The 122,388-nt window shown below is 39.2% G+C and overlaps 3 protein-coding genes across 25 annotated transcripts; 1 reads left to right on the top strand and 2 right to left on the bottom strand.

Moving 5' to 3' along the window:
- Nucleotides 1-15,310: 15,310 nt before the first annotated feature.
- On the bottom strand, nucleotides 15,311-38,839 carry trmt61a (tRNA methyltransferase 61A). The gene is made up of 4 exons (XM_074691573.1): nucleotides 38,659-38,839; nucleotides 35,158-35,506; nucleotides 24,146-24,412; nucleotides 15,311-15,944 (listed from the first exon to the last, which is right to left on the bottom strand). The coding sequence occupies exons 2-4, from the start codon at nucleotides 35,486-35,488 to the stop codon at nucleotides 15,643-15,645; spliced, it is 900 nt and encodes a 299-aa protein (XP_074547674.1). The 5' UTR covers nucleotides 35,489-35,506; nucleotides 38,659-38,839; the 3' UTR covers nucleotides 15,311-15,642.
- Nucleotides 38,840-40,645: 1,806 nt separating this feature from the next.
- On the top strand, nucleotides 40,646-44,349 carry ckba (creatine kinase, brain a). Its single transcript, XM_074691572.1, has 8 exons — nucleotides 40,646-40,828; nucleotides 41,215-41,416; nucleotides 42,087-42,241; nucleotides 42,836-42,968; nucleotides 43,230-43,401; nucleotides 43,478-43,601; nucleotides 43,685-43,874; nucleotides 43,967-44,349. Exons 1-8 carry the CDS (start codon nucleotides 40,661-40,663, stop codon nucleotides 44,143-44,145), a joined length of 1,323 nt encoding a protein of 440 aa, XP_074547673.1. The 5' UTR covers nucleotides 40,646-40,660; the 3' UTR covers nucleotides 44,146-44,349.
- Nucleotides 44,350-46,007: 1,658 nt separating this feature from the next.
- mark3a (MAP/microtubule affinity-regulating kinase 3a) lies at nucleotides 46,008-121,838 on the bottom strand. Of its 23 annotated transcripts, XM_074691567.1 has the most exons (20): nucleotides 121,180-121,838; nucleotides 112,428-112,610; nucleotides 109,476-109,529; nucleotides 95,807-95,855; nucleotides 93,494-93,559; nucleotides 86,726-86,796; nucleotides 84,496-84,552; nucleotides 81,997-82,233; nucleotides 80,702-80,842; nucleotides 75,012-75,111; nucleotides 71,370-71,482; nucleotides 69,567-69,714; nucleotides 68,804-69,021; nucleotides 67,668-67,771; nucleotides 66,987-67,163; nucleotides 62,196-62,468; nucleotides 52,729-52,808; nucleotides 52,471-52,518; nucleotides 49,397-49,441; nucleotides 46,774-46,868 (listed from the first exon to the last, which is right to left on the bottom strand). In XM_074691567.1, exons 1-18 carry the CDS (start codon nucleotides 121,228-121,230, stop codon nucleotides 52,472-52,474), a joined length of 2,169 nt encoding a protein of 722 aa, XP_074547668.1. In that variant the 5' UTR covers nucleotides 121,231-121,838; the 3' UTR covers nucleotides 46,774-46,868; nucleotides 49,397-49,441; nucleotide 52,471. The 23 variants fall into 23 exon arrangements, with proteins under 23 accessions (XP_074547650.1, XP_074547649.1, XP_074547651.1 ...); XM_074691549.1 differs by lacking the exons at nucleotides 52,471-52,518; nucleotides 52,729-52,808; nucleotides 121,180-121,838 and adding exons at nucleotides 59,530-59,556; nucleotides 116,592-116,724 and having other exon boundaries at nucleotides 46,008-46,868; XM_074691548.1 differs by lacking the exons at nucleotides 52,471-52,518; nucleotides 52,729-52,808 and adding an exon at nucleotides 59,530-59,556 and having other exon boundaries at nucleotides 46,009-46,868.
- Between the last annotated feature and the right edge of the window lie 550 nt (nucleotides 121,839-122,388).

Raw genomic sequence — 122,388 nt, 5'->3', positions numbered from 1 at the left:
CCAGATGCCCGAACCACCTCATCTGGCTCCTCCCATCCCTGAGGCTGAGCCCAGACACCCTGTGAAGGAAACTCATTTCGGCCGCCTGTATCCACAATCTTGTTCTTTCGGTCACTACCCAAAGCACATGGCCATAGGTCAGGGTCGGGACGTAGATTGAGCTGTAAATTGAGAGTCTTGCCTTCTGGCTCAGCTCTCTCTTCACCACAACAAATCGGTATAGCGTCCGCAGCACTGCTGACATCACCCGATCCATCTGTCAATCTCTTGCTCCATTTTTGTGAGCAAGACCCCAAGGCACTCGAACTCCTCCCGACCTGGAGTGGGCAGTCCACCTTTTCCTGACTGAGAACCATGGCCTCAGACTTAGAGGTCCTGATCTTCATCCCGGCTGCTTCATACTCGCCCCAGTGCAAGCTGGAGGTCAGTGTTCAATGAGGCCAACAGGACCACATCATCCGCAAAAAGCAGAGCTGGGATCCTGAGACCCCTGAACCTAAAAGCTGTAATGCATTTTTCAGATATGTTAGACCTGTCAGCTGGTACAAAAGATGTAAGATGATGCAGAAACATGATTTAAGCACAGATACTCTGTCGATTGGTTTACAGATAGGACATATTTTGGATTGGGGCTTTTTCCTCCAAAAAAGTGGGTCACCTATAAAAAAGTTTAAGAGACACTGGTCTAGATGGTGCCCCATGAGGTTCACCCTCAAACAGGTGGCCCGGGTTCAAATCCAGCCTGTGCTCTGTATCCTGCTCTATCCACTGTCCTGTCCTCTTTAATTAAAGGAATGAAAAGCCTCAAGAAAAAAAATCAACTAAAAAAATAACAATAATGGCATGGACCCCAAGCCATGTGATTGGTCAGCTGAGCAGGATCACGTTTTCTGTATTTAAAACATTTTCAAGAACCCCATCTCCTCTCTGTCTTTCCTCGTTATAGCTGCTGTATGATAACTCAACAAGTATCAGCTTCAGAATAACATAACATGCTCAAAACCACTGTTAAAAATGCAGAAATGTAGCGATCATGGAGACCACACTGCCCCCATGTGCTTTGGAGGAGTACTGCAGAAGTATACAGCAGTGAGCTGTGAGCTGTTGGTATCTTATCTGAACTAATGTGGCGTCTGCTCAGTGCCGGCAGACTGAGGACACGTCAGAGCAGATACGCAGCATGAAGAGAGCCTCCTATCTTTCATTTTATAACAGCGTGACTCTGCAGAGGTGATAACGAGATGACATCATGGTACAGAGAGAAGAACGGGAACGCCATCAGAGCCATAACTTCAACTTCACTTTGCATGCACCTGTTTGACTCTCTGGACATTTGCAAACCACAAAAACACAAATATGAGGAAGAAAGATGTTTGCAGTTTGCACTTTTTCTCCTGCACACGTCCTGGTCCTTGGATCTCTGTAACGTAGTTTCTTTTTTTTTTTATCTCGTCCATTTGCTGTTTCATTGTTTGGTGCTTCCCAAATCCTCCACACACACTGTCTGACATTTCTTTTTCTATATCCATCTGTTGTTTGACAAGACCAGTCACACTTTTTTGCAGTCTGGTGTGAAAGTATGATTCAGTGCAACGTTTACACTCACAGGTTATTAAAATTGTGTTATAAATATTTAATCTCCTGCCCGCCTGCTGTAAATCCTCTCCGAGCCCCCGGTGCTCCGTGCAGAACACTGGGCTCATTTTGAAACTGTAACAAAGCCTCAGCTGACGGCTCAGTGACGTCAGAGCGAGGCAGAACAAAGCCTCGCCTCTGACCTCTGCAAAACCGCCGCTGATAACACACATCGAGCAGGAGGAGGCTGCAGACACAAAGATGTACAGAGACTCAGTGGTTCTGGACTCATCCACAGGCGTGGACACTTCCTGTCTTACAGGAGAGACAACGTTTGTTAATCCTTCACTGAATGTCACACACAAAACGACCACAGAGATGATCATTCCTGTTTAATGAAAGATTGTTATTTTTTGTACAGGCTGATAAATCTCTCAGATGTCTAGTTTGAAAAGTATGTCCCTTAAATTTCTCTGTTTCCGTCAAAGGGTACACTTTGGTTCGTCTTCGTACTGCAAAAATGTTTGTGGCGTTCCCTTTGACTAAAACTGGGACAGGTCCCCAAATTATTGACCCATACCGTCCCACTTTTTGGTTCCCTTCTGTTGGCACACCGATCCGACGCCAGAAGATGGAGCTACAAACTCTGCAGTCTCTGTCAAAAGCAAAACTGTGTTGTGTTTTTCTTCTTTGTTGGATTTATTAGCGGGATACACTGCGTCCTGCTGCTATGGCTTCATGATATTAATTAGCTTACGTGGCTATCAGCATCAGGCTTACACGCCACCTACTTTTGGCTGTGGAAACGCAAACAGGATCAGTACTGTACTGGAAAGCTTGGTGAAAATGGAGCTTAAGACTCCTTTAGAAGTGTAACGGCTGCAGTTCCTTGAGTGTCCACTTGAGGCTGGTCCCAAAAGCAAAGGATTCCCCATTAACAACCATCTTTAAACACCTGTTTAAACAGAAGAATAAAACACGTTCACAACCTGGTACAAAGACAGGTTTGGTCTACATAGACAAATATTTTAGTTGGTAAATTTATATTTTCATATGCCTATGATTCTTTCATTTGCATTGTGTTTTCTACTAATAATTAGAAAATATTCCATGCTGCCCTCATTGTCTAATTTCGTAAGCTTTTTATTTTTCTGTACTTTTTTAAAATCATTTTTTATTATTTTATTATTTATTTTATTCCCTATGTGTGTATAAATATATATATATATATATATATATATATATATATATATATATATATATATATATATATATATATATATATATATATATATATATATATATATTTCTGTTTATTAAATAATTAATTTATTAATTTATTTACAGTAGGTCATCAACTTACATTGTTTCCACTTTATGATGCAAATAAATACATATATGTAAGAAAATACAGAAGGTTTCAAAGTTAAGCTGCTCTGATTGTAAGCTCATGTGATTTGTACTAGTTTTTGACGTGTATGACTACACAGCTACGCATTGCTACGTGGTCATCAGCATCGTCCACTTCATCTCAAGTCGTAGTTACATTAAAAATATATTTTTTAATCCAATTGAAATGCCTATTGTAATTGTTGTTAACTGTTTTCCCATGAAAATTAAGTATAATACATACATTTGGGTAGTTATTTAGAGATTTAGGGGGTATTTAGGGTAAAAATCCAACTTACATGGAATTTCAGGTTACGATGGCCCGTAGGAACAGAACTTGTAAGTAACTTGAGGACGCCCATTTATAGATATATATAACTATGTTTTTGATTGATAAGTTTAATGTGTTATTTGTTTAATTAACAGGTGTTTTGTGTTACATTAGAGCTCAATGATTTGCATTGTCTACATATGCCTTGTTTGCAGGGACTGTGATGATATATTGGTATTTTTTAATCATTTCATCAGCTATGTTTGGGCCAGAGGGTCCAGGATATTTTAGTTCCTGTTAAAAAGTTCTCCAGAATTTAATTGTTCCTGTAGCCAGTTGTTTGTCTGGGTAAATTATGCAAAACAGGACAGTAATGTAAAGAGAAAAAAATACAGGTAATCGCAATACTCCTCCACACCAGTAGAGGGCAGTCAGACAGTAAAGAGGGACTTTCAGCAAAAGTGACACCAAAGGAGACAGATGAGCAGCGTAGCTTTGCAGTTAGCATCTTTGTAAGAATCTCTTCTTACAGAGGTCGCTTGTTTCACTGCAGGCCACAACCAGTTTCTGCAAAACACCCTCCACTATAGTTACCGTAGTTCCTGCATCTTTTCAGCTGTTTTTTAAAGGTCTCCAAAATAACAGTAATTAAAAGAGACCTGCAGGGATAAAAGAGGAAAAGCAATGCTAGCATCTCGACAGCTCAACAGATTATTAACCTGAATCTTTTGTTTCGTTTTGCATTTGAAATCTCAATCACAAACCTTTTTATCCTGAGTTTGTCTTTTCTGCCATGGGAGTCTGTTTAAAAGCAGCCTCTGTGACTTTTTAAGGTCTGTCTTCATCGTGTTCCTCTTGAGCAAACCCCCCCCCCAAAAAGCACACAACAACAACCCTCTATTCCCAGGCCAATAATGGTCCCCAGTGTCCCCACTGCTGAGTGCCCATTTTAACTGCTGGACTCCTGCCAAAACCAGTTCCTCTATTAAACGAAGCCCCGGCTGCTGTAGTGAGACACAGATTAATCTGCCACTGTTGTCCTACTTAGAGGGCGCCCCCACACCTCAGCCATAAAGACGATTGGCTGGGATCCAAACTGTGCCACAGGACGGTTAGTGGAGGGTCGCAACCAGACCAGAGTGGACTTTTAATGAGCTTGGTTCCCAGGAAGGGAATTAGACAATAGAGCTAGGGTCTTATTGTGGGTAGATTATAATGTGTGCAAACTCCCAAAGCACGGAAGCAAATTAATTCATTTAAGTCATCTGCATAACCAGAAAAAGTAACACGGGTCCAAAGTGACGAATGTGAAGATAGCAGCTTCAGGGAAGAGATGTTTGTTGGCTGCAGTTCACAGACCGAGGCTTTTAGAGCAGGTAGTGCAATCTGTCAGATACTTCGCTGCCGTCGACAGGCAGGGCATACTTATGGTTACGTTTGTCTGTAAGCAAGGTACTTTATACTTTCTGGCATGGTAGCACATTTCGATTGCAGCTCATTTTATACTAAAGTGCACCCTAACAGGAAGCTCATTCTGACATGCAGGGTACTTATTCTGATGGGTATAGCATTCAGAGTAGTCTCAGAAGGGTAGCACATTCTGCCAGTTAGCTGTTAGTCACAGACAGGGTACTTTATTCTGATGGGTAGCTTCATGGGTCTGGCAAGATAAGAAACTGACAGGGTATGTTACCCATTATTTCGGGTAGTGAAGCTTGTTCTATCAGGTAGAGTATGTAGTATTTGCTCATCGGCACATCAATTCACTGGTGAATCTGCCTAACAGGTAGCTTACTCTGTCATTAAAGACACTTATTTGAAGGGTAGGTCATCCAGAGAAGTTGTTTATTCTGACAGGTAGTGCATCCTGCCAGCTTATTTTATACTGCTGGGTAGTTTCATCTTTCTGACAGGTAGTGCATCCTGCCAGGTTTTTTTAATACTGCTGGGTAGTTTCATCTTTTTGACAGGTAGTGCGTCCAGCCAGGTTGTTTTATACTGCTGGGTAGTTTAATCTTTCAGGCAGGGTATCTTGTGCAAAGGGGCCGGGTAGCACATTTTGTAAAGCAAGATACGCAACTGACAGGAACGGGTACCAACCGTCTTAAGGTAGGGAATCTGTTCAAAAAGGCAGAAGTATTACAGCATGCTAACTTTGTTGGACAGGGTTCAGGTAGGGTTGGTCACACATCAAGGGGTAGCATGTGTTTTGAGGTAGGGTAGCTTATTCTGACCTCAGTTTTTTCATAAAAGCTAGCTTATTTTGATGGAGCATTCGTTTTTACAGGTAGGGTAATGTAATCTGATGGTTAACACATTTTGACAGGTAGATGATGCTGTAGGTTGTGCCATTTCTTTCTGAATGGTCACTTTTGGAGGCTGCTCTTTCTTTCAGACGGGGTAACTAATGTCTAACAGGTAGCTTAATCCCCTCAGGTAAGGATCCTGGGTAGCTCATTCAGTTTACTTGCTTATTCATTTTGATATATTACGTAGATGATAACATTAAAATGTGACCAGGTACCATTTGTTGCACTCCTTGCCTCTGTGGTTTTCCCAGGACTCGAGGTGTCGGTTGGTGTGCGCCCTTGCTAAGGTGTCACCAAGTTACTCCCTTTCTTCCGGTCTTGGCAGCCAGCGTCTGTGGTGCGACTGAAGCAGTCGAGAACCGTTTGGCTTGGCCCAGGCATGGAGGTGTGCATAGTTTGGTGTGGCCTGATCTTTGATGTGTTGATCACATAAAAAGAGCGAAAGCTAGTTTGGCTGCTGGGAGAAACTGTTGTGCTGCAAAGAAATAATTGGACCCAAACAGAGAGGTTGGCGTGGCCGGCAGGATGGTGCTGGCAACGCAGTGGCATTTGTGCTCGAAAATCAGCGGCAGTTAGAAATCATCTCTTTCAAACAGGGAGAATTGTATTATATAATTTCTAAAAATAATTACAGGGACTGATTGAGAATACAGGTGGAATTCCCTTGTGTGGCTTTGCCAAACTGCTCTTCCCGTACCCAGCCTGCCACAAAAATACCAGGTATACCGGTCGTAATAGTTGCTGTCCAAAATGGAAAGTGAAATTTGAGACACCGAGCTTGAACAAAAGCATCTTGTAACCTCACCCTCACTATTTTCATCAGATAACCTGTTATAAAACATGCGGGGCCATCTTTTGTGTTCCCCCGGCAGGACGGAGCAGCATCGGCTTTCCATCCCTCAGCTGATCAATTGTAATTTAGGCAACGACTGGACCTGATTCAAACGCGCTCCTCATCAATATTTCATACAGTGATTAGACTCCAGAGGAGGCCTGTGGCTTTTAGCGCTCTGCAGGATGGAAACACACGGGCTGCACTGAACGAGTCATCTTCAGCAACAGAAGTCCTTCTAAAACTGTGTGTTTGAGGTTTGTTTGAAGTGTATTCACATTTACACCATGTTGATAAGCTAATATGTTTATGTTTGATAAAATAGGGCTCGAAAGAAATCACAAAATACCTTAAAGAGGGGGTATTGTGCTTTTTCAAGGCTTTATTTTGTCCCTCTGGTGCCCCTGTAGTATCTTCACATGGTTTAAAGCCCCTTATCAAAGCCGTCCTCTGAATCTGTTCGTTTCAGCTGCTGTCTCTTTAAGGCTCCCTGCGCTACAAACCCCCTTCCCTCTGATTGGCCAGCCCTCTGAAGGCAGTCCTTGGTGTTTGAGGCCCAGCCCTCGAACCAATTAAGAGAGAGATCCTTATGTTACATCATTTCAGCAAGTCTCGAGAAGATCTTGTGTTTTTTTGGGTCAATTTTTAAACTTTTTCCGGTCTTTTTTTTCCCACCTTAATAAGTTTTCTGGGATGCATTTCTAGAGTTTTTGATCACAAGAAAGTTGCCGTTATTTCTCATTTAATTTTAATGTAAAGACACAGAGGGACCATGAAAAAAAACGATTTTTAAAGATGACAGAGGAAAAAGAAACAAAAGAAACTGTTGAAAAATTCCTCTGACCTTAATAAAGTGTTGAACAGCTTTTATAGATTTTACAGCAGTGTATTAATGTTTTCACTGAGACATAAGAGGGTTTTTTTTTTCCATAGGAGGAGAGATTTATGTTACTGATCTAAATCCTCTGAGTGAGGGGATCAGGAGCAAACACTCATCAAACCTCATAACGTTGCTAGAAACTGAGAATTCATCAAATCCTCAAACACCCTGATTTCCAGGATCCTCAGTTTCACTTTGAATTTGATAAACGTTAATAACTGATTTCTTTTAAATCAGTGTTTATTAGAGATCTGCAGATCTTGACTTGTGTAAGCAGCAGCTCAGCTTACTCCCAGCGTCTCTTTTTCAGCCTCTAATCTCATCATCGCTACTTTTCTCATATGCCCCTCTTCTCTTTTAGTCCCACCAGGATTAAAGGGTTAAAGAGAAACAGCAGATCTGAGTGAGTTTCCTCTTCTGGACACAGACGGTCTAATAAAAGCAGAGCTGCAGTGTGAGCACCAGAGAGGAAGAAGAGGAGACACCTAGGTTGGGATTTCATGAGCACAACAGTCCTCAATCTGAGATTTACCGCTACAAATATTATACCTGGAGACCAGGAATATGTCCAACATACAGAAATATGCTCAATCTATTAGAAAATAAGGAAAAATCTTTGGCCACTAAAAAACTTTTTGGAGAAGAGGCCAGTCATTTTCACTTCTGTCAACTTTTTTTCTGTAAAAATCAAATCGAGCAGGACAGGATTGATTTACAGCATGTTGGAGTCTCTGTGACAACACCAGGCCAGAGAGATCTGTGTTTTTCTCTGCTGAAAATGATTTCTGTGATTTTTTTTGTAGTGATGGTGGACACTGGAGCCTCACTGTCAGACAGAAAAAGGAAAAAGGACGGAAGAGCAGAAGAAAGATAAACAGGAGAGAAATAGAGCACGAGCTATAGGATAAAACACAAGCCAAATGCTAAAACATGAGCTAAAGGCCAAGACAGAGCAAATGCTTACACACAAGCTTGTATGGAACAAAGCTAAAAGCTACAACATGAGCTAAAGGCTAAAACAGAGCTAATGGCTAAAACATAAGCTAATGCTAAAACACGAGCTAAATGCTAAAACATAGGCTGAAGACTAAAACAAAGCTGAAGGCTAAAATTTTCTTAACACCAAACTGGGGCTTGAGGCTAAAACAGAGAAAAGGCTGAACAACAAGCTAAAGATTAAAACAAAGCTAAAAGCTAAAACATGGGCTCAAGGCTAAAACAGAGCTAACGGCTAAAACATAAGCTAAAAGCTAAAACATGGGCTAAAAGCTTAAAAAGAGCTAATGGCATAAACATAAGCTAAATGATAAAAAAATGGGCTAAAGGCTGAAATATAAGCTAAATGCTAGAACATGACCTAAACGCTAAAACACAGGCTGAAGACTAAAACAAAGCTGAAGGCTTACATTAACTAAACACTTAAACATGGGCTTTCGGCTAAACAGAGAAAGGCTGAACAACAAGCTAAAGATTAAAACAGAGCTCAAAGCTAAAAAAAAACATGGGCTAAAGGCTAAAACAGAGCTAACGGCTAAAACATAAGCTAAATGCTCAAACATGGGCCAAAGGCCAAGACAGAGCAAAAGGGTTACACACAAGCTAAAGATTAATAAAGCTTATAGCTAAAACGTGCCCAAAGGCTAATACAAAGCTAAATGCTAAAACACTGGCTAAAGGCCTAAACAAAGTTCAAGGCTAAAAATAAGAAAAATACTAAAACATGGGCCAATACTCGACAAGAAAAAAGGCTAAATGACAAGCTAAAGATTAAAACAAAGGTAAAGGCTAAAACATGGGTTGAAGGCTAAAACGGAGCCTATGGCCAAAACATAAGCTAAATGGGCTAAAGGCTAAATCAGAGCATAAGGCCAAATCACAGGCTAAAGACTGAAACAAAGCTGAAGGCTAAAACATTAGCTAAATGCTAGAACACAGGCTAAAGGCTTAAACAAAGCTCATGGCTAAAATTAAGCTAAATGCTTAAACATGGGCTAAAGGGTAAAACAGAGAAAAGGGTAAACGACAAGGGAAAGATTAAAACAAAGCTAAAGACTTAAACACAGGTTAAACTGTGCTAACATTTCAACCTATGGGCTGTGAGTAGAGCTAGATATAGCCGGCTACTAAACTACGGTACAACAAAAGTTAGCTTGTTGTCACGTTTGAAAGTGTAGCTCTACCTAGTTTAAACCCTTTAACCCATTAGACCACCTGTCAAAAGAAGACAAAAACTACTATATCATTATTTTTTTTAGTTATTTCTGTTTTTTTTTTTGGACTTTAACGCCTTCAGTCTGAGAGGAGAGGACAGTGGATGGATCAGGAAACAGGCCACAGGCTGGACACCCCATCTGCACCAAGAAGAAACTGTTTTTAACAGAAGAGGATTTACTGTTTTTAAGCAACTCCCAAAATTAGTATTGGCCCTGTTTCTCTTCCACACAAAGCGTCTTTGATTTGAGTTTTATCATCAGCACTGCAGTGAACCTGATCCTAAGAACCATGTCACTGGTGTCTTTCTGAAGCACCATCTCTCAGGTGGAGTCCTGACCCGCCCTCTCGCCTCGCCGTGATCTCATCTCGTGCTCTCTCAGTTCTCAGGCGTGAATGTTTGTTTGCAGCTCGCCGGCCGTCAGATCAGGAGGCCAGAAGACAAGCTGATTAAACGCCAGGATTTCCAGCAGCTCAGAGAATCTATTCGTGGCATCGGCCGGAGCAGATTATCGACCCTCGCTGGAGCTGCATCTGGTCTGCTGGGGGTGGCGAGCGTGTTTGCAGAGCGCTCAAAAGATATTTCAGCTTTTAAACAATCATGAGATGTTTACTGGAGGCGAGAGGAACGTGTTTATCTAATGGGGAGTTTGATAACATTCAATGAGCAGAAAGATGCAAAAGCTGACGACACTTTACAAACAGCCGTCACAGACTGACGTAGATCTGAGCTGAAAACGCTCAAACAGCATATGCAGAGCTGAAAGTGTGATCTGTCTTTAACTGAAGCATCTTTAAGATTCTCATTAACATTTTCACTCTGCAGCAGAGTCCAAAAGGAGCAGGTTTAATCACAGAAGCAGACACCTCCTCCACAGGGATCATTACTCATTTCCTCCTCCTACACGGCCGCCGCTGCTGCTGCTGCTGCTGCTGCTGCTTAAGCACACAGACCAAAAAAACCCAAGAATCTCTGTTTATGTTTTCCAGGAGCAGCTGGAGGAGCTTCATTTATCACCTCTGAACTTCCAACAGCAAGAAAACATCAGGGTTACACTGGGTTTAGTTTAGGGCCTCGTAAATAAAGGGTCTTCAACCTGTGGCCCTGGAGCCTCATGTGGCTCTTTGACTCTTTGCAGCAACTCCTTGTAGATTTAAAAAATATTATATATTTTTTTTCATTTTATTTTTCTTGCAGAGGATTTAGATGATTAAAAACACTGTCATTGAAAAATTGTATTATCAATTTACGTTATGAAATTAAAGTATTCTTGCAAAAATGTTAAAATATTTACATTTTTTAAATTTCATGATTGTTAAAATTTTTGAAAATTCATTCAATTTCTATTTTTTTTTAATATTTGCCAATATTTGAAAATTCAAAAGAAAAAAAATTTTAGTGAATTTTTTCATGTTTATTTTTTGGCAAATTAAAAAAAATGCTTTATTTATTTTTTGAAATTTCTAGAATTTCTTTTCTTTCTTTTTTATTCAAATCATTGAAATTTAATAACATTTTTTGACATTTTGGAAATTTATTTGATTTCTTTTTTTTTATTTTGCCTAATTTTGAAAATCCAGAAAAAGGGATTTCGGCAATTTTTTTGGTATTTACTGTTTTGGCAAATCATTATTGTTATTATTTTTAATTTTGACATTTCTTAATTTTGTCTTTGAATTTTCACAAATTTTTGAAGTGTCAAAATTTTTTCTTTTCTATTTTTTACACAAATTATTGAAATTTCAGTGTTTTTTATTGCTTAATTTTTCTAAAATATTTGCAGATTTTTGAATTTTTTTTTCAAAAATATTGTATTTGTTGTTGTTTTGTTGGTATTTACAAAATTTTGCAAAGTTTTCAAATTATATATACATTATCATAAATCATTGCAGATATCTTTAAAAAAGAAAAACTTAAAGATCACATTGTTGCGTTCACAAATTCAAAACAAAAAAAGCTTCTTGTTTAAAACATTATTCTATTTTACATTTTTGTAATGTATAGATTTTCTTACACTCCATAGTCTTTATATGAAGATAAAGTGGATTTTGTGGCTCCTGAATGACTTTAATCCAGGTGAACTGAGGAAAAATGGCTCCTATGAACGTAAAGTTTGCAGACTCCTGTCGTAAACGATCAAACTGGCGTTAAAACCAGAATCTGGGATCAGATCTTGGCCTGGCTCGAAGGTGGAAAGTCAGCTGTTCTATTTCAGCCACCTGGTCACAAACTGGGATGCTCCAATCTTTGACTAAAACAACCACAGAGCTTTTTATAACCTGGTGTAAGCTGAGGATTATAGCGTAAAGCGGCCTGTAACAGCCCCCGATGCTCACTCACCGCCTGAACGCAGCAGAAGTCTCTGACTAACAACAGCAGCAGCACGTGTGAGTGTTACAGCAGTTAAAAACACACTGATTCACTGACAAATCATCCCACATCAACAAGCTTCCTCAGAGACAGATGGTATCACCTGAGTCCAACATTAAATAAAGCAGCTGTGGTTTTTCCGGTGCTTCGTGTTGCAGCGGATCTTCACCCGCAGAGAGGAGCGGCAGAGCTCATCAGTCACCGTGGTTATGAAAGGTGCTGCTGTGCTCTGTGTTCGTCTGAAGGCGTTTTTTTCTGCCTTTTTTGGTGCTGAGCCTCCGCAGAGAGGGACGCCCGTCCGTATACAGGAGGACCAAACACGCCACGGTAATAAAAGAGAGCAGGAACAAGAGGACGGTTCAGAGAGAGGAAATGTTTCTGAGTGCAGGCTGGATGCAAGGCCCCAAACAGCGTCTGCAGCAGCGTCAGCATGAACTAAGCTCTTGTTAGGATATGTACCAAGAACAGCACGCTTTGCTTTCCAAGACTTTACAGCAAATGAGAGAAACAGCTGTGCAGAGGGTTCAGTTTGTGAAGAAAACAGAAAGAAGAAGAAACCATGAGTATCCTCACATTCAGAGAGACGGGAACCCCTCTACTAAATCAAACCCTACCACAAAGAAAAAGACGCTTCTACCAGGAAAAGTTGGGCTTTGATAGCTCATGTAACAATAAATTGACTAGAAAAAAGTTACAAAAAAACCTTAAAGAGGGGCAAATGTGCTGTTTAAATCTTAACTCTTTCCCACTAGTGTCCCTCTTGTATCTTTTAGTGTTTTAAAGCTCAAAGAAATCTTTGTTTCTCTGTCTCTGATGTTTTATTCCAGCCTCTGTGTGAAGCATGCTGTCTCTTTAAGGCTCCCTGCTCCACAAACCCCCTTTCCTCTGATTGGCCAGCCCTCTGGAGGCCTTGTGAGGATCTTAGTCTGACTGAAACTAGACATAATTTGAGGCAAACTCAACTTTCTCAGAGTCAGGCTGACATACTGCAATCTCTGGACTGTAAAGGCTGATTAATACGTCACGCGTCTGTGGGGTTAGCGCAGCTTCGTGTGGACAAATTACGTCGTTTTTGCACCTATGCCCCCTTGCGGTGTCCCTTTCACACAGAAAACTTCTGCACCGTTCACACTCGAATATTTCTAATCTGCTGGACAGAGACGCACGGACACGATGGCGGAAGAACAGGATCTCCTAGTGGTCGAAGTGCAGAAATACAGGCTTCTGTATCACTCTTCACACAAAGATCACCATGACAACCGAGTGGCAAATATTTCTTGGTGTGAAATTGCATCCACACTCGGCAGAGAAAAGAAATTTGTTAAAATAATCTGGAGAAATCCCCCAGACAGATTCGTTGTGTTGTAAACAAATGCAAACATCTTCGACTAGTATTTTTGTGATAATTTAGAAAAACCGCAAAAAATTGAAAACCTGTGAAAAAATGAAATTTATAAAATTTGGAAAATTTTGCAAAAAACAAAAAAACAATTTCAAAGCATTGCAAAAAAGATCCAAGAAATTTAAAAAAAAAGAGAAAAAAAAAACAAAACAAAACAAAAAAACAATTTCAAAGCATTGCAAAAAAAATCCCAAGATTAAAAAAAATTTAAATTAAAAAAATTTGGAACATTTTGCAAAAAAAAAAAAAAAAAAAATTCAAAGCATTGCAAAAAAGATCCAAAAATTAAAAAATATTTGAATTTAAAAAATTTATAAAAATCATGTTTTTGGAAAGCTGCAAGGAGCAGCTGAAAAGGATTCAAAGTAAGTTTGGACATGTCATATCCAAGTTTTTAAATTTCTAATAAATTTGCAAATATGTAGCGCCCCCTGCAGTTTGGGAGTGGACACCAATGGATGCCGCGCAGGGTGTTAAACAGCATAAAAGCCTCACGCGTCGTCCCTTGTGTGCCTCATTTCCGTGCGTCACGTTAGGTCGGAAAGCATAACATAGCCTTAAGTCACATTAGTCAAAATATGTTTTACGAAAAGGAGCAAAAACATTTATAATCCACACTAGACTATAAGTCGGATTATTCAAAATGATTTGATTTGTTTACAGTATTTCCAGGGAGAACTGTTCACACATAGCCCTACAGCTCCTCAAATCTGTGGCCATACTTAAGTTTCAGTTTCTTCTCTCTAGCTTCATCTGATAAATGTAACAGGAACGTAAAAAAAGGTGCAAGAGTTTTAACTCTAGTTTGTGAGATATTTCCTCATCAATATTACCCGTGAATGAATTTAGAGATCTTTCTCTATTAAAGGTCCCATATTATACAAAAATCACTTTAAGTCTTTTAGTGAAATTTGTGGGTCTTTGTCTTTCCTCCCAGCCCACAAAATGTGATATTTAATGACCAAACCTGTTCTTAGTAGAGCTTGTGAATGTAAAATCCTGACCTAAAACGAGCTGTTTGGATTTTTTTGACCAATCAGGAGCAAGTCTGACCTGATTGGTCCACCGGAGCAGATAGCCCCAAACCTCCTGGAGGAGAATGCCAAAGTTGAAGAGCCATCACTGCTCTGTTGTTGGCTGTAAACAGCCACATAGTTCCCTGCACAAGCTTCCCATCTCAGAAGAAGACAGACTAAGTGTCTAGAGTTCATTTATCAGGAAATGTTCCAGCTACACTCAGTAAAACTGAGCATGTGTGTGCTAGTCACTTCACGGCCGACTGCTTTTCCAACTTTGGACAGTCCAACAGAGGGCTAGCCAATAGACTGGTCCTGAATCCAGGCACATTACCAACCATCCTCCAACAAACCTGGGACCCTGGAAATGTGAGTATTTTAAATGCTGTGTGCTGTGGAGCAGATGGAAGAGCTTTTCCTCAGTGTCCCCCCTGTCTCTGTGTTAGCTTCAGGTTGCTAACTTTAGCTACAGATAGCCTGTTGTTTTAGTCTGTAATGTTACGGTAAACGAGCTTCTCTGTTTTCTAAACATTATGCACTCGGAGCTCGTGGCGCCGCTCTCAGTGACGCTGAAGAGCGGGGCGGTATCAGCGGTGGCTCATTTACATATGAAGGCCACGCCCACTAAATCAGAGCGTTCTGAACAGAGGGGCTATGAGAGCCTGGAAACAATGCTGCTGTGCTTGATTTATTGGCTTTTTGGACCAAAACATGTTACTACCATTTCATGAAGACATCAATGATCCAGATTAAACTGCAGAAAAAGAGCAGAATACGGGACCTTTGTAGTTGAGAAGTTACGGTAATTTAAAGAACATTTCTCAAATGTGAACTCCAACACTCTGAAAGGTTTTCAAAGCGTTGAAAAGCACACTGACACTTTTAAGAGTTTTATAAGACGACACAAGGAGGCGGGGCTTAAACAGCTAACCTTCCAAATGAGAGGCAACCCACTCAACCACCACGCCACAGCTATCCTCAACGGCAGAAGATGAAGAGTTTTAAAGAGAATTTGAGTTGCTGTTGAAGGTATGATGAGTAGAGAAAAAAAGGATCTTTTCACACATTTATTGAATCGACTTGAATCCAAAAGTGAAAAATGGAAACAGATAAAAGTTTTCCTTCCTGAAACAAAAGTGAGCTCTGAGTAAAAATGAACCAAAAACGATAAAATATGATTTCACAGCTGCTCCATACAAACAAACTGGTGCCAAGAGACAGGAGCTTTTCAATTATGTAACACAAGACTGTAAATCCTCTTGGTGCTGCAGTGCCAACCGGGACCAGGAGGAACCTGGTACCCCCGCTGGATTATCAGAGTCTTATTAATATACAGGGAAGGCGGATTATAAAGCAGTGCTGGTGGAAATGAAGGAGAAAGAAGCTTTAGGTTCTTGGTTTGGTAGCAAAGGTGAGGTACCCTGTGTGACCCGGGATCTCTCTGGGCGGGGTGGTGGTCTTCAGGGTGAAGGCAGCCTGGTTTGGAGCAGGTTTCTCTGAGCTGTCGGGCTCAGCTGGAGCGGAGGGGTCGGGGCCGAAGTCGGGCAGCGGCAGGGAGACCGTTCGCACGTCGTGGACTCTCAGCAGGACCTCCAGGGTGCTGATCTCCTCGAAGCCCTGATCCGCCAGAGCCTCACACGTCCTCTGGACCTGCTCTATGCAGGGGGAGAAGGAGCAGACGCGACCTCCTGCAGAGAGGAGCACAGGGAGGAGAATCTGTCAGTCATAAATACGTCACCTTATCTCACCCATAGTTGCTGCTGACTCTTCATGGGTTGATCAAAAAGTGGTCGTCCCCATCACATCGATAAAAGAAAACGGATTCAATGATTCATTCAATGAGATTGTGGGTAATAATTAAATCAGTGATCACAGTGTTCCTCGTCTTAATAAAAAGTCTGGACTTGGTGCGTTGTGTTTTATTTTGATGTGACCAGATGATCCGTGCCGTTTGCAGACTGATTTCCTGTCCAGGTCGATCGTATCCCTTCAGATTAGCATGTTTGGAGTGCCCTCTGCCACAAATGAACTTGGTGTGTTGTGACCACAGACCGTATAAAACATGGACGTAGTCTCACTGACGTCACCCGTCTGTTTCTGAAACAGAAAATGAAGCACATCGCCTATAGCCGCCATATTGATAGTGGAAAGGGCTTCGCCTACAACCATAGGGCGCCTGTCGGTTACGTGACCGTCAGCTGTGCCTCTTATTGGGGGAACTCACGATCTTAATATCCTCTGAACAGCAGAGTAAGAAAAAAATTCACCCCCCGTACAGTGTGTGCTGATAGTAAAATTAGCGACTCAGAGAGGAGACGTTTTTTGCACCAGGCTGTAAATAGGTTAATTTCTGCTTTGAAAATGGCTTTTTTTGGCTTGGTGTGTTTGTGACTTCCTGTACTGCTGGAGCCAGCCTCAAGCAGACACTCGAGAAACAGCAGATTTTAGCGCTTCTGCATCGTCTCATATTCTTAGACTGGAGGTTTTCACTTGGTTGGGCCGATCATCTGGTGTGTTGGTGAATGCTAAGAGCAGAAGTGGACTAACAGATGCTCATTTTGTTAAAGACAGTCACAGATTCAGCAGCACAAGCACAACATGGTAGTCCACCTCGATGGTAACAACGGGACTGTTGTCCTGTTGGATGCACTAGCATGAAGCAGAGTGTGACATCAGCATTTCCAGCGAAAATGCCGGCAACAGTGTTTACGCTACAACGGTGTCTGCAACGTTTTAGAAAAACCCCACTCTGGAGGCTGTTTTCAAAAGTTTGCATTTTAGGTCGGCTGAAACGCAGTTTCCATGTTAACGTGAGGCTGAAAAACAATAAAACTTTTGTATTTCACCCTAAAACCGTTGTTGTGTAAAAGGCTCCTAAGTCACGTTACGTCATCCTACGTCACTTTATGTCATGTTATGTTACGTTTTGTTATATAATGTCATTTTATGTTACCTTACATCACGTTACGTTGCGTTAAGAGATGGGTACCTTTAACATTTGAAACGATACGGTACCGATACCCGGTACCTGGCAATCTGTACCAGTACTCAGTGGTACCAATTTTCGGTACTTTTTTGCGTTTCTGTGGTAAAAAATACCGATTTGTTTAGTAATAAAATACATATTTTTTTTGACTACACATATTTATTCTTAATTAAATAACCTTGGAAAGCTGTGTTCATGTCCAGCATGGAAAATTGGCTACCCTTCCACTCCCTCACAGTCACAAGGATGCATTTAGGTACCTAAACATGGTACCTTTTGATTTTACATGAACCAGTACCTGGTACTTTTGACAGAATTCAGTCGGTACCTATAAAAGTACCTAATTTGGTACCCATCCCTAGTTGCATTACATCATATCACGTCATATTAAGGTTCATCATATTACATTTTATGTTATGTCTTATGCTACATTACATTACATTTCATTACGTCGTTATGACATGTTATGTTGGTTATGTTATGTAACATCATGTTATGTTACCTTACATTCTGTTCATTACTTTACGTCATGTTACACTACATTATGTTATGATATATGTTACATAAAGTCACATTACTGGCTGCTGCTGCTGTTATGTCACATAACCTGGCGCTGGCTGCCTCTGACTTTGTGTGTTTTGTGGTGCAGCGCTCCCTGTGCGTGTTGCTAAACTGACTTTAATGGTAACGAATTGACAATGCAGTGCAAGGCGCTGTCTGCTAACGTTATGCAACGCCCCCTGCTGGAGGTTTGTAAGCGATGCTTGCTGCAGAGGTTAAGCAGCATGGCGCTCTCTGTCTGCCTTTTGATTTAGATATGATATATCTAGGGATGGACCGATTGGGGCCAATTATCGGATGATATTTGGCATTTTGAAGCATATCAGCATTCGACGGCCGTTAAGAAACAAATTTAAAACTGCGTTGGCTACGAGCAAAGCCATGGCTTGGGAAACAGCCAATCAGTGGTGCAGTTGTTACAGTTCTTGCATTTGCATTGAAATTTTGGAAAACTTTATTTACTATAGAAAACTTTAGCTGTTTATCGTTTAATGTTTTCATTTAGCTTTATAAAACATGCAGCTGAGCCTGGGAGCTGTTTAGTTAATATATGTTTAAAGGTATTTACATGAAGTTTAGTGTTGGAGTTTGTATTGTTCAAAACTTTGACACCAATATTTGCACTTTGACTGCAAATTAATATCGGCTTTTATTTTTTTCAGGTAAAAATTGGAAAATTTGAGGGTTAAAATTTGTAGACTGAGGATAAACACAGAATGTTGTGTCTCTTCTGACTAACCAACAGCACCAGGAGAGACAGAGAGACAGAGGGTGAATCCTTGTTGTTAGCTGTTGTTATTTCCTCTAAGTGATTGTTTTAAAGATCAGCACAGATCCACTTAACCCGGGTTATCTCCCTGCTCTGTTCTCTAAGGGCCAACACAGCAAGACGGCATTGTTTGTGAGATTAGGAGGATTTATTAACCAGGTTACTTAAAATAATTACACAATTAACCCTCCTCGAGCGGTTACTCTGACCTCATGAGTCGTGTTAAAGACGATTTCTTTCGTCGTGGAGAAAAGCAGAGAAATAAACACAGACTCACAGGCTCCTGCTTCTATTAATAATATGTTTTTGTCACCCATAAACCTCTTTTAAAGCGTATCCGTTCCCTGTGAAAGCAGACCTGTGACCTGACGGGCTCCAGGCGGGAGTTTGTGTATCATCAGGCGCTCTGATCAACAGGGATCACCTGCCGGCTCCGGCCCCTCGTCTCTAAATGAAACGCCGCAGAGATCGCAGCGGGAGGCCGGAGCAACACGCCAAGAAACCGTCGACTGGCTGACCTTAAAGGTGAAGAATGTGGCTGGGACCCGTACAGCTGGAGACGGGGAAAACACTCTGAGATCATATGTTATCCAGTCTGAGTTATGAGGTTAAATTTGTGCCATCAGAAACTGAATTTGAATTAAAATATTAAATTTGAAAAAGCACGATGTGTAATGGAATTTAATGTTTTGGAATTGAATTTATTTTTTTAATTGAATTATTTTTTTATTTGAATTTAAAATTGTATTTTACCTACAAAAATTCAACTCTTTTCATACTTTAAATCCAAAAACACAGAATTTAATTTCAGTTCAGAGCGGCACGACCATTACGTCATCTTGTGCCCTTAAGGAAAACTAATCGAGCACAGATTCACAGACAACCTCTACACGTCTGCGCACTCTCCTGTGTTGATGCGTTGGAAGGAAGTGGGGCCGCGTTTACACGACGTTAAAAACAGTCAAATCTGATAACATTTCGTTGCGTTTTGTCCGAAAACGGAAACTTTTAAATAGCTCTCCAGAGTGAAGAGTGTTCAAAACTCTCCTCCATCCAGCCTCGTATAAACACAGAGCAGAGAGTTTCAGAGTGAAACGCTGACATCACCGCATGCGCACTCACACCACAACTTCCAGTTAAGCCATTCTGGTCCAGTAGGTGGCGGTAATGTGCCTCAAGGTTGGATTACCAACTGTCTCACGCAGTAAAACGTCAGAAAAAGAAAGAACAACCACAACATTGGGTGCGTCTCAATGCGTTAACTACGTGCTTCCTCCATCCTATCTCCTCCACGACACCGGAAGCACTTTCCCAGTTGCCATTTTGAAGACTGTCCCTAAGCAACAATTGCGCTCAGAGGAGAGAGGAGAGAGGATGGAGGAGACTGATCGGAGGATGGATGATCAAGGAGACATGAGAGCCGGCTTTGAGGAAGTCTTTTCCCTGACTGACATAGAATAGAAGAGAAGAGAATAGAATAGAAAATACTTTATTTATCCCTGAGGGGAAATTCAGGAGTCACAGCAGCAATCAATAAAACAAGAGTAAGAAAGTGTATAGAAAGTGCAAAAAGCTCCATAAGAAAACAGATGCTGACAGCTTGTCCATCATTGTCCAGTCAGCCAGCCTCCACCTCCACAGGGTCCAGGACTGAGCTTCTTCAGCAGTCTGTTCAGTCTCTGTCTCCTGGATCCTGTCTGCTCACAGCAGGTGAAGCTCTTCACATGTGGCGCCGGCGTCTGATGTCAGCTCCGTCAGCCACGTCCGTGAACAGCACGATGCCGCTGGGTTACCACGGCTAGCTCGTCCATCCCACCGGAAATAGATCCCACGTTCCCAACAACAATGGATGGAAGGACAGGTCCACGTCGTCACCTCCCAGCTCACATCCGAGAACCAGCACGTCGTCCTCACCTCCGCCTCCTCACCTTGTGGGGAAACATCTGGCCTAGCACCAGTTAGCATTGACATGCTACAGGCTGCTAACAGCTGATTTCACATGTAAACAATGCAGCCATGGTTACATGTAGGATCTCCAGACAAACACAGGAGAAATTAAGACACAAACAGTTTGGTGTCCATGACCAACAATGAATAAAGTAATGATCCACTCCAAATACAAAGATTACGAAAAAGAGACGAAAAAAATTACAAGAAACAGACAAAGAAGAGAGAGCTGCTGCAACAGCTACAGCTACTTGGGCAGCGCCTAGCCACAAAAAAAAAACAAAACAAAACAAAAAAAAAAAAAGATTTGACAGAAGTGCTTATGAACTGATTATTACAGGAGCTTAATAACTGTTTAGAATGGAGGGCAGCCATCTTTGATTGTGGTGAGGATGGAAATCCGACCTCATGGCGTGTTCCAGTTGTTTTGCTCTGACTAAAGGGGCGTGTATGTGATTTCATTCATTTCTATACCGGCTATCCCTTTCGAGGTTGCAGGGCGGGTGCTGGAGCCTATCCCAGCTGTCACTGGACGAGAGGCGGTGCCGGTCGCCAGTCGATCGCAGGGCAACATAGTGGACAGACAATCATGTGTATTATGTGATTTCAAACCTGATTATTCAGCCGCTGGTCTTCAGCCATTGTTGAATTCACGATCTTCCCGCTCAGGGGAGGAGGAGTACAGCTAGACATACCACAGGAGAGTCTGCGGATGTGTAGAGGGTGTCTGTGAATCTGTGCGCGATTAGTCTCCCTACAGACACAAGATGACGTAATGGTCGTGCCGCTCTGAGTTGAAATTGAATTCTGTGTTTTTGAATTGAAAGTATAAAAAAGAGTTGAATTTTCATAGGTAAAAAACACTTTCAAATTCAATTAAAAAAATAAATTCAATTTCAAAACATTTAATTCCATTACACATCATGCTTTTTCATTTCGAGCGTTTGTGCTGGAAACGCAGTGAAACAGAGAGCAGGATGCTTCAGATAGCCGTCGTTCCTTCTGCTAACAGGACCACGGGCGTAAACACAACTTAGCGGTCTCCAAGCAACCGGGACAAACACACAGGAAGAGGCCGGGTTGATCATTACACCAGGCTGTCTGAAGCCGTTATTAACAGCCTCAATTATCAGCCGACGTCTGTACACATGTGTCAAACTACGGCCTCTTATCTGACTCATGGATGTGTGTGTGTGTGTGTGTTAGTGGGAGATGTTTGCTTTATTCTTGCACAATAACTCCAGCGTTAAAGCGAGCAGGGAGGAGGATTAGGTCTGCGAGGGTATTTCTCAGAGTGGGGCCGGGCTGCAGGCCAACACATCAGGAGAATTACAACTCAGAGTACAACAAAAAAAAAAGATATTTCACTACTTCTGCCACGATAAACCAGAGCGCAGCGACTTCTTCCTGAGCCGGTCTGCGGTGATGTGCAGAAAAATAAACAACAAGGTGATGAATTTCAGCTGTAGGTGGCACCGCGTGCCTCCAGAGTTTTTAGGTTTCGTGTTCTGTCTTTGTGGAGCGTCCTTCTGCAGAAAGCTGGAGCAGGAGGAAGTTAATCGAGCATTTCCTTACAGAGCCTCATCCATCGACTCTCCCTGCAGCATAACCCTGTATGGTCATGAGACTGCGCTCACAATGGCTGCACTTTATCAGTATCTGTATGTGCAAGAGTGTGTGTGTGTGTGTATCTGTGTGTGTGCATGTGAGAGTCAACAGCTCGTGAAAGGAACATGTAGCAGTGGCACCATAAAAGGGATCAGAGAGGAGGAGGCAGACGAGCATTCCTCTTCATATTGGGGCTTCGTTTTTAACATCACGCTGCGTTTAAGTGCAGTGGGAAAACACAGCGTGATGTTAGGTTTTAGATTCTGGTGTTTTTGTGTTTTTGTTGCCGTGCATGTTGAAGAAATCCCTCTTCTTTGCACTCCATTCGACTCCCTCTCCTCCTGTCCACCTGATTGATTCGCCAACCTGCCCGGGCACGCCGCTGCTGCAGGTTGTCACAGAAACCTCCACAAGCTCCCAGCCACAATACCTAACTTTGTGCACACACACACATACACACACACACTTTGCAAGGGCAAAGTTAATGAGTGCTGTGTGCTCGGATCGATGGTCGGCTGGCGTTTTGCACACTCACTCTCATGTTGCTGCTGTGCTGAGGTGAGTCACAGCCGAGTCAGCAGCAGGTGACACTGAGTGTTCCTCTGAGACTGCACCACTTTTTGGTTCAGTGTGTTTATACACAGACACATGTAGGCGCTCAGGCTGCGACACACGACTCTGACGCTCGATTAAACGGCCAATCAGATCACAAACAACTCAGCTATAAACCAGTTTACTATCAATGTTAGCAAAAATGTGCACAAGTATTTTAGCAACAGAAGTGGTGTTTAGCATAAAGGCTGTCAGACTCTTTGTCAAACAGAGTCAGTTTGTTTCCCGTTCTGACCGTCACGGAGCAACTGGTGTTCGGAGTAAAGAGTGACCGTGCAAAGTGGTGACTCTCAGCTGAATGTGTCAGTGACCGATGGCTGATACATCACTCCTTAAAGCTATGGTCTACGATTATCCATTCAGTAAATCCGCTGCAAAGCTGCATACTAGTTGACCTATCTGAACCACATGAGTCCATCCAATCCGTCTCCCTCACTTCGCACCGTCATGCCCATGGTCCCACCTTTTCCTTCCCCACCACCCCTGTCACGTCAGCTAGCTGCTCAGCTACCGAAGCGTCATGGAGCCAGAGATGACCGAAACCAGGAAGCTGTTACTGTTATTCTCCACAGGGAAGGGAAGAAAACGAAAACGTTTCAAGGAAAAGGCTGAAGCAAGGAAGAATTATGAGCGATACAGGTGCCAACAGAGACTGAATATTGGAGAAATGTACTGAGTGAAACGCTCAGTTTGACCTTCCAGGTGGAAAAATGATCACTTTCTCTCATTTCCTCACTAGGGGCCATGAATCCAACACAATCACAAACATTTCTCCCCCACGCCACAGTGCCTCACCACCACAACAAGTGCCTTGCTGTATCCACAAAAGAAATAAGCCTCACGTATCAGCTAATTCATGGTTTTGATCGCGCCGGTCCAATTGAAAAAGCTACCACTGTGTGTTACAAGGAGGATGTCTGTCTTGTTTGTTACATTTTCTGCCGGCTTCTTGCTCTGTCAGAGGGGGCGTGTTGTTCGGAGGCGAAGAAGGGCGACACGAGCTGGGGGGCGGGATCTTGGGACACGGAGGTAAGGTGTATCCCACCTCGGCTGACAGAGCTCTGAATGCCTTGTCTCTTTTGCAACAGTCTACTTGTGCGAGTCTGGCTTTTGTTTGTTCATCATTTCCTGTTCTAAACAAATGAAATGATTATTGAAAAGTAAAAAAGTTAGAAAGTACATTCTTAAAGTTGACATTTCTTTACATATTCTGAAGCAGAATTGTTGGTTTCCAAAGGGGGTCACCAGCTAGAAGCAAATGCTGTTTGTGGACCCTGGCATAGTAAAGTTTGGGAACCCCTGAGAAACGTTCAGTTAAAGAGTGTTTTTTATTTTCTAGCAGCGTATTAAAGATGTTTTTGTGCACCTTTTATAACCCACGTTAACTGTCTTCCAGGATTTCTCACCGTGTCTCTTCATGGCAGCCTTGGCGTGTCTCACGGCCTCCCACGGGCTCGGGATGTCCAGGAAGACGGCGTCAGCCACCCCCGTGACTCCGAACCCGTCCTTGCAGACGTCCTGGTTCCGGACCGTGACCAGATGATCCACCCTGTGCTCCTTGAACTCCTCTGCCACCTTCTCCGCCCGCTGCTGGTGGAACTCCACGGTGTGGAGGTGACCTGTGGGGGCGATGGTGCGCAGGATGGCGTGGGAGAGTGAACCGCTACCCGTCCCTAGAAGAGAGCAACGAGAGGAGAAGATTAGAGCCACAACACAAGACCCTTTAGGCAAAATGAAAAACAGAAAAACAGTATCATCCCACAAATGTGCACGTGTTGGTAAACATTACAACCACCCCTCTGATCGTTTGGCGTGTGTGGTTAGTTTATGCATGCATGCATGCAGCACAAACACACACACACACACAAACTGCAGAGTCACTCTATACCAGGGGTCTGCAACCTTTACTGTCATAGGAGCCATTTTTCCTCAGCTCACCTAAATTAAAGTCATTCAGGAGCCACAAAATCAACTTTGTATACTAGTGAATAAATATTACAAAGAGAAGATTTTATTGAATTTATATAATTGTGCATGTGATTTCTCAGTTTTTTAGTTTGAATATTTTTGCAAAAATCTCAAAAAATGTTCAATTTTAAAATTCTGCAAAACTTTCAAAACATTTTAAAATTTTAAAATCTGCAAAACTTTCAAAACATTTTAAAATTTTAAAATCTGCAAAACTTTCAAAACATTTTAAAATTTTAAAATCTGCAAAAAAAGAAAATGTGAAAATTAAAAAAAAAATAGAAATTTGAAGAATTTGCAAAAATAAAAAAAAGAAATCTATATGTTACAAAAAATTTACAAAAATAAAAAAAGTGCGATTTAAAAAAAAATGAAAAAATTTATAGATTCCGAAATTTCAAAAATATGCAAAATTTTCACAATTTTGAAATACTACTTCACTACTACAATCATAAATTCATCAAATTCCTCAACTTACCCTTTCTTGTTGTTTGCTAATAGGGATAGGTACAGAATAAGGTACTTTCATAGGTACCGGCCAAATTTTTTTAAATGTAAAAATTGAGAGGATAATTATCTTAACGAGAAGTTCTTTGTGTGAATAAATTGTTTATGTGATGTCCCATTTTTTTCATTTTTGATAAGTTTCCAAATATAAAAAAAAAAAAAGAAAATGTGTAATGTCATACATTTCATTGATTGGCTAAACTCACAAAATTTTAATAAGTTGCAATTTTTTCCAGAAATTGAAATTTCAAAATTTGCTAAATTTTCCAAAAAGTAAAAATTAAAAATTAAAAAATGTGCAAAAATTCCCAAAACTTTGAAATTTTATAAAATTGCCAGGATTTTTTAAATTGGCAAAAGGAAATTAAAAACATTTGCAGTTTTAATTTTTATTTTTTTTTTAAATAAATATTCAAATATTTGCTTAATTTTCCAAAAATGTAAAAATTTTTAGAAGTCTGCATTTTCCAGAAATTTCAGAAATCTAATTATTTTTTCTAAATTTGCATCGATATCAAATAATCTCCCCCATAATGTAAAGCTTTATTGCAATAGGTGATGAATATTTAGTTTTACAAAATGATAACAAATGTTTTTAGTGCCAGTGTCTCAAACCATCAATACCCTCTGTGAGAAAATTTGAAAAATATAGGCCTATTTTAAAAATATTTTTTAAAGCTACAAAAAGCCACTGCAAAGGAGTCAGCCGCATGAGGCTCCAGAGCCACAGGTTGAAGACCCTTGGTCTGTACAGAGCAGATGATGAAGTGGAGGTGGAAGAAAAGGTTTTTGTCTGTTATAAGGAGAGACTTTCATTCAGTGAAACACTGAACACTATCTGTATGTTTGAATTGATAACAGAGAAAGCAGAACCACAAACTGAAAAACAGCCCAATGAAACGTCACAGCTCCACCAAACCAGAGTCAGCCTGCAGCGCTCGGCCTCAGCCGTCCATTTGGAGCACTCAGACGATGGAGGACGAACTGTTCGGATCAATAACTGTACCAAACACATTAAGAGAGGCTGCTGCTGGACCATTCAACCAAAAACACCACGGCTCCATCATGAAGCCTTGAGGTTTCACTGTGACACATCAGAGATTAAACTATCAGCTGTTTGTTGGTGTGTGAGCGCCATGACTCTACAAACATGATGACCTGGGACAGACCGGCGTCATCAACAACTCTGGTTACAGTGAATCAGTTTAATCTGATAAAACCTGAGATCTAAATGTTGAATCTGTAAAATGTCAGTGTAAAGCTGCAGATTTGATCCCTCCAGAAGAGCAAACAGCTGTTTCTATCACACACACACACACACACCCACGCCGTCACACACCGCCTCTCAGGCCGATAAGTGGATGCTACACATCTGAGTGGACCCTCTTCCCCCTGCAGCGCCAGCTCCTCAGTTTGAGAGAAAGTGTGTGTGTGTGTGTGTGTGTGTGAGAGTGTGTGCCAGCTTTACAGGAAGCATAAATAAAGCCCGTCATGTGACTTTTTACTCAAAGCCTCATCAGCGATAAAGACGCCTTTTATCCTGATGCGTTAAGAACGAGGTGTACTGCATGTTTTATCACTGATGTTACTGTACGTCCACACTGAGATCTGCCAGTTTCCCCCTTCATATAAAAACTGTTTGTGATGTAACACGAGACGACACAGCCCAGTTATTTGCTCTGTGGATAAGACTGGAGGGATCAGTTCTGCGTCTGATGCAGATGGAGGTTGTTTCTCTGCCGTGAAAAAGGAAGCCAGTGCCGGGACGCAACAGTTATCAAATAACTATGTGAGGCCGGCTGCAAAAGCTGAGTCCAGAAACCAACGGATGATGTTACCGAGGCTGAGCTCATGTTTGATTTCATTATCATCCCCATACAATGCTATCTGCACCTCTCACAGCGCTAAAAGTAGCACAAGATCTCTACAGGATCTTAAAATCACAAATGTTCACATCTTTACAACACAAGATCTTTGCAAGATTTCCACAACACGAGATCTTCCCAAAATGTTCCAAACGTAAGAGCTTCACACTAAATATTCACACTGTAAATCTTCACAACATGAGATCCTAACGACACGAGAACTTCATGACAAAAGATTCTCATGAGATCTTTACGATGCAAGATCCTGACGGCATGAGATCGTCATGACACAGGATCTTCACAACATCTTGACGATCCAAGATCTTTACAGAATAAGACCTTCACAACATCAGATCTTTACAATCCATGGTCTTCATGGCAAACCAACATCATCATGAGGTTTTTACAACACAAGATCCTCATGAAACAAGATCTTCATGACACAAGATCTTCCTGAGATCCCTACAATCCAAGATCTTTGCAGCATGAGATCCTCATTGCACAAGATCTTTTAAAAAAGAGATCTTTATTTGACCTTAATGACATGAAATAAGATCATCATGTCCAAGTTCTTCACTGCATTAGATCATCATGACACAAAATCTGCACGACATCTTTACAATCCAAGATCTTTACAGCATGAGATTGCCATGAAACAAGATCTTCAAGACACAAGAACTTCACAACGCAAGAACGTCCTGAGATCCTGACCATCAAAAGATCTCTACGGCATGAGATCTTCAACGCATAAGAACTTCATGATACAAGATCTTTAAGAGAAAAGATATTCATGACCAGAGATCTCTAGCAAATAAAACAAGATCTTCATGAGATCTTTACAACCAAAGATCTTACGGCATGAGATCATCATAACACAAGATCTGCACAAATCGTTATGATCCAAGATATAAACAACAAAAGAACTTTACAATCCAAGGTCTTCATGGCAAAAGAACATCATGATTCAAGATCTTCATGAGATCTTTTCAACTAAAGTTCTTCACGGCATGAGATCATCACAAGGACTTCAAAACACAAGCGCCTCACGGCACAAGAACTACATGAGATCTTTACAATTCAAGGTCTCCGAAGCACAAGATTTATTCAACAAGATCTTCATGAGATCTTTACAGTCTAAGATCTTTATGGTATGAGATCTTCATCACACAAGAACTTCATGACACAATCTTTAAGAAAAGAAATCTTTATGATGAGAGATCTTTACGACATGAGACAAGATCTTCATGAGATCTTTACAACCAAAGTTCTTCACAGCATGAGATCATCATAACACAAGATCTGCACACTTTCTTTACGATCCAAGATATTAACAGCATGAGATCTTTACAATCCAAGGTCTTCATGGCAAAAGAACATCATGATTCAAGATCTTCATGAGATCTTTACAAGATGATATCTTTATGACATGAGATCACCATGAAACAAGATCTTCAAGACACAAGAACTTCATGAAATCTTTACAATTCAAGATCTCCACAGCATTAGATTCATTAAACGAGATCTTCACGGCACAAGATCTTTATGAGATCCTTACAGACCAAGATCTTTATGGTATGAAATCTTCATCGTGCAAGAACTTCATGACACAAAAAAAGAAATCTTCATGAGATCTTTACGACCAAAGTTCTTCACAATATGAGGTCATCATAACACAAGATCTGCACAACATCTTTACGATCCAAGATATTATCAGCATGAGATCTTACAAAATTAGATCTTTACAATGCAAGGTCTTTATGGCAAAAGGACATCATTACTCAAGATCTCCATTAAATCTTTACAAAATGAAATCCTCATTGCACAAGATCATCATGGCACAAGATCTTCGTGACATGAGATCGTCATAACACAAGAGCATCATAACACAAGATCTTCATTAAATCTTTACAACATGAGCTCGTCACAAGATCTTTATAACATGAAATCCTCATGGCACAAGATCTTCGCGACATTAGATCGTCATAACACAAGAACTTCATTAGATCTTTACAATTCAAGATCTCAACAGCATTAGATTCATAAAACAAGATCTTCACAGCACAAGATCTTTATGAGATCTTTACAATTCAACATCTTTACGGTATCAGATCTTTATCACACAAGAACTTCATGACACAAGATCTTTAAGAAAAGAGATCTTTATGACGAGCGATCTTCACGACAGGAGACGAGATTCTACAAGTCAAGATTTTCATGAGTAAAAATCTACATGACATGAGATCTTCATGACAAAATCCTCATGACTCTGCAAAATGCCCAAAAAGGATAAAAAAAAGAAGTGGTTTCCTTTATAGTATAACAGAACTAGACTGATGCTCAGCAGCTTATCTAACCTTTGTTAAAGCATCAGGTTCTGTTTCTGCATCAGGTTGATTAATCCTGACGCTCATATATTTAAATAAACCCACAGGAAAAGCTGCAGCCTTGCATTATTAAGACTGGCACACCATCAGGAAACACACCACCCTTCATCTGAAGGATTTACAGTGAGCAATAAGTGGCTGAGCAGAGAGCCCTGAGCTCAAACACTCCCAAACTTCATCTGCATAAACGAACAATCAGTCAGGAGGGAGCTGGCGCTGGACCTCGGGCTCAGCGCCAGGCTGCTGACGGGTCCAATATCCAGCCTCTTCACCCAGACGCACAGGATGGAAAACATCCAAGAGATACGCTCAGAGTCAGCAGGGTCCCGTCAGAAACTTGTAAATACAGGATGAAATGTGGAATTAGGGAGCAAATACTTGACCTTTAGTCCAATTTTAGCATTTCAGTTCATGAGCTGGAGTTCCCAAACTAACAATCGTCACACAGGAAAGACATATTTGATTTAAAAAAAGACTCAGAGTGCTCAGTTTGTCTTCAGAAACTTTAACAGACTGAGAGCATGAGACAGAGAAGAGCAAAGCCAAACAACAAAGAGTCTTTAGAAACAGTTTGAAGCCAGAGGCAGACGAATGAAGGTCAAAGAAAGGCCAACGTATGACTACCCTCTGGGCTTAGTTTGATACAACACAGAGAGAAACTACGGTCATCCAATCTGATTTAGAGAGGAGGAAACGCGTGATAACAACAGCTGCCTGAGGTAACAATCACAGCTTTAAGACAAACTCACAGCTGAGGCAGAAAATGGTCTGAGGAGCGAGGGCACGAAGAAGAAATCTCTGGAAAACTTTTCTCAGGGTCTCAGCTTCAGACACCACGTCCAAGCAGCTGCTGTTATTTTATGAATCAGCGTTTGAGTGTCCGGCCCTAATTCACAAATGATAGCTTACTACAAACATGGTTTAGTTTATTGGCATGAAATCTAAACACAGAGATTTTAACGTGCTTTGGAGTTTCTTTAACCACAAGTCATTTAGTTCCTTCATTGCCCCACAATAGCGTTCTCAATATCCTCATTTTAGGCCATTCTGAAGATCTCGTTGAAACGCTCTGTTTGGAGAATGACCTCCAGTAACCTCGCAACGTCACAGCCCTTTGTGCTCTGATTGGTCAGTTCTATCAGAGGGGCGGGGGGGGGTAGAGCCAGGGGGAGGTTTTTGCAGCATGGCAGTATTTATAAAATCGCCATATTGGATGGAGCAGACCGAGCGAGTTTGCTGTTTGCCAAAACTTCACCGTAAGGCATTGATAGCACTAATAAAATGGCAGAGTGTAGGATACGTCCTTTTGTATTGGACCCCGAGTCAGACCCGGACGGTTCTGCAGCTCAGGAGGAAGAAAATCCACCTGGACACAGATCATCTCAGGACGCTTCAGTGTGGTGAGTCAAAGCGGTACTGTAACATGTATAGTTTATACGTGGAAATATAGGCAGACTTCACCAATAAACTATTTCTATAACAGGGCTCCATCCTGCTCCTTCACTTTTCTCTGTCTGTTTTATCCATCATGCTGAAAGTGTAGTCTAAAGATCGCCTCTACCGTCAGTTCGTCACTATGTTATTACCGCAGCATTATTGTGGTCCAGGTTCACAGTGTATGTGTGAACAAGCATGCAAATATCACAGTCTCACAAGTATTACGACGTCTGCTAAAACTACAGTGTTTTAACTGCTAATTCACCATGTAAAGCCGAGCTGCTCAGCAGAGCAGAGTCCCTGCATCCAGCACTCAGTCAGTCGGCTCTTGGTGGGTGTATCCCTCGGTGGCGGTTGTGTGACTAACTGACATCACAGAGGAGGAGCTGCTTTATCAGATTACTCCAATAAAAAGAAAGGATCCTCTTGTCGTCACGAAGGTCGAAATCTTGCGGCCAAATGTCAATGACCTATTTTCAGAGGCATCAAATCTCGTTCTAGGATATCAGAAAAAATACAATATCTCATTTTTTGAAAATTCAGGGGGTGAAAGGTCTTGTTTTCAAATTTATTATATTATATGTAGGTATTAAATCAGGGATCAGCATGATATGTCCCCTTTAAATAAGATTTTATGTCTTCTTTTTATAAAAAAAAAAAAACTAATCATCTTAATAGCAAGAATAATATCCAGATACAAGACACTTAAAGATTCTATAAGGAGGATCTATTTTAAATGGACTGCAGTGCCACCTTCTGGTCCGGAGGCTCACACACACTGTCGTAAAGACATGACTTAAGCTGGGTGTGTGATTGTTTTGAAAAAAATTGTCTTTGTTTGGGTGAATAGTTGTAAGTTTGTACCGTATGTCAGTAGCCGGCTATATGTAGCGCTATTGGCAGGCTGTTGCTACGATGTAAACGTGGGCTCACAACGCAACAAGCTAACTTTGTCAGTTTGTAGCGTAGTTTAGCAGCCAGCTATATTTCTCTCTCCTCACAGCCCGGTGCTCTGAGACGTGTCTGTAACGTGTAACGTTAGTGAATCCTGGTTCTGTCCTACCAGAGCTCATCTACCAACTCCAACCTCACCAATCAGAGCTAACGTAACCTGGCTCTTCATTTTATTGATAGACTCTCAAGTTCGAACAGACCACTGCAGAATAACTGCTGACTGAGGGTTGGAGGCAACATTAGCACAAACAGTTTAGCCCTTTTAGCCTTTAGCTCGTGCTCTATCTCCCTCCTGTTCTTCTGCTCTTCTGTCCTTTTTCTGCTACGAAGCAGACTTTAATTTTTGATTCAAGAGTTGTTTTTGTCCTCTAACAAGAAAGTTTTACTAAATATAAGCCATGAGCACTCGCTTAGTTTACAGTTTTTGCAACTAGAGGGCGCTGCAGGAAGTAAAGTCAGATAATAACCTACTTTAAAATGAGTTTTTCTTGGTAGAATGACAATTTCTGTCTTTAATTCTGTGATAATTAATGAAAAGTGTCAATATTTGTCCAAATAACACTGAAAAGACTTCCAGATTCATCATGTGGGAACCATGGGAGTCTGTTTTAATGCTTGGTCTCACGTGTTATAAAGTCAGATCGTCACCAAATTCCTGATGAGTCATCATCTGTTGACGATGAATTTAGTAAAATAAATAAATAAATGATTTTGGTGAGGAACTTCCACTCCTTAACCTCTGGCCTGGTTTTGCTCCTCGTAAAGGTGCCCAGATGACCCTGAATCACAGCTGACCTACACGTCAGGTCAGAGCCCCCCTCCCCCACCACATCCTCCACCCCCTGGTACAGGAGCTCCACGTCTTGCTCTGGGAGCAGATTAGAAACACCGCCATGACTCACAGGCTGCCTCGACCACAAGCATCAAAGGGAGTCACTCATTAAAGGGCATTTCATCATCATCATCATCGTCTTCATCATGGTTTGTGCAGTTATCTGCCTGTCAGAACAATAACAGAGTGAAGTGAGAGGATGAATAACACAGTGCCGTGTCAGAGCGGGGGGCTCAGGTGGCCCTGGGAGCAGATCTAAATCCTCCGCTGTCACATCTCGTCACAGTCAGCTCCATAAACCCTGAGGAATAAACTACGAGTATCACTTCTTTATGATGGACTGTCGCTGAAAACACAACAGTGTCCAGCAGCAGTGATGCTAATATGATGCTATTTTTAGCTGTGACCGTCTCTGGGGACAGTGAGGTCAGTCAGTTCCTGACTTCAATGCAGATTAAATGAACGGGAACAGACGATCGAGATCCATAGATGGTTTTTCCTAAAAGTTTCACCAACATTTGTTTGGAAGGTTGCAGGGGTCTGAGACCTTTACTTTCATAGGAGCCATTTAGCTCCAGCTCAGCTGGATTAAAGTCATTCAGGAGCCACAAAATCTACTTTATCTTCACAATAAAGACTATAAAGCGTAAAAAATTCGATGTATAGAAAAATCAAGCGATGATTTATCTGGAAAAGATGTTTTTCAAGTTTATCACATTGTAAATGTGTTGTCTTAGTTTATTATTTGTAATAGATTAACTTTAAAAGAAATAAAAATTACAATTCCACAAACCACAAAATTTTTTTGAAGCACTGCAAAATTTATCAGAAATCACAAATATTTTGAAAAATGGAAAGTTTGCAGAATCTATAAATTAAGTAAATTTAAAAAAAGGAAAAGAAATTTCAAAAATTTGCAACAAATGAAAAAAACCCAAAATATTTGATAAACCAAAAATAAAAATTCAATTCAAAAATTTAAGAAAAAAAAAGAAATTTTGAAAACTTGCAACAACTTAAAAAAAAACTAAAAAAACCCTAAATTTTGAAATTTTGCAACAATTTAAAAAAAATGAAAAAATTTCTGAAAAAAAGAAATTTTGAAATTTTGCAACAATTACAAAAAAAATTTAAAAAAAATTTGATTTGCAACAATTACAAAAAAATTTTTGAGAAAAATTCTGAAAAAAAAAAGAAATTTTGAAAAAATTTGCTTCAATTTAAATAAAATGAAAAACATTAAAACAGACTTGAAATTAAGAAAATTATAATTAATTAATTTGCTGAAATTTCAAAAGAATGCTCCAATTTGGTAAAATATACTGATCATTTCGCTCAACTTATCGTTTTTTGTTGTTTGCTCATGTTTTGCTAGGTCAAGTACCAATATAAAAGTTGTTAGTTTAATTGATCCATCCACACAGAATTAAAATTTAGATTTGTCGTTTTTTAGTATTTGTATTATAGTATTTGTATTTAGTGTCAACGAATTAAATCATAATTCCCTGTAAGAAAAAATAAAAATCTTTCAGCCGTTGTGTGAGAAACAAGTTGCAGTTTGATGTTTCTGATGGTGAAAACTTGACAAATGAAGGATTTTACTGCAGGCGTCACAGCAGTGTCTTGTTCCTAAAGGCTACCATCGCTCCATCAAGTCACAGACCAAGGAGGTCCCTGGATTTTCACCCTAATCACGACCCTCTCCTGGTTCATGTTGGGCTGTTAAACCTCAAACCTGTGTACTCGACCTCTGAAGAGACCTAGTCCTTAACTGAACAAACTGTTTGATTTTCTCTTTCCTTCTCTGGGTGTAAACGTGTGAAGCCTCCTGTTCTGAAAATGAGACTGTTTTAACATCATGACTGTGTGTGGATGTAACGAGTGTTCAACGTTCATTAAAAAAGGCACGTGAGCGTGGTCGCAGTGCAGATGGAGCAGCCCTCTCCATCCTCCTGAGTGTGTGCTGACTAAACAGGTTTCCTCCATCACCCCAGAGACCCCTCCAATCCCTTCCTGCACACAGACACACAATTTTCACACAGCACAATCAATACACTGACATGGGCAGGGCTGCAAGCTGTAAAACATGATGAAGCACTGCACCACACACACACACACACACGCACACACACACTCACAAGCTGCCATCCCCACCCTTCCCCCTCCCTGTCCTTGGGCTGGAGGAAACTGCAACCAGCTCGCTTGTCAAAACACACAGACATTTGAAGAGGGATTGGACTACCACAAAAACAGGAAGTTACTGAGACAGAAAACAAATAAAATGTTGTTTCAATAAGAAATGTGTGATAACAGCTGACGCTCTGTGGATGGAGACGCATCAGCTGCAGCGAGGAGCGCTTGGCGTCTTAATGACTGATAAATACAGAGGAACTGTGCGTTGTGGTTATTTATCGAACTATGATTGTGTTGTTTTGTTTTTAACTCCCCCCTGAATGTGAAGAAACCCTCACCAGACTCGCACACGATGGATCCTGGCTTCAGCTCCAGCATCATGGTGATGGTGGCGATGTCGGTGGTGTACAGGATCTGCGTGCGGTGTGGCAGCGAGACCGTCCACAGCTCAGGAGTGGGATGCAGCACGTGGACCCACCCGCCTTTACTGCAGGTCACCTTTGACCCGTATCGCTGACCGATGAGGTCTGAAGAGTGCCGAATGACCCCGTAGCGTGTCTGCGTTTGGGCGCCCTGCTGCACCTTGACTGGCATCAGAGAGTCATGGCCCAGGTAGATGATGGCGACGTCTCCGTCCTGGATGCAGTCCGAGTACTCCACGAAACTCATGGTGGGCTCTTGGACTCTCTGACAGAGGAAGGAGAAAATCAAAAACTTAACCTCAGACTGGAAAAAATTTCTTTGAGAGCAACAAAATATGAAACCTGAGGTGTAACGAATGAAATGCAAAAGTTTTAGTGCATTTCAGCCTTTTATTGACACGAAAACAGTGTTAAAGCCGACCTAAAATGCTAACTTTTTAAAACTACCTCTAGAAAAGACTTCTAGAAGCTGCAGCCACTGTTGCCATGTAAAGAATGAAGCCTATGCGGAAGTGCTAAAAGTTGCAGTTCATCAAGGAAACCGCTTGAGACCGGTTGCAGAAAGACAGGAAGTCGCGTACACAGCCAGCCAAAAAACAATAAAGGAATTGTATGGCATCAAAAACACATTTACAGCCTGCTTCAAAAACAGCTTTGGTCTAAAACGCTGATTTCGCTATCGGCACACACTGTTTGATGAGGGATTTATTTTCTAACTTTACGGAAAGAAAGAAAACTCAAAGTTGGCGTCATAGCCGATGCGTCGCAGAGGCTACGTCCATGTTTTATACAGTCTATGGTGGAGATCTACCAAAAGCTGCTCCTAAACAAGACAGTTACAGTGCCAACTACAGGCCTGGCATGCTCACTACAGGAATTGTACTTTGTAATTTGAAAAGTTTGCAGAATATTAAAAAAAAAAGAAAAAAAAGAAATTAAGTTAAAAAAAAAAAGAAATTTCAAAAATTTGAAAAAAAAGAAAATAATATAAAATTTGAAAAATCTAAAAAAAATTCAATTCAAATATTTAAAAAAAGAAATTTTGAAAACATGCAACAATCTAGAAAAAATCTAAAAAAACTTAATTTTGAAATATTCCTACAATTAAAAAAAAATTCAAAATTTCTTTAAAAAAACTTAATTTTGAAAATTTGCAACAATTACAAAATTTTTTTGAATAATATATATTTTATTAAAATTTGCAACAATTTGCAACACTACAACGTTTTCAGTTTCCAATTTTTATTTTTAATCTTTTTTAACTGACAGCATATACCTTCAATGTTTCAATCTTATTTTATTGAAAATCATTGAACAATATCTGTGAAACAATAAAAACTTAATGTTTTTACTTAACCAACCAAAAAAGTGTCCTGAGTTTTAGGTCTCAGAGTAAAAAGCAACAATGGCTGACTGTTAGACCTTCCTGGAGGTTTATAAGATCAGTTTCATATGTTGAATAGGCCGATCACAGATCCCCCAAAACCGATCGATTGGTGCATGTCTAGTTTTCAGGCCCTGAGAGTTTCCGTCTAAACGCTATTTTTTTTTGTGCATTTTTGCGTTCTGTGGTGAAATGTTGTCATGTAAACGGGGCCTAAAACTGACAAAACTAACAAATCTACAATCCTACAGTTTCATTTAGCAGACGCTTTTGTTCAAAGTGAGGCCAAAGTGCTCCAACAACCTTCAACAGCATTCAATAATCAGTCCTGAATATTCACTAAGAGCTGGGTCTGAGACCTTCTGACTCATTCTACCCCTGGGGATAAACAAAGAGAAGGCTCAGAGAAAAAAGAAAGGCCTCAGATACTTTGTCAGCTGTTGGGTTAAAATTTAGACGACCTTTGTGCACAAATTTCTGAGTTTCCTAAATTAATCTACCTCCACTGATACTGTTTTTATAGTGTTAAGGTTATTGGACATGATAAGCTTTAACCTCTAGCTTTTCTAGACTGATCTATGTTAGTATGGAAGTTTTTTTTATTTAATTGCTAAAAAGTAACCGCTTTCAGATGCGTTACAGCTGCCTTCTAGATAGATAGATAGATAGATAGATAGATAGATAGATAGATAGATAGATAAAATACTTTATTAATCCCCGAAGGGAAATTAATATAGTTTGGCAACAAGAACAAAAAATAAAATGAAGATTAAATTCTGGTGGTTTTATCAAATTTCAAACAAGTAAAGTTTTTAGGTTAACAGTCCATTCCATTATTATTAACCAAGAATTCAATTATTTTAAAATTAGGACTCACCTCTAGTTGTTATCCTTGCTAAGTCATTCCTAAGGTCTTGTGGCAACAAAGAAATGTGAAAAACAAAACAAACTTTTTTTTGTTTGAATAGGTAAAGATGGAAGCCAACCCTTAGTTTTTGTACAATAGATTTTGATTTTGGATTGCAATTCATGACCATTACTTTGGAAACCACTGCCCTACTGGTATTTAAGGGACGGTGAATGGATAATATTCTTCTTATAAGATCTTGCAAAATTATCATAACATGTATTAGACAAGATGACGTGAATAAAATGGCAAAATAACTTTATTACATGTGTTATTGTTTCAAATGTTCTTTAATTCAAGATAAAGAAGGAGTGATAATACTCTACAGGAGAACAAAACTTCATAAAGACGTTAGTGTTATATATTGTGCTACTTGAATCATAGATGTAACTTTACTGTGTCTGAAGATGCTGCATCCTCGCGCGGATGCTGTAGCCTGGTTACCATAGTAACAGCAGAACGGTTTTGTACGTAGTGTCTGAAGAACAGTTATTTTTGAAAACACAACGGTTGTTTTCTTCCAACAACTTTACTCGCTTTTCAACACTTTCTTGCTTTTCAACGATTGGAAACATGTCGGACGAGACTGAAGAAGTGTGAGTAGTATTAATGAATCATAGATTTATCAGTGTAAGTCACATTTTTTATGTTTCATGAAGGAAATTTGGGATTTGTGTCGATGTTTTGCTTGTTAAAGCTTTGGTAACGGTTAGAAGTTACACCAGTTGGCTCACAAATCACCTCAAAGTGAAATTCACACCTTTTAAAACATGTTAGAGGAGAAATGCAGTACAAAAAACTTGTATGGGTTAATTTTATTCGACTAACTTGGTGGTGTTAGCTTTTAAGTGAAAGTTAACCTCTACTTTAACGGCTGTTAACAGTTGTAGCAAGATGAAGCTAACGTTAGCACTGGCTGTTAATTCGTATTTATGATGAAGTTTAGAAATTATTATTGTGTCAAATACTCTTGATATATGTGGGAAAGTCACAGTGCATGTCCCTGTAAGTCAGTTTGTGAGGTAAAAACTAAATACAGCTGTCGAAACCTGCTAGCATGCTAGCGTTAGCTCACATAACCGTTGGGCTAACGCAGTGAAGGAACCGTTGGAGGCACTCAACGTACCTTCAACCGAACGGTCGCTCCGTTCCTCGGTGATGGATTTCAAACAATTACAGACAGTAAACTTTGCACTGACTGTGTTAAATGCTGTTAAATGAACATGTGGACGGAGCTGCGAGCTACTCATTCATTGCTGCACACGTGGTTTTGTTTTTAGAGGAAGTTGAGCGCTCACAGCCGGATGTTGAGGCTCTTCACAGACGCGTAGAGCCCCGTGACAGCAGAGTCTATTGTAAGGGGCCCTCCATGTTATTTGTAGATCTGCTTAATGTACATGGCGTAACTTCCAGTGAACACGAAAGAGGTCCACCCTGAATTTGGCAAGTGTGCACTTTGGAAAGGAACAATGACGTTACAGCAGGTACAGTCTGGATGTATGTAGGGCCAACAAAACACCTCCGCCACCAGTCAGTCAGACTGAGCTTGGAGGATAAAATAATAATAACAATAATAATAGTAATAATACTAAAACTAATAATAATAATAATAATAATAATAATGATAATAAATAATGATAATAATTATAAAACGAATAAAATGGGGAGCAAGCAAGCTAAAAGGTGTCACCTCCCTTTAGGCAAGGACCCTACAAAATTTTAAATAAAAAATAAAAGTAAATAAATAAAAAAATAATAACAACAATAAAAATAATAATAATAATAATAATAATAATAATAATAATAATAATAATAATAATAATAATGAAACGAATAAAAGGGGGAGCAAGCAAGCTAAAAGGTGTCCTCTCCCTTTAGGAAAGGACCCTAAAAATAGGAATTAAAATAAATAAATAATATAATAAAAAAAATAGATGGATAAAATAATAATGATAATAAAAACAATAATAAATAATAATAATAATAATAAAACGAATAAAAGGGGGAGCAAGCAAGCTAAAAGGTGTCCCTCCCCCTTTAAGCAAAGACGCTAAAAATTAAAATTAAAATAAATAAATAAATAGATAAATAAATAAATAAATAAATAAATAATAATAATAATAATAATGATAATGATTCATAAATATATAATATTTTCTCAACTTAAGGAGCTATGTGGTACACCACAATCATTTATACCTTAACAAATATGTCTGCTCAGGTTGTCAAAGAAATATAATGATAATGATAAAAGTACCCCATTATCCAAAGTGCTTAATAAAACAGAACAACAACAATCAAACCCAAAAGTGTCAATTCTTAATTTAGTATTTAAGATTGTTATAATAATCAATCTTAAGTGTTATTTCATTTTGGTTTGTTTTGATGGACTTAAACAATGATGGACCCTGTAAATAGACCTGTACTTATATAGGACTTTTCTGGCCTTTCTGACCATTGAAAGCACTATTGCGCCTCTCGCCTCTTTCACCCATACACACCTCATTTATACACTGATGGTAGAGACTTCTACTGTAGGGGACCATCAGTTTTTGCTGACTCAGTCAGACCTATTCACACACCATTGACCAACATTGGGAGCAAATTGGGGTTCATATATTCATTTTCATTTAAAGTTAACATGTACAGAAGTTTAGCATAAGATGCAAAAAGGGATGTAAACAAGTGTGAAATATATGCTTTGAGTTTAATAAGGTGCAATGAAGTGTAAACAATGTCTACATTTTATTTATTTGTTTATTATAATTATTTTTTGACAGAAGAGTCAAATTACTGAAACAAACACATGTACAATGACATTTAATCAGTCCATTATGGTTATATTAGCACATTTAACCACTATTTAAGAATTTGATTCATTAAAGCTTCATACTTAGACTCATATCATATGAAATATTTCTCAACAGTTTCCCCTGAGTTTAACTGATGATCAGTTTTATCAGAACATATTTTGATTCGTCATAAAACTCCATAATGTTTGGTGAAATTATTGCCCCCAAAAAGCTGACTATGTCGTGAAATGTGTGCACATGAGGACCCCCCCCCTGCTCCACACAGCCTCCAAATGAGCGCGTCCAATTGAATGAATGGAATAGAAATACTGACCAATGGGAGGAGAGATGATCTGCTATAAAGGACGATCTCAGAGCATCAGGCTGACCGGAGAGCTGCTGGGACGCTGCCGCCGCTTGTGTGTGAGCTCCTCGGTCGGTAAAATAGGGATCTTTGTATCAACCCCTGGTAGTAGTAGTAGTCCACAAGTCCGAAAACAACAGGTAGGAACCTTCTTTTATGTCACTCACAAATTCAGTCGCCCGGAATATGAGATTATTTTTTTAACGCCACAGACGGATTAGGAATACCATCGCTTTTATTAACACGGATTAATTAATGCTAACTGCTCCTGTAGTCTCAGATTATTAAAATATTCGATGCATTTTATATATTTAATCAAAAAAATGAATCTTCAGTTCATTTTTGCACCTGTTTGGTGCATTCAGGACACTCTGTGCGCTGCAGGAAATCCCATTGTCTCACTTCAGCTAACGCGTTAAATCCACGGTGGTCTCTGTGACGCGATGCTCCGTGGGTACACTTTGTGATTGTTGTCTCTTACACCCCCTCCCCTCCCCGTACCCCGCTCCGTACCCCCTCGTCGCAGGGATCAACCATGCCTTTCGGTAACACGCACAACAAGATGAAGCTGAAATACGCTTCGGACCAGGAGTACCCGGACCTGAGCCAGCACAACAATCATATGGCCAAGATCCTGACTCCGACCATGTACGAGCGGCTGAGGAGCAAAGAGACTCCCAGTGGATTTACTCTGGATGATGTCATTCAGACTGGGGTTGATAACCCAGGTAAAAACACACACACACACTCATACACACACACACAAGCGGCTTTTCAGCGGAAACGCCATCTGTTGTTCCTGATCGGGCGCGTTTAATGGCTGCTCACGTCCTGCGTGGGGGACACTTACAGCTCCATGCACTGTGACTTCACCCAGGGGATAAACTGTCAGAGAATTAGAGAAGTCTGCAGAGCCAGGCCTCCATTATCAAAGTGATAGCGCTGCTCTATGGTAAAGATTACTCCTGTTACATAATGTATGCAGAGCTGCAGCAGATAATCCACTGCAGCCTCCACGCGTTCATATCACAAACAGTCTCCAGTGTAGGTCTGTGCAGTCTGTGCTCCATGTTCCTAACCACCCAGAGGTGCCACTGTGTTTCTGTTCAGCACTAAGAGCATGGCCAAGCTGGCGCTGAGCAGGAAGTCAGCTGAGAATGACTTCCCAGATATCAGCCAGCACAACAACCTCATGGCCAAGTACTTAACCCCGGACATATACAAGACTCTGATCGAGCGGGCCACCCCCAGCGGCTTCACCATAGATGATGTGATTCAGACAGGGGTTGATAATCCTGGTACAGTCTGAGACCTGCATATTCAGTTAGAGAGGGTGTTAAAGTCTCTGGCTCCACTGTCATCACCATCACCCGTGACCTGGTTTCTCTTTGTGTGCAGGCCACCCCTTCATCATGACCGTGGGCTGCGTGGCTGGAGACGAGGAGACGTACGATGTCTTCAAAGAGCTGCTGGACCCCGTGATCGAGGACAGACACGGAGGATACAAACCCTCAGACAAGCACAAGACCGACCTCAACCCAGACAACCTGAAGGTACGGCAGCCCTGAGGGTTCAGGAGCAGATCAGTGAAGTCTGTGTTTGTGTGTATAAACTGGAGCTGTAACGATTCCTCGAATGATTCGAGGTACTCGATTACAAAAATTACTCGAGTAATTTTCTCCGCCTCGAGGAATCGTTTAATTTTAAAAAAGATCAAAGAGTGGTATTTCACATAGAGCTGAGGCCACATTAAGAGAGTTTTCAGACCCCTCAAGCTACATCTTATACAAAATAGCAACTAGCAACAAATCTAGCTTCTTTTCTGGAGTTTGGAGACTAATGGGTCATTCTACCAAACGGGTGCCATTTGGGTCCGTAACATTTGATGAGATGTACAAGGCACAAAAAATGTCTCAAAGTGTGTTTGCAGATTTTTGGAGCTACCAAAGCAAGTGCTCTTATTGACATGCTGTATCAGAAAATCCTATTTCTTAAAGAGAAACATTTTAATTTGAAAAATAACTGCTCTTTAACTCAACAAAAATGTATTTTATCCGATTAATCGATGGGATTTTCAGTAGAATACTAAAATATTCGATAGCTGCAGCTCTAGTATAAACCTGATCCCAACATGCTTCTCTCCCAAGGGTGGCGACGACCTTGACCCCAACTACGTCCTGAGCTCCCGCGTCCGAACAGGCCGCAGCGTCCGCGGCTTCTGCCTGCCGCCTCACTGCAGCCGAGGAGAGAGGCGTGCCGTGGAGAAGCTCTCCATCGAAGGTGAGGAAACTGAAGACAGTGCAGCGTGTGTGCAGCTAACTGTGCTAACTGTACCCAGTGTTTGCAAACACACTCTGCTGCAGATGAAGGATTCTTTCTGTAAACCAGTGTAGGAGGATGAGGCCTGACACAGTGAATCAGAATGAGGCCTCTTTGTCTCACTTGCATGGCAGTGGGGGCCCTCTAGTGGTGGTGTGAGGAATAACAGTAAACAGTGAAATGTCAATGATGTTTTTACCTGACTGTCCTCTCCTCCTGCAGCCCTGGCCTCTCTGAGCGGGGACCTGAAGGGGAAGTACTACGCTCTGAAGAACATGACGGAGGCCGAGCAGCAGCAGCTCATCGACGACCACTTCCTGTTCGACAAGCCAGTGTCTCCTCTGCTGCTGGCTTCAGGGATGGCCCGCGACTGGCCCGACGCTCGCGGCATCTGGTGAGAATTTACCTTCACTTTCATTCCTCGATGTCGTGTCAGATTCAAACTTAACTGTTTTTATTTTCCTCCGAAGGCACAACGACAACAAGACATTCCTGGTGTGGGTGAACGAGGAGGACCACCTGCGCGTTATCTCCATGCAGAAAGGCGGGAACATGAGGGAAGTGTTCAACCGCTTCTGCACCGGCCTCACTAAGGTTTGTATGAAAAATGTCCCCCGTCTGTTTCTGTCACGGTTTACACTGATTCATAGACTGACTGAACTGGTTTCTTGTTTCAGATCGAGAGCCTGTTCAAGGACAGGGGCCACGCTTTCATGTGGAACGAGCACCTGGGCTACGTCCTCACCTGCCCCTCCAACCTGGGCACCGGCCTGCGCGCAGGTGTGCACGTGAAGCTGCCCAACATGAGCAAACACGCCAAGTTCGAGGAGGTCCTGAAGAAGCTGAGGCTGCAGAAACGTGGAACCGGTTCGTGCTCTGAATTCACTCTTTTCTAACTAAAGCATGTGTCCAAACCAAAATCTTTACAGAGAGAGTTAAGTCTGTCTTGTCGCCATCAGGTGGCGTGGACACAGCCGCCGTGGGGGGAGTGTTTGACATCTCCAACGCCGACAGACTGGGCTTCTCCGAGGTGGAGCTGGTGCAGATGGTGGTGGACGGCATCAAGCTGCTGGTGGAGATGGAGAAGAGGCTGGAGAAGGGCCAGTCCATCGACGACCTCATGCCTGCCCAGAAGTAAACCCCCCCCTAACCCCTCCCCAGCTCCTCCTCCTCCCTCCTCTTCCTCCTCCTCCTCCTCCCTCCTCCTCTGAATGAATGTTTGACTCTGTCCTGGAATGCACTCTGTATTACACAGTTTGGATTTGTTTCTGTATTTAAGGCGAAACGGCTCCTGTACGATGAGGATGAATCTGAAATAAAATAAAACGTTCTGGTTCACGTTCTTCGTAGGCTTCACTGACGTCACAGTCCCACCAACCTCTGCTTCAACACTCAGAGGAAGGAAGCCCACAGGTCTCTGAAGTCAGAGGAGATGACTCCAGAAAACTGAAACTGAAGCTGTGGTATAAACATGACACGTGAAGAGGTTTTAAAGTGTTGATAAACCAGAATCCACACACGCTCCTTAATACAGCTGGGTTTACACATCCAACAGACTTTGACAGAAGATTTTTTTATTGTATCACTCGTTAAAGAAATGATGACTGTTGAAATGCAACATCTCTATAGCAAAAACCACAGGAAGTTGATGTAAATTGCATTATGGGAGATGTAGGACTCAAGCAACAGAGATGAAATGTGTCTCTATCAGCTGAAAAAATGACACGAAGTCCAGTGTGCCATGTGATATGTTTAACTGGAAACTAAAGCTGCCCCAAAAACTGCTTCCAGCAGAGAGATGCTCCTAAACATTTTTAATCCTAGTTTAAAGGTAAGTTTTTTTCATAAAGTGAGACTAATCAGGAATTTTAGTCTTTCAGTGTTTTCCAGCCACTATTTGTCTAAACCAAGGGTCTTCAACCTGTGGCTCTTTGACTCCTCTGCAGTGGCTCCTTGTAGCTTTAAAAAAATATTGAAATAAAGAGTTTATATTTTTCTTACAGAGGATTTTGATGGTTTAAGACACTGACACAATATAAAGGCATGTGTTAACATTTTGTTGAGCTAAATCTTCATCACCTCCTACAACATCAACAGCCCACCAACTTTCCATGCACCTGTGGCTAACCTCAAGTTTTACAGCCCTGGGAAGATAACTACATCTACAAGAAGACTAATCTGGAAGAAAATACTGATTTTAATTCTGTGTAGATGGATTCATTTAACTGACAACGTGCCGGCTCAATATACATGATTGATATGTGGGAAGACATTGGCAAACAACTAAAAATGATGAGTCAAGTAATACTATGGATAAACATTATAAATATATAAGTTGGAACATTTATTAAGTTTACTTTGTTTTAATTTTTGGAAACTGTTAGAAATTTCAAGCGTTTGGATTTCTTTCATAATTTTTTAGATTTTAAAATTGTTGCTTTTTTAATATTTGCAACTTAATTCAATTTCTAATATTTTGTTTTTTTTTAAAGATTTTTTAAAATATTTTTATTTCAAAATTTTAATATACTTTAATTTTAAAATTTTTGTAATTTTTTTAAACTCCTCAATTTTTGCAACTTTTTTGAATTCCAAATTATCAATTTTTTAAAGTTTTAATTCTTTAAAAAGGGTTTTGCAAATTTTTAAAATTTTATACTTTTTCGACATATTCTTAAAAAATAAATACTATGACAATACATGTTAAATTTCTAGATTTAACTATTCTGGGAATTCATCCACTTTTTTTGTCTTTTTGTGAATGTAGAGTAGATTATTTGGCTCTGGGATGATTTCAGTCCAGGTAAAAGTTGCAGAGCTCTTTCTCCACCGTCAAACACACTCAGTGCAGGTCACAGCTTTTAAAGAAAACATTAAGGTCGGTGTTCTCATTTCTGAAGTGTTCACACACATTAATAAACTTTTCTTTTTAAAGCTTCTGAACAAACGTAAACGCTGTAATGAGACGTCAAACAGGCAGCAGTGAGTGAAGCAAACGTTTTTATATCCAGGCGTTTAACGTGTCCAGTTACAAAAGAATCAGTGTGAGACGGGACGTTCAAGTTGACAGACACTTTAATTGAGACATGAGTGACCCGAAATACAAAAAGAAAAAAAAACAAAAAAACAAAAAAACAAAATGGAGTATTGCAGTGAAGCCATCTTGAAAGTAGGATACATTATTTACACTGAAAACAAAAAACGCTACGTCATTTTTTTCTTTTTCGAGGAGAAAGAAAGAAATAAATAAGACTAGAAATGTTTTTTTGTCCACATTCACAGCATGACAAATCATATTCAACTCGTTAATGTCGCCCCCGTGTGGCCAGAATAGACTGAGATATTAGTAGGTAATCAGTGATTATTGCCAAAAGCCTTAATCTATACATTGTAATATTCAATACATACTCTGTATTTTGTTTAAAAAAAGGAGACATTTGGAAACTGCTACTTGGATGATTGTACAGCTTAAATACTTCTAGATATATATATGTAGACTTTTTTAACCCTTTTGTTCATAGCTTTAACTCGTTGGCAACTTTGGAAGCAATGTTTTTGAAAGCGATGGATGATCCGGATATCCGTTTGAACCTGACGCCGTTGAGGGAGAGACGGGGCAGCTTGCAAACCTCCATCTCCCACTGCACCAGGTTCTCGGCTTGCCCGTCCCCGTGGACGCAAAAAAGCAGGAAACTCTCTTGCTGTTCGTAGTCGCAGTTGTTGGCGTCGAGCACCTTGCGAATCTCCCGCATGATGTCGCAGGGCTCCATGGAGCTGGTGGTCCTCATACTCCAAGTGAATCTGAGGGAGCGGGGTTTACCGTCTTTATTTTCCCCTTTTTGATCCCCAGGTACATGGCGACTGGCGGGAGACAGAGAAGACACATGAGAGAGGTCAGACTTTATCCTCATTTGTTTTTTTTTCTTCAACCACTTTGACTTTTTTTTTTTTTGGTAAACTCAACGTTTGTTTTCCCAGCAGTCAAAGTGGCTTCAGGGGCAACATTTAAAGGAATAGTTCAACTTTTTGGGGACCGTTCCTGCCAAGAATCAAATAAGAAAGTTGTGGATTTAAAAAGCAACTTCTGACTTCTGTTCATGTGAAAACTGTTTTCAGACAGAGAGCTTTTTTGAATAATTTGTTTACTTTGAATATTTACGACATAAAGAGTAAAAAAGTTGTTTCTTTTGCATCCTCTGGTCTGACACCTACCCCCTCTTGCTGCTGACAGGAGTTTGATATATTCTAGCTCAGGGGTCTGCAACCTGCAGCTGTGGAGCCTTATGCTGCTCTTTGATCCTCTGCAGTGATTTTTTTTAAATCAAAATGATGATGGTTAAAGACACTGACACTAAATAAAATCCTGTGTTAACATTTGGTTGAACTAAATCTTCATCCCATCTGTCAATAAAGCCTGCCACCGCTCAACTTCACCTCCTACAACATCAACAGCCCACCAACTTTCCATGCACCTGTGGCTAACCTATGGAAGCCCATTCCTGCCAGATGAAAAAAGTAAAAAAATAAAAAAAGTCAAAATTTCAAGATGATAAGGTCATAACTATGACATAAAAAAATCATAATAATAAGACAAAAAGTCATAATTATAAAATAAAAAATTAAAATAATGGGATTAAAAGTCAAATTTATGAAATAAATGCAATTTAACACTGGAGAGAAACCATTTGAGTATGACAGATGTGACTATTGCTTCAATTACTCTCAGGGTTATATAAAAAAAGTCAAAATCTGGAGATAAAAAGTCAACATTTAGAAATAAAAAGTGGAAATTATGAAATAAAAATCAAAATTGGAGATAAAAAAAAGAAATTGAGAGTTGAAAATTATTTTTTTAATATAAAAAGCTGAAATTATAAAAAAAAGTTGTTATAAAATAAAATGTCAAATTATACAATTTAAAGTCAATGTTGTGAGATAAAAAGTCATTAAAAATAAAAAGTCCAAATTGAAGACTAAAAATAATCAAATTTTTTTAAGTAAAAGTTATGAGATAATCAAAATTATGAGATGAAAAGTCATAAAATAATTACGATTTTTTATTTAACTTTTTGACTTATTAAGAATTTTTATCTTGTGATTTTTTTTATTTTTTTATATATATTCTGATTATTTTTTAAACTGGCAGAAATGGGCTTCCATACTTACCTCAAGTTTTACACCCCCTGATAGGATAACTAAATCTAAAATAAGACAAATCTGGAAGGAAATAAATATTTTTTTCATTCTGTGTGGATGGATTTAACCGCTGGCTTAATATAAATGCTCGACATGTGGCAAGAAATTAGCAAATGACAAAAAATGATGATCTGAGTGACATTAACGACTTATGTTATCAAATCAAGTCTTCTTTTTGTAGTTCTACAATTTCATAAATTCCAAACACTTAGCTAATTATTCAATAAATCTTGACTTTGTATTGAATTGTATGCACTGTGTCTTCTTTATTGTGAAGGTAAAGTAGATTCTGTGGCTCAGAAATGACTTAAATCCAGGTGAGCTGCGGCTAAATGGCTCCTATAAAAGTAAAGGTTGCAGACCCCTGTTCACTTTAACTCTCAGTCAGTTTTATAAACAGCTAAAACCTCCACACAGGAGCTTTAAGTTTGTCCTGAAATCTGCAGAAAAACAAAGTTTAAAAGGACAGAATCAAACTCTCTGCAGGCAGTAAACACAGAGTGTGTTTCCCCGTGGGTTGAACTGTTATTTCCTTTAAACATTGAGCATTTGGCTGATGTTTCTTCACACCAGAATATATCATAACCCCAGTTTGTGCCTCTTGTTTCTAATCCTCACATTCAAGTCACAAAGCAAAGTATGTGATCAGTTCAAGGACTGAGAAGACGACGTATGTTTTATTTCCTCACACTCACAAAAAGCTGAATCTCTTTTCTCTCGCACAGTGAGTGGTTTATGTTTTCTGTTATCAGGATGTTAAACCTGTTTTAAAATCTTTTCTTGAAGTCGTTCAGGGCTGATTTTTGAGGCTCGTCTTGTAGAAAAAGCTCTGTGACTTTGAATGCACCGTAAACTGGAGTTAGACACATCCATGCTGAATGAACCAGAGTTTTGTTGCAGGGTGTCAGGAGCATTTTGGAGGTCGACAACAAAACAAAGATGCCATGCTAACAGAGCAGCATTCAAACACGGTGCCATGCAGGAAAAACCAAAAACACAAACTGATAAAAAAACAAGCCAAACCAGTCAGAACGCAAGGCTCAGTGCAAACACACACACACACACACCTCCCAGAGAAACAAAGCAGAGCAAATCCAGACGAGGACAAACTGAGGCTACGTTTATGAAGAGGGGGGGCGACATTTAGAGGAGGGGGGAGGGGGACGGGGAGGGGAGGGGGCAGGTAACCTCACCTTGAGCCCTCAAGTCTCCCGTTTCTCTCAAACTCGGTTGAGACTCTGAGGCGCATGAGAAGATCGGACAGGGAGGAGGGGACAGAGAAGAAAACAAAAGATGTGGATTGTGCAGAGCAGAGATGATTTCAGAGAAACTCCAGTGACACAAAAAGAAAAAAGAGGATCTGTGACGTGTGATGGAGAAAAGAAGAGTGACACCGATGTGAAACCACCACAGAAGAACGATCTGACTCGGAGTGAAACACCACGAAAACCAAAAACAAACAGTGAAACATGTTCAGACCGTGACCCCAAAACAAGAGCTCAGAGCAAAGAAAGAAACGACCTGTGGCACGAAGCGGGACAGACAGAGCAGCTGACGACTGGAGGGAGTGAGTCCAACCACAGGAGGATCACAACCAGCCCACAGGTGAGACTCAGGTAGGACAGGGTGGAGAGGGGGGGAGGGGGTGAAGGTGCTACGCCCAAGAATCCAACAGGAAACAGAAACAGATCTGAAGCGACTTAATTTCATTCTCTTTGAGTCATTTTTGGTAAAACTGTCAGGAATTCAGTTTTAATCAGGTGAATTTATGCAGAGTCATGTTAAATTATGTTCAACAAATCCCAAGTGGCCCTTTAAATCTCTCAAGAACGTGGTTTGAGTTTTAGATTTATGTGATTTTTTTATCACAAATGTTAATCATGTTAATCACAGTGAGTCAGCCTTTCTTCAGGGGGAACAGCGTTGAATCTTTAAAGAGGGAGGACTGCAATTCTTCTAAACCTTGTTCTCTTTTTATATGACTGATAGCTCAGAAAAAAATCACATTTTCCCTTCACTAGTGTTTTAAAGAACCATTATTTCAGCTTCTGTCTGAAACACTTGATTCTAGCTGCTGTCTCTTTAAGGCTCCCCAATCTACAAACCCCTTTCCCTCTGATTGGCCAGCGCTCTAGTGACCTGGTTTATACTTGAAGTTTTTTTTTTCTAGATCAAGGGTCTTCAACCTGCGTCTCTGGAGCCTCTTGCAGCCCTTTGACTCCTTTGCAGTGGCTCCTTGTAGCTTTAAAAAAAAAACTTTATTGAATGAAAGGATTTTATATATTTTTTTAAAGTGTATTAATGGTTAAAGGCACTGAAACTAAATAAAATCATGTGTAAACATTTTGTTGAACTAAATATTCATCTTGCAATAAAGCTTTAATTTTTGGGGGGAGATTCTTGCAGTTTTTGGAATTTATATTTTTTGACATTATTTCAAATATATTAAAAAAAAAAAATGGATTTCAGCATTTCTTTTTCAAATAATCTAAATGCCATTTAAAAAAATCTGCAATTTTTTTTACTTTTTTTGAAAATCAAAAAAATATTTGAAATATAACAATTTTTAAAATTATTTTTCCAAATTTATGAAATCCAGGTATTTTTTTATTTATTTCAAAGTTGTGGGAATCTTTGCACATTTTTAATTTATTTATTTTTTCTTTTGGAAAAATTTTGCTAATTTTTGGGGGAATTTTCACTTTAAAAAATTTTTTTTTTGCAACTAATTTAAATTTTGTGAGTTTTGCCAATCTATGAAATTAATGAAATTACAAATTTTCCTTTCTTTTTAATATTTGGAAATTTATTAAAAAGAAAAAAAAATAGGACTTTAAATGCACAATTTATAAACACACAAAAACTTCTTGTTTGGATAATTATTTTCTCAATTTATATTATGTATAGAATTTATACACTTTTTTGTCTTTATTGTTAAGATTAAGTCGATTTTGTGGCTCCTGAATGACTTTAATCCAGGTGAGCTGAGGGAAAAGGGCTCCTATGGAAAAATTTAAGGTTGCAGACTCCTGATATAAACTGTCAGAAGAGAGGAATAGTGTTTCAGTTTTTCTATATGTCCTCATATAAACAGAAAATTAACAATAAAAACACTTAAATTTTGACTCTTATATCCGTGATTACAATACAGGGAAGCAGAATACCCCCTCTTTAAAGAATAATAAATAATCTTTAATTCCTTCATTGTGGTTTTTAATCACAGATTTTGATAATTACTTTTATTTCCTGTAAATATCTTTAGAGACTATCTCATATTGAACCTGATTTCAAGTCATCGTTGTTTTCTAACACTGCAGAGAAAAGAGGCAGGAGCTCGGCCCACAAACAAAACCAGGACACCAGAGCGTGAACGGAGAAACTCTCCAGGGGGTTTCTGGGAAACGCTCGAACAAACTGTACAGATATAAAAACTGGATCCTCCAGAATCCTACAGCCGGGTTTATCATCTCTGGTTTACTGAGCTGCATCTAAAGATGGCCGTCTTTTATAACCATGACTCAACGAGAAACAACAGAAGGTTGAGCTTTATTAATCCTGACGGGGGGTGAAGTAAAACGTGTTTCTGACAAATAAAGCACATCAAACAGGAGTTAATGATAGATAAAGTCTTAAATCTCACATTCAGGATATTCAGAGGAAAGAGGTTTGATGTAATTTAGCGTCTCCAAACAAAATGTTAGAGTTTTAGGGAAATATAATTAGATTAAACTTATTTAGGCGTTTAAGAAGGATGTGTCCGCCTTTTACCACTCATGGTTGTCAGAAAATAACCGTGTTGGGCGTGTGTCTGTGCCTCCATGTTCATCTCTTCTTCACACTGACTCATGAGCTCTTTAACAAAACACCGTATCGGAAACCAGCCCCTGAATCACTCCAAAACAAGAGGAAAAAGTCCGACTGATATCACAGAGCAAACTCCCTGACAGGACGGGCTTCCCAGCATGCACTGCAGCCTGGAGAAACAGAAAAACAGGACGGGGTGGAGGAGGAAGCCGCCCCAAACTCCCAGACAGCGAAAAAGACTCGACAACAAGAGGACACGTGAGCAGACAGGACTGACAGCAGGTCCCTGAAGTGGGTCGATCAGAGAGGCTGTGAGGATCACACAAGACCGAGTGGGTGAGGAGAGGAGGAGAGGAGAGGAGAGGAGGAGGGAGGAGGCACGAGGGGGGAGTCCCTCCACATAACCCACACTTAGGACTTCAAGTCTCAGAAGAAAGATTGAGGGATTGAAACAGCCCCTTACTCTAGATCTTCATCTTCCTACAACTCTCTATATCTTCCGCTCCTGAATCTGAAAGAAAAAACGTGACTGAAAACAAAAACTGCGATTTTCTCCATGGAAACATGACAAGAAAAAAAGCAAGAGAGAGGGAAAGAATATCAAAAATGTATGAGGTGAGGAGAGGCCAAAAAAAGGAGAAGGAAACATGGAAGGATGATGAGAAGGAAGGAAGGAAGGAAGGAAGGACAGGCTGAGAGAGGCTGGAGGCAGAAGACTTACTAAGGGTCTTTCCTCCAGGGGTGGAAGGGACGGCTGGCCCTGTTTTGGCCGTCTGCCGTTTGGCCGGGTCAATAGTGACCCTAGGCAGAGGAAGAGCAGCAAGAGGTCAAAGGTTAAAGGACACAGGAAGGTTAGGAGGACAAAAAACACACGAGCTGTGAGGAGAAGAGGAGGAAGAGGAGGAGGAGAGGAGGAGGGTGACTGAAGCTAAACGTCCTGAGGAGGAAAATGAGGTTTAAAGATGTGCTGTAGATTTCTTTAAGAGAAATGTACGGAGGGTCAAAATGGTCAGAATGGGGTCAGAGTTATCAGACGAGTCGAGAGTTTAAGATCGAAGAATGAATAATTCTGTCAGTGAAATCATCCAAATGGAGTTACTGATTTTATCTGGCAGATTTTTTTTTACTTGTTACAAGCAATTTAGGCCTTATTTCCCATCTTTAAATAACTTGAAACAAGACATTTTTTCTGGACTGTCCAGTTAAATGTGGCTCATATTAAGTTTAAAAAGACATTTTTTACTTAAAATAAGACAAAAACACTGAATAAGGTTTCAGTTTTTCCGTTTTTTTGCTGTGTAATGTTTGCAAATATCCACAGAAACTCTGTGACACCTCTTTATTTAGTCTCAGGAGAATGGGAGGAAACAGAAAACTGAGATTCTGATTCTGTTTTTTGGGGGGAGGAGTAAAAAAAATAAGAATAAAAACAAAATAAAAAAACAAGAGTTGGTCAGAGGAAGATTTATGACAGGTAAAATACTTGTTGATGACTAAACGAATAGTTCCCTGCAGCCAATGCAGACATAAAGAGATCTGGATCTGTTTAATAGCCATGCGTACTGGTTGTAGGTTATTTATTTATGATATATGAACAGATATGATCTAGTTCTCCCTACAAAGTTTGCACTAAACCTAATTTTTGTTCATTTTTTTCTGAATCTGGAACCTCTGCTTTCTTGGATTACTTGGGATCTTTTCATTGCATAATAAAACGTTTCTGTTTTTTTGGGAGAAAAACACCTAAAAAACATTTTTAAGATGAAGTAAAAGTTGCATGAACTACATGATTTAAACTGTTTCATATCAAGACTTATCCCTGCTCAAAGATAGAAATACAGACTGAAATGGTGAAAGAAAATAAAGCTTTAACTGGGCAAAAGTTTTGTTGAAAAATAACAAATGTCAGTCTCAAACAAAGATGATGGTTTTGGAAACTTAGACAAATAAAAGCCCCGCCTAATAAAAATACTTGAAAGTAAAACACAAGTTGAATAAATTCTCCATTTAAATTATTTCACTAACACTGTTATCCATTTCTTCATGTATCCAGCTGTTTAAAGAAACCCGTCTGATGACGCCGTTCCACATTTTGCTTCCACAGAAAAGTGAAAACAGGAAAAAGAAAAACAAAAAGTGAAGGTGAAGAGGGAGATGAGGAGTGACATGACACCGAGTTCAACGACTCGAGGCTCTGGCTGATGGAGACACTGTGAGAGGGGGGAGACTAGACACCGATCGGCCACCAGAGGGCAGTGCTGAGCCTCCAGGCAGCAGCCAGAAAGACCCAGAAAACCAGAGAGGAGGCTCGCTTTGAGCAGAGAGCAAATTTAATCAATGATTGGGTTTACCAGGCTCCATTTTAACTGTCTGAATATTTCAGAATTAACCATAAAATAAAATTAAAGTGTCCAGGTTTGATGTGAAAAGTGTGAAAAGGTGTCACACAGGCCTTTTCCAATCCGTTCGAGCACATGCATATAAAAAGATTGAAATCCACTGGGATATATTTCTCTTCAAACTCTTTTTTCTTCTTCAATAAATCAGATTATTTATGTGGTTTTATGTCTATTTTTAGAAAAGAGTGGGAAACTTCAAAACCTGTGTCTCTTTTCTGCATGTCATGCCCTGCTCTCACATGCAGAAAAGAGACGCAAATCAGAAACATTCTGCGCAGCAGGCTCCGCCCACTAAGGTTCCGGAACCTATGGAACCCTCGAATTGCAATAGACATTGTAATGTAAGAAAACGGAACTTTTCAGGCTGCAATTAAAAAAATAAATAACAACAGAATATTAAATCATAGGGATTAATAGAAGAGAGGATTTACGAGTATTTTTCATATTATACATTTTACAGGTTTACAAGGCTTGAAAAGGGATGGAACCTTTCACATTTGAAATGATGTGGTACCAATGCCCGGTACCTAGCAATAATTATTAGTACTCAATGGCACCAATTTTTTTGTACTTTTTGTTTGTTTGTGTGTTAATATTATTTTTATCAACAATAAAATCTCAAAGTTTTTCAATTTAACACATTTATATCTCAATATATAAACTTGCTATGTTGTGTTCATGTCCAGCGTGGAAAATCGGCTTGTCTTCCACTTCTTCACAGTCACATGGATGCATTCACGCACCCAAACATGGTTCGTAATTCGGTCTGTAACTATAAAAGTACCTTATTTGGTACCCAAGTTTAAGTAGGGATGGGTACCAAATTAGGTACTTTTACAGGTACTGACCGAATTCTGTCAAAAGTACCAGGTACCGATTCACGCAAAGTCAAAAGGTACCTAAATGCATCCTTGTGACTGTGAGGGAGTGGAAGAGTAGGCGATTTTCCATGCTGGACATGAACACAGCATTACAAGGTTAAATATTTAAAAATAAAAATGTGTAATTAAAACGAATTCACATTTTATCATTAAATTGATTGATATTTTTCTCCACATAAACACAAAAAAGTACCAAAAATTGGTACCGTTGAGTAACGATACCAATTGCCAGGTACCAGGAATCCGTACAGTATTGTTTCAAATGTGAAAGGTTCCCATCCCTAGTTACAGTATCCTTAGTTGTATTGGTCATATTCAAGAATAATTTATTGCTTGTGTTTAGGGAATAATGCAGAAAATAAATGTCCCCCCAAAACTTTTGCAAGCCAAATCGCAAAATGGTAAAAGAAAAAAAAAGTGCCTGGGGAAAGTTCTAAGGGTGGGAGAAAAAAATCGATTCACACAAGTATCAGGATTTTGTTGTTTACGATACTAAAATTGGGATTCTTTGTTAAAAAATTGTTTTGTTTTTTTTTCCTCAAATTTAAATCCTTCATTTTAGTCTTTGTTTATGTGCTGGATTGGAAAAAGTTCCCACTTTTCTCCAGGAGAGGGCAAAATGTTTTTCTCTGACTCGTGGTGTGCATTTTTTGGAAAATATGGCTCCTGATACACTCTCTAGACATCATTATCATAATCCAGCTTTTTCCACATGGTCTGGTGTTGAAAAAAGAAATCAAAACTGAAAAATCAGAAATATTGAAGAATTGTAATTCAAATCGAAGCGGCACCCCAAAAATCGAAAAGATTCGAATTACAAGAAAAGCTTTACATCCCAGCCCTAAAGAGCACCCCGCTCTGCTACTGAAGAGTTAAAAGAAAGTTTAAGTAAAGACTTCAATGTTGGTTTAACTTCTTGAGTATAAATCTAAAAAGCTAGCGCCTCCGATAGAAAATCCTGACAGGTGAAAATGTTCGGTAAATGGAGCCCTGACAAAGAGTTCCCAAAAACCAAACAAAGTTACCAAACGACAGACCTCTCAGAGCATTTCCCTCCACCCCAAACTCCTACAATCGATCACATGAAGTCCTGCACAGAAACAACCATCTCCACAATCGCACAGATCTTTCCATGGCCCAAACATTTCCTCCGGTCTGTAAACAAGAAGAAATCTCATCCTTGATGATTTCCTCCGCTCAGACAGCCCAAAGAGTTACACACACAACAACACCAGGCTCTGTTCTGTGGTGGATGGATACAGGTCACGGCTCAGTCTCCAATGAGCATTTTTAACAGTCCAGAGAGAGGATAAGAGGGAGAGGTTGTTTACGACAATCACCGTGGCGAGGAAACAAACCACAATCAATGCTAGCTGCGAGAAGCGACCCCATGCAATTGATTAGTGGCAAGCTGCTTCGTTGTTGCTGTTGGTTAAATCGACTGATTGTTGAAGGAGCTCTCACAATCAGCCGTTATCCACTCAGACCAAGCAGAGCGGCTCTGAGCACATTTACACACACAAACACCAGAGAAACACTCGTTAATGCGCGACTCCAGCCGAGCGGGCGCCGTTTGGTCGACTTTGGTTTTTACGTCACGTGGAGGTGACTGACGTCTCTGAATGGAACAAGATAAGCCAGAGCGAGATACGAGGCTCGATACGCCGCCATGTCTGCACACTGAATATGAAGCTGGAGCCCAGATGAAGCTTAGCTTAGCTTAGCTTAGCACAAAGACTAGGAGAATAAGGAAACATCAAACATGATCAAAAGTTGCTCACAAGCACTTTGAAAATCTCTGTTAATGTCGTGTTTCATACCTACTGCTACAGAGAAGATGAAGATACAGCTTGAAGTTGTTAGCTTAGCTTAGCACAAAGAATTAAAGCAAAGGGAAACAGCTAGCATGGCTCTTTAAGAAAAGTTAGAAACACACTTGAAACTGTTTTATCCAAACATTAACTGAGGTCTTCAAGATTTTTTACACAGAATAAAAGAAACAAACTAGCTTAGCTTAGCAAAAAAAGCAGAGGACGCAAAACAAAAACATTACCCAAGAGTGATTCTATAATTAGGGGTACTTTTTTTTATCACATCACTTTTATTTAATACAGAATTATTTAGCTAAAAATGCAAATCATGTGTTGGAATTTAGGGTTTTTGTGCTGTTCAATTTCCCAAATGTTAAGTCTGCTCTTCAAAATAAACACTAGAATTCACGTTTGTGTTTATTTTTTAGTATAAATATTTATTAAGTATTATTATGGTATGAAGTATTGTTTTTTAAGTTTGGCATTTTTTTTCCAAAATTTTGAGAATTTCCAAGTTTTTTTTTCAATTGATTTAAACTTCTTTTTTTTTTTCGGCAGATTTTAATTTTTTTTTCAAATTTTTGAAATTTCAAATTGTTTTGCAATTTTCTTTATTTCAATTTTTTTTTCAAATTTTAACTTTTATTTGCAATATTTTTGAAAATTCATTTTTTTTCAAAATTTTTGAATTTCAAAATATTTTTTGATTTTTTCTTTATTTTAACATTTTTGCAGATTTTTTGCCATTTTTCAATTTTTAAAAAATTCTGCATTTTTTTTTAAATAACAAAAAAATAAGACATCAAATGTGCAATTTCATAAATGTTAAAAAAAACTTGTCATTTAGTTAATTTTTCACTAGATTTTACCATGTTTACAGTTTACAGTTATGTAGATAAAGTAGATTTTGTGGCTCCAGAATGACTTTACTCGAGGTGAGCTGAGGCATTATGGCTCATATGAAAGACAGGTTGCAGACCCCTGCTATGGATGTTATAAAGACCAAACTGTGAGGAAAAGGAGCAGAGATATGAGCTGATGGAGGTCAGGTGGTGCCATGTTCAAGGTCTGCAGTTAGCACAAGAGACAAAAAATGGAGGAAATGTCGACTGTGTTACCTGTCAACCATGTTAAATATGATTTTTGAGCCATGATTCTTTTAAACTTTGTCTAAACTGTGACATAAATGTTGAGGGACATTTCCAGGAAGCGTAGTCTGACAGGGAAATGTTGAATAACTTTAAATTCAGTATAATATGGATTTATGCTGAAAAATAGTCACAACTTTTGTTCGTAACACAGCTGACAAAAAATCTTAAGCTACACTTTGCAAAAAACTGAAGCAAAAAGCACAGATTTCTTCAGTTTTTTGTGCACTTGAAATGTTCCCCTAATTATAGAATCACTCTCGAAGAAAAAGTTTCCAGATGACATCTGATATTCATATTGTTGTTATGGCCGATATTTACCGATATTTACCAATATCAAAACTGGTAAAAAAAAAAAGTAATAATAAAAAAAAAAAACATCTGAGAAGATGTGTGGAGGTAATTCAGAGAGAAAGAGCAGCGTGAACGTGAGAAAAGACAACCATGGAGAGGATCAAAGGATGGAGCACTCAAAATGAACACGATCAAAAATTTTGTCTGTTTTTTGGATCAAAAACAGGAAGAGATGCAAAAGAAGTGAGTCCACTCTTCTTAGGTAGTTTTGGTGTTTACATAGTCAGAGAAAACAAGATTATTGGGTCTTGAAAGAGCGTTCAAGATGCTCTGAAAATGCCGAAAGCTAATGAGTTAATATCGGCTGATACCGATACTGATATTGATATATCACGCATCCCTAATATTTCTGACAAGAAAAAATGAGAATTCAAACACAAATCTTATAAGAGAACCAGAAACTGGAGTTTACCCAGAGGAAAAAGGATGTTCACACAAATAAGAGCAGAAACTAACAACCAAACATCCACGATCAGAGGCTGTTTTGTGGGTATACGAAGCTAAGACTTAGCATGACAACTTCTGATGCAAAAACCTCCACAAATCTGTGAGAGTTGTTTTCTTTTTCAGCTCTTTTGGAGAGAAACTGATCGGACTTCGTGATCCTTTAAAACAGTTAAAGTCATTTTAAAATCTGCTTCATGCTACATGAGCTTCCAGTTTTATGCTAATAGAAGCTAACTGTTAGCTGGCTCCAGGTTCATCTAAACCACGCAGACATGAGTGGTGTAAGAGCTCGTGCTCTGGGCATCCAGCTACTTGAATCAGCGTGCGTGTAAATGTACTCAGAGAGGGTTTTGTTCTGCTAAGCGGCGTGTTAGTTCAGTGCCAGCAGCCCCACACGTCTGCAGAGTCTCGGAGGAAGTTTTTTCTGTGAGTTTGTTTTCGTTATTCTTGGCACAGAGCGAAAGGCAGTACAGGAGTCCTACCTTTTGGCAAACCTGAATGACATGTTTCTACAACAGAATCAGACAAAGAAACAGTGAAAATGGTGAAGGAGGAGGAGGAGTGAGAGGAGCAGGGGAGGGGCAGGAGGAGGGAGAGGAGCAGGAGGAGAGGGAGAATGAGGAGTCTGAATGAGTGAACAAAAATGGGGTGATTGGAATCATCAACAGTGGAGGGAGATTCAGGTTTTTCTCATGGATTATCATGATTTCAATTCCTCATTTCAGCTCAGTCATTGCAGCAGTGATGTCGCTGCGCCGGCTGCCACTGAAGAGAACGTGAGACGGCTCGTTGGGATGATTTGATCAGATTCATTTAAAAGCTCAGGAGAAAAGAGGAGAGAAATACAGTTTTTATTTGTGTTATTTCTAAAACTGATGGTTCCTTTTTTGAATTTTGGTTTTACAAACGGTTTCCTCTTTTAGTCTGAAGCATGACTGTCGCTCTATTTTCTGTCTCATGCTGTTGGTTGTGTGAGTAATAGCTCACTGCAAACCAAAGCTTGAAGTTCTGCATTTATTTACAGACTGAACGTAACAAAACAATTTTTTGTGAAGAAACTCAAACTCTGGAGTGACATTATCAAACTATGATGGAGAAACAGATACGGGTGTTTGGTTCGACTTAACACTGATGTTGCATATTGTGTCTTAACTATTGAAAAGCCAAAAACTGGGTGGGCCAGACTTTTCAAACTCAACTTTGACTCTTTCCTGAGAGTTTCCTCACCTTTAGACATGTCGGCCAGAGTTTAAGTATCTAATTGAACAACTTGGATTATAATTTATTTATTTATTTATTTTTAATTATCTTATTCGACAGGGACCATGCAAAACAAGAAAGCAGTCAATCCAGAGTTAGCTACAGAGCTAATTTTCATCTGTGGTCCCTGGGCAGGAAGATGTAAAATAAACATACAATACTCAACAACAGTTCATCAGAAATTTAAATTCATACTTCATTGTCTCTTAGTTTGATGCAGTAGATGCTGAGGATTATAATCTATGATACACTTTTGTTTTCATCACCTCAAAGCTGCAGCCAGCAAATTTACAATTTTTGATGCAGCACTGATAAGTCGCAATCATCTCATTAAAGAAACTAAGTCATCATTATTTGGGAGATAAATGCTTTTATTGTCTTCTTAATGAGGAGGATTGGGGCCACTTAAAAAAAAAAACTTTTTTTTAAATAATTATTTTTTCTGAGTCAAGTCAGTGTTCTGAGATTAAAGTAAGAATTTTGGAGAAAAAAAAATTCAAAAAGAATTTTTTAAAAAAGGAAAAAGAAACAATATATTATTTTAATTTTATTTCCGAAAAAATGCTAATGATAAAATTCAAAAAATTATATTTATTTAATTTAATCATTGTTATTTTTTCTGAGATTAAAGTTAGATTTTTTTTCTTTTCCCCAGAATTCTAACTTTAATCTCAGAATTCTGACTTTTTTCTCTGAAAAAATAATAATGATAAAATAAAATTTAAAAAATGTATGTAATTTTTTTAATTTTATCATAATTTTTTTTCGGAGATGAAAAATAATGAAAATTATTTAAATAAAAAAAAATTCCATTATCATTTTTTGGGAGAAAAAAGTCAGAACTATAAGATCCAAGTTACAATTCTGGGGAAAAGAAAAAAAAACAGACCTTTATCTCAGAATTCTGACTATTTTCTCCGAAAAAATAATACGGATTAAATTAAAACAATAAATCATTTCTAAATTTTATCATAATATTTTTTTTCCGAGATAAAATTAAATAATATACATACATATTTTTAATTTTGTCTTTTTCTTATTTTTTGGAGAAAAAGTCAGAATTCTAAAATTAAAGTTTGAATTCTGGGGAAAAAAAAAAAAGAAATCAGACTTTTATCCCAGAATTCTGACTTTTTTCTCCAAATAAATAATAAAGATGACATTTTAAAATGTAACAAGGATTTTTTAATTTTTAAGTGAGTGGCTCTTATCCTCTTCTGTATCATTTTGATAAACTTTAAAAGAGATTTTTTTTATGGAGTGAAAAGAAGGGGAACAAGGATGATAGTTGATTCCAACAAGTCTGCCTTTAAGTCTGTAAACAAACTTTACTACAATAATTACTGATTTTATTTTCAGCTGATTAACAGTTGTTCTCATTGTAGATAATTTTTGCATTTTGTCCTTTATTGCCAGCTGTATTTTTCACATTAATTGACTGATTTTCTCTTTGATGAGTTTTCCTCACGGTGGATCAGCAATAGTCGTCTTAACTCGCTGAGAACACTCTGTCATCAGATTATGTTTTTTAAATTTGTTAAAATGTTTCTCCTGAAACTTTTTCGTGATGACTCAGAAACAACGAGCCAAAGTTTTCTGCAGTGGCGGTTAAAAACATCCCGTTTCCACCAAAAGGTGGTCAGACTGCGGCTCTGGTTTCAGTTCTCTTTGGTTGGCACCCAGGCAGCGACAGATCAACACGTGAGACTCCAGAGTAAATCACATCATACAGGACAGTGGCGTGTTCCCGTCAGCACGCCACGTCTCATCCTGACTCTAAAAGGCAGTGAGCTGATTGGCTACAGACAGATTCACAGGAGGTCATTCTGCGCAGAGCAGCTGCGAGGTAAACCCTTCGGCGTGAGCTCAGAGCGGCGCCCCGTCTTACCTGCGGGTGAGTTTGGAGGTGAGTTTGGAGAAGAGGTTGCTGGTTCCACGGCTGCGGGTCTGCGAGAGAGGGGTGGCGTCGTGGGAGAGCGTCGGCGAGGCCGGCGGTCCGTTGTACGTGGCCGTGCGGCGGTCTCTCAGCTGGCCCCCGTGGAAGGTGCTGCGGCTGGCGGTGCCTCGCGGGAAGCGGAGGCGGTCGGGTGTGGTGGCGTTGGCGATGCTGTGGATCGACGCCACCGGGTTCCTCTGGGTGCCAGGCGACACGGCTACGCTGCTGAGGGGGACGGAGGGAGAAGAGGTCGGCGTTCAAAGTCTAAAGAGATGGGTCGACGGTTTTTCCACAGCAGAGTCACAGCTTTGATCTGAGGTCAAAGGTCACTGGTGCGATCGTGTTCTTCTGCTGTGGAAAAACCTCCATCAACGCTGAGTTTGTGATGCCCACACGGAGATCTGAGGCTGCTGAGAGGTTTAACAACATGAAACCTGCAGGTTAGATGTGACACAGGGAAGGAAATTTAACAGAAACAGAGAGTTTAATCTGCTTTATGTGGCAGCTTCATAAGCTAGGTCACTTTCCTCACACGGCCTTTTTGAAGAGTTTGGAAACTCCACAAATATTTTGAGATAATTTGAATTATAAACTTATTCAATTTTTAGTCATTTTTCTCCTTCCTGACTGCAAAGTTTTCAGAAACTAAAGTAAAACTCCTCAAACTGCGTCGGACAGATGAAAGATGACGGTTGTGTTTATATTTTATGTTCTTGTCTGATGGGTTTTGTGAGTTGGATCATTTATCATTTATAGATTTGCACTCGTATGAGATTGCATAAGATCTGATTGTATGAAAAGAGAAGGGTACATCACTTTTCTTAAGAAATGGGAGGAAGCTGTACAGGTTGAAAAGATGTGATAAAGGAGAATAAATTTTAAAACAACCATCTGTAAAACTGTTTTTTAATATTTGTTTGGCCTGGAGAAATTGGGAAAGCTGAGTCAGTGACCTCTTTTAAATGTTGCCCGATTTACTCAGAAATAAGTTTTAAGTTATTATTTTGGCTGTTTATATCTTTAGTCCGATAGAGAAGGACAGTGGATGGAGCAGGGAACACGCAGGAAAGAGGCCACAGGCTGGATCTGAACCTCATGGAGCTGGACCTAGACCACTTAACTTCAGTTTTAAGTCAAGGTGATTTTATCAGATTTTTATCTTTTATATAAATTTATGTCTTTAATTAGAACTGGGACTTAAATGAAATAATTCCAATTAATTTATTACATTAACAAATGTTGCGTTAAGAAAATCCTGTGAGCACTGACGCCACAGCTAGACAAACTCATTTCTGAGCTAAGAGCACTTAAAAACTATTTCACAAGTTTAAAGTTCATAAAAAGTACCAACAAAATTGGATTTATTTGTTGAGCTTGTGATCATCGCCTGCTTGAAATGTAGTAATGTTCCTTAAAACTAAAATATATATTAAAAGATTTTATTTTTATAAAAAAAAGAGGCTATAAATATATGTCTAATCAATAATTCAGATGTTTAAAAAAATAATTTTGAATTAAAAAAATGTTGCTTCTGTTGTCAACTACTGATATGCGTTTAAAATGCGATTAACCACAATTAGAATGTAATTAAATGAGATTAAGATGCGATTAATCGCGATCAGAATATGATTAATCACGATTAAAATGAAATTAATCGCAATAAAAATGTGATTAATCACAACTCTAATGCATTAGAAATGTGGTTAATCGCAATCAGAATACGATTAATCACGATTAAAATGTGATTTACCACGATAAAAATATGATTAATCACAATAAGAATGCAATAAAAATGTGATTGGCCACGTTTAAAAATGTGATAAACTATGATTAAATATGACAAATCGCGATTAAATTGTGATAAATGGTGATTAATTGATTACAAGTCAAGTCCCAGCTCTACTTTCAACCTATTTTTTCTTTTTTATTCCTCTGTGTTCTTGTTTATAAACAGCTTGTTTTTGTTCCTGTGCCAATAAAGCACTTAATGTCTCAATTAAATTTTTTAACAGACGATATTTCCGCTCTCAGGTTTGCTGTCTTCTGCTTTTATTAGTTTTTGGGGCATTTGTTTAATAACGATCAATTTTTTTTTACTTGTTTAAGCCTTTTTCTGGGAGCAGATTTCAGAGAGTGTTAGTACAAGCTCCTCAATCTATAGGATCTGCTTATTTCGTAGGACTAGCTCCTGTGAAACCCCAGTTTTATCAGTTTTAAGAAAATCAAATTTCTTAAAATGTTTATTTTGGGACTTTGGAAGTGAGAACCTCCAATAAATTCATGTTATTTTAATTTAAGTGAGATATTATTAAAGCAGCTTAAGTGGACCCTGATCCCTGAAAAAACTACAGCTTAAGATAAAAAAGGTCAACAAACAATCTGAAAAAGTTACTCTTGGGACATTTTGTGCCACAGCCAAAGATCATTTGGGGAAGTAAAAGTTATAAAAGTGAATGTAAGAAAATTTCCAACCCTGAACATCAAGCCTCCTACAACAAACAGAGTTAGAGTCTAAACAGGAACAGCGATGGTCTGAGAGCTGGAGCAGCAGGGGAGCTCTGCTGAGCTCGGCCATCGTGTCGGACACCAACAACGTGAGGGAGGATCCAGACGGAGCAGATCAGGGGTCAAAGTTCACAGCAGAGGATGGAGGAGAGATCAGGAGCAGAGAGCTGCCAGAGTTTGGTTATTGCGAGTTTCTGCAGCGGAGACAAGCGGTCCTTTGGTCTATGCTCGAGCAGCAGGATGATGCAAACGTGGAAAAATATGATCGCACAGAGTTCAAGCCGTGTTCAGCTTGGCTTCAGTGACAGGAGTCATATTTTTCTCTACTTGTGCCTCAATTTCTATCAGTGTCTGAAAACGTCTTACACGTGAAGGAGAAACCGGGTTTCCGACGTCACTGGTCAGCATGAATTCTACAGGTCTGGACTAAAGTCTACTGTTATCTGACACAAACCATGCACAGGTGCTTCCCCGTGTGGTCAAGTGAAGAACTGCATCACGTGATATCATGAAGAGCTTTTAGTGGATGAGTCGAGGAAAACAAGAAACTAGCATCGGAAGACGTCTCAAATGACGGACAAGTGCACATATTTTTTGCAGGCTAGTTTTAGTCTGAGGTAAAATGCGTAATGCTCATAATTAGGGATGTCCTGATCAGAGTTTAATGAGGCTCTTTGACTCCTTTCCATGCACCTATGGCTATCCCATAAAATGATAAGTTTTCAAATTAAAATAGTCTTTCAAATTTTTTTTTTTAAAGTTATAAATCTAAAAAAAAAATTAAAATTAGAATTTTTTTTTTGATTTTTGTAAAATTTCAATTTCTATTTAATTTTTGCAAATTTTTGACATTTTCAAATGCATTACTTTTGACATTTTTGCAAAATTACTACTTTTCAAATTTATTTGAATTTTTTTTGCAAATTTTCAACATTGCCAAAAATTTGAACTTTGGAAAAAAAAAAAAATCGGTTAAAAAAAAATCAATAATTGTGACATATCTTGAAATTTTGCAAATTTTTGACATTAAAAAAACATTTTCAAATGTATCACTTTTTAAACTTTTGTTAAATTGTTACTTTTCAAATTTATCTGATTTTTTTGGCAAATTTTGGACATTTAAAAAAATGAAATTTGGAAAATTTAAAAAAAAAACAATTTCAAAAAAATTTAAATTTGAAAAACTGTGAAGAGTTTTGCAAATTTTGCAAATTTTATAAAAGTCAAAAAACTTTTGTTTATATAATTGTTCACTCTCCTATGCATAGACTTTTATGGACTTCATAGTTTTTATTGTGAAGATAAAGTATATTATTTTTTTAAAATATTTGCACATTTTTTTAAATTGTCACACGTTTTAAGTTCTTTTTAATTTTGTAAAAATTTTGCAAATTTTCAAAATTACAGATTTTTGTTTTGCAAATTTATGAAGTTTTTGGCACATTTTTGTCGTTTTTTAATTTTTGGCACATTTTATTTTATTTTTTTTTTATTTGTTTTGCAAATTTCTGACATTAATGGCCTTGCAAATTTTTCGCATTTTTAAAATATTTGCAAATCTTCTAAAAATATGAAAAACTAAGACATCACATGTACAGTTTTATAAACACAAAAAAACTTGTAAAGATATTTATTTACTAGATTTTTACTATGTGTACAATTTTCATCATTTTTTTTGTCTTTCTTGTGAAGGAAAAGTTGTTTTTATGGCGCTGGAATGCCGCTTATCCAGGCAAAATGGCTCTTATGATAGTAAAGGTTGCAGACCCCTGCTGTAGAGTGCCGTAAAGCAGATTTTATTGCTGTAAAGTGTCTGTGCTTGTGTGTTCAGTTAGAAAGCCACGTCACTGAACCATATCCAATTATTTTAGCATCAACTTTATGAGGTTGGGTGAACTCAGAGCGCTCGCGATCGGCTAAAGTTCCCGATAACCGATACAGTAAAAAATGCCCAGCTAGGGATCAGGATCAGGACATCCCTAAGAATCCTAAACAATCTTTTGTGCACGACAAGATCCTGATTTAGCTCGAGGAAAAATCACTTTGCAGACACTGATAATAAAAAAAGAGCAGGATGCACGCTGTCCTTGCTTATCTCAGCAGGAAATGGTGTCCATGGTTTAGTCGTGGGGTTACAGAGAGTGAAGCTGGCTGGATGTGTGGGTTAGCGAGGGGCCAAACAGGGGCGGAGACATGACAGGAGACAGACAGGGGGGTGTGGAGGCCCTGCTGTCTTACTTGGGCGAGCAGTAGTCCAGAGCGTAGTAGGAGTGGGGCAGCGTGGCCCAGCCTGCCTGGCAAACGTACAAGGGGCCGACGGTTTGATACCTCTGCCGCACTGAACTGGACGAGGCACCGAACGCAGCAGCCGCAAAGGCAGAAGAGGGGCTAGTGGCACAAGCCATCTCAGTCATGCTGGACATGCCACGGTGAAGAAAACGGCACAAAAACACCCCCGAAAAACCACAAACACACAGGCAGAAATGAAAATAAGACAATGAGAAAAAGTAAACACCAGACTGAAAGAAAGGAGGGACAGAAGAAAGAAAATGAAGGAGCCTGTCTGGGTTTTTCAGGCCTTATATGGTGAAAAGCTGCTATTAGGGCTCAACCAGAAGGCTTACAATTATTTCTGCATTTAGCCGTCCAATATCCATATTTATAAGTCATGAGTTTGACCACATTTGTGTTCGTAATCAGGGTTTTTGCATTCTTGTTGGGTAGAAAAGCCTCCAAAGCAGCATTACAACCACAAAACTGGCAAAGGAAAGTTAAAAACTGGATAAACAGTAAAAAGGTCCCACAAGAATGTGCAGGCTCGATAATCTCATTAAAAACCAAGAAGGGAAAATGGATTGAAGGGTAAAACGGCAGCGGCTCAGACTTGGGCTCTCTGAGGCAGCAGGAATCTGCGCTCACCTGTTCTCCTTCCCGTTGGGGATGACGGAGAGGCGGTCTGTGTTGTTCCTGTCGCTGCAGACGTACGTGTTCCTCCTGGTCATCCCTGCCGATGCCGTGTTATTCTGCAAAGAGACAAAGATGTGATCCACGCGCTGCGGCTCAGTTTAGTTTAATTGTTGCAGGTTTGATGTGAAAAAACTGAAATCTTATCAAGCATTTTTGTCTTATTTTCATTAAAAACTGTCTTATTATTCTTGATTTGAGCTGTTTTTTGCTCTTTTTGCTGGTAAAAAGTAAAAAAATCTGCCAATGGAACAAGAAAATTTTGCTTGAAACTGGGATGATGTCTTAATGTTGCTAGGCGCCGCCCTGTTGGTATGGCTGCCTGTTACAGCAGCTCTCTCTTTGTCTGTTTCTTGTAATTTTTTCGTCTCTTTTTTTGTTATTTTTGCATCTGGAGTGGATCATTACTTTTTATGGTTCATTTGTTGGTCAGCGATATTTTTTACTGTCTGGAGATCCTACATGTAACCATGGTTGCATTGTTTACATGTGAAATCAGCTGTTAGCAGCCTGTAGCATGTCAACGCTAAGTGGTGCTAGGCCTGATGTTTACCACAAGGTGAGGAGAAGGAGGTGAGGACGACGTGCTGGTTCAAGTAGTGACGACGTGGACCTGTCCTTCCATCCATCGTTTTTGGGAACGTAAGATCTATCTCCAATAAGATGGACAAGCTAGCTGTGCTAACCCAGCAACAGAGGGAATACCAGAAGGTAGAGTAGCATAATGCTATTCACAGACATAGCTAACAGCCAAGTTGTCAGCATCTATTTTCTTATGGAGCCTTTACACTTTCTATACACTTTCTTACTTTTGTTTTCTTGATTTCTGCTGTGACTCCTCCTGAATTTCCCCTCAGGGATAAATAAAGTATTTTCTATTCTGTTTCATTCTATCTAATACAAGTAACTTTTCTCTTGTTCCATTGGCAGATTTTTTTTAACTTGTAACAGTAATTCAGACCTTGTTTTTATCCTTAAATAACTTGAAATCAGACATTTTTCTGGACTAGTCAGGTGAATGTGGCTCATATTAAGCCCAAAAAGACATTTTCTAAAATAAAAATGAAATTAATTCTGATGGATTCACTCACGCTGGGGCCGGTGGTGGCTCCTTTCCTGCGATCAGGGATGTCGGCCTTGTTGGGGTTGTTGGCGTTGCCCAGCAGGGGGCTGGAGGGCGGTGCCCCGCGGCTCCCTGGGGTGCTGGGCTTACGGAGCTGGACTCCGCTTTCCTCCTTGGCGTTGTTCTCCGCCGTGGTGGTCTGACTCCTCTTTGGATGAGCCATCCCCGGAGGGACGTTCTGACCGACTGCGCGGGGGAAAAACAGAGACACAGGCGTTTGATGGATGACTCAAAGACGGGATTTGTTCCTCTGTTTTTATGATGTGACAGCCTACATCTCCAATAAAACACCACGGTGACTCAAAGTTTCATAGAAAGCTTGAAGTGTGTGTTTCCTGTGTGTGTTTGATGCTGAAATAATGAGTGTGAGGCTTGGGCTGAAACTTCCAGCTCAGTCATGCAGAAATGTGAAAAAGTATTCATATAGTGTTCTTGTTTTTTACTTTTACGACAGCAAACTGAAGGTTTTCAGTTTGAATCATATCTATCTGACCACTCTCACGCTGTCTTTTTAAAGTATGGTGAACCGTGCATGTGAGGCTGCAGATCTGACCGAGAGGACGCCGTACAGACTGACGTTATTGACAAAGCATTATATCACAGAGGACACTGAGCTGTGCAAACAAGCTAAAGGTTAAAGAGCCTCCGTCATGTGACCAGAGCGCCGCAGGTTGAGCTCCTCTGGTGGAGACAGTCTGCTGAAGCAGGAAGCTGAGCTGTTATTTGCTCACCTTGTTCGCTGTAGCGCCTCTGTTTGTGGTTGGAGGAGACGCTCCTCTGGACTTTGAGGTGGGAGGGCGACTGGCCGTTGAGTTCGCTGTTCGGTCGCGGTTTAGCCAGGGACAGGTTGCTGCTGGAGGCCGACTCGCTGGGCTCCAGCTGACGGGACGAAACACACACAGTTACTTCACACATTAAGATTACTGACCAAAAATATACAGTAACTTAATTTAATAATGGGATTTATATGCTCAGTTGTGTAATTTATAACTTAACACGACTTCATAATTGTGTCAAATTGTTTGAGGAGTTAATTTACTCCTCAAACCTGAAACATTCTTTTGATTCTTACACTTTCAGTGCTGTACAATTTTCTCTTTAAAGGTCCCATATTATGCAAAAATCACTTTATTAAGTCTTTTAGTGAAATTTGTGGGTCTTTGTCTTTCCTCCCAGCCCACAAAATGTGATATTTAATGACCAAACCTGTTCTTAGTAGAGCTTGTTAATGTAAAATCCTGACCTAAAACGAGCTGTTTGGATTTTGGGGATTTGCCGACATCAGCGATTCCCTTTTTTGACCAATCAGGAGCAAGTCTGACCTGATTGGTCCACCGGAGCAGATACCCCCAAACCCCCTCCCCACCCACTCTGAAGTTGAAGAGCCATCACTGCTCTGTTTTGGGCTGTAAACAGCCACATAGTTCCATGCACAAGCTTCCCATCTCTGAAGAAGACAGACTAAGTGTCTAGAGTTCATTTATCAGGAAATGTTCCAGCTACACTCAGTAAAACTGTGCATGTGTGTGCTAGTCACTTCACGGCCGACTGCTTTTCCAACTTTGGACAGTCCAACAGAGGGCTAGCCAATAGACTGGTCCTGAATCCAGGCGCATTACCAACCATCCTCCAACAAACCTGGGACCCTGGAAATGTGAGTATTTTAAATGCTGTGTGCTGTGGAGCAGATGGAAGAGCTTTTCCTCAGTGTCCCCCCTGTCTCTGTGTTAGCTTCAGGATGCTAACTTTAGCTGCAGTTAGCCTGTTGTTTTAGCCTGTAATGTTACGGTAAACGAGCTTCTCTGTTTTCTAAACATTGTGCACTCGGAGCTCGTGGTGCCGCTCTCAGTGACGTGGAAGAGCGGGGCGGTTTCAGCGGTGGCTCATTTACATATGAAGGCCACGCCCACTAAATCAGAGCGTTCTGAACAGAGGGGCTATGAGAGCCTGGAAACAATGCTGCTGTGCTTGATTTATTGGCTTTTTGGACCAAAACATGTTACTACCATTTCATGAAGACATCAATGATCCAAATTAAACTTTCATTAAACATTCATTAAACTGTTTTAATGTTACATTATTCGAATTATCGCTGTTTCCTCTGTTTTTGTGAAGTACTTGAGTTGAGTCCTGTAGAAGCTCTAAATAAATACTTTATTAGATAAAACAGAAAAAAGAATTATTTTCTTGTAGTTTTTGGTTAATTTGCAGGCCACAAAAGATTTTAACTCCTGGAGAGAGTTTCATTTTTAACCAGAGAAATTTCAGCACTTGATTTCATTTCTAGTCTTTAACGCTCTCTTTTTTTTTCGGTGACTTCCCAAAATTATTGCACAACATTTATCGAAGTCTTTGTGTCACCATGATGTCATCATCTTGACCGTGTTGTTTGGTAATGAATCACAAAGTGCGCTTTCATCTTTATATTTTTAAGCGTTAGAAATATAGAAACTATCTTAAATCTTAAATGAAACAAACCAGTGGAGTGAAGTTAAAGAAGTGTACCGTGCTCTTATTTTGAAAAGCTGCCATACCTCAGAGGCCTTCCTGCCCAGCAGCAGGTAAGTGGCCGTGATCTCGTCGTACTTCATCTTAGCCAGAGACTCCTGGATCTCCTCCAGGTTGTAGCCCATACCGACCATCACATCTGCAGGAACACAAACAGATCGTTAAAGAAAAACCACGAGCAGCAAAAACGATCACTCTGGAAGTTTCTGTGGTCGTTTGTCTTCTAGATCTTGAGACTGATACATCTGAGCATCTTCCTGCCACCGTTATACCATCACTTTATTTCCTCTTATGCAACTTCTGCACATGTTCATGCTTTATAAATTTCATACACAGCTCTTCGAGGCCATCGCTGATCGACACACACATGGTAACCTGCACGTGGCTGCTTCTCCTGCATCTCTCTGTCTCTCTGCACAAATCTCAAAAACAGCTTGTGTTTTGTTTTCTGCTCACAGTCATTGTTTGCCGTTTCATGTTTTGATGATAACGATACGGGTGAGAAAAGAAAGAAAGACTGAGAAATCTGCAGGAAATCACGATAACAGCATATGGCAGGTGATTAATTTTGCATGTAAATATCTTCACGCCGCCGTCGTCGTTTCTGCAGGTTTCAGCGCACGAGGAAATGATTCATGTGAGAGGAGCAGAGAGCAGGTAATCACCCCCTTACCCTGCTCTCCAATCAGCGTCTTTCTGCTTCTGATTGATCGAAGTGGTGTGAGAAAACACACACACACACACACAGGTCTGTGACGTGGGGCCTCCCCCGTCTGGAGTCTCACGTTTGCAGCAGCATGCCGGGGGAAGCAGGGAGGTGTTTCCTGCTGCAGCCTGGTGCACTTTAAACATTTATCTGTGTGTGTGTGTGTGTGTGAGAGTGTGTGAGTGTGTGTGTCCTATCTTTACTGCATTTATTATGTGAAGGCTTTTATCCTTTCATCTTAACACTACGAAGTGTATTAATCTTTAATAGACTCTCCTCTAACTGAGTAATGTTTGAGAACATAATAAAAAGCAGATTACATCTTCAGAGATTAGACCGACCTGAGTCTCATTTTTTAAGATTTTAACGTCGAAACAGATTACGTCAGCGTGCAAACACTGCAGATATAGGAATGACTCATAAAATCAAACTGATCCACTCAATCCAACATGTTTGCGAAGCCTCTCAGGTGGTTTTTTAGATCGTAACAACAGACGACTGATTAAAGCGAAATGCTAACGGTTAATGATTGCGTTATCGACCTGCAGGGAAACACCGCGCTCGATGCACAGCTGGCTCAGCTGCAGCACAACAACAACAGACCAGCTGAGCCTCTGTTACCAGGCAGACTCCGATAACCATCCTTCATCCTGCTCTCCTGCTTCTCCCCCTCACACACACACTAACACACACACACCGCCTCTCGTTTTCACAGCGTTAGACACTGATTTGCTCTGCTGTGAAGAAAATAACAACAGATATTCTTGTGATAAGGTTTCTGAGCCTCTTTCAGACTTTAAATTTGTTAAATCACTTTACTTCTTATCAGTTTAGAGAACTGCTTTTCAAAGACGTGAATTTGCATGGTGGGAATGAACAATGCAGCTTTTTTTAGACGTGTCAGAGGAGCTACAGTGCCCTCAAAGCAAATGTCACTGAGGAAACCGGCTGCAGTAGTGATTTTTTAACTGAATTAAGGAGCAATTCTGCAGAATTTTTCTAAATTTTTAATCTCTAAAAGGACCTCTCTCAGAATCACAATCAGAAAAGCCTTTTTTCGCAAAGTATCTCAAAAATAAATAATAGGGAATTCGACTCTGGTTTAACCACACTCTTTCTGTGCAATTATTGTAAAAAAACGCTAAATATTATTAAATAGAAAAAATGAACTTAAATCGTAAGAAAAAAATAAATAAATAAAAATAATATTAAAGAATAATCACAATAAATAAAATAATTTTTTAGAAATAGAAAAAACAATAATTATAATAATAAATGATAATAAAAAATAAAAAATCATTAAAAAAAATGAAATAAAAATAATAATAATAGCCCTCTTTGCCAAGTATATGAAGAATACAAGAATTTGACTCTGCTTTAACCATAATCTCTCAGTACAATTATTGTAAATAAACACTAAATATTTAAAAAATAAAAAAGAACTTAAGCAGTGAGATAAAATGAATAAATAAATAATAAAATTCAAAAAATAATCATTATAATTACAATATTATTATCAAAAAAAAAATAAATAAATAATAAAATATTAAATAAAATGGTAATGGAAATTTAACTCCAGTTTAACCACACTCTATCTGTACAATTATTGTAAATAAACACTTAATATTACTAAATAGAAAAAAAGTAGTGAGAAAAAATAATTAAATAAATAAATATATGAATTTAAAAATTTAACATAATAATTCAATAATATTAAAAAAAGATAAAAAATTAGAATAAAAAATAATTATAAAATATTAAATTTAAAAAAACAACAACAATAATAATAATAAAAATAATAGCCTTTTTTCGCTTAGTATCTTAAGAATACAAGAAATTTGATTCTGGTTTAACCACACTCTCTGTGTACAATTATTATACATTAACACCAAAAATTACGAAATAGAAAAAAATAGAGCTTTAATTGTAAGAAGAAAAAAATTATAAAAAGGGATTTATAAATATAAATAAATAATATAACAAACAATAATAATAAATAATAATAACAAAATAATGAATAAAATAATAATAAAAAACTTATTACACAAATAAAAAAATGCATACACATTTTTGTCAAAATAAAATACAATAAGAATAAAAATAATGCACTGAAAAAGATGTCAAAGAACTGTGCAATTTGCAAAATAAAAATAAATCTGATTGTGCAAAGAGAAACAGGCTATTATATGAAGTATATGACTTGTTGTTTATGGCAGGGATGCCATGGGCATCTGATGTGGGCATCATGTAAACCTGCAACATTCATATAACCTGCTGTTTATCTGGAGTTCCTGCTGCAGGTTTTTCTTCGGCTTTAAGTCACGACAGTCTGAGACATTTCGCTGCCTCGTGTTTTTTATTCTGGGGAAGCTTTCTTCAGAGTTTTATCTGCATTATTAAAGATCGGGGGATTCCTCGCCCAGCTTAAGAACATCCCTCGGCTTTCTTCTCCTCTGCACTGACTGGGTGACTGGGAGTTTGCACCGGCACATGTGCCAACCTCAGCTGCTGTTATGTAAGAGCCCCCCCTCCCTCCTTCCTCTGCTCACAGCTTTCATCCAGGGCACGACGGGGAGGCTTCTCCTCTCCATCTCTCCGTCTCTCTGTCTTCACTCCCTCATTCCATCTCCACATGCACCAGCTCGGCTCCTGTTTACTTATTCATCATCACGTTTCATCTCTCCTCTTCAAGCTTTTCAGCATCGCAATAATGAGACTTTTTTCTCCTCTCTAACCCCTCGAACATTCAATTTCACACAAACCATAAAGACACAAACAGTAAAGGGAAAAGAAATTTCACTCGTCTGATTGCACAACAAGGTCTCACAGGCCCAGGGGTCATTAAAGTGGAGAAAAACTTTTAAATGATCAAGCAAACTTCCCCCTGAAGGACAGACGGAGAGATCCAGTAACAGTATTTTCCAGCCACGCCAGCAGCCCGTTAGAGGGTTTACGGTCTTACCTATTCTCTTCTGGTCCGTGATGTCCAGCTCGGGTTCAGTGTAAGGCTTGAGCTCGTCCTCTTCGAATCCTGTGTTGATCCATCGATCCTTCATGATTTGCTGCGGAGGGAGACAAAGATGGTTGTTTTTATGAAGCTGGCGCACGAGTTAAATCTGAAAACCTTGGATGCAAAACAAGAAAATAACCACGATTAAGAAAAAGACACTAAAGCCGGAGGACGTAGTCGCCAACACCTGAAAAAAAAAAAATTCAGCTCTGCAAACCCTTCATGAATAAATAAAGAGGTACAGACGCTAAAACCCTTTTCAGTCAGGTCTGTCTCTGCTGAGCGTTTCATGTCAGGGTCTAATGAGCATTCATTCTTCTTTGGAGCAAGCCTCAAGTGGATGTTTGAGGAACTGCAGCATGAATACCCCACAGGCTGCATAAAACATAAACCTTGTCTCTGTTACATCACTTTCTGTTTCTGAAAAGGCGCTTTGAAGTCTAAGGAGAGCAAACACAGTGTTAGAAGCGCTGACGAGCTAACTTTTAGTTGAGCTGCAAACAGGAGAAGAGGAGGAGCCTCTGGGTAAACGGGTAAAGACGCACCTGGCTTTTATACTTTTTCACACTCAAAGCCTCGTTCATTCCCAAACTGCAGGGGGCAGTGCATCACAAACACGCATCTACTGCAGAACTAAACTAGAGTAGCAGAAGTTGTTTACACAGTTCACAATAATTAAAAAAAAAATTCCTCTTGTCTGCCGACTTTGTCCGCAATTTCACGCTAGGAATTGTTCGTCACATGGTTATCACAGTGATCTCTGTGTGATAAACCACAGAATGCCAGGATTTTTGTATTTTGGACACCATGGGCTCCTGATCATCCATGAATCTCTGAATCAGAATCAGAATACTTTATTGATCCCTGAGAAGAAATTTCATTTCAGTTACATCCCATCCAAAACGCAATATAAGCGCTAAACCAAGAGTCTGCAACCTTTGTTGAACTAAATATGCATCAGCTCTTGCAATTCTGTAAATTTTTGCAAATTTTTTGACACTTTTTCAAATTTAGAAAAAAATCCTTTTTTTTTTGAAAGATTTTGCATATTTTTCAAATGTATGCAAATTTCATTTTTTAATTTCTGCAGATTTTTGCATTTGCAATTATTCAATTTTTTTAATTTAGCATTTTTTTAAATGTACAACTTAAAAAAATCTAATTTTTGGAATTATTGCAAATCTGCAAAATTTTTTGAAATTATTTTTTTTTGCAAATATTAGCATTTTTTTTTACTAAAAAGTTTTGAAAAGATTGCAACTTATTGAATTTAAATAAAAAAAATTCAAATTTTGCAAATGTATATTACAAATTTCTAATTTTTTTAAACTATTTTCAAATCTATGGAAACTAAAAAAGTAGGCCAACACATGTATAGCTTTCAAGCGGCAACCTCTGGTCTGAGAATATGAGACAGTGCGGAAGTGCTAAAATCTGCTGTTTCTCAAGTGTCCACTTGAGGCTGGCTCTGGAAGTAGCAGAAATGAACCTATTTACAGCCTGGTTCAAAAAATGTCTCCTGTCTGAGTCGCTAATTTTATTATCAGCACACACCGTAATTTTTTTCTAACTCGCCCGTTCAGAGGATATTAAGATTGTGAGCTCCCTCAATAAGAGGCACAGCTGACGGCCGGCGCCCTATGGCTGTAGGCGAAGCCCTTGCCAGTACCAATATGGCCACTATAGCTGATGTGCTTCATTTTCTGTTTCAGAAACAGACGGGTGATGTTGGCGAGACTACGTCCATGTTTTTTACAGTCTATGATAGTTTTATGAACACAAAAACTATTCGTTCAGAGGCAGAGAAAACAATATTTTTTGGGTCTTGAAAGATCGTTCAAGTTGCTCTGAAAACGGCTGGTAGCTAATAAGTTAATCTTGAGTTAATTTTTAAAACACGTTAATTTTCAGTGTAATTAATTTATCTAATTAACAAGTTACAGTGACAGCCCCAATCCTGATATTTTCTTAAGTTTACTGCTTCATTCTGTTCAGCTGAAATGATAACAGACTCTCACCCCGCGATACTGAAACAATATTTCATGCAGCTCTACAAGACTCTGGGGGATTTCTTGACTTTTTCAACCATGAGGAATTCCCATTTTTTTCTCACTTCCTCATTTTATGTTCAACAGCAGAAGTTACCGCTTGGTTTACTCAGATTAACTTCTGTTTAACTTTTATTTAATTGTTACAGAGATGAAACCATGTCTTTGTCCGTAGCAAAGTTTAAATGTGGAAATCTTGATGAGGCTGTAAAGACACCTCTGCTTGTTTGAGCTTCCTTTTCTTTGATTTATGTGTTTATTTCTTGATAATAATCAGCTCTAAAGGGTCAGGTTGTAAAAGAGCCATGTGTTTACAACCTCTTAGACCAGAAAGCTCTTCTCTTCTTTTAGGAGCTGTTTAAATTTTTCTCTTGCTCTTTTAGTAGAAGAGTTATGGTAACGAGAACAATTCGCGTCATTTATTTCCTGTGATTGGGACGTTATACCTCAGATATCACTGTAAACTTTTCTTTTCTTCTTTGAATTTAAGGAGCTACACTAAATTAAAGGGCACTTCAAAGTTTCAAACTCTGATAACACAGGAACGTCTGTTTTTGATGTTCCTGTGGATGAACCGTACGTATTGAATGCGATGGCCTAGATTATCATTAAAACGCTGAGCTGCATCACATGTATTCAGACCTTTATTTCCAATCTGCAGCTGATCAATTCCTCTCTGGGGTTCAAATTAAGACCGAGCCAAACTAATTATCCCTGATCATGCTCTGATGTAACTCTGGGGCAATCATAAGGAGTCATACGTGACCCAACAGAGTTTAGGTTTCTACATTTAGCTTGACGATACCACACAAAGAGAGGGGAGAAAATATCTCCCTGATTAAAAAATCTGCCTTTAATCCTGATCCAGTTTAGAGCTCAGGAGCCAAAAATACTCTCCAAAGGAAATAATGTTTCATATGTTAATGAAACTCTGCTGGGAGTCAGGTAGGGCTGCGTGATTACAGCGGAGAGACGATCATTTTAACACTTTCTCATCGCGCTGATTGATCCGTGGAACAGTTCTCTCTCTGTCCTCTGCCTCTCACATCAAACACGACTATTTTAATCCCAGCAGATGCTCCCGGGGAAATGAGACGTCCAAACAGCTCTACTATCATCTGACTGCGAGTGGTGGGAAGCTAAATAACGCTTGGAGGAGGAATCAACATTTGATGCAGGTGTTAAACAGAAACACATCAGCTTTTCGTAATATAAAACATTTACAGTGAGGAAAATGAGTAATGAACGCGTCAACTTATTTCCAAAGATGCAATTCAAACAAATTTTCTACCGGACATTGATATTAACTCAAATAATCCACACATGAAAAGAAATCACAATGTTCAGGTCCATAAATAATGATTATGGTGAATTAAGTTCGATAACACAGGAAAAAAGTATTGAACACACCATGGAAAGGCTGTATACTTTGGCAAGGAAATGCACCATACCACCAGAAATCTGTCAGTAATTATTACTTGAACTTCCAATTAGTGCAAACCAACATCAGCTGGGCTAGAGCAAATTGATGGTCCCATAAAAAAGGTGTTTTTTTTCACCAAGCAGGTAAATACCACACACCTCATGATGGGCAAAGGCAAAGAGCTCTCTGAAGACATTCACAACCTGATTGTTGCTCAGCATCAGAATGGAACTGGTTACAGACTCATATCAAAGCACCTGAATATTCCAGTCAGCACCGTTGGGGCCATTATTCACAAGTGGAAGAAGCACCACCTTACCATCAACAGGCCACGCACAGGAGCTCCTTGAAGATTTCTGACCAGGGAGTCAGAAAGATAGTCAGAAGAGGACTCAACGAGCCAAGGACCACCCTGAAGGTGCTCCAGAAAGACTTGGAGGCAGCAGGTATAATTGTTACAGAGAAAACAATAGGTATTGCACTCCACCGCCATGGCCTCTATGGACGCTCAGCCCGCAAGACTCTATTCCTCAAGAAAAGGCATGTTGAAGCTGGTTCAAAGTTTGCTAAACAGCATCTTGACAAGCCTGTAGAATACTGGGAGAATGTTGTCTGGTCAGATGAGACCAAAACGGAACTTTTGGGCTGTCATACTACAGACCATGTTTGGACGAGAAATGGCTCTGCACATCAGCCAAAAAACACTACACCAACAGTGAAGTTTGGAGGTGGAAGCATCATGGCATGGGGTTGTTTCTCATCTCATGGTGTTGGCAAACTTCAGATAACTGACGGAGCAATGAATGGAGCCATGTATGGGGAAATTCTTGATCTGAATCTGCTGCCATCCACCAGGATGATGAAGAGGAGACGTGGCTGGACCTTCCAGCAGGACAACCATCCAAAGCACACGGCAAAGTTGACTCTCAGATGGTTTCAAAAAAAGAAAATCAATCTGTTAGAACGGCCTAGTCAATCACCTGACTTCAATCCAACTGAACATTTGTGGAAAGAAGTAAAGAAAAGGGTTCACCAGAGGGCACCAAAGAATATTCCAGATTTAAAGTGTTCCATACTTTTTCCCTGTGTTATCGTACTTAATTCACCATAATCATTATTTATGGACCTGAACGTTGTGATTTCTTTTCATGTGTGGATTATTTGAGTTAATACCAATGTCTGGGAGAAATTTTGTTTGAATTGCAGCTTTGGAAATAAATGTGATGAGAAAAAAGTTGACGTGTTCAATACTTATTTTCCCCACTGTAACAAGACCCAGAGCCTCTTCCTGTGTTGCTTTCCAGACAAACACACTTCAATTTATCAACTCCTGGTTTGTAGATTTCACCTTGTGATAAAAAGTTTCTGCAAATCCTTCGAACAACCAAACTTGAAATGTACTTTTGTAGCTTTAAAATGTTTTAAACTTTCAGAAAAACTCCAGATTGAAGCAGTAAAAAAAATAACTCAATTACTTTTTCCAGTTTTTCATTAAAGGGTTAGTTAGTGTTGTTTTCCCTCTGGGGTTGTTTGATGCTTTGGTCGATATAGAGTGTGTAGCGGAGCTCCAGACGCTTTCTCAACAAAGAGGCCGTGCTGACCGGCGCTAAAAGTGAGTGTTCACCAAAGTATGACCTCATCTAGTTTTGGATTTGTCAGGAGATTCAGAAAGTGTTGGTCTCAGACTCCAATAAACCTTCGTTAAATCAGGGTAATCACAAACATTCTCCTTTCCTTGCTTTAAGAAGTGTTCGACCACACTCAGCTGTGTTTTCATGTGGCCCTGCACCTTATGATGTCCCCCTTACACACACACACACACACACACACACACACACACACACACACACACACACACACACACACACACACACACACACACACACACACACACACACACACACACACACACACACGAAGGCAGAGACAATTTTGGAACAAAGAAAAGAATGACGATGCATTATTCATGGTTACGACATCAGAGAGAAGGAGGAGCGTGGGCCGGCGCACACAGAAAAGAGGACACCGTGGGTGTCGGAGGAGATGGTGCAGGGGGGATGCAGGAGCCAGAGGAGGTGGAGGGTTTGTTGGAGAGGTGGAGGGTAGATGAGGTTCTCCGGCGGTGCAGACGTACTGTGGGGAGTGTGTTAAGAACTGAGAGGTATATTTACATTTTCTGCGTCCTCCCTCACCTCGAGAGTACCCCGCTTGGACGGGTTGAGCACCAGGAAGCGCTTGAGGAGGTTCTCGCAGTCTGTGGACATGTAGAAAGGGATGCGGTACTTTCCTCTGAGCACGCGCTCCCGCAGCTCCTGCAGAGAGAGGAGAGGAGAGGGGAGGTGGGGGGCGTGAGTAAAAACACTTGGACTGAGTCACAGGAGCCCGCTGCCTGATGGGAGAGGCTCAATGTAAGCCCAACATCTACATGAAATCCACCTGCTGTGAGCGTCTCACCACAATGACTGTCTGAGTGTGAGGGGAGCAGAGAGGAGCAGAGAGGAGCTCAGGAGTCTGTTTAGTTAATTCATGTGGATGACTCAGCCACATTTCTTATCCTCCACTTTAAGAATAATATAAGTGCTGGACCAAGAGTCTTCTACCTTTGTTAAACTAAATATTCATCACCTCTTTCAATAAATGTTTCCTTTTTTTTTTAATGATTTTTGTACATTTTTGCACTTTTGAACTTTTTTTTAACTTCAATTTTTTTTTTCATTTTTTCAAGTAAAGGAAAAAAAAATAAATTTTTGAATGATTTTGCACATTTTTGAAAAGTTTGCAAATTTCATTTTTTTTTAGTTCTGCAAATTTTGGCAATTTTTTAAAATTCTTTTATTTTCTAATTAATAACTTTTGATAAACATTAATTTTAGGGTTGTTTTTTTCAATTTTTGGACATTTTTTTAAATTTAGTTTTTTTCAATTTTATTTTTTTGAAAATTTTTGTAAACTTTTTTAACTTCAATTTTTTTTGACATTTTTTCAAGTAAAGGAAAAAAAATAAATTTTGAATGATTTTGCACATTTTTGAAAAGTTTGCAAATTTCATTCTTTTTTAGTTCTGCAAATTTTTGCAAATTATTTAAATTCTTTTATTATTATTTTTTAATTAATAACTTTTTAAAAACATTTATTAATTTGGGGGGATTTTTTGAAAATCTTTGGACTTTTTTTAAATTTAGTTTTTTTTTTTTTTCTTTTTTATTGCAAGTTTTTGAAATTGATTTTTATACACTTTTTTGTTATTGTGGAGATAAAGTAGATTTTGTAGCTCTGGACTGACTTTGATCAAGGTGAGCTGATGCTAAGTGGCTCCTATGCTGGGCAATACGCAGCGTTCAAAATGTGGCGGTGGGGACAGTTGAGGCAGATAATCAGACAGTCACAGCAGGAATTATCTCGACAAAGCTGCAGGACATTAAAAAAAAGATTTCAGGGTTTCAGATTCCCCAGTAGTTTCTCCTACCTTAAGGTTCTGACCATCAAACGGCAGCGAGCCGCTGACCAGCGTGTACAGGATGACCCCCAGACTCCAGACGTCCACCTCTGGCCCGTCGTACTTCTTCCCCTGGAAAAGCTCCGGTGCTGCGTACGGAGGAGAGCCGCAGAACGTGTCCAGCTTGTTCCCCAGAGTGAACTCGTTACTGAAGCCGAAATCTGCGATCTTGATGTTCATGTCGGCGTCGAGAAGCAGGTTCTCAGCCTGAGGAGAGACGGGTAAAGGTCAAAGGTTGACAACATTTTTTTTTTTTTAAACACAGACAATAACTCATCCACTGACTTCCTAAATAAGGATATCCTGATCCAATCAAATGATTGGGTTACAGACTCGATACGAATCAGAAAAACATACATATTTTCATTCTCATTATTTTTTTTTAATCAAATCAGATTAACTTTGTAATAAAATTTATTTGTGTTCCTCCTCATCCTGATTTATTTTCTTAACATTTTTTTTGTTTTTCTGGTAATATTTTGTAAATGAGATTATGCTCAGTTTGCAGTGAATGATTGTTTTTTTCACTGTTTATATAAAAGAAAGAAAGAAAAAAGGAAGAAAGAAAGAAAGAAGGAAAGAAAGAAAGAAAGAAGGAAAGAAAGAAAGAAAGAAAGAATGAAGGAAAGAAAGAAAGAAAGAAAGAAAGAAAGGAAGAAAGAAAGAAAGAAGAATAAAGGAAAGAAAGAAAAAAGAAAGAAAGAAATAAAAGAAAGAAAGACAGAAAGAGAGAAAAAGAAAGAAAGAACAGAAAGAAAAAAGATGAAAAAGAAGAAGGAAATACAGAGAGAGAAAAAGAACAGGAAGAAAAGAAAGAAAGACAGAAAAAGAAAGAGCAGAAAGTAAAAAAAAAGAAAAAAAGAAGGAAATACAGAGAGAAAAAGAAAGAACAGAAAGAAAGACAGAAAGAAAGAAAAAAGAAAGACAGAAAGTAAGAAATAGAAAGAAAAAAGAAAAAAGAAAGAAAAGAAAGAAAAAAGAAAGAAAAGAAAGAAAAAAGAAAGAAAAAAGAAAGAAAGAAAAAAGAAAGAAAAGAACGTAAAGAAAAAAGAAAGAGAAAAGAAAGAAAAGAAAGAAAAGAAAAAAGAAAGAGAAAAAGAAAGAAAAAAGAAAGAAAAGAAAGAAAAAAGAAAGAAAAAAAAAAAGAAAGAAAGAAAAAAAGAACGAAAGAGAAAAAAGTTGGTATTATTTGAAATTTTGAAGCCTGTATTTTCATTTTTTCCGCCAATAAATATCAGCGCCAAATATTGGTTATCAGCTTACTTGACGACTGATTATTGGCATTAGTAATGGCCCTGAAAAAAACATATCAGTCCATCTCAAATCTCCTGTGAGGAAGTTATAAACAGACTGAAATCAATAATAATCTCTCCGTCCTCATCATGAAGACTGACTTTTTCCAAGAAGTTATCTCTTAAGTCCACCAAAGCTGCTGCAGAGCAGGTGATGAGCTTTTTCCTCCGTTAAAAAACACAATTTACGAGAAAACGGCTCACAGAAAGATCTCTGAGGTGTTATTCCAGCTACAATCTCTGAGTGTTTATTCCATCCAGTTTATACAGCGCGATGTGATAAAACTGTAAATATCTCCTTTGTGAATGAAACCGTCTCAAATGTGGGCGAGCGATTTTGACTCAAACATCTGCTCGGTGCTCGCAGTCTGCTCTTTTTCCTTCAACTTCCTAATTAGTGTTTCTGCCTGCAGCGGAGAAATCTGAACTCAAGCAGAAGGAGGGAAACTTTATCCTGAGAGGCTTTAGCTGCACGAGGGGTTAAAAAAAATGTTCCTGTGGCTGAAAATGAAAACGTCTTGAAAACCCTGAGAGTTTGTGGAAACAAAGTGGCATCAAACTCAAGGTTGTGGTTAAAATTTAACTGTTTGCTTCCTCAGCAGCACACCTGTGACATCCAGGACACACACACACACACACACACACAGACACACAGACAGGCTGCTCCCTCCTGCATCATTCATGAAGCTCTGCACGGGAACATTTCAGACATGCAGGACAGAAAGCGTCGATATCAACGCTGCACAACATGTGAGCAGCGCCCAGAGCTGCTTCTGCACACACTCCGCCCACTGCGCCATGATTGCACGCTTAACGGCGCTCCTGCAATTTAAGAGCAAGCAGGAAAAAGGGCAGGTAGCCCCACGTTAGCAGCATCTGTGCATCACATGCTGCGACGGCGCCGTCAGAGCGAATGTGGGATGAGTTATAATTGCGTAACGCTGACGTCGGCTCCCTCCTCTGTGACCTTTCTGTTCAGCGTGAGTCAGAAGTAATCAGACATAAAGGTGAAAGCACTTTGCTAATTTCGAGTCATGGTGGCGGCACTGATTATCATGAACGCTCGTTGAGAAGTGGATCAAAATAAGGCTTAAATGATCAATCTTTTTATGATATTTCAGTTTTTAAATGTCTGATTTTTAAGGGTCTGCGTCCATCCTGTCCCGTCTGAACTCACCTTGAGGTCTCTGTGAACAATGTGCTTCTGGTGGCAGTACTGCACCGCCGATACAATCTGCACAAAGAAAGAAAAAGAGTTAGCTGAGTGTCTGGTGTTCTGCTTTCACAGCGTGATAAAGGATGTGGTGGAGGAGGAGGAGGAGGAGGAGATGTGGTCGACAGCGACAGGAAAGATAAAACAGAGACGCAGACGGGGCCGACGACAGAAGGAGGTTGAGACAGAGCAGGTTTCCTCTGTGCAGAGTCATTTATCCGTCTCACAGGTAACAGCCGGCTCTAATGGAGCAGAGAGGCTGTGAGGGATCACCAAAACCAAGACCTGAGAGGGGGCAGGAAATGTACACTCTCTAAATCACACTTTGCTCTGACTCCTCGCTGTTTGTGTCCTCAGCTTCAGATCAAACTCAGGGAGTCTGCGCTTATTGCTGCAAATCACTTATTTTTGTTTCTATTTTGATTCCTGCAGAAGACAACACCTCCAAACAGACAATGCTGCTAAATGATGCTGTATGCATGCCCGTAGAAACAGAAATAAAACCTGTTACATAAATAAATCCAGGAGCACGTGTGAGTCATTAGAGTTTTCTTTGTGAGAGGAGGCTGGGAGGTGATAATTACAGAAAAGAAAGCAGTGAAGTAATGTCAGCAAACATCTCTGTCTGAGGGAAAGTTCTCCTTTGGTTTGGAAAATATTTATAAAGATGTGTAGTGTTCAAATATATCTTAATCTGATCATAGTATTTTGTTTTTCTGGAATACAGTAACTCTGAAATGATAATAAACCCTCCTGAAAGAGATTTCTTGATATCCTTGATTTGATACGATTTGATTCTTTACGACTTTTGGGGCACTGATTCGTTTTAAATTGGGCCATTTATGTTGATATTTGCAATGTTTGTGATTCTTAGTTTGCTTTTTGAATCCAGACCAAGTGAAAAAGTTGAATGATGATGTCCATAGACCAGGAATGGCCAACCAGTCAGAGACAGAGACACATCACATCATCATGAGTCGCTAATTTTACAACCGGCTCCCACTGTACGGGGGGTGAATTTTTTTCTGACGCGGCCGTTCAGAGGGTATTAGGATCCCTAGCTCCCCTAATAAGAGGCACAGCTAAGGGTCACGTGACCAAAAGGCGCCCTATGGCTGTAGGCGAAGCCCTTGCCACTACCAATATGGCCGCTATAGCCGATCTGCTTCATTTTCTGTTTCAGAAACAGACGGGTGACGTCGGCGAGACTACGTCCATGTTTTATACAGTCTATGGGTGTAACCAAGGTTACTCATAAATAAAAAAGATTAAAAAAAATATATTGCAAAACATGACTTTGATTATTATTTTATCAGTCTGCTACACTGTAAAAAATAAACAAAAAAATTGAGAGAAACCATTGATGCTAACAGCGTTGAAACCCACATCATCACGTTTAGGAATAAAATATTTTGAATATTCTTTGAGATTATATTTACTATACGGTTTATGGGCAGCATACAGCGCCATCTACTGCAGTGGAGGTGCAGAAGACATATTTTAATTCCAACTCACGTCAAATGTGAATTTTCATTTTAACAAAAATATTTTTATTTAGAGTTGAAATAATGATGTTTTTCACACCTCTATACGACAACACATCACATTTCAAGCATTTTAAAACTCTAGAGGTGAAAGAGTGTGAATGTTGTTAGGTTGACTATCTACTGCTGAACGGACTCACAGGAAACAACGAAATAATAGCCACACCAGATCGACTGAAAAAATTCTTATAATCCTCGATCCTCAAACTGAGATGAGATGATGGATGGAAAAGAGTTCAGAGTTTCCATAAATGCATGCTTCAAATTTCCTGTGAGAAGAGCACAGAGCTGAAATTTTGAGTAAATTAAAAGTTGCCTTTAGTTAGCAAACTCTGTCAAAACTTTAAAGATGTTTTAAGCCTCAGTGATGAGTAGTTGCTTCCAGAAAACTGTCTTGATTTACAGTGATTAACTCTGCTGCCTTTAAATTTGTCTAACACATAAAATATTTAGTGTCTCAGGTTTTTTTTGGTGCCTTTGCTCCGACTGTGACAGAGAGATGAATGAGGGAGACAGAAGGAGGTTTGGACGTTTGTCATAAGTCTTAGGTTCCTGCTCCAGAAGCAGGACAGAGGACAGCGACCCGTCAGAGGCTGGGCCAGGAGCAGAGGTGTGAAACCAGAACACTGCAGGGGGAGAAAGCTGGTTACCTGTCTAAATTTAGCCCTGGCCTCTTTTTCCTTCATTCTTCCATGTGCAACCAGGTAGTCGAAGACTTCTCCTGCAGAAAGAGCACAAAGAGAGACGGCGTTAGGAGGAAAACACAGCGGAAACGCAGTGAATGAAAGTCAGGAAATGTAAGAAAGTGGAGAGGAACGCAGCGTGAGTCATGACTGAAGCTGGTAAAAATAACTCCAGGATGAACTCCTCCACTCAGCTGGCCCCTCACCTTCACCCATGTGCTTGGTTTGAGGGAGTTTTCTGACCATATTGAGGCGAGCGCCATGCTGCTTCCTCCGCACTGAGCCTCTCCTGCAGGCACAAAGCTGCCGCCTATCTCCTTCCCTCGGCCCACAGATCTGCACACTTCCAGCCAAAACGTGACTGCGTTCCCTCGTGTGCTAATTGAACTCGAGTGGCTGGCTTACGTGTGCAGAGAAAGAGAGGATCTCAACACAATAACAAGCCACAACACCGCCCCCCCACTTTTCCTGAATCCTCGAAACCCTCCCACTCTCTCAGCGCTGACCTGCAGAGGCGGTCGGAGTGTTCGTTTCCGTACTTTACAGATCTAGAAAAGCAACAGCTCAGAGCAGCTCTCTGATTCACCTGCTGGAGACGGAGTGTGTCAGCTCACACGCTGCGTGTCAGAGGGAAAGGTCACACACAACGTGCTGCTCGATGGGATGCGGTCAGAGAAATGTAACGTGAAATTTGTCATCTTGGTTTAGAAATGAGAACACCCTGTGCAGTGAAAAATAAAAGGGAACCACAGGAAGAAGAAATCCAATAAACAACAAATGTGGAAAAGGAAGTTTGAAGCACTTCCTGGTCCGGTGAAGTTCCTGAAACGTCGATGCAGAGGTGCCATGATTTAAATACCATACTACATCAGGAAAGGACAAAACTTCACATTTGTCCTGGTTAGTCAGCAACTTCCACGTTGCATTAACCTGAACAGACGACTGAAGTCTCTGGTTGTGTATTGTGGGCCCTTGAAGCTTCGTTTCCTGACAGCCAACTAAAAAATCATTGTGTGTTTTTCACACAAAGCAAGAACTGAAAATAGAGCCAGTTTTACCTGGTGGTCAGTTTGATGAAACTGTAAAAACCTTCAAATATCTTGGGCCAGTTCTTGACAGACACTTGAGCTTCTCTGCAAAAACAGATTTTATCTTTAAAGTGATGCTCCGGGATGGAACAAGTTGGGTCCTATCACAAGGTTTAGGGCAGAAATTACCCCTACAGCAGTGTTTTTGTGCAGCAGAAGCCCAGGGCGCTCGCACCAAACACCACCTCCCTGCTCCTCTGCAGGTTTCCTCTGCACTCAGACGGGGCCATATTTTACTTGACCAAAAACACAAATAAACGGACTCCCACTGAAAAAATCTGATATCGGTCTGCATTCACGCTTTATTTAGAGAATTTTCAGCGCGTTACTTTCACACAAAAACACCGCTAAATAAGGCTCTAGTTCTCATCGTGTCTCTTCGTCCTGGCAGACTACCTGCGTTTGTTTATATCTGGCACGCCGCGCGCGCGGACTGATACACTAAGCGGTAGTGCTGCAAGATTTGGGGAAAAGGTGCAATTGGCGATTAGGTGGAGAATATTGCGATTGCGATTTAATAAAAAAAGTTGTGTCATGAGTCTACAGACTTGCTTGGTTATCATGGAGAAAAATCAAGAAAAAGCAGAGCTGGATTACTGAGGATTTTAATTGTGTAATAATTCTCAAAATATCCAAACTTACTGTATACAAACAACAATGTACAGCACAACAGTACTGTTTTGTTTGTATTCAAAATGGCACATTTTATGCCACTTTTGCTTTGCATGTTTTGAAAATTACATCTTTTTGCTGTGTCATTCAACCGGTAACCAAAATAACACCAAACAACAGAGGAAGAGTTTCTTTTCGCCTTAAGCGCCTCGCTTACTTCTTTGTTCTCCATCTTGTTTGATTAACCTGCCGTACCAGGGGGCAGGTAGTCACATGACCAGTTGAAACAGTGACTGATTAGTCATCTCACGCTCGCTCGCTCTTACTCAGTCACACACACACACACACACAGACACACACACCACTCACACAAACACGTTCATTTTTTCACACTTTTTTAAAAATAATTGCACAATCCCACCTCTTTTGCAATTACGTGATTGCATGTGCTGACATTGTGATTGCGATTGCGATGATCGTGCAGCACTACTAAGCGGCGAGCGCCTCGTAGCCAGCTGTGGCTCTGCAGCGGAGGTAGCGCTGTTTTACGACACGATGAGAACTAGAGCCTTATTTAGCGGTGTTTTTGTGTGAAAGCAACGCGCTGAAAATTCTCTAAATAAAGCGTGAATGCAGACCGATATCAGATTTTTCCGGTGGGAGTCCGTTTATTTGTGTTTTTGGTCAAGTAAAATATGGCCCCGTCTGAGTGCAGAGGAAACCAGCAGAGGAGCAGGGAGGGGGTGTTTGGTGTGAGCGCTTTGGGCTTCTACTGCACAAAAACACTGCTGTAGGGGTAATTTCTGCCCTAAACCTTGTGATAGGACCCCACTTGTTCCATCCCGGAGTATCACTTTAATACAAGGATGAGACTGAGAATTATGATGATCAGTGGTGAATAGAAAGCAAAGCAAAATATTGAGCAAATAAAGAGTAAAAATGCAGGGATGAACACAAAAGAGCACAGACTGGGGTTGAGTAGATTTGTCCTGTGGATCTGCCGTTCGTCAGCGGTATCTGATCTAGTTTTTTGAGTCTAAATTAGATCGATACCAGGATGGGATCATCGCATTCAATTATAATTTGTACTACAGACTCCAACAGATGTATTAAAGTTGCAATCTAACAAAACAGTGCATTATTTTCAAACTGCGACAGGCACACTGCTGCTGAACATCTTCTTCGTGGATCAGAGCAGGACTTGTCTGTGAAGCCGGGCGGCTGTCCACAGAAATCGATGTGAAACTGGATGAAATATTAGATTTACTTTATTAAGATGTAATGCAACTGGTGCGTGTGATCAGACCTCCCATCTCAGTGGAAATGCGATTTGCTCCTCGGGGAGCGGCTCTCCACAATTTGCCGTCTGCGCTCTGCTCGGCGTTATGAGCGTGACCTTTACAAGAAATCGATAACAGCCTCAGCCTTTTAGGTGGAGGGGACGTGTAATGCTGCATGAAATGACAAATTACGACGAGCTCTCCCCCCAAATGAAATCTGGAAAAAGTAAACTCAAAGTTGCAGAAGTGCACACACAGGGGAAAACACACATTTCTGTCCCTCTGTTTAGCTTTTAATGAAATCTTTGGCTTGAAGCTGCAAAAACGGACACACAGTCCTTTTATTACAGTTATTCTTCATTTAGCAGGAGGAATCACACAGATCCTGCTTCACTTTGAGGATTAAAGTGTTTTTACCTTGATGGTGCTTAACAAAATAAATGAATAAAGATATTAACGATTGACTGACCCTTTGTTATCACTTCACTTTGTTGTAGTTTCAGTCATGCAGAAATCTGCTGAGCTGATAGAAGTCGACCAACACGTTTTTCTTGCTCTTACTTCCCTCTCTTGGTTTCAATGGGACAGATAAGTGTCTTTATATGAACAAATCCAACCGCAACTTCCTGTTATAAAACTTCCAGTCTAAGAAACCTGAGGACCAGATGGGGTTTCATGTGTGTTAAACAGATTCAGTGGATTTTCTCTGAGCCTTGACATGATTTTTTTGTGCTGAATCTGAAAACGTGCAAAAAACAGGCTGACAAATTGATTCAGTGCTCATTAAAAACACTGATTCTAATCTAAATGTGCTGTGAGACTCCATTTCCCATGAGCACTATTATCACATGATTCTAACCAAGGTGTGCATTTGTTTTGGAGAGCAGATTCTCTGTTTAACCCAACTTTTCTTTGTTCATGACAACTTTTCCCAGGATGCAAAGCAACAAAGCAACAATTTCATTTATAGTTTTAAGGTGAAAGTATCAAACTTTGTGTAACGTTAGTGAATCCTGGTTCTGTCCTACCAGAGCTCATCTACCAACTCCAACCTCACCAAGCAGAGCAAACGTAACCTGGCTCTTCATTTTATTGATAGACTCTCAAGTTTGAACAGACCACTGCAGAATAACTGCTGACAGTGGGTTGGAGGCAACTTTAGCACAAACAGGTTAGACTGTGTTTGAGCCTTTAACTTGTGCTTTAGCCTTTAGCATGTTTAAGGCTTTAGCCTGTTTTAGTCTTTAGTTCATACGTTTTAATCTTTACCTCCTGTTTTAGCCTTTAGCCCTTGAGTAAGCCTTGAGTTTGTGTTTTAGCCTAAAGGTCCTTTTTGAGCCTTTAGCCCATTTTTTGGCCTTTGGCCCTTGTTTTAGCCTTGAGCTTGTTTTTTAAACTTTAGCTTCTGGTTTAGCCTTTAGCTTATGTGTTTAGGCCTTAGCCTGTGTTATGGCCTTTGGCTTATGTGATTTAGCCTTTAGCTCCTTGTTTTAGCCACTAGCTTGTTTTTTAGCTTTAAGCTTGTGTTTTAGCTTGTAGCCTGTGTTTAGGCCTTAAGCTCTTGTTTTACCCACTAACTTGTGTTTTAGCCCTAAACTTGTGTTTTAGCCTTAAGCTTGTGTCTTAGCCTTTAGCTTCTGTTTTAGCCTTTAGCTTCTGGTTTAGCCTTTAGTTTGTGTTTTAGCATTTAGCTCCTGGTTTTAGCCTTTAGCTCAAGTGTTAAGGCTTAAGCCTGTGTTATGGCTTTTGGCTCATTTGTTTTAGCCTTAAGCGCTTGTTTACCCACTTGCTTGTGTTTTAGCTTTTAGCCCCTGTTTTCGCCACTCGCTTGTGTTTAAGCCTTAAGCTTATGTTTTAGCTCTTAGCCCATGTTTTAGTCCTTGGCACCAGGTTGTAGCCTTTGGCCAACACGTTTTATGCTGCGGCCACACCAAACGCGAACACGCGAATTTACTCGCGCGAATGGCCTGTCACTCGCCGCGTGAACGCCCGAGTCTCGCCGCTGGACTTTTTTGACAAGCTGAGGCGCGAACACGCGAATGCGCGGTACTGCGCATGCGGAGTAGAGAGCTCGTTCATTTAAAGACCGAAAGTCCAAAAGAGCATCTGAAAAACAATGAGCTGTGGTTTCCAAAGCATGACAGGAGAGTGTGTGAAAGCTTTGGAGATCACAATCAATGCCTGCTGCCTCTCCCGGGTAATCCACCAGCCCTGCTTGGCTGTTCCCTGCGATCTCATCCCCGATCCCCCGAACCTCCGACCCCCCGTAGCCTACCCCCGACTACCCGAACCCCCGACCCATGTTCCCGGAGGTCTCCCTGGGGATAATGAAGGGATGGAGGAAAGAGAGGAGCACAGAGAACTTCCATCTTTTCCCTGGCTCTGCCCCTGCCCCGCACTTTTCTCCTCTCTATCAGGCTTAAAACTCCGCTGAGGAAAACACAGTCGGACTCAGTGATAGCCCGTGCAAGCAAATCCAGCTGGGAACGAATGTTTTCAGAACTTACATTCAAAACCTGTCTCCTCAGAGACTTTCAACCAAGCCTGCTCCTGTTCTTCTGGTCTCTGTAGAGTACACACGTCGTATCGTATAACTCTGGATGATGACACACCGCACAGATTGTTTTCTCCTCCATCCTCCGGCGGAGTTCGAGCCGGAGCAGGCGGCGGTTGCCCCCCAACGTTGTCAAAACAATGACGTCGTGGGGGAATATTTTGAACTCGAGCGAATTCGCGTCTACCGCCCAAACGCGTGAACGCTCCAAACTCGCCGCGCCAAACGCGCGAATCGCGCCGCGAGAGGCGAATCGGCGGCCAAACGCGTCTTTGCATAGACTTTGTATGTAATCGCGCCGCAAATTCGCGTTTGGTGTGGCCGCACCATTAGCCTTTAGCTTTTATTTTAGCCCCTAGCTTGTATTTTAGCCTTAAGCTCCTGTGTCTTAGCCTTTAGCCTGTAACCTCTCTCCTTATTGTTTATCTTTCTTCTGCTCTTCTGTCCTTTTTCTGTCTGACAGTTAGGCTCCAGTGTCCAGCATCACTACAAAATTAACCACAGAAATTGTTTTCAGTAGAGAAAAACAGATTTTACTTCTTGATGCTAAACTTTGCCTGCCAGCGTAGCATCATAACCAGGACTCAGTCTATTTGCCATAAATCAATATGGTCCTGGACGACCTATTTTGGCGCTGATAGTCAAGGATTTATGGAGGGTCTTAAAAGCAAAACTGGGGAAAAATAAAAAGCTGTTTTGCAAAATAGACAAAAATAAAATAAAAGATTATTTGAACATTCGTCTTTACGTCCTTATCGTCCGAGTGTGACATCAGTTTCTGTCATAAATCCACAGCATGAGACGCTCTAACACCAGAGAGGCTCACTCAGACTTCTGCCCTTCTGGGTTTGTCCTTTCAGGTAGAAGTAAAGTCTGCAGACTGTACGCCGCTCCCAGAGTGCATCAATTATTCAAACGCACACATTCGTCACATTGGGTGTTAATAAATCATACTCAGGACCTTGGAAGCTGCACCGAGCACACAGACATCCTCAGACTGTTACTGGTGTTTGGTGCAGCAGCCGTTGAGATAAAGGTTTGACTTGTGCATTTTATTGTTTTACAGCCGGAGATACCTGCCGGCACCTGTCGTTGTGCAAACACTTCTAAATGTGTACATCTGTGTGTGAATGTGCCTGCTTCCCCTTTTTTTATTTGAATGAATTCAGCTATGAATGTTTATCGTTTCATTTAGTCTCACCTCCGCTGGCGTACTCCATGACCAGGTAGAGCGTCCTCTCAGTCTCAATCACTTCGAAAAGCTTGACTGAAAGAAGACAGAGAGACAGAGAGTTAAAAATCGAGCCGTGTAAAAAGATGAGGGTGGATGCAATAATAAAGATTTGTTGCAAACAGGCGCCTGAAGAAAGGAAACAGGGGACAAGTGAAGTCACGTGGACTGTTAGAGTCGTGATCGTTGGAGCTCGGCAGCACTCAATATTTACCGTACTGTCTCAAAGACTTGTTTTTTTTATAAACTGCAGAGTGTTGAGCTTGAAGGTAGAAAGAGTGTGTGATGAGCGGCTCAGGGCTGCTCTGCTAAATATAGACGAGGTGGGATGAAGACAATGAGCGAGAGGAGAGAAGGAGATGGAGAGCGTGCGGCTGCTGGTGCTTACTATCACTCTGGTAATTATAATCACATTTCTGCACAGCGCATCACGGAGCGCCGGGAAACGAATTAAAAGTCATTAGAGGGGAATCCCATCTCCAAAACCAAACACACCATGGCAGGCCTGTCACATATGCATAGTGAGCGTGTGTTTAACAGCAGGAGCGTGTGTTTGACGGCATGTGTGTGTGTTTTTGATTAAGAGAATTTACTGCACCACTTTCATGGTTTTTTAAACAGTAAATGACTTTTTGTGGCCTGGATGGGAGCTTTCAGAGGGAAGTCTGTGCATTTAAACTCCACTACAGTTCATGAAACCACCAGTCAGCATTATTATGTTGAATAAAAAATAATTGGTTGATGATCTTTGTATTTAAACTAGGAGTTTCTCCTTCCGTTTGGTACACTTAGCAAAGTTGAACCTCGTCACTAATTTTCTTTATCCTAAAACTTAAAAAAATATGTCATTTTTTGCTATTACAATGGAAGAAATAAGGGCCATTGGAAATAATACGTCCAATTTTTTTTTTTTTTTTTCACTGAGAAAAGTCAGAATAAATCTCAGAATTCTGATGTTTTTCTAAAATTTCTGAGATTATAATAACTATGTCCAATTTTTTTAATCTTTTTTTTCTGAAAAATAAAAAATAAAAAAAAATAAACAAAATACTGAGATTAAAAAAAGTCATTTTTTATGCATAAATGTATACATTTTGGGGGGGGGGGGAAATCAGAATTCGAACTATCTTCTTAAAATTCTGAGAAAAATAAATTCAGCAAAACCTCTAAATAAAAAAAAAATAATAATAATAATAAAAATTCTAGAAAAGAAATTGGACCTTGAAAAAATGATAATAACAAAAAATCAAGAAAAAAAATTGGACCTTTAAAAAAAATAGGAGAAAAAAGTCAGAATAAATCTCAGAATTCCGATGTTTATCCCAAATTATATAGAGATTATAATAACTATGTCCATTTTTTTTCCATTCAAAAAGTCGTTTTTATGCATAAATGTATATATATATTTAGTTTCAGAAAAAAATCAGAATTCGAACTATCTTCTCAAAATTCTGAGAAAAACAAATTCAGCAAAACCTCTGAATTAAAAATAATAATAATAATAATAAAAATTTCAGAAAAAAATGGACCTTTTAAAAAATATTAAAATTCAGTGGCCCTTATCCTTTTTTGTACATTACTGTCTGTTGTTGAATTTCCACATTGTAAGGAATCAATTGAAAGGAGACGGAACAATGCACACTTGTATTACTAACAGTCAATATATTTATACAGTTGATATTTACTCCAACTTTGATTCAAACCTCTTTCTGGGAAGGCTTTTTTTTAAATTTTGCTGGATAGTTGAGATAAAATACACAATATCAAAATTAATATTCACATTTTCTAATCTTCACATGTTAGTGAAATGGTTTCGTGATGAAAAAAGTTGGTATCCTTGAATCTAATTTACTTTCCATGTACTCTAAATTAAGAAGCCCAGAGTTGGGTATGAAGTTCCCCAACTTCTGAGCAGCACAGGATCATGTTTGTTGATGATTTTGGTTTTAAATTCTCATATTTTAATAACTTTGAAAGAAAGACTTTTTAAATTTAGCACCTGTCTTCTAAAAATCTCAAAAGTGTCAATCATTTAGGTTTTACATCCATGACCAGAGCCAGTGTTGACCCTCTTCATACTTTACGTGTAATCACCTGTGAACTCTGCATGAACCAAACGTCAACAAAGAATAATAAAATTTCAACAAACATTACTGAAAGCTTCAGACATGTGGATAAAACACAGACTGGCAGTATGCTGCTGTTTGCATGGTGCATGTGTTGGTGTCCACAGTAGGACGTCTAAAAAGTGACAGTGTGTCGCCGTGTGTAAGATCCACTCACCTATATTGGGATGATTCAAGATCTTCATTATTCTAACTTCTCTGAAAAGCTGAAACAAAACACAGAAAAAACACAATTATTATTTAGTTCAATGAATCCCAGACTTACAAATTTACATTTTTGATGTTTCATTATAAAAATAAAAATGAAAATGAAATGATATTCTCAGTCCCTAAAAACACACAAAGTGTACAGTTTCTGACACTAGTCTCACATTTCCACGAATAAATAACAGAAACTGCACCAAAAGCTCTTTGTAGACAACAGGTCATAGGCTCAAACCCCAGATCTTCCACCTACTCAACCACTGAGCCATGGCGCCCAAACAACAACACAGTAAAGAAGCTGGGGCATTATGGGGGTTGCTGTCTTCATGGTTAAACATTAACCGCTGCCTTTATAAAGATTTCATTGGACTTGACTCCAGTCAGAATCATTTTCACAGATGAGCTAACACATTAGCATTTAACTCACATTATGTTTAATCACATTTATTCATTGGCTGATTTATATCTTTATACAGTGTTAGCGTGAAATGTGACTGTATGTTGTGTTTCAGCTGAAGTGAAGCCACCTGCCTCTAGCCATAATACTAAAATGCTCTACTACCTGGATTTAAACAGTCTCAGGTGACATCTTGTAACACAGCTCAGTTTGTCAGTATAAGGAACTAGACCAGGGGTCTGCAACCTGCAGCTCTGAAGATTGCACATTTTTGTAGCGTTCAATTTTTTGACGCTTCTTCAAATTTAGAAAAAAAACATTTGTCCAAGATTTTTTTAAAATCTTTTTTTTAATTCCACAAATTTCCTTTTTGTACAAATTCTTGCAAACTTTTAAACTTGATTTTTTTTTAACAATTTTGCATTTAAAAAAAAAAAAAATCTGCAGTTTCCTTTTTTATTTTTTGCAAACTTTTAAACTCAATTTTTTTTTTAAACAATTTGGCATTTTTTAAATTACTAATGTTTAGAAATTCAATTTTATTTTTTTGTGAATTTATGAAATTTCAAATTAATTACAATTTTTGATCAATTTTTTTTAATTCTGCAAATTTCCATTTTTATTTCTGCAAATTTTTGCAAACTTTTAAACTCAATTTTTTAAACAAATGTTTCATCTTTTTAATCATTAACAATTTTAAATTTTGGGCAAATTTATGAAAATTCAATTTATTAGAATTTTTGAACATTTCTTTTAAATCTTAAAATTTTTGAAAAAATTTGCAACTTGTTGAAATTCCATTAATTTTGCAAACTTGTTTAATTTATGACAATACAATTTTTTATTCAAAAAAATATTTGCCAATTTCTATCATATGCTTTTTTTTATCTCTATTGTGAAGATCCAGTCTGCTTTGTGGCTCCCGAATGACTTTAATCCAGGTGAGCTGGGGCAAATTGTCTACTTTGAAAGTAAAGGTTTCAGACCCCTGGTCTAGAAAATGAAGATAAATGTTGTCTGCTGTGTTTGGTTACCACTTGAGCTAAACAATGAGTAACTAGCACAGATATGTTGGATAGAGGCTAGTGATGCTAGCTCTGTTAACCTCAGCTAAAGCAATTTGACACCATTTACCCGCAGACTCTGTGAACCCATGTTTTATGCAGACATGTAATTTTAATTCTGATATCTCTTGACTTGATTACTTATTAAACCGCCTTTCCAGGTCACAACACATTACCCAATCCATAATTCAACTTTAAATGGGTTTTCAGACTTCAACACACAGATTACATTAATTTTGAAAGGTGGTGAGACGCTCTTCCAGCAGCGCGTCGGATATATTTGTGTCCTGATCACATTCCTCCTCATGAAGAGGAAACGTATAATCAGGTTCCCCCATCACTCAGCGGCTCAAAACAGGAGATCATGGGTTCAGGAACCCAAACACAGGCTCTTGTGTTGTGCCAACATCAACACGCTCGTCAAGGAAATGTGATTATTCTGTCACCACCCTCACGTCATGTCCACAAACAGGATCTCCTGCAGCACGGCGTCAGTTTGAACCAGTCTCAGAGAAGCCTCTGAAGACGGGGGATCATGCAGCATCACACACACCGCCCCCCCGCACTAATAACGAGACTCTGTGGCAACACACGCTCGCCTCCACATCAGCATTCAGACCGACCAGACAAGCAGATTTGTAACGGCCAGAAGTGCTTTTTAGTCTTCCGCTGATCCAGGCACAAAAAGGAACTGAGTGCTATTTATTATTGATCCTCTGTTAACTACACCTCGGCCCTCTTCCCGTCCATAAAAATGTAAAAGGCATCCATCTTTAATGAGGCAGCTGGTATAGCTGTGCACATGCAGAGGTCCCCACTTCCCCCAAAACAGATTCAGCTTCAGCTTTGACGAATCATGCAGCCGAGGCATCTTGTTTAACAAGTTAATCTTTTGTTTATTCATCAAACATATTCCACAGGGACGTGTGAATGACTTATGGGTACATACTACAAAACAACCAGGCCAGTTTCTGAGCTGGTTCCTTCCTTTCTTAACTTAAACGACAGACAGGTGAGATCCCAGACTTTTTAAATCCTGAATTAAAAGCCTAAGTGGAAAACCAGAAGGAATTACACAGAAAATGTTGCTTTTCTGAGAGGGTTAATATATTGATTCAATGTAAACAGAGCTGGTAAATAAATCAAGACCTGCATGGTGCACATGACCTGAATTTCTCCTGAAGCTAACAGAGGCTAAAGCTGTGAACTCTACTGATCCACCAGTATGGATCAGTAGAGTTCGGATCAGTACAGTTTGGTTATGGTTAGATTAGTCACGATAATCAATAAATCAATGAACCGAACGATAAATAAAAACCTCCTCGGTAAGTCTTCCAGCCTCGATAAACTGACACGTGCATGCATGTTTGTTTTCCTCCTCTCTTTCCACCAAAGAGGCTGAATGAGAAGATGGCTCACTACGTCTATCTTTCCTAACATCGGGGTGCATAGGTTCTATAGCAGATTTAGCGGATTTATAGTGGAGTGAGCATCTGTCAAAAATTCGATCTTTGGGGTGAAGACGGGGCTGCTCGCGTGTACACACGGAGAGAGCTGAAGCGAGCGTCCTGAGGGGTAAGGAGGAAACACACACTAATATGAGTGATGGCACCAAAGATACGGTTCTTAAGCCGCCTGCCACAGTCCCAGTGTGGGAATATTTAGTTTTTTATCAGAATGAACAAAGTGTGAGCTCATGAACACCAACGAGCTGATATGCGGCATTTGTTTGAAAATAGTGGCGACGAAGAAGAAGAAGGGGAGGTGCAGCGGAGCCTTGTTCTTTGACAATCCGCTCTTACTGAGGCTTTTGGTCTGCAAAGTAAATAGAAATAAAAGCGCCAAATGGTGGCGCTCAAAGACAGATACATTGCCAAAGAAATGCAGCCCTTCAATACGGTTAAAGCCAGAAATGTTAAAAATGTTTGACAGACAGTACGGATTGACTGGGAAAAAGGACATTTTACAAACGATTCAGGAACTGTATAAACTCCCTTTTATTTAGGCGTTAGTTTTTATTGTTGTTTTTTTTGGAGTTACATTTTTTCTTTAGAGACAGGGTCTATGTTTTATTGTTTTTGATTAGTATTAATTATTTTCATTGACATGTATTTTTTTCTAAAAGAGAGTCCATTTCATTTTCATTGTATTTTTTTCTTTTTCTTGTTTGTTAAATTTATATTTTTTGTTTCATTTATTTCATTTAAAAGATCCTGACCTTTTAATTACAGTTAAATACTCTGCTTTTGATATGGTGTACTCACTTTATTATCCCATTTATCATAATTAAATCAATGAAAAAATGAAAAAAAATCAAAATAATATTGACAATAATATTGTTTATCTGCAATAATATTTTGGAAAATTATCGTCTAGCAAAATTTGTTATTGTGACAGGCCTAGGCATTTCCCAAACAAACAGAAAGCTATCTTTACGACTGGAGGTTTTTAACATGGCAGGGTAATGAGATGTTTTTTTACTACCGCTGGCACACAGGAAGTGACGATTCTTTCCACCAATCAGCTGGCTGCAGTGTCTCTAGCTCCACCTTCTGGAGTTGGATCAGTTTAGTCTGGAATCCAAGTGCAAGGGTACCAAAAGGAGGGACGGTACGGGTCGGTAATTTGGGGACGTGTCTTGATTTCGTCGAGGCAGATGCAACAAAATGAGCGGCATACTGAGATGAAATGAAATGAATACTGACACGTTTCTTACTTTACATAAAAAGATACGGCAGCAGGAACTGTTTCATCACGTGAAGCAGTCAGTAAACCCTTAAAGTTAGCGGGACTGCTCCTTTTTCAAACACAGACATCTTTTTTGTCTCGAAAGCAACTTGAAAGTAAAAATAAAATCGTTATAAAGATCACTGGGAGTTATTCAGACTCAACCCCGTAATTTAAACACCAACATCCTGCTGTGGACGTCAGCTGTGGGGAGGTACCGCGACAATAAATCTCATGTCTGAGACGAGTGAAGGGTTAATTATGAGCTGCAGTCAGCGAGGCCTGGAGCAGAGACGACCGGTTTGAAGCAATGCTAACAAACCGAGAAAGAGGAGGAGGAGGAGGAGGAGATGTGGAGTGCGCCTGAGGTCCTGCTCTGCCCGTTTAGGGGAAACATGGTAAACGTATGTACGGTCTCACAAAGCAGAAACAGGCCTTTCAACACCTGGACAGCTTGACGTCCAGCAGCCCTCTCAGTGCATGGGAATACTTTGTCAGGTATGTTAGCAGTAAACAGATTTAGTGGAAAAACAGCAGAGAGGCAGAGATGATTCACCGCATAATCCAACCATGAGGTCGAGGACGTAAACCTGCTGCTGATCCAGTCACACCGCCGTGATGATGCACAGCTGTCCGGGGGTTACGCAATCTGCAATTTTGTGATCAATACGAAGCACCTTTGCGCTGAGTGACACACGGTTTGAGGGTGAAATCACACGTACGCACGGCTTTGTGAAATCCAAGTGGAAAATTTCCTGCGTGTTCCTGTTTGAGTTTGCTCAGTCAGGGCTGATCTGAGGCTTGTAAACACAATCCCATGGGCTCAGCGTTAGATTTACTGCGTGTTTCTGGTTAACTTTCATCCCACCAGGTCAGAAACTCTGAGTGAGTCACAACAAATTGGATTACAGCCTCTGAACGATGGGTCTCTCTGCACACTTTTCCTTGGTGACTTCAGTTCAGCTTGAGCACTTTTTCATTTGATGAAGTTAATCTTGGTGCAGTTTTTTGGTCCATCTGAAGCTTTTAGTTTATTGTTTCCATCTGGAGAAACACGGAAACCTGAGGGATACACACTGGTTCAACTCAGACGAGAGGTCTGGGTAGCTCTTAGCTAACTCACAGTATTTCCAGGCTCTGATACTTATTATTATTTTACTAAATAATAATTTTGTGGGTCATTAAGCTAATATTTCACTTTCATTCAATACAGAAAGTGAACAGGTTGCATTATTCTTTAGCTAAAAATGCAAATTGTGTTGAAATTTGCAGTTTTTGAGCTGTCAAAATTAAAACTAGAACACACGTTTCAGCATTATGTGTTCAAATTAATCATTAAAACATGACAAAGCTGTTTTAAAAATATTCAAATAAATAATTTAGATGAAATGATCCAATTTGTGAGTGTCTGAGAAATCTGTTTGAACTGTGTTACCTATTGGAAAGAAAACCCTATAAATCAGCAATGGTTTGCTCCAAAGTCACATGACCCAAATCAGAGTATCTGCAGGTTTCGCCAAGTCAAATTTAAGACTTTTTGAGACTTTGTAACGCCACCTTGAATGAAATTTAAGGCACCAAACTCTAAAAAAATATTAAAAACAAATAAAAAAATAAAATAAAAGAAGGTTTTATGTTTTAGGAATAAAACTGACAAGTTTTTCTTTTTTGAAGCTTAAGATCTGGGATGACAGATATGAGCTTGCTTCTGTTTCAATGAATCTGACAGTCTAGTGAATTTTATTGGTATATAAAGCCACATAAGCAACAGCTGTTCAATATAAAACTCTGAATAAATATAAAAATCAAGTCAATAAAGTTAGAGGGTCACGAGAAATATCCCCTAGAGGAAAAATCTAGCTATTCTAACATCAAAATGAAGCCTTTAGGAGCATTTTGAGCATTTTACATTATAAATCTGAACTAGTGCTGCACGATTTGGGGAAACGGTGCGATTTGCGATTAGGTGGACAATATTGTGATTGTGCTTGCGATTTGATAAATAAAGTTGTGTCATGATGAGTCTACAGACTTGCTTGGTTATCATGGAGAAAAATCTGAATTGCATGTGCTGACATTGCGATTGCGATAATCGTGCAGCCCTAATCTGAACCTGAGAAATAAACTAGCAAACAAACTGAAGGTTTATTATAGATTCAGATGACTAAGAGGTATATTTTTATAAAGTACAAGAAACTATTCTTTCACAATTTGGACATAACTTATGCAGTAATGTGTTTTATATCTCTGACCCCCTTAGTTGTTAACAGTAAAAGGTAAGCTAGCGCTAGCTTGTTAAGCTAATACGCCATGTATGAATTGTGTTGTGAAACGGTCCAGTTTAAAGCTGTTTCATGTTGCACGGTGCTCTGTGTAGATAATGTGATGTATCACCTGTTGTTGGAGTGTGTCTCATCTGTCTACACGTGGTAAAACTGAAACGCTCCGTCATCTTACGGATTGTTATTCCCTGGTACTTCTTTCATAAGTTGGGTTTCTAGAGATTTCTAGCCATTTCTAGGGAGCGTAGTCTGACAAAACTGTTGAATAACTCTAAATTCAGTAGAATATGGATTTACGTTGAAAAAATAGTCACAACTTTTGTCCATAACTCAGTTGACAAAATATTGCACCAATTGTATTTTATCATTTGAATATTAAAGAATTAATTAGAGCTTAAGCTATTTAATGAGTTTAGTACGTTCCAGGTTTATACTTTGCAAAAAAACAGAATATGCAGCAAACAAGCACAGATTTTTTTCACTTTTTTGTATACCTGAAATGTTCCCCTATTTAAAAAATCACTCATTTATTCTTTGTAATAACATAAGAGAAAAGACTAGAAACTGACGATCTGACAATCAAAGAGTCTTAAGAGTCTTGTGGAGTGACACAGAAAACCTGGATGCACACGAAGACTACAAATGAAGACCTGAACACTTTCACAACTGCAAATCCAGACCTCAGAGTAAAAATTAAATTTTTATGTATGATCTGTGAATAAAGATAAGGGCCTTGCTGTCTTTGTTGAAGCATCTCTCATCACTCTGACTTCCTTCTCTTGTCTTTATGATGAACTGTAAACACTTTGCCTTCTGGGGAAAAAAAAGGAAAAGCTCAGCTCAGGGATCAGAGGTCGTCCAGGCATTATACAGACACTGTTTACATTAATCAAGACTTCCAAGTGTGTCACACTCCCTCCCTGACCTCCGACCTGGACGACAGCAGCGGGTTAAACCAGGACACGCAGACACAGGAACAGAGCAGGAGCCGGTGACAGATGTGAACGTCGACTCAGCTCCTCCGAACTATTAAGAACAGAGGCTGAAAATAAACATTCAGGCTTCAGAGACGATATCCCCCGCTATCAGCCTCTCGCCAATTCTTGCAGTTACATAAGAGGTCAGGACACAGCCGTGCCGGCTCTGATGCAGGTTGGCTCTGACAGCAGCACCAGCGCAGAGGGAAGAAGAAAGGGAAACAAACACGAGATCCAACTCTTAAAAACTCCTCTCAACCTGCCGAGCCTGATGACGCTCAGCCGACTCTGACAACACCAAGAAGAAGAAGTGGAGATGTTTTTGACAATAAAGCTGCAGTTCTACATTTTTCTCAGTGCAAACAAAGAGCTACTGTCAGTAACTCTCTTTTCACAGAGTCTGACTCCGGACAGACTGAGACCCTGAACAGGACAGATCAGTGCACGCTAACGACGTCGTTACAGGGGGAGAAATGTTGCCACACAGGTGACTTTCAGGAAGCTGAAGGTTTTTCAAGTTCTGTGGAGCTTCCCCGACATCCTCGCTCTGCAAGTGACCGTGTTTCTCTGAGAGCGCAGCTGCAGGCCACGTCTGTGCTCTGACATATATGACACACATATATGGAGAGCTGCTTATTTCTACAGCTGTGAACAGAGAAGTTCACCACAGAGAAGGGAAAAGAGAAGATCCTGCTTTTGATTTTTAATAATTTCAAAGCTTATTCTAACCAAGTCTTGACTTTTATTTTGAAAAAAAAACTCAGTCTGCTTTCATTGAAACAGTCCAGCTGTTTGAATTTTGATAAGAGGAGGTTAAAAAAGTAAATCCTGACACCACTTTTATACGTCTGAGCTCAACAAAGAGCTGCTGCAGGTTAGCAAATACACAGAGCTACAGTAGTTGGTGGTAGGGATGGCACCTTTCACATTTGAATCAGTAATAGTACTCAACAGTACCTGTTTTCTGTACTTTTTTGTGTTTAAGTGGTAATAAATATAAATTTGTCTAGTAATAGAATCTCTTTTTTTTTCAATTTAACATATTTATTCTTCTGTGTTTAACCTTGCAATGATGTGTTCATGTCCAGCATGGAAAATTGCGTACTCTTCAAGTCCTTAAGAGTCACAAGGATGCGTTAAGTAAGGGTGGGAGAAAAGAAGAAAAAAAAGAAGAAAAAAAAAGAAGAAAAAAATAGGAAAAAAAAGGAAAAAAGGGAAAAAAAGAGAAAAAAAGAAAAAAAGGGGGAAAAAGAGAAAAAAAGGAAAAAAGAGAAAAAATAAGGTAAGGGTGGGAAAAAAATTTGATATCAACATTTTTTGTTTTGCAATATTAAAATTGGGATTCTTTGTCAAAAAAAATGTTGGTTTTTTTATAATTTATTTTTTTTAATTTAAATTCTTCATCTTCATCTTTCCCACTTTTTTCCAGCAGAGGGCGAAATGTTTGTCTCTAAATCATGTGATGTGCATTTTATAGGAAAATATGGCTCCTGATACAGTTTTCCCCATGGATCGGTGTTAAAATAGCAAAATAAAAATTGCAAATAGGAAATATCGAAGAATTGCAATTTAAATCGTATCACTAACATAGCATATCATCCCAGCCCTAGCATTTAGGTGCCTTAACATGGTACCCTTCGATTTTATGTGAATCATTACTGGGTACTTTTGACTGAATTTGGTTGGTACTAGGGATGCACGGATATAAAGATTTTAGCCGATATCGATATCCGATATTAATATTGGTAAAAAAAAAAGAAAACACAATCTTTACACAGATGATGTGTTGAGGTAGTTCAGTGACAAAGAGTGGCACAATCATGACAAAAGACGACCATAGAGAGGATCAAAGGACGGAGCGCCCGAGATGAACGTGATCAAAAAGTTTGTTTTGTCTGTTTTTGGATCAAAAACATGAAAAGAGACATAAAAGAAGAGAGTCCACTCTTAGGTAGTTTTGGTGTTTAAATAAAAATAGAAAACAAGATTATTTGGGTCTTGAAAGATCGTTCAAGATGCTCTGAAAATGGCCAACAGCTAATGAGAAAATATCGGCCGATACCGATACTGATACCGATATATCAAGCATCCCTCGTTGGTGGAGAGGAAAAACAGCCGACCAGCTCAGAAGTCCACTGTGAGGAACTTTTGCGATCTGGTTGTATTGATTTTGGCGCCCCCTCTGGACAAAGTGGGAAAATTCATTTCTTTGCTACTTTACCAGTTCATGTCTAAAAAGTGTTTTTCCTCTTTATTTCAAATATCTTACACTGGGAAAACACCAGATCTGCATCAATTTTATTTTGCTCGATTGAGTTTTGACCGCATGAACTCTCACACCGGCACATGGAGTCCCAAGACCAAGGAGTTCTGGTTCAACTGGTGTTGGGTCGTAAATCCTTTAACTTGTTGAATCCTGGCTTGACTCTGATCATTGTGTTGGTTTGTTGTTATTGGTTTGTTTTATTTTGAAAGTCGCTGGAGTTTCAATGCCTGACTTCCTGTCCTTGCGAATTGATGCGTAGAAGTCTTGCGTATTGAATCCCAAGAGCTCATATCTGCTGGAGCTGCGTGAGTTAACACACTGACTTAAACAGGAAGCTATCAGACCCGACGCCATGACGGAGCAGGGACAGATCTGTTGTTTTTTGGCCGTTATATTTGACCATCAGGGTGGAAAATGTAGAAAGGATTGTTTCAGCAGCGTGCTGTTAATCACCATCTCCCCTGCAGCAGTGGTGGGAGAAATAATCCATCTTTTCTCTGATGGTCTAGTTTGCTTTTGTAGGTCACACAGAGGCATCGCTGTTCATTTGTCTAATTCATAACAAGCTGCAAAGTCCTTCCAGTAGCTTCAAATCTGTTTAATGGAGCAGAATGTGCTGCACTGTTTAATATTTGACGACTTCATACACACACACACCTGCTGACGCTATTTCCTCCTCCTGTTGCTAGCCTTTATGCTAAGCTAACCAACATTTGGCCTGGGATTCTTCTCCTTCTTGGCTGACTTTTTGTCCCAACTTCCCAAAAAGTCTGACTCATAACGAACACAATGACTCCCTGTGATATGAAACTGACGTGACCTAGATTCTCTTAAAATAAGCCACAAATCTAATTTATGTCAGGGTTTCCTTTAACTCTGAATATCCAACTTACGAAACCAAAAAGGAAACAAAGACGTCTCTATAAATAGAGACGTGACAGGAGATGAACCGTTTAATGTGTCACTCATGAGAAAGTACAAATAAGTTTTGAGTAGTAGCTTCTTTCTCTACTGTGCTCTGATTCCTTAAAATAAACTTTAAAAGAAATCTGAATCCCAGGTGACAGCAGGAAAAACAACCTGACAAATTCCTAAAAGAGTTTTCCCCCTCAGACTGTGACAAAGCAGTAACCTAAAAACAACACGGCCCGCCGACAAAAGCTCCACGCTTTGTGTTTCTGTGAACAGCAGCGCTGTCATGACTCAGTGTTTTTCTGTCAGCGGAGTGTCACAGCCAGCGCCAAAGGGCCCGGGCCTCCCAGATACAAAGGCCAGAATCAATGGCGCTTTGGAAAAACTGATGGAAAACCACTAGCTGATCGCTGAGAGATGAGGGAGAGGGGAGACGAGCGGCTCGGCTGGGCTGAACATCAACACATCATCATCACCGTCACCGCCGTCAGCAGCGGGAGAGGCGGGAGCTGGAGGAGGAGCTGCCGCCATGCTCAGCCCGTCCTCACTTTTCTGTCTGATGAGCGAAAAAGATGGAGTGGCAGCAGCTTGGCCGATTTCACTTCCAGAGCCAAAATGTACAACATCACAGGTCAAAACAACCACACACACATACATCTGCATCTTCACACTCTGCATCTCCAACTTGGACAGCCTGACAACTTCTAGCATTTAGCGCCTGATAATGTGATTTAGAGAGTCTTCTTCGCTCTCTGTTTTAAACAGATTTTCAGGATTCGAGTCATAAACTAGTGTCAAAACTCCCCTAACTTTTTAAAAGTGAGGACATTTATTAGATGGAGCTCATTCATGCTAATACGGCTAACACTCAGCAGTGCAGAGGCGGGGCAGAGAGCGCATTAGCGAAGTGAAAGTAGCCCATGTAGAGACTAATTAATCGTCAAAATAGTCTATAATAGACTATTTTTATGATTAATTGATTAATCTAAAGACTACTTTTACAATTAGTCGATTAATCTAATGACTACTTTTTCAATTTATCTAGCGCAATGTGACATCCTTATTGTGTGAATAGTTACCCTGAACAAGTAATGCTAAATAATTGTCAAATTCAAAAAAATTTGCTAGATTAATCAAAAAATAGTGGTTGGATTAATCAATTAATTGTATAATAAAAAAAAAAAAAGTCGTTAGATTAATCTTAAAAAAAGTTGTTAGAGTAATCAATTGATCTTAAAAATAGTCCCTAGATTAATACTATGTTACTTATGTTGGTGTTTAAAGTTAATCTGTTGGACCACAATAACTGATTCTTGTTGGTAAACCACCATTTTAAGTAATATTATATATCATGTAATTTGCTGAGTCATCAGTTTAATCATTTGACATTTGAAGGAAGAAGATATAGCGTCAGCATAGATCACCATGGGGTGAGTTACACAGGTTGGATTTTACAGGTGTGCACTCCAAAGCCACTAATGTTAAAGTCCCAATTAGGTTGAAACACAAAATAAAAGATAGATTATTCAACATCAAAATTAATCATTAGTTGCAGCTGTGGCTACAATGCAGTCCAGAGTTTCTGTCATGGTAAAACGCAATGTGACATCCTTATTGTGTGAATAGTTACCTTGATCAAGTAATGCTGAATAATTGTTAAATTTAAAAAAATGCTAGATTAAGCGAAAAAAAGTTGTTAGATTAATCAATTAATTGTAAAAATAGTCTTTAGATTAATCGATTAATAGTAAAAATAGTCTACAATAGTCTATAATAGACTATTTTTACGATTAATCGATATAATAGTCTATATTAGACTATTTTTATGATTAATCGATTAATCTAACTACTACATTTACAATTAATCGATTAATCTAACGACTATTTTGTCGATTAATCTAGCCCAATGTTACATCCCTATTGTGTGACTAGTTACCCTAAACAAGTTATGCTTAATAATTGTTAAATTTCAAAAAAAATTGCTAGATTAATTGAAAAAAAATAGTGGTTAGATTAATCGATTAATCAAAAAAATAATTGTTAGAGTAATTGATTAGTTGTAAAAATAGTAGAGTAAACAATTAATCATAAAAATAGTCATTACATTAATCGATTAATCATAAAAGTAGTCCCTAGATTAATAGTTTGAAAAATATTTGTTTGGGACAGCTCTAATTTAAAGGAAGGAGATATAATGTCAGCATGGTTCACCATGGAGTAAGTTACACAGGTTGGATTTTAAAGGTGTGCACTCTTCAACCGCTGATATAAAAATGGAGGCCTGATCAAAAAAATAATTGTTAGCTTATTCAACATCAAAAGTAATTGTTAGTGGCAGCTCTAGTGACCACACAAACAAAAGAGAGGCGGGACGCAGAGTTACGGGCAGCTCATTCTGTAAAGTGAAACTGCTTTTCATGCGGAGGCCAAGGGAACATTCACTCTCACTCTTCACTCTCAGGCTCAGAAATTTGCATTCTAAAAGCGAAGCCGCTTCCTGATGTGGTCGATTAAACAAGAAAAACTGAACCGTCACTCCCAGTCTCAAGACAACCGCACAGAATACAGCTGAGAGAAAAATAAACACGTTTTCAGCTCGGGGGTTTTCAAACGAGAACAACCGAAATCTTCAAAAACTCAAATTTCACTGGTTTTTCTCTGGATTTCCAGAGGAGAAATGATTAAACCCTGTCCTCAAACACATCCAATCTTCTTTTTAACAAGCTCTACAGCGATAAACCTCCATTAAAACCTGAGTGGAACAGTCGAGCTGAATCATCTTCCCCACCTGCAAAATCATCCCCCCGCAATCATAAAAGCTCTTAACTCTATATGGAGAACACATGCTCTATCCCAGCATGCCCTGCTTCCCATTTACACAATTAATACTCAATCTGTTGTGCTTCATGAATTTATAAACGAGTCCTGCCTCAGCGTGAGAGTACAACAGAGCAGAGAGAGCAGAGGGAGGAGGAGGAGGGGAGGGCGGCGAATTACCTTCTGAAGGCTGTTTGGGTTCAGCTGCGTCTTGTCTATTATCTTAATCGCCACCTGTGGAGACAGAGGGGGAGAAAAACAGCACAGAAAGTGAGCTCAATGGGACATTACAGCAAAGGAGAAGTGTGAGGAAAGAGGAAGTGGGATATGACACAGAAGAAGAAAAGAGAAACGCACAGAAAGGAGCACAAACTGAAAACAGAACAGGAAAAAAACAACATTTAGAGACTCTGAAATGGAGATAAACACTTCCCAACTAGAAACTAGAGGTGGGCTGAGGAGGAAAATGACTTCATTGAGTGTTATATGCTGTTAGGAAGCTTGCTCTCTCTGTTCATCAATTATGAACAAATCAAAAGCTCGGCAGCAGCAGCAGCTCGCTCTGAAAACAACCGTCACTGCAGGGATGGTTTAAAGCTGTAAAATCCTCCTGCAATCAGATCCACTAAAGATGAGCACTGTGCTCTTCTTGTATCTTAATTAAAGAAATTCAAACTGGATTTCACTTTAATTTCTCCTTCAGAAGAAGTTTTCCGTGCTGAATAAAACTCTGTCTGACTAAAACTGGCAGAGCCCAGGATTAGATAATGAAGTGTCGGATCTTAAAATGAGAAAACAAGGTTTAACAACCTGACTGCTGATCGGAGCCAGCATCTGTTGCGTCACAGATTTCTCACCTCACATTTGGGACAGTACAAAAGAAGCTTTGAGATGTGGCGGCAATGAAACACTGAATGTCAGCCCAGGACGGTCATTTCCTGCCAGAACATCTGAGGCGAGCAGAGAGGGGGTGATGTGTAAAAAACCTCATCGTAACCCCCGTCTTAAAGGAGCTGCAGCTCTGAGTTTGGGTTTTTAGACCAAAGTAGAGAGCATTGAAGAAATGACAACATGCTTTATCCATCCTATATAAGTGAACACAGAAAGTAAAACTTAAAGACGGGATAAGCTTTTTTCAGGCTTTATTCTGACCCCTGGGTGCTCCCGTAGTAGCTTTATATGATTTACAGACGCTGTCTCTTTAAGACTCCCTGCTCCATAAAGCCCATTCCCTCTGATTGGTCAGCCCCCTGGAGGCCTGTCAGGGCGGAGCAACAGGCAGACCTTGTTGTTTGAGGCCACGCTCCTTCTGCAATGATCTCATCATTTCACTAAACCTAATGAAGATCTTTTGCCTTGTGACAGAGCGGTTCAATTAAACCAAGGGTCGGCAACCTGGGCCGTGCAAATTTTTGACATTTACAATTTGTTTTATTTCTACAAAGTTAAGAAAAAGTAATGTTGAAATTTTGCAAATTTTTAATATTTTTGATATTTTTTTCAAATTGATTTGAAATAAAAACCTAAAAGAAATCACATGTAAAATTTCATAAATTAAAAAAAATGTCTTGTTTGGGTTAACATTCAGAAGATTTTAAGAATTCAAAATTTTAACGTTTTTAGAAATTTTGTACATTTTTGAAATTTTACAATTTTATTAAAATGTCTCTACATTTTTTGTATTTTTGCAAACTAACTAGAAAAGAAAAACAAGACATCACATGCACAATTTCATGAATTCAAAAAATCCTTGTTTGGGCAAATATTCACTAGATTTTCAATTTTAAAAAAAGTAAAAACATTTTGTACGTTTTTGGAATGCTGTCTTTTTTTAATTTTTGCACATTTTTGAAGTTTCAATTTTTTTCGATTTTGTCTACCTTTTTGAAATTTTTGCTTATTCATTTGAATTAAAAACTAAGACATTGCATGCACAGTTTCATTAATTCAAGCAAAAAAAATCCTATTTTGGGCAATTGTTTCCTAGATTTTTCAAAATTTTACATTTGTGAAATTGAAACTCCACTGTTTTTTGAAATTTGTCTACACTTTTGATATTTTTGCAAATTATCTAGAAATAAAAAACACCAACACATCACATGCATTAATTCAAGAATTCATGAAAATCCTTGTTCAAGGAAATGTTGACTTGATTTATATAAAAAAAAGAAAAAAAATTGTACATTTTTTGAAATGTCATCGATGTGTTCAATTTTTGCACATTTTTGGAGTTTCACAATTTTTTTTGAATTTGGCTACATATTTTATATATTTGCCTATAAATTAAGAATAAAAAACTTAGACATTGCTTGCACAATTTCATGAATTCAATAAAATCTTTTTTTAACAAATATTACCTAGTTTTTTTTTTTAAATGAGATTTTTGTATGTTTTTGAAATTCCATTGTTTTCCTAAATTTTTGCACATTTTTGAAGTTTCACAAATTTTTTAAATTTGTTTACATTTTTGAAATTTTGCTTTTAATTAGAAATAAAAAAAAAAAAACTAAGTCATAGCATGCACAATTTCATGGAAAAAAAGTCTTGGGGCAATAACTTACTAGATTTCCTTGTTTTGTTTTGTTTTTTTTTTAATTAGATTTTTGTACGTTTTTCACATTCCACAATTTAAATTTTTTTATCAATTAAAAAAAATCCTTGTTCAGGAAAGTTTTCACTAGAATTTTAAGTGTGTACAGAATTTTATACACTTAACCGTCTGTATTGTGAATATAAAGTCGATTTTGGCTCAAAAATGACTTTTTTTTTGGATGAGCTGAGGCAAAACCACTCCTATGAGAGTAAAGGTTGCAGACCCCTGAATTAGACAGATTCATATGGATATGTAGAGGTTTGTTAATCTACACAGCTTTAGTCTGAACATCCAACATTGTTACTTTAAATCCATGTTTACACTGGACAGCAGAATACCCCCTCTTTGATATAAATTTTGCAAGAACCTTGCCATCAAATGCTACTTAACGCTTTACAAGGCTGAGGGCTCTGTCTCCAGTGAAATGACCATCATAGATTTAACCCAGGTAGTCCCTGGTATAATCTGATGAAGTAGAAAAAAATCTTATTATGGACACAAAGTGACTGGGTGTAGCTGCCCCCAAGGATCAGGCTCACCTCTCTGCCGGTGAGGATGTGTCGTGCCAGTTTGACCTTGGCAAAGTTGCCCTTGCCGATGGTTTTGAGCAGCCGGTAGTTCCCGACATGTGGCTGCTGCGGCTCCTCTGAGCTTCTTGATCGAACGCCGGTCCGCCCCGAGCGTGTGCTGATCTCCTGACGCCCATTACTGTGAGACGTGTGCTGTGGAGGAGAAACATATGTAACGTGAGTTCAGGTGTCGGAAATCCTGTGAAACCTCTGAGTGAGTCAGCTGTGACTCAGGTTGACCCGACGTGATGGGTGCACTCGAGCTCAGGGAGGGGGAGAAAAACATGTCGATATTTATAGTTCAGCATCCGGACGAGGAAAGATGGCACAGATGGCTGATCGAGTCTGAGATTTCCAGTTTCATCCTTTCTTCATCCCAGCACCAGAGCCTCAGGCACAAAGGTGGATTTCCACCGATAAACAAGCCCAGAAATACTTTAAGACCCTGGTTCCTCTGGTCAAAACTTAACATACCTGTACCTTTACTACAGCAGAAGATTATCCCCCACTCGTACGCCTTAATGACGTAAACCTTTCTGTCAATCTGCGACAAAGGGGAGGCAATCCTTTTCTGAACAATCAACGTAAAACGAGCTGAACTACAGGCACAGACAAAGAAAAGGAAACTAACATCACAGGGTTATTCCTCAGGTTTCTGTTCAGCTCTTCCCAAACAAAAACCTCTTCACTGAACCAGAAGTTAGAGCCAACACTAAGTTAAAAAAAAGTTTGATCTTTTGGTGCTTTCATTTCCTGAAAAACTGTCAAATTCAAAAAGCACAGATCTGCGACATCTCTGAGCTGGAAACGGTTAAATTTAGTCTTCAAAGTCATTATTTGCCGTTCAAACATCCAAATAAACACAAGCTTGACTGGCGTGACATTTAGAAAGTTCAAACCGGAGACAAACATGATCTGTTCAGTCAGAATAAGCTTCATACGACTCCCAGAATGCCTCATTCTCACTCCTCCTCCTCCTCAATAATGAAGGTCACGTTCCCCCACAATCAGCTGATCACTCCGTTTCTTTAAATGTGGCCAGGTTAAGAGCAGATGCACGATCTCTTCCTCTTTCCTCATCTTGTTTTCACGTCTCAGACTTTGTTCCTCCTCTCTGCTTGTTTTATTTCTGACTGAGCAGTTATTCTGTTATTACAGTGCATTATTGTGGCGTTGTGTTTGGATAGTGACTCAAAAAAACTCCAAACTGACACCATCTGACTGGCAGCGACTGCACACACGTGTATCCTGTGGTTGGCATGCAGACTCTGTGAAAACAGGATGTGGCAGAGCATAAAGAAAATAAGGTTTCACAAAGGTTACGGAGAGTTAAAAGGGTCAATCCATAGCAGCAGTCTGTCACCGCGCTCCTGTTCTGATTGTTCAGCTCAGTTTGTAAACTGACCCAGATCTTGACTCGTCTGATCCCGGGTCTGATCGGTCGGCAGATGCAGGATCAGGTAGTGTTTGAGATCACTGGGCAGCTGCCAGGTTTCATCAACTGGTTAAACTTTTTCACTGTGAGTTTCCTTTCAAAAATCTCTCTACTCTGGGCACTGAGAGGTAAACGAAGCGATTTCTGTGTCGTCTGCTTCTTTAAATGAGTGATTCTATAATAAGGGGAACATTTCAGGCATATTAAAAAAAGAGAAAAAAGAAGTTTTTTTTTTGTTTTTTTTGTTCAGATTAATTGCAAATGATTCACCTGAAACAGTGGTCTGCAACCTTTAATTTCAAAGGAGACATTTTGCCTCATTTCACCTGGATTAAAGTCATTTTGGAGCCACAAAATCTACTTTATCTTCACAATAAAGACAAAAAAGTGTTACAAATGTAGATAAAATCGAATTAATAACTTTCTAAACAAAAAGGTTTAGTACATCTTAAAATTGTACATTATATTTTCAATAAATTTGCAATTATTTTTAAAAAATGAAATTGAAGAAAGTGGAAAACTTAAAAAAAAAAAAGAAATTTGCAAAGAAATTAAAAAAATAAATAACAAAATTGCCAAAATTTCTAAACAAAAATATTTTGTACATCGTACAATTGTAATTATATTTTTAATAAATTTGCAATTATTTTTAAAAAATGAAATTGAAGAAAGTGGAAAACTTAAAAGTAATTGAAATTTGCAAATTAAATTTAAAAAAATTGCCAAAATTTCTAAATTATACAGAAATTCCAAAATTCTTCAAAAATTAAAAAAAGGTGCAATAATTCAAAGATTATCTTGAATTTACAATTTTTCAACAGAAAAAATAAATATTGTGAGAAAATTAAAAGTTTGCAATAGTAAAAATAAAATTTGCAAAAAAAATTAATAAAAAAGTTCAAATATTCAAAACTACTTGAAAGAACTTTATTTTTTTATGCAAAAATTAAAGAAAATGTACTAAATTTGCTAAAATTTGTTAACTTTTTGAAAGAATTTTATTTTTTTTTAAATGCAAAAATTAAACAAAATTCATTAAATTTGCAAAAATTTCTTTACTTTTGAAGGATACTTAACTGAAAAAAAAATATCGATATTCTTTCTCAACTCATTTTTTGTTTTCTGCGAAGGAGTCAAAGAGCCGCAGGTTGAAGACCCTTGACCCAGAAAGTACTTTATTTATTTGTTAGAAAACTTAAGCCCAAATGAATTCTTAAATATTTAAGTAACAAAAAACATTTGGAGCATTATTATGTCAACTGTGTTATGGAGAAAAGTTGTGACTTTTTTCAACATAAATCCATATAATACTGAATTTAGAGTTATCCAACAATTCTCTGTCAGACTATGCTCCCTAGAAATGACCCTCATCATCTATATCACAGTTTAGACAAAATTTTAAAAAATAGTGACTCAAAAACCCCAGTAACCCAGCTGACAGGACAAGAAGAGAGAAACCTGTCTCTACAACTCTACATTCAGTTACGCTAACACAGTCGACATTTCTTCCATTGCAGACCCTGAACATGCCACCACCTGACCTCCATTAGCTCATATTTCTGCTCCTTTTCTTCACAGTTTGGTCTTTATAACATCTATAGTAAGAAGAGCAGAAAATGTTTGTAACACAGTTGATGAACAGTTAATGCGCCCCATGTACAGACAATCATTCTGATGAAATATTGATGAAGAGGAGCTGAAACATGTCACACTTCCTTCAAGGTTCACACCAAAAAGGATGGGACCTCAGCTGATTGGGGTCATGTGACTTTGGAGCAAACCATTGCTGATTTATATTTATACTGGAAATATTCACAAACATGTATGCCAGTGTTAATTTTGAAGAGCACGCTTGACGTTTGAGAAATCTTTTGGTAGACTTCATAAGTATCTATCCCATGGACATGAAACGTACCCGTAATTATAGAATCACTCAGACATAACGAAGGTGAACCTCTGGTGCAGGACAGAGGCTAATGGTGCCGTGATCCTGTGGTGCATATCTCTGACAGCACCACCAACAGAGGGATTGATTTCTTCAGGCGCTGCGTTCAAAAGCTCCCTCTGTGTCACAACAACTGACAAAGAAAAAAATCTGATAGGTACTCAGCGCGGCTGCAGTATCGACTCTCTGATTGATGCCTCGTTAGCTGTGGCGGTGCCCTCTGCCCCGCCTGGCTCAGCCCCTCCTCCTCTATCCCCGATATAAGCGACCCCATTCACCCAGGAAATTATGATGGGAGGGCGCAGAAACTTTTACACAACTTTAAACAAAGCCAGACAGAGAAATAAGCACGAATATTAAGTTTATACAGAGGTAAAAGTGAAGTAGGACACTAAGATTACACCACAGGCTTTAAATTTTGTGTTATCAACTTCTCTTGAGGTTAAAAATATGCAACAAACTGTGTCGACTCTTTCCTAAGAAGCACAAACAGCGTCAGTCACAAAGAGAATATTTTAGGACTCCTGCTCTGAAAGGAGATAAAAATACCATCAACAAGGATAAGGTCACTGCTGAATACCACAAAGACACTTCGCCTTCTGCAGTGATAAACTTGTTTTCCCTCCAGCTCATCATCTCCTAATCAGAGCAAAGAGACTTTATTTTCTGTAAACCACAACTTCCTGGAATAAGACAGGAAGGGAAATCTCCCCAGCTGTATAATCTGACCCTTTCCTCTCCAGCGGTTACTCACGAGGCTGCGGTGTCTCCTGGCTGCCTGAGCGCCCGTCATGTTCGAACAGGAAAGCACTCTGTGCCCGGCTGGTGATGCCCATAGAGGATCCCACCACAACACCAGATTCTCCCAACTCAGCCACAGACACAGAGGCAGGCGGCTCTGATCTCAGTCAAGCCAGCTTCAGACTGGCACGCAGGAAACTGGATACCAGAGGTTATCCTTTCAGATTAAAAGCAGCCTGACAGATGCAGAGGGACGTCGTCCCGGCATGTTCAAGAATATTTGGTTTAGGTTTTTCTTTCTTTAAGTGTTTTTGAACATCATTTAAGGATTATCTTGATAAGGGCTGCATTGGTTTTAGGGCTGGGACAATATGCTTATAACCTGATTTGATTCTTTTATGATTTTTGGGAGCCAATTCGTTTTATTTTTATTTTTATTTTTTTTCAACATTCTTTTTTATTGAATTTTTGGCACAAGGTGAGCAGAAATTTACCATTTGTTACAATGAACATGCATATAACCCCCCCCCCCAAAAAAGGGCCAAATCTGCATTACGTTTTTTTATGATAAGAGAGAAAAAAGAAGAATAAATGAATAAATAAAATAAGGTAAGATAAATAATAATAATAGTAATAATAATTAAAAAAATGAAAAAAAAAAAATTCAATAAAATATTTAAAATATTTAGAAAAAAGGAAAAGAAAATAATAAGCTTTATACACATACATACATATACAAAGTAATAATAATAACAATGATAACTAAAAATAAATTAATAATAAAATACCGTTATAAGAATTAGAAGTTAAGTGAAACAATGACAGTGAAATAAATTAATTAAAAAATAATAATAATAATTATAATAAAAAATAATAATTATAATATTAAACAGCCAATTCGTTTTAAATTGCGGTTCTTTAACAGATCAGATTTTTGTGATTTTTGGTTTCTTTATTTTTTCAAACACTAGACTATTTGAAAAGTTGACTGATGATGTTTACAAACTATATCAAGAGCCATATTTTTCCCCAAAATGCACATCACATGTGAGGGTTTATTCAACTTTTTTCCAACCCAGCTCTTGTAAACAAAAACAAAAAATGAAGGATTTAACAAAACAAACAAAACAAACAAACAAAAAAAAAGGTTTCGTAACAAAAAAATCCTGCTTCAAAATTGTCAAACAATAAAATCACGATATTACTATACGTCATTTTTTTTCTCCCAACCCTCATTGATTCATGGTCATCTTCATTCTCTGGATCCAGATTCAGAAGTCAGATCACTTCTGACTTCTTTACATCTCTGTTGGTTCATATTTTAACCCTTACTCACCTAAAAATAAATCCAACACCTGGTTGCAGACCTTATATATCTCCCTTTGATATCCTTGTGTTATGACTAAAGGCGTGTTTCCACCAAGCAGACCGGTTCAGTTCATCTCGGTACGGCGCGCATTTTGCGGCGTTTCCACTGACTTATCCTGGGACAGATCCCTAAAAACCGAGATGAGCGATCTTGTAAAAAAATGGCCGCCATCTTGAATTTTCATGTGTCTAACGTTTTATTTCAAAAGAGTGGCCCTTAGAGAGTATCTGTGCCAAATATTGGCTTGCATCACCATTTGAACAATTCTCCTAAAATTTGCAATTCTCCGCTCCACTATTCGTACGAGTGCCAGACTGAACCGATCCGCTCTCAGAAGGTGGAGCTACAACACTGCAGACCGCTGATTGGTCAAAAGAATCATCACTTACCCCGACAGCTGCTGCATTTCTCCTGGCGGCACACAGACTTCTCTGAAACAAAGCTTGATTGTTCTTTGTATCAAAGAGCTACATGCCAATCACAGAGAGGACAAAATGCTGCATGTCTTCCATCTTTGTTCTTTGTTTCCTGTGTCACGTTTTTCTTCTATGTTGGATTTATTAGCGGGGTAAACTGTGTCGCGCTGCTACGGCGTCACGATATTGTTTAACAGCTGCGGCTTTCAGCATCCGGCTTACACGCCGCCTACCTCGAGAGGGCACAGTTTGCTGTGGAAACACAAACGGGATCAGGCTTAACTGAACCAAACCGTGCCAAACCGTACTGAACCGAACCAGACTGCTTGGTGGAAATGCGGCTTTAGGCTGTGCATGTTAAGTCGATTAAATGTTGTCATCCTGGTTCTTTTGCACCAGAATAATTCATTGGTTGAACAGAATATTAATATTTTTTATCATCAGCAGCTTAATACATTTGTCATACCATGTGACGAAGCTGTATTGTAGCCTGAGGCTGTGGCACCACGATCCTTTAACGCTACTACCTGGATGTAAACAAGCACAGATGGCAGGTAGCATCTCATAGCCCAGCATGACGAAAATGTCAGCTGTGTCAAGTTTAAATGATACTTAACGACTTGAGTGAAGCAATGAATAACCAAAACATGCATGTGGACCTTACAGTGCAAGTAAGGTGATGCTAGCTCTGCTAACTTTAGTCAAATGCTGCAAATTCTGCATTAATTTCTAGGAAGTAAATCGCTAGTTTTGTCTGAAATACAGCCCAGTAAAGAAGCAAATTCTCACATTTCAGACCCACTCAAAGTTGCTGGATGAAATCTTTTATCATAAATCAATACGCTCCCTTCCAGTCAACAGAAGAATCACAGCTTCTTCTACTTTCTTTATCGCATCGATTGCTTTTAAGTCTTCACTCTCAGGCTGCTGAAGTGTCCGAGTTTTACCTGCAGGGATCAATAAAGTTCACCCACATCTTATCAGCTCTCAGCTGTGTGTAAGTGCAGGATCTGCTCTACCTCCAGCTGACTCTGTGCTGCTACCACACTGAGTCACATGACTCTGATGATATCACATAAAGACATCAAGTGTCTGCCAGAGAAAAGGGAATGTATGTGCAGATTGAAAAGAGTAGATAAGTCTAGTTTACCGAGTCATATGACATGCTGAACCAGCAGAGACGGCCAGAGAAATTCTCCCACGGATGAAGTACAGGTTTAAGTTTCTCAAGATGAAATGCTAGATAACGTTTACGGTTGCATAACTCTGAAGCTCACGGGTATATTGTGGTAGTAAAAAATGCTACAGTGGCTCACATTGCTCAATTTCCTGTAAACAAAGTAACTTCTCTCTTGCAATAAAATGTGTAACTTTGAGACTATTACGCTCTGAGGCAAAACATGTTCATGGCTTATGGCACGCAGGTTTGATCAGTCTGAGTGAAAAACTGATGCTCTTCTCTACTCATGGAGGAGAAAAAGACTAAAAAAATAATCAATGACTTGGATTTCTAGAGGAAATGTTGGCAATTTCACCTCCTTTTGAATCTTTAAATATTAGTGGCTGTTTGAACAATCAGGAAGTAAATACTTAATCAACTTAGGTCGTACTCTTGGTCTTAAAACCTTATTAATAACAAATGATAGCTTTTGTGATTCACTTTTCACATGGTTTATGCATTTCTTATTGCTATTGTTTAAAAATACATACTTTATAAAAATGTATCAGTAAAGAAAAGGCACTTATAATCTGTGACTTAAAGTTCTGGATAGCATGTACTAGCAAATTTACCTTTTTAACATTTTTGTATCTTAAAATAAATAATAAAGAGTGAAAAATATTACTGCAGTTACAGTTAACTAGTTGGGCCAAACAACATCAATGATTTAAATTTGAAAAAAAACGTGTTTTTTTTCTAGCCTTGTGCATCAAGGTTTTTTTTTTTTTTTGCTAAAAAGTTTTTGAATTTTGAGTAAAATTTTCCAAAACAGGTTTTGAAATTGTTCACCAGTCAGAAAAGTAGCAACAATGGGTAAATCCATAATTTATGTACCTTTTTTGTACCATATTCTTAGCAAAAGCCCAAAAATTCAATTTCATGTTACACCTACGCTTCCATTTTCAACTTGCTTAAATTTGTTTATTTTCTACTTTTTTATATCTTATAATTTTATATTTTGTATTTTATATTTTTAACACTTTCTAAAAAAAAAAAAGTAGCTGTAACTAAAAGGAATTTCCCCTTGGGGATCAATAAATTATTTCTTATTCCGATAACAACACGCTCAAGGTTAGCTTTACTTTGAAAACCCTGAGCGGAAGCTGTTCTCCCGCTACCTTGACAACCTCCTTTCAGACAGATATTCTGCTCGTCACGAGGAGGCGGGACTTGAGAGGCCCTTATTTGGAAGCTGAACGGTGGGAGCCTTTGAGTGACAGCTGTGAGAGCGAATCAGGAGCCGGGGCAGAAACTACTGTTGCCTGCCAGAACCAGCAGGCAAAGTCCTGTAGTTTTGTTCGTGGTTGGGCCTAAATGTCCCGTCTACATCCTAATTATCAACGGTCACATCAAAACTTAACTTCCAACGACAGAATTACATTAATTCGTGTAAAGCCTGTATAAGATAACCGCTGAGTTACAGCGCAGATTTGATAGACAGGATATGTTTGTTTACGAATTACCAACAAAGTGGAACAATTACCTTAAATGCATCATAATGCTGGTAGTCAGCTCCAACTGCAGTTATATCAAGAGCACATCAATTATACTTTACGTTAATAAATCCAAATAACCAAATTAAAGCTTTTATACTCACACTTTCCGTCACCTTCTCGTTAACCGTCGGTAAAGGAGTTTTTGTTGACATCTTTTATCAGTCCTCCTTCCACCAGAAGCCTTCTGAGTGTCCAAAAATCCACCGAAACTTCCCTCAGTCCAACAGCTCCAAGCTGAATTTCTTGCTATGCTTTGCAGCTCTCTCAGGGGGAAACTGTCTCAGCATGGATCGTGACAATTTTCAAACCAGACCGGACGTGTTAGAGCCGAGCACCTGAACCTACAGACCGAAAACAAAACAAAACAAAAAAAATCCTCTCCTTTAATCCTCAACTGGGTATTTAAACGCCGCGTACATACCGTTCACGGCCTTTGTGTAAACTAAACGAATAAGAGTGTCCGTTTGTCCGTTTGTGTTGGAGTCAGTGAAGCTAACTAAACTAAGGCGCTGTCGGTCGCCACTTCCAAAAATCGCACCGGGTTTTCCTTCCCCTCAAATGTAAAACTGTGTCGACAAACAAGTCATAGCGTCCGGAGCCAGTAGCAGGTAGTTCCACGCAGGATTTAGGAGGTTCAGACGGCTAGAATACTCGCCGAGGACTCGGTTTCTTCCATCTCCGACGGCCCAAAGTGAGGCTGCTCAGTCTGATTTAGGTGGGACCAAAATGGCTACTCAGCGGCTGGGCTGGATTAGGCTGCGTTCAGGGACCTCTCACAAGCTCCGACATCAGATATATATAAATAATAACGACTGATTATATCGCACAGTTAAAAACATTAGTTTAAAAAGTGCCCAAAACATTATTTTTAGAACAAAATTAATAAAATGAAAAGTAAGTAACTAATCAGTGCAATTTTAAAACCTAATGAAGTGGTCCAACCTCAAAATGTACTTGTTATAGATTACATATTCATAAAGAAATTTTTATTTTTATCATCCCCTGTTTACAGTTCGGCATTTTCATGGCCAGGCATGTGTTAGGAAACAATCTATTGTTCCTTTTCTTGATTGTCAGGAAATAATTACGCCATAATGAGAATACAGACGTTATTATCTTTGTATAACCAGATTAAATTGTCCAGATTTGTCATGAAGTCAGATAAGAATGCATGTCTGCTTGGGGCTTTCGTGCAAGTTGAGCCAAGTTGTTTAAAAACACATTAACTTAGATTCCTTGAGTGTGATTTCATGCGCACTACTTGTATAAAACAATTTTTGTATTCTATTTATTATTCTGAGCTAGTCTAA

The sequence above is a fragment of the Halichoeres trimaculatus genome, unplaced genomic scaffold (assembly GCF_033239565.1).
Source record: "Halichoeres trimaculatus isolate MK-OKI-2021-1 unplaced genomic scaffold, fHalTri1.1 fHalTri1_scaffold_17, whole genome shotgun sequence".
Taxonomy (NCBI): domain Eukaryota; kingdom Metazoa; phylum Chordata; class Actinopteri; order Labriformes; family Labridae; genus Halichoeres; species Halichoeres trimaculatus.
Note: the sequence above shows the minus strand (reverse complement) of the source record. Positions and strands in the feature narration are given on the sequence as shown.

What these genes read in the sequence shown, in the direction of transcription:
- trmt61a (XM_074691573.1), bottom strand. Translation starts at nt 35,488, where the DNA reads ATGAGTTTCGTGGAGTACTCGGACTGCATCCAGGACGGAGACGTCGCC. An exon ending in ATCCATCGTGTGCGAGTCTG is followed by an intron (nt 24,413 to 35,157) that starts GTGAGGGTTTCT and finishes GCTCTCTTCTAG; the next exon opens with GGACGGGTAGCGGTTCACTC. An exon ending in GGCTGCCATGAAGAGACACG is followed by an intron (nt 15,945 to 24,145) that starts GTGAGAAATCCT and finishes TCCTCTCTGCAG; the next exon opens with GAGGTCGCGTCTGCTCCTTC.
- ckba (XM_074691572.1), top strand. Translation starts at nt 40,661, where the DNA reads ATGGGAGGAGAGATGATCTGCTATAAAGGACGATCTCAGAGCATCAGG. An exon ending in TCAACCCAGACAACCTGAAG is followed by an intron (nt 42,242 to 42,835) that starts GTACGGCAGCCC and finishes TTCTCTCCCAAG; the next exon opens with GGTGGCGACGACCTTGACCC. An exon ending in TCTGCACCGGCCTCACTAAG is followed by an intron (nt 43,602 to 43,684) that starts GTTTGTATGAAA and finishes TTCTTGTTTCAG; the next exon opens with ATCGAGAGCCTGTTCAAGGA.
- mark3a (XM_074691548.1), bottom strand. Translation starts at nt 121,230, where the DNA reads ATGTCAACAAAAACTCCTTTACCGACGGTTAACGAGAAGGTGACGGAA. An exon ending in ACATCCTCACCGGCAGAGAG is followed by an intron (nt 109,530 to 112,427) that starts GTGAGCCTGATC and finishes CTGTCTCCACAG; the next exon opens with GTGGCGATTAAGATAATAGA. An exon ending in TGAGGGAGGACGCAGAAAAT is followed by an intron (nt 75,112 to 80,701) that starts GTAAATATACCT and finishes CTCCCTCCGCAG; the next exon opens with CAAATCATGAAGGATCGATG.